The sequence below is a fragment of the Strongylocentrotus purpuratus genome, unplaced genomic scaffold (genome assembly GCF_000002235.5).
Source record: "Strongylocentrotus purpuratus isolate Spur 01 unplaced genomic scaffold, Spur_5.0 spur5_scaffold_20, whole genome shotgun sequence".
NCBI lineage: Eukaryota > Metazoa > Echinodermata > Echinoidea > Camarodonta > Strongylocentrotidae > Strongylocentrotus > Strongylocentrotus purpuratus.
The window spans coordinates 35,122,730-35,266,908 of NW_022145606.1; the positions used below are offsets into that span (position 1 = coordinate 35,122,730).

At 37.5% G+C, this 144,179-nt stretch overlaps 5 protein-coding genes, 1 non-coding gene and 1 pseudogene across 7 annotated transcripts; 3 read left to right on the forward strand and 4 right to left on the reverse strand.

The window, feature by feature from the left end:
- The first annotated feature begins 27,500 nt into the window (after window positions 1-27,500).
- Window positions 27,501-27,619, forward strand: LOC115927789. The gene has a single exon (XR_004065751.1). It is a non-coding gene; the product is annotated as a U5 spliceosomal RNA (small nuclear RNA).
- Window positions 27,620-34,399: 6,780 nt separating this feature from the next.
- On the forward strand, window positions 34,400-34,569 carry LOC115917858 (annotated as a pseudogene).
- Window positions 34,570-40,228: 5,659 nt separating this feature from the next.
- On the forward strand, window positions 40,229-49,123 carry LOC584398 (leucine-rich repeat-containing protein 72). Its single transcript, XM_011683750.2, has 6 exons — window positions 40,229-40,515; window positions 42,953-43,153; window positions 44,030-44,168; window positions 44,863-44,952; window positions 45,872-46,070; window positions 47,692-49,123. The coding sequence occupies exons 1-6, from the start codon at window positions 40,474-40,476 to the stop codon at window positions 47,858-47,860; spliced, it is 840 nt and encodes a 279-aa protein (XP_011682052.2). The 5' UTR covers window positions 40,229-40,473; the 3' UTR covers window positions 47,861-49,123.
- Window positions 49,124-50,489: 1,366 nt separating this feature from the next.
- LOC584374 (forkhead transcription factor N1/4) lies at window positions 50,490-62,141 on the reverse strand. The gene is made up of 5 exons (XM_784234.5): window positions 60,801-62,141; window positions 57,635-57,677; window positions 55,929-56,127; window positions 55,044-55,297; window positions 50,490-54,651 (listed from the first exon to the last, which is right to left on the reverse strand). Exons 1-5 carry the CDS (start codon window positions 61,724-61,726, stop codon window positions 54,421-54,423), a joined length of 1,653 nt encoding a protein of 550 aa, XP_789327.2. The 5' UTR covers window positions 61,727-62,141; the 3' UTR covers window positions 50,490-54,420.
- A 7,409-nt stretch (window positions 62,142-69,550) lies between these two features.
- On the reverse strand, window positions 69,551-75,731 carry LOC100891171. Of its 2 annotated transcripts, XR_004065620.1 has the most exons (4): window positions 75,473-75,731; window positions 71,038-72,793; window positions 70,842-70,965; window positions 69,551-70,707 (listed from the first exon to the last, which is right to left on the reverse strand). XR_004065620.1 is itself a non-coding variant. In XM_030993296.1 (3 exons), the coding sequence occupies exons 2-3, from the start codon at window positions 72,760-72,762 to the stop codon at window positions 70,900-70,902; spliced, it is 1,791 nt and encodes a 596-aa protein (XP_030849156.1). In that variant the 5' UTR covers window positions 72,763-72,793; window positions 75,473-75,730; the 3' UTR covers window positions 69,551-70,899. The 2 variants fall into 2 exon arrangements, 1 of the variants encoding a protein (XP_030849156.1); XM_030993296.1 differs by having other exon boundaries at window positions 69,551-70,965; window positions 75,473-75,730.
- An 8,482-nt stretch (window positions 75,732-84,213) lies between these two features.
- LOC105447371 lies at window positions 84,214-88,252 on the reverse strand. The gene is made up of 2 exons (XM_030993887.1): window positions 88,114-88,252; window positions 84,214-86,019 (listed from the first exon to the last, which is right to left on the reverse strand). Exon 2 carries the CDS (start codon window positions 85,999-86,001, stop codon window positions 84,214-84,216), a length of 1,788 nt encoding a protein of 595 aa, XP_030849747.1. The 5' UTR covers window positions 86,002-86,019; window positions 88,114-88,252.
- Window positions 88,253-119,788: 31,536 nt separating this feature from the next.
- Window positions 119,789-128,010, reverse strand: LOC105447370. Its single transcript, XM_011685321.2, has 3 exons — window positions 127,921-128,010; window positions 123,147-123,214; window positions 119,789-122,613 (listed from the first exon to the last, which is right to left on the reverse strand). The coding sequence occupies exon 3, from the start codon at window positions 122,593-122,595 to the stop codon at window positions 120,823-120,825; it is 1,773 nt and encodes a 590-aa protein (XP_011683623.1). The 5' UTR covers window positions 122,596-122,613; window positions 123,147-123,214; window positions 127,921-128,010; the 3' UTR covers window positions 119,789-120,822.
- Window positions 128,011-144,179: the final 16,169 nt, after the last annotated feature.

Here is a 144,179-nt window from a genome sequence, read left to right on the forward strand (position 1 = left end):
TATGAAGAATACAGTTCACATCACTTTTACTCCAAGTTGTTGGATTAGTGTCTTGAGCAGTCACTAGAAATTGAAGTACATTGCATGTACATTGTCGCCCTGCTGCAACTCCAAAAATGATATGTCCTTGGTGGTAGTCTGCTTTGGTGACAAGAGTCTTTGATGAACCTCCTACAATCCTTGAACTTTGCATCCGTTGTCTTATTAGTGCAGCACGCTGCTTTGCACTCTGTTTCTTGACTTTCATTGTGGATTCTGGGAAAAAAAAGTAGATAAAATAATATAATTTAATATTCTGTTTTTTATATAGCGCCCAATACATTGATCCAACAATGTGCCTAAGTGCTTTACAGATATATTATTACCCCGGTCATCGGATTCAGGCTTACCCGCACACAATGTATGCACATTTTCCACTCCCTGGGGAGTATTCCAGCCAGTCGCCATTTTACAAGCGCACACTTGCTCATCCAACCACATGAACTTTTGCATCCTACCGGGTACCCATTTAACACCTGGGTGGAGAGTTACAAGTTTAGGTAAATATCTTGCCAAAGAATATTAGTGCCATGTCTCGATTCAAACCCTCGACCTTCGCATCTTCAGTCAAGCGCCTTAAACCACTCGACCACGACACTCCTAATCCTAATAAGTCACTTAGGAGATCATAATTGATATCATTCATGTTATAATGAACAAGATTGCAATCTTATCAGGGAAGCAAATTTAATTCAATTAAATTTGTTCTACATTGACTATTATGCCAATTTAGAGGGGCTCTATATGGGTATTTTGGAGCTAGATTGCCCATTTCTTAACTGAATCCTATGCTTAAATGTACAGTTTCATGCATAATGACAACATACTACACTATATACAATCCAGCGATGGAAGAACATTAGTTAGACACAAGAATATAGTGGAGTAATGAGCAAACTCCTCACTTAACCACAAAATTTCTCATCTGGTTCTTTGTCATGTACAAATAATTACAAAAGTTATCCAATAATTAAAATAGGTTCACTGTAAACATTTACCTAAATGTCATGTTGCTTGATATTTCAACTGGTGGTTTCCACAAGTCATGCCACTGATGATAGACCTTTCATGGATTCTTCTCAGTGGTCCTGCATGATAAATATAAAAAAACATCACCACATTTGAAATATATCATATTCAATAGTGTTTTCACTCTCTCAATACAAGGGCTATATTTGTATGCAACTTGTATTAAGAGAGAGAGTTGAAGTGAATTCAGGACTATGTGGTTGGGATAAATATCACTTTTTTGCATGTGTTTTGTTGCATTTTGCATCAGTGTAAATCCATTCCACATTGTCTAGAATTCACCCCAAAAAATGATCCTTTAGCCATATTGCTGTCATAACGATTTCATTTTTAATAAGAGATTAAAGGAAACACTTCGATAATGTCCATGATTTGAAACTTATTTTAAACCCTTGATCTGAATTTTTTTGTTTTTTTTGTTAATGTTTTCTTTTTTTTCCCTTCAATTTTTGTGTTTTATCTAGAGTCAACAAATGACACTTCATCATTTATGACAGCAATATGTTACCGGCACCACGGCGAGGACGCGGATCATGTATTTAGACTAAACACAGCAGAAATATGTCCAAAACCTGTTCCACAATGGATTTGACTTTTGTTTATAATTATATGACGCACATAGAGCATTTTGCAAACAAGCCTTGTGTAAAGTTCATTACTCATGGTTAATACGAGTTATCAAGCAAGCACCCTGTCAAGTTGTATTAATGGACGGTTCTGCTGTGTTTAATCTAAATCGGTGCCATTTTTTTTTTTTTTTTTTTTGATGTTGTTTATTAACATTGTAAAACATGAACATAATAAAAGACATAATTTTAAACATTGATATACATGATCATAGAAGATTGATGTACATGAACATAGAAGATTGATATACATAGTGTGTAGTTAATTGTCTAGAGTGAACAAAGTATACAACGATCATATAATGCAATTATATGATATTAGTATGTGCCATTTTCATGTGTGTTACTATTGAAAGGGCCTAATCAAGGCTTTAAAAAATATATAACCTTGAATATCATATTTTGGAATTTTTGTTCTTGCTCTTCATAAGCCATACATTTGCATAATTTGTCATTGATAAATATAATACTTATAAAATCAACTACTATACCACTTGTCAAAATGATCCAGTTATGATCCAAAATGAGCCATGAAATAATTAATTAATTTAGGTCAGTGCTCATTGGTTTTCCTGCCACTGGCAAATGAACATGTGATCACATGAACATGTCGATTGATCAATCAATCGAAAGGAGCTTTTGGGAAGGATTCTTCTTCAACTTGAATTTTTAAATAAGGACTGGTAGCATCTTATACAAAACAAAGGAATGTGTAATGCTTACAGGACATACAAAATGACATTACAACTCCTGAGAGCTGCCTGCGGGTTGGAGTTCTCATCTGGTTTTCTTTTTATATTTTTTAGTCTTGTTCATCTGTATCGGAGCCATTCTATCCCAAAAGTCATCTGCTCCAGAATCAATGGCCGATGTGCATATTTTTGAGGCATGGTTTGGGCATACACATCCTCACTTTCTTCGTCGAGATTCTCCAAAATACTTTTGGGTTTCAAGAAGACAACTCTGTTTTCTGGAAGATCTGTTTGGATGAAAACTGTCTGGAAAGTGGAACAATGAAGTGGCAGACCAAGCACTCTGTAAACAGCTTCTTGTGCACTGACTTCTCTGGCATTAAGAAAACAGGATGCTACTTCTTTCATTCTGTGCTTAATGTCTGAGTCCTTATAGGATTTGCTTACTTCTTTCACCGCCTGTCCCATATTTCTCGTTCATCCTTTGTCACATAGGAAATGATGTAGTGAATGCAGGCATATGGATCGCAGACAGATTGAAGATCCATATTGGCCTGCCATGTTTTCAAGAATACTGGGTTGTAATGAGTTGATATTGACTTCTTGAGGTTGTCTTCTGTACACGATGGATTTTCCTTTCAAGTTGACAGTAAGAGCTTTGTTGAAGTCAATTTCGGAAATGTTCACCTGATGAAGTAGTTTTTGCACTGTGCTTTTGCCACTGCACTCTCCTTCTAACGCATCTCCTACTTTGTTCAGTATCTCTGACAATTCTTTGTTTCTCTTTTGGATCCTCATCAGAAGGTGTGTCTGCCACCACTGTCTTAGAAGCCATGGGCCTTGGGTAATGAAATCTACAGCTCTTCCCAGTTTTGCGGCATGATGCAGAGTGTGAGTGCCTTTGCAGAGTAGCAATTGCTGTCCCTGCTGAAGAGCAATGACTTGGAGTGTGTCTGTCCATCTGAGGTCTGCTGCAGAAAGGGTCAGGAACCAGGTGAAAAGTCCTAGCTGTTTCACTCCAGCCAGTATCTATTCAGTCTTTGAGGATCTTTAATTAGTCCAGCTGTTACCCTTTCTCCATCATCTGTGTTGATTCTTGCCTTGCGTAGAGCAACAGAAATGGTGTCCATTACTTGTTTGTACTCTGTGATGAACTGTGCGAAGAAGAGATATTCTACATTTCTAGCAAATCTTGAATCCTTGTTCAAAAGTCTTGCATTGAAATACTTTTTGGCAGATAGTTTAGTGCATCTGTTTACTTGGAACCCAACTGTCCAGTTGGAAATAACGTAGGAAATGCTTGCTCCTCGCAGTGTTCATCCATCATGATAGATATTGGTTTTCTCCCCTCTCCAGGTGCGATGCTGTAGATGCTGTCTGAGCTCATTGTAGGATCAGTGGGTTGCACACAGGTGTCATATTTGATCCCTCGCAGACGATCTCTGGGATCAGTTTCCTCCTCGTCCATGTCTATTTCTTCATTTTGATTTTTGTCATCATTTTCTCCTGCTGGTCTTGACCTTCCCTCGTCAAGATCTCTGATTTCCGTATCACCAATGTTCTTGTCCGTCACTGCTTCTGTAAGTTCCTTCCATATCTCAGGATCTTCATTTAGACATTGTTCCTCCCATTCACTATTTTCCACTGTTGCTAAGTAGAATTTGTTGATTGTTTTTAATTTTCCAAGAGCAGCTTGAACCATTCCTGGACGAATGTTCTGGTAAGCCACATGACTCTTGTACTGGATTTTTCGTTTCAACTTGAGTGGAATGATACCAGCCTGTGAAGGAGTCCGAGGGAGACTTTTACAGACCTTTTCTGCAATCACAGGGACATTTACAACAGCACCCTTTATTCCGGCTTGTTTTCCTCTCGGAAGTGCCAGTATCTTCATGAATGGAGATCGTTGAGCTAGGAGTCTTGCCTCAAGCTCTGTAAGATCTTTTAGTTCATCTGGTACATCAGCCACTTCAAGTTTATTGGACACACATTGTGGAGGTACCTTCTCTTTCTTTAAGTAGTTATTACAAGTCTTGCATATCCATTCAAGTCCAGCGAAACTTGTGTACTTAGTTGTGCATTTTTCCAGGAAGTTAATACTAGCCTTGTATGAACTTTGTCGGAAACTGAAGACTGATTGCCTGTACATTTGTCTATGGCAGCTTGTACACACATACACTGGAGCTTCATTCTTGTGAATCAGAAAAGTGGAGACTATTTTCTCTATTGTTGAGGGATGACGTGCTTGTTTCTTTCGAATATTGTCATTTACTTGAAGTGTTCGTTTCTCATGACGAGTTGTCCTTTGTCGAACAGATTGTTTTCTTAGTCTATCTGCCTCAATTTGCACTTCTTTTACCTCATCTGGTAAAGATCTTTGGTGAAGTAGTTTTTTCCTTCCCTCATTTTCATCATTTTCATCATTCTGTTGTTTTACTTCCTTTGATTGGTTATTGCGAAGTGATGCTATACGCTTTCTTTCTTTCTTGGCTTCTCTAGGAGTTTTGCTTTGTCTTTTAATTCATCACCATTTCTTTCTTTCTGCTAGGATCGAAAAGTTAGGCCCCATATCGACTCTCATTTCTTTCTTTAAGTAGTTATTGCAGCTCCTGCATTTCTTCAAGAAGGAATCAGGGCTACCCATGTGAACAAATAAATTATATTCTCTACTAACTGTCTACTTCTAACTGGATCATTTTGACAAGGTGTCTTTTATCATATTGAAATACTAAGAGTTGGCATTGTACGTATTATATTTTTCTCAATATTAGACCCCGTTCTCACTCACTTCCTAGACTCATTTTTTTTCTTTCTATCATTCGTCATGTTATTTTTTGTTTTCCTTCTATCAATTCTTTTTCTGTTTTTTAAAGTTGTTCTTTGTTTTTCGCAGTTAGACCGATCCTTGTTAAAAGAAAAATAACATAAAAGGTGAAAGAAGAAAAAACAAAGACTAACATAGGGAAAGACAGAGAGAAAATGATAATTAATCAAAATTTAAAAGATAGAAAAGAAGATGAAAGATGAAAAAACAAAGAATAGCATAAGAAAAACAGTAAAAGAGAATGATGGAAGGAAAACAAAGAATAACATGACAAAAGATTAAAAAAATGACAAAAAGAAAAGAAGAATAACATAAGAAGTGAAAGAAGGGGAAAAAAGGGAAGACAGAAAGAGAAAATGATAAAGAATAGATAATCGAAAGATCGTGCGTAACATTTGACCTGCTGACCTTTGCAACCCCAGCAACAGGAGCGGTCTAGCTCGTTCGGGCTATACCATAGCAACAAGAGCGGTCTAGCTTGTGAGTAAGAACATAAACGAAGGTTTCTTTTATTATAGTAAAATACTAAGAGTTGGCATTGTATGTATCATATTTTTCTTAATATGAAGTTAAACTGACATATTATTATTACTTTTAACTTCCAGTTGCATAAACCATGCACTTGACACTATGATTGCAGTTAATAAGTACATTTTCAGAAATCTCAGCAGATCTAATTGACAACACCTTGATAAGACAATGCTAAAACATGGTTAGAGTACACTAATACACCTTGCACCCTAATAAGTATATTTACTCTATACATTTTCAGAAATCTCAGCAGATCTAATTGACAATTAACACCTTGATAAGACAATGCTAAAACATGGTTAGAGTACACTGTTACAGTAATACACCGTGGACCCTAATGGATGCACAGTGTCATGATCCTTTAGCCATATTGCTTTCTGATATCATTGCAGCGCAAAAAGTACAACTTTGATTTGTAACCTAAAAGCGCGACATTCAAATTTTGTTATGTGCAGAATGATGTGAAAGCAATATGTTACCGGCACCACGGCGAGGACGCGGATCATGTATTTAGACTAAACACAGCAGAAATATGTCCGAAACCTGTTCCACATTAGGATTTTACTTTTGTTCATAATTGACGCATATAGCGGATTTTGCAAAATCAGCCTTGTGTGAACTTTGATAATTACTTATGGTTAATATTATTAATAAGGCAAGCACCCTTTGAAGTTGTATAAATGGACAGTTCTGCTGTGTGTAATCTAAATCGGTGCCATGTTTTTTTTTTTTTTTAAATCAATTTTATTAACACAGTAGAACATGAACATAATAAAAGACATCATTTTCAACATTGATATACATGAACATAGAAGATGTGTATACGTCGAGTGTAATTAATTGTCTAGGGCTATCAAAGTAAACAACGATCATATAATACAATTATACAATATTAGTGTGTGCCATTTTCACATATGTTACTATTCAAAAGGCCTATTCAAGGCGTAACAAAAATATATAACCTTGCATATCATTCTTTGGAATTTTTGCTCTTGCATTTCGTAAACCATACATTTGCATAATTTGTCATTGAAAAATAAAATACTTAAATCAACTACTATATATATACCACTTGTCAAAATGATCCAGTTAAGATTCGAAATGAGCCATGAAATAATTTAGGTCAAGCGTAGGGTATTCCTCTTTTGATCACTCAGTTTTTTGTAGACTTTGGTCTGGCCCAGTGGTAGGATAAATGTTGAGTTCAGGGTGCTTGCTTGGATGTTGAATGCTGCAGTACCAGTTGGTGCAGTCAGTAGCACTCTCACTGCTTCTGGATTACTTCCTTCATGTTTCAGCGTACGAATAGCCATCTGGTAAATGGTAGATATGAGATGTGATTTGCCTGTTCCTGCACCTCCTGTTACATACAGAGCTGCACTTGCTGTAGTTTAACATAGGGCTTGCAGCTTTTCACCAAATCCACACACCAGTTATTGATGTATGAGAACACTTTGTACTGCCCAGTGTTTAGAGTTTACTCTTCATCAGAAAGGTAGTTTGGCCTGTGTTCAATGGCTAGTGGAATGGTAGTGCCAAGGCATGACTCCTGAACGTCAGTTACTGTCTGATCGGAAATTGGTTGGAGGAAACTATGATCGGGGTGGTCTTGAGGAGGATCTGTCTGGGATTCTGCATTTTCCTGCTGGGCTGCTGTATCGAGAGTATCCCAGGCATGTTCTGGTGGTCCTAATTGTTCATGCTCTTCAATAGAATGCTCGATTATTTCAGTGAACAACTCCAGACTGAATCGCTTTGACAAGATGTCTTGGAAGATGGAGTGATAATGCTCAGCATACGTCCCATGGCCATTCTTTAGATCAAGATCTTCTCTTCTCCATGGATGGTAGAGCATTAGCATGTGGTGACAGTTTTTAGCTCATCCTATTGTGGTATCTGATAATGCATGGTTTCTTGCGTTTTATCATGTAGCCCTTGCCATCCAGTAACTTAATGTGTTGCCTTTGCTGCAGGGTGAAATTCTGCTGATTCTTGTGGTTCTTCCTGTACCGTATTGTACAAAGAAACATACCAACTAGTAAATTCTGCAAGAGTCATCTGCTCCAGAATCAATGGCCAATATGCGTATTTTTGAGGCATGGTTTGAGCATACACATCCTCACTTTCTTTGTCGAGATTCTCCAAAATACTTTTGGTTTTCAAGAAGACAACTCTGTTTTTTGGAAGATCTGTTTGGATGAAAACTGTCTGGAAAGTGGAACGATGAAATGGCAGACCAAGCACTCTGTAAACAGCTTCTTGTGCACTTGCTGACTTCTCTGGCAACAGGATGCTACTTCTTTCATTCTGTGCTTGATGTCTGAGTCCTTATAGGATTTGCTTATAAACTTCTTTCAGCGCCTGTTCCATTTCTCGTTCATCCTTTGTCACATAGGAAATGATGTAGTGAATGCAGGCATATGGATTGCAGACAAATTGAAGATCCATATTGGCCTGCCATGCTTTCGAGACGACTGGGTTGTATGAGTTGATATTGACTTCTTGAGGTTGTCTTCTGTACACGATAGATTTTCCTTTCAAGCTGACACAAAGAGCTTTGTTGTAGTCAATTTCGAAAATGTTCACCTGATGAATTCTTGCACTGTGCTTTTGTCACTGCATTCTCCTTCTAATGCATCTCTTACTTTGTTCAGTATCTCTGTTGAAGATTTGACAATTCGTTGTTTCTCTTTTGGATCCTCATCAGAAGGTGTGTCTGCCACCACTGTCTTAGAAGCCATCGGCCTTGGGTAATGAAATCTACAGCTCTTCCCAGTTTTTGCGGCATGATGCAGAGTGTGAGTGCCTTTGCAGAGTAGACACTAGAGTATGCATCAGCTCATCAGAAGAAGAAGAAGGTAGTTCACAGGTGACATACTGATCAACGAACTCCGTCACATCTCCTCGGTGTCATCATGTCGTGGTGCTTGATCTACCCACAGCACACAGTGAGCATGAGGGGAACCTCTCTGTTGGAATTCAATGCGATACATGTAGTTTTTTTTACCTTACCAAGTGGATTCACTTCAGACAGAATAACATCTCTGAACAAACATTGTAGTCTGTGGTCAAAATGCCTTGCTGCTGTTACTAGATTGGATCCAAGAAGCTTGCATTTGTCTTCCCATGTCATGTTGGTGATGTCATCATCTGACAATTGCTGTCCCTGCTGACTTCCCAATTTTTGTGGCACGTTTTTGAATGTCCTTGGATGTTTCACCAAACATGATCCTGTAACACTGGCCAATGATACATAATGAGATTGTCATGATTTATGTAAGTGTAAGATCCATGTTTCCTAATGGAAACATACTTTCTATTACAGTGGGAAAATAGCTAAGGGTGTTTGGCTTTTTGTTGTTCCTTTGTCTTTAACACCTTTTCTTTTTTTTCTGCGAGGATCGAAAAGTTAGGCCCCGTATTGACTCTCATTTCTTTCTTTAAATAGTTAATGCAGGTCTTACATTTCTTCAAGTAGGTATCAGTGCTAGCCATGTAAACAAACAAATGATATTATTTACTAACTTTCTTCGTCTAACTGGATCATTTTGACAAGGCCAGTGTCTTTTATTGTAGTAAAATACTAAGAGTTGGCATTGTACGCATCATATTTTCTCAATATAAAGTTAAACTGACATATTATTATTACTATTAACTTCCAGTTGCATAAACCATGATTGCAGTTAATAAGTACATTTACTCTATACATTTTCAGAAATCTCAGCAGATCTAATTGACAACACCTTGAAAAGACAATGCTAAAACATGGTTAAAATACACTGTTACAGTAACACACCGTGGACCCTAATGGGTGCACAGTGTCATGATCCTTTAGCCATATTGCTTTCTGATATCATTGCAGCGCAAAAAGAACAGCTTTAATTATTATATTTTTAATAGCAGGTGGGAACAATGGGGGAGGAAGGGGGGGGGGGGTTCGAAACCAAAAAGCGCAAAATTATTTTTCATTTATTTGCAGAATGATGTTAAAAGCAATATGTTACCGGCACCACGGCGAGGACGCGGATCATGTATTTAGACTAAACACAGCAGAAATATGTTCAAAACCTGTTCCACATTTGGATATTACTTTTGTTCATAATTGACGCATATAGCGTAAGTTTTAAAACCAGCCTTGTGTGAAGTTCGATAATTAATTATGGTTGATATTATTAATTAGGCAAGCACCATTTGAAGTTGTATAAATGGACAGTTCTGCTGTGTGTAATCTAAATCGGTGCCATGTTTTTTTTTCTTTCCTTTTTTAAATCAATTTTATTTGCACAGTAGAACATGAACATAATAAAAGACATCATTTTCAACATTGATATACATGAACATAGAAGATGGTATACATTGAGTGAACTTAAAATTGTCTAGAGCTAACAAAGAAAACCTTGATCATATAATCCAATCATACGATATTAGTATGTGCCATTTTCACGTATGTAACTATTGAAAGGGGCCTATTCAAGGCGTAAAAAAAATATATAAACTTAAATATCATTCTTTGCAATTTTCCCCCTTGTTCTTCTTAAGTCCACCATACATTTGCATAATTTGTCATTATAAAATAAAAGCCTTAAATCAACTACTATACCACTTGTCAAAATGATCCAGTTATGATCCAAAATGAGCTGTAGAATAATAAATAATTTAGGTCAGTGTTCATTGGTTTACCTGCCACTTGCAAATGAACATGTGATCACATGAACATGTCGATTGATCAATCAATCGAAAGGAGCTTAATTTGGAAAGGATTCTTCTTCAACTTGAATTTTTAAATAAGGACTGGTAGCATCTACAAAAGAAAGGAATGTGTAATGCTTACAGGACATACAAAATGATATTACAACTCCTGAGAGCTGCCTGCCTGCAGGTTGTAGTTCTCATCTGGTTTTCTTTCTTTTTTCGAGTCTGGTTCTTCTGTATCAGAGTCATCTCCCATCTCAAAGAGCTCAGAGAAACTTTTTTGAGATGCTGTCAGATTCTCTGTTGTTTCTTCTAGTTTCCCTTTCAACTCTTTGTTGGCCTTCTTCAGTTCATAGTTTTGCTTTGCCAGCTCTGTGTTTTTCTCCCTAATGCCGGCCATTTGGCATTGCACTTTTTCTGCTGCCCTTTGGATTCTAGAGGCGCGTTTTTGGATGTCCTCAAGTGACACTTTCGTTGATGTTTCACCAAACATGATCCTGTAACACTGGCCAGTTTTGCTTTTTTGTTGTAGTCTGGTTCATCTGTATCAGAGCTGTCCTTCCCAAACTGGAGGAGCTTATACATGTAGCTTTAGAGAAACTTCTTTGAGATGCTGTCAGATTCTCCTTCGTTTCTTTCAGTCTCCCTTTCAGCAGGCACTTTTTAGTTCATAGTTCTGCTTTGCCAGCTCTGTGTTTTTCTCCACGAGGACTACCGGTACCATTCTCTCCCAACTGGAAGAGCTTTAGCTTTTGAGAAACTTCTTTGAGATGCTGTCAGATTCCCTGTTATTTCTTTCAGTCTCCCTTTCAACTCTTTGTTGGCCTTCTTTAGTTCATAGTTCTGCTTTGCCAGCTCTGTGTTTTTCTCCCTAAAGACTACCCTCTGACATTCCCACTTTTTCTGTTGACCTGCCAATTGTAGCATGTTTTTTAATGCCCTCAAGTGACTCTTTCATTGATGTTTCACCAAACATGATCCTATAACACTGGCCAATGATACATAATGAGCTTGTCATGATTTCTGTAAGTGTAAGATCCATGTCCCCTAATGGAAACATACTTTTTATTACAGTGGGAAAGTAGCATAGGGTGTTTGGCTTTTTTGTTGCTGCTTTGTCTTTTATCACATTTTCTTTCTTTCTGCTAGGATCAAAAAGTTAGGCCCCATATTGACTCTCATTTCTTTCTTAAAATAGTTAATGCAGGTCTTACATTTCTATAAGAAAGTATCAGTGCTAGCCATGTAAACAAACAAATTATATTATTTGATATATGTCTTCTTCTAACTGGATCATTTTGACAAGGTGTCTTTTATTGTAGTGAAATACTAAGAGTTGGCATTGTATGTATCATATTTTTCTCAATATAAAGTTAAACTGACATACTATTATTACTATTAACTTCCAGTTGCATAAACCATGATTGCAGTTAATGAGTACGTTTACTCTATACATTTTCAGAAATCTCAGCAGATCTAATTGACAACACCTTGAAAAGACAATGCTAAAACATATATGGTTCGAATACACTGTTACAGTAATACACCGTAAACCCTAATGGGTGCACAGTGTCATGATCCTTTAGCCATATTGCTTTCTGAAATCATTGCAGCGCAAAAAGTGCTGCTTTAATTATTATATTTTTAATAGAAGGTGGGTACAATGGGGGAGGGAGGGGGGGGGGGTTAAAACTACAAAGCGCGACATTCAAATTTATTCATTTGCAGAATGATGTGAAAGCAATATGTTACCGGCACCACGGCGAGGACGCGGATCATGTATTTAGACTAAACACAGCAGAAATATGTCCAAAACCTGTTCCACATTAGGATTTTACTTTTGTTCATAATTGACGCAATTGCGTTATTTGCAAAACCAGCCTTGTGTGAAGTTTGATAATTACTTATGGTTAATATTATTAATAAGGCAAGCACCTTTGAAGTTGTATAAATGGACAGTTCTGCTGTGTGTAATCTAAATCGGTGCCATGTTTTTGTTTTTTTTTATCAATTTTATTAACACAGTAAAACATGAACATAATAAAAGACATCATTTTAAACATTGATATACATGAACATAAAAGTGAACTTAAAATTTTCTAGAGCTAACAAAGAAAACCTTGATCATATAATGCAATTATACGATATTAGTATGTGCCATTTTCACGTATGTAACTATTGAAAGGGCCCTATTCAAGGCGTAACAAAAATATATAAACTTAAATATCATTCTTTGGAATTTTCCCCCTTGTTCTTCTTAAGTCCACCATACATTTGCATAATTTGTCATTATAAAATAAAAGCCTTAAATCAACTACTATACCACTTGTCAAAATGATCCAGTTATGATCCAAAATGAGCTGTAGAATAATAAATAATTTAGGTCAGTGTTCATTGGTTTACCTGCCACTGGCAAATGAACATGTCATCACATGAACATGTCGATTGATCAATCAATCGAAAGGAGCTTTTGGAAAGGATTCTTCTTCAACTTGAATTTTTAAATAAGGACTGGTAGCATCTACAAAAGAAAGGAATGTGTAATGCTTACAGGACATACAAAATGATATTACAACTCCTGAGAGCTGCCTGCCTGAGGGTTGTAGTTCTCATCTGGTTTTCTTTCTTTTTTTCGAGTCTGGTTCTTCTGTATCAGAGTCATCTCCCATCTATAAGAACTCAGAGAAACTTTTTTGAGATGCTGTCAGATTTTCTGTTGTTTCTTCTAGTCTCCCTTTCAACTCTTTGTTTGGCCTTCTTCAGTTCATAGTTTTGCTTTGCCAGCTCTGTGTTTTTCTCCCTAATGCCGGCCATTTGGCATTCCACTTTTTCTGCTGCCCTTTGGATTCTAGAGGCGCGTTTTTGGATGTCCTCAAGTGATGCTTTCGTTGATGTTTCACCAAACATGATCCTGTAACACTGGCCAGTTTTTTTTTGTTTTTTTGTTGTCTGGTTCATCTGTATCAGAGCTGTCTTTCCCAAACTGGATGAGCTTATACATGTAGCTTTAGAGAAACTTCTTCGAGATGCTGTCAGATTCTCCTTCGTTTCTTTCAGTCTCCCTTTCAGCAGGCACTTTTTAGTTCATAGTTCTGCTTTGCCAGCTCTGTGTTTTTCTCCACGAGGACTACCGGTACCATTCTCTCCCAACTGGAAGAGCTTTAGCTTTTGAGAAATTTCTTTGAGATGCTGACAGATTCTCCTTTGTTTCTTCCTGTCTCCCTTTCAGCTCTCTGTTGGCCTTCTTTAGTTTATAGTTCTGCTTTGCCAGGTCTGTGTTTTTCTCCCTATGGATAGCATCTGCCATTCCCACTTTTTCTGCTGACCTACTGACTATTGTGGCATGTTTTTTAATGCCCTCAAGTGACTCTTTCATTGATGTTTCACCAAACATGATCCTATAACACTGGCCAATGATACATAATGAGCTTGTCATGATTTCTGTAAGTGTAAGATCCATGTCCCCTAATGGAAACATACTTTTTATTACAGTGGGAAAGTAGCATAGGGTGTTTGGCTTTTTTGTTGCTGCTTTGTCTTTTATCACATTTTCTTTCTTTCTGCTAGGATCAAAAAGTTAGGCCCCGTATTGACTCTCATTTCTTTCTTTAAATAGTTAATGCAGGTCTTACATTTCTTCAAGAACGTATCAGTGCTAGCCATGTAAACGAACAAACAATATTATTTACTAACTGTCTTTTTCTAACTGGATCATTTTGACAAGCTGTCTTTTATTGTAGTAAAATACTAAGAGTTGGCATTGTACGTATCATATTTTTCTCAATTTAAAGTTAAACTGACGTATTATTATTACTATTAACTACCAGTTGCATAAGCCATGATTGCAGGTAATAAGTACATTTACTCTATACATTTTCAAAAATCTTACCAGATCGAATTGACAATTAACACCTTGAAAAGACAATGCTAAAACATGGTTAGAGTACACTGTTACAGTAATACACCGTGGACCCTAATGGGTGCACAGTGTTATGATCCTTTAGCCATATTGCTTTCTGATATCATTGCAGCGCAAAAAGTACTGCTTTAATTATTATATTTTTAATAGAAGGTGGGTACAATGGGGGAGGGAGGGGGGGGGGTTGAAACCAAAAAGCGCGACATTCAAATTTATTCATGTGCAGAATGATGTGAAAGCAATATGTTACCGGCACCACGGCGAGGACGCGGATCATGTATTTAGACTAAACACAGCAGAAATATGTCCAAAACCTGTTCCACATTAGGATTTTACTTTTGTTCATAATTAACGCAAATGCGTTATTTGCAAAAACCAGCCTTGTGTGAAGTTCGATAATTACTTATGGTTAATATTATTAATAAGGCAAGCACCTTTGAAGTTGTATTAATGGACAGTTCTGCTGTGTGTAATCTAAATCGGTGCCATGTTTTTTTTTTTTTTTTAAATCAATTTTATTAACACAGTAGAACATTAACATATTAAAAGACATCATTTTAAACATTGATATACATGAACATAAAAGTGAACTTAAAATTTTCTAGAGCTAACAAAGAAAACCTTGATCATATAATGCAATTATACGATATTAGTATGTGCCATTTTCACGTATGTAACTATTGAAAGGGCCCTATTCAAGGCGTAACAAAAATATATAAACTTAAATATCATTCTTTGGAATTTTCCCCCTTGTTCTTCTTATAAAGTCCACCATACATTTGCATAATTTGTCATTATAAAATAAAAGCCTTAAATCAACTACTATACCACTTGTCAAAATGATCCAGTTATGATCCAAAATGAGCTGTAGAATAATAAATAATTTAGGTCAGTGTTCATTGGTTTACCTGCCACTGGCAAATGAACATGTGATCACATGAACATGTCGATTGATCAATCAATCGAAAGGAGCTTAATTTGGAAAGGATTCTTCTTCAACTTGAATTTTTAAATAAGGACTGGTAGCATCTACAAAAGAAAGGAATGTGTAATGCTTACAGGACATACAAAATGATATTACAACTCCTGAGAGCTGCCTGCCTGCGGGTTGTAGTTCTCATCTGGTTTTCTTTCTTTTTTTCGAGTCTGGTTCTTCTGTATCAGAGTCATCTCCCATCTCGAAGAACTCAGAGAAACTTTTTTGAGATGCTGTCAGATTTTCTGTTGTTTCTTCTAGTCTCCCTTTCAACTCTTTGTTGGCCTTCTTCAGTTCATAGTTTTGCTTTGCCAGCTCTGTGTTTTTCTCCCTAATGCCGGCCATTTGGCATTCCACTTTTTCTGCTGCCCTTTGGATTCTAGAGGCGCGTTTTTGGATGTCCTCAAGTGATGCTTTTGTTGTTGTTTCACCAAACATGATCCTGTAACACTGGCCAGTTTTGTTTTTTGTTGTTGTCTGGTTCATCTGTATCAGAGCTGTCTTTCCCAAACTGGATGAGCTTATACATGTAGCTTTAGAGAAACTTCTTTGAGATGCTGTCAGATTCTCCTTCGTTTCTTTCAGTCTCCCTTTCAGCAGGCACTTTTTAGTTCATAGTTCTGCTTTGCCAGCTCTGTGTTTTTCTCCACGAGGACTACCGGTACCATTCTCTCCCAACTGGAAGAGCTTTAGCTTTTGAGAAATTTCTTTGAGATGCTGACAGATTCTCCTTTGTTTCTTCCTGTCTCCCTTTCAGCTCTCTGTTGGCCTTCTTTAGTTTATAGTTCTGCTTTGCCAGGTCTGTGTTTTTCTCCCTATGGATAGCATCTGCCATTCCCACTTTTTCTGCTGACCTACTGACTATTGTGGCATGTTTTTTAATGCCCGCAAGTGACATTTTCGTTGATGTTTCACCAAACATGATCCTGTAACACTGGCCAGTGATGCTTTTTTTGTTGTTGTCTGGTTCATCTGTATCGAAGCTGTCCTTCCCAAACTGGAGGAGCTTATAGCTTTAGAGAAACTTCTTTGAGATGCTGTCAGATTCTCCTTCGTTTCTCCCCGTCTCCCTTTTACTTTTCTGTTGGCCTTCTTTAGTTCATAGTTCTGCTTTGCAGCTCTGTGTTTTTCTCCCTAAGGACTACCCTCTGCCATTTTTCTGTTGACCTGCCAATTGTTTTTGAAAGTCCTAAAGTGTCGCTGTCATTGGCGTTCCACTTGATATGATCCTGTAACACTGGCCAATGATACATAATGAGCTCATCATGATTTCTGTGAGGGCAAGATCCATGTCTCGTAAAGGAAACATACTTTCTGTTACCGTGGGAAAATAGCATAGGGTGTTTGGCTTTTTGTTGTTGCTTTGTCTTTTATCACCTTTTCTTTCTTTCTGCTAGGATCGAAAAGCTAGGCCCCATATTGACTCTTATTTCTTTCTTTAATAAGTTTTTAATGCAGGTCTTACATTTCTTCAAGAAGATCAGTGCTAATCATGTAAACAAACAAATTATATTCTTTAATAACTGGATCATTTTGACAAGGTTTCTTTAATTATAGTGAAATACTAAGAGTTGGCATTGTAAGTATCATTTTTCTCAATATAAATTTGAAATGACGTGTTATTATTACTATTGACTTCCAGCTGCATAAAATTAGCGATTGAAAATATGATTGCAGTTAATGAGTACATTTACTCTATATATTTTAAGAAATCTCAGCAGATCTAATTGACAACACCATGAAAAGACAATGCTAAAACATGTTTAGAGTACACTGTTACAGTACTACACCGTGGACCCTAATGGGTACACAGTGTCATGATCCTTTAGCCATATTGCTTTCTGATATCACTGCGCAAAAAGAACCGCTTTAATTAATATATTTTTAATAGGAGGTGGGTGAGATGGGGGGGGGGGGGGAGGGGGGTTGTAACTTAAAAGCGCAGCATTCTTTTTTATTCATGTGCAGAACGATGTGAAAGCAATATGTTACCGGCACCACGGCGAGGACGCGGATCATGCATTTAGACTAAACACAGCAGAAATATGTCCAAAACCTGTTCCATATTTGGATTTTACTTTTGTTCATAATTGACGCATATAGCATATTTTGCAAAACCAGCCTTGTGTGATGTTCCATAATTACTTATGGTTAATACTATTTGTAAGGCAAGCACCCTTTGAAGTTATATAAATGGACAGTTCTGCTGTGTTTAATCTAAATCGGTGCCATGTTTTTTTTTTTTTTTTTACATATATTTTTTTATTAACATAGCACATAAACACAGAATAAAAAGTATTGATATACCGGTACATGAAAATACACGATGAACATACACGTTGTAGAAGGTGTGTAGTGTATATTGCATCTAGAGTTAACAAAGTATACAATAGATGATCATATTATGCAATGTGCAATGTTCACTTATGTATAGGGCCAAAGGGCTGTTTACAATAAATATATAACCATAAATATTATTCTTTGGAATTTCGCTTTCAGCCACATCACCATAATTTGCATAGAGCTTACATGGTCATAGTATGCAATTATACAATATATCAGTATGCGCCATGGCTATCAATGCATGTTAACTATTTAAAGGGATCTAGTAACATATTGTCCTAATCCTCAAAATCCCATTATTAGTTCTCCTGGTTCCCTTATCCCTTGATGTTTTTGTATGAACAATAAAAGCATGGGACAGGCTTTGTTTTAAGAATTTCCCTTTCATTTAAAAAGCCCCACTGCATTACTTACAGTTACTTGTGCCCTCTCTATAGCAAACAAAGCCAAAGCCCCCATTGTCTTCTTTTTCTTATGTTAATTGAGAACTGATTTAATGAGATAACCACCTGTCAGTGACCATGCATAAAGGTCTAATCCCTCCTGGTCAAACTTGTGCAGATAGGCTTTAAACTACCCACTGGATAGCTGTAACCATGCTCATTACTCAGCCATATCCTTCCATTTAAATTGAAATTTTCACACAACAATATTTCATCTATCAACCATTTGTCACTTTTTGCACTTGTCAATAATCACTTTAAGGTTTATAACTAAAATGTTACCTTCAATATCGTTCTTTCAAAATTTGCATTTAGCCTTCTTGTTCTTACAATTAATTACAATTACATTTGCATATTTTGTTAGTGATAAATATTACACTTAAATCAAACAACAATTATAAATATTGACAATAATGATAGTCATCAGCTAGTGCTCATTTGTTTTCCTTCCACTGGCAAATTGTGATAACATTAGCAGTGATCATTTTTTTCAATTTGAATACATAACTTGTTTATTCTTGGGAGTACTTATAAATGAAACTTTGACTTGGAATGATCATTTACACCACGTAACAATGTGCATTTCTAAAAGTATTTGAATAATCTCCAAGCTAAAGTTTCTTCTACCCCATGCAACCTTATTCCTACTATATAATTCGCTTCAATTTATATCTTTTGAATGCAGAAATAAAATCTATCAAACAAACAAACAAACTTTTCAATAGTAAAAGCTACAATAAACTCTGGTTCATGATATAACAGTATAATTATAGTCAGTGTGCATAATCATACATTCCTGCCACTGGCAATTCAACATGTGATCGGGAGCTTTGTTTAACATGACAAATTGTCCCCTGATAATATAAAATTCAATGATAAGGGCAGGTTCTCTGTATTTAAAAGTAGCATGAAATGTCACTACAAAATAAAAAAAACCTACATAATAACTTTCCATTGAATATCAACTACAATACCAATTAGTTGATGGTTGATGCTAAACAAAGTGATATCATTGTAGTTAATGCTCATTTTTTACCTGCCTGGCAAGTTAACATTTAATCACATGAACACGATTTGAATACTGAATTAAACGGGGCTCTGATAAAGTGACAATTAAAAATTCAATCATAAGGACAGGTAGCATCTTGCTACAGAATAAAAAGCAATGTGTAATTAAATGTTTACAGTACATCCTACAATGGCATAACTTTTCAGTGATCAAAGAAATGAAAGGAGCTTTTAGGAAGGGTTTTCTTTTCCAAGTTATGATTATCTATATCCTCTGATAATTTAAAAAACAAATCATAAGGACTGGTAGCATCTGCTACAAAACAAAGGAATGTGTAATGCTTCAGGACATACAAAATAATATTACAACTCCTGAGAGCTGCCTGCTTGCGGGTTGGAGTTCTCATCTGTTTTTCTTTTTTTAGAGTCTGGTTCTTCGGTATCAGAGTCATCTCCCATCTCAAAGAGCTCAGAGAAACTTTTCTGAGATGCTGTCAGATTTTCTGTTGTTTCTTGTAGTCTTTCTTTCAACTCTTTGTTGGCCTTCTTCAGTTCATAGTTTTGCTTTGCCAGCTCTGTGTTTTTCTCCCTAATGCCGGCCATTTGGCATTCCACTTTTTCTGCTGCCCTTTGGATTCTAGAGGCGCGTTTTTGGATGTCCTCCAGTGATGCTTTTGTTGATCCTTCTCCAAACATAATCCTGTAACACTGGCCTGTGATACATAATGAGCCGGTCATGATTTCCGTAAGTGTAAGATCCATGTCTCCTAAAAAAGGATGAAAATATACTTTCTAATACAGTGGGAAAATAGCATAGGGCGGTTGGCTTTTTTTTATAATGCAATGTTTCTGAACAAACATTACAAAAAGCAAGTCTTAAAGGGACTTAGTAACATTGTTCAGATGAATCAATGCTAGATGTTCAATTAAAGGGCAAGTCCACTCCAAAAATAACTTACTTTCAATAGAAGCAGAAAAATCAGACAAACCAATCATAAAAAATTTGAGCAAAATCGGATAACTAATAAGAAAGTTTTGAATTTTTCATGACATGACAAACTTGAAAATCACTAGATAAATTGGCAACTCATAAGTTTGTGATGTCATGTCCTCACTATCCACTAATTATTATATTTATATTGATAATATAAATTTCCCTTTTCCCCCTAAGAATCTTATTTCTTCACTCCAGCATTCAAGTTAGATTGATAGTAATATTTTTGTGTGTGGATGCACTAATAAAGACTAATTTTTTTTCTAGTTAAATCATGAAAAAATGTGACTTTTGATAAACCATTTAAATAAAAATCAATAACGAAAATAGTATTAATTATTCAAAGTTAATAAAAGATTATGTAAAATGTCATGCACGCAATATGATATAAATCATACAACATGGGGAAATCAAGTTTTGGGGGATAAAAAGGGAAATCAATGAGATTAAACTACATCAAGCAATTAATAAATAGTGAGGACATGACTTCACAAACTGATAACCAAATTGGCAATTTGTGTAGTGATTTCCATTGTTCCATAGTTTTACATACTTTTTCAAAAATTCATAACTTTCTTATTAGTTATCTGATTTTGCTCAAACTTTTTTCGATGGTTTGTCACATTTTACTCCTATATTAAAAGTAAGTTATTTTTGGAAGGACTTGTACTTTAAAGATAATCTGAAAGTTTGAGTAAAAACACGACATTATTAATGATACAAATTGATTTTTTTTTCCAGGATTTTTTGCATGTTAGAGGGTTAGTACAGTAAAATATAATAAATAACATTTCATACAAAAATTACAGTTTTTTCATCAACCTTCAACAATGCTACCTAGTCACTTTAAAGAAAAGGTCGAGTTCTGGGGAGAGGTGAAAATTAATTTGTTAGCATTGTCATTGTAAATGCAAATCTAAAAGAACATCAGAGAAAAAAATCTTCCCTGAAAAGCATGGCTCTTCAAATGCCTTAATATTCTAAATATGACAAGTTGAGTAACTTTAAGATGAGGCCCAATTTTTATGCCACATGTTTGTGTAGTCCCATATACATCTTTCTGTATACAGTGCTTGTTACGTTTCCAAGACTGGGCCAAATTTCTAATCATTTTGATGACTCCAGAGCCTAGCAGTACACACCAATCTTATATGCTACATGATCAACTTTTAATTATATATTCAACACTGTTTCTTTCACAATGCAATCGCATGACCAGAACTCAACTTTATCTTTAATAAGAGCAGTTAATTAGTTTTTCCATGCAGCCTTACAGTCCATTGCTCTCTGATTTATAGAATGTTTTTTTGACTCGAGGCTTCCAATATATATATATATATATTTACTACTTCTAACTATTTGGGGGGGACTTGCCCCCTAGACAGTTTATATTACTTTTCAAACAATTTAACAAGCTTAGAATAGCCCTAGTTCGTGGGATTCATTTGTTTCAGATTATTTGTATGATTAAGTTTATTTGTACAAATGTTTTATTAGACTTATGTGTGTTGCACAAGCTCATTGCATCTGGCATGGGTTCTCTGGGCACGGGTGACTCACCAGTCAATAGAATTCTTTTCACTTTTCATTTTCAACGGCTAAAAAAGTTTTTCATCGATTCCATTCACATTGAAACAAAAACTATATATGCTTGTTGTTGTTTTTCTTCACAATTCACACTAAATTTGAATACTAGTTCAGGGGAAAGTTATAGTAAAAAAAAAAGTAAAATTAATGTGTACACCTTATAGAAGTCTTGAACCAGTCAGAATAGATACAACTGTATGACACCATGTACCTATAAGAGGCAAGTGCATGTATAGTAGCCGTTTATATCTAGTGTTGGCCAACTGTAGATCACTATAGATATTTCAGATTTCCATGGTATTTGGCAATAATAACAGTTGATCAGATTCAAAGTCAGTTTTCGATTTATAAGCACACTAGTTCTCTAATTTGTTTAGAGATTGATAAACTTGATATATCATTTAGTGTGAGTAAATATAAATAAATCAAACCATACCAACCAATGACTTTAGTAGTTTATGCTTGTTGGCTATCAATTTCAATGTGAATAGGATCCATGAAATGCTTCTTGAGATATTGAAATGAAAAAAATGCAAAGAGATCTATTTAACTCCTGGTACATGCTGTATGCAATGAACTTAGATGCTTTCCCTATGTTAACCCTATGTTAACCCTAGTCCCTACCATATTGTTAGGTCCTGTCCTAGTGCCGTTCTGTAGGGAGCATTGGCGACTTACTTGTGTTGAGCCTATGCTCGGTCGCACCACCATACTCCTATACTAGGCACCGTGTCTTTTATTTCAATTGTGTATGACCGGAATTCTGTATTCGTACGCCCTATTAGGACTGTTGGACTTCAGCCACTTGCTTCGGCACGTACTAGCCCAGAATTCTTCGTACAGGTCATATTCACAGGACTATACTAACCAAGTGTGTTGGCTTCTCAGATGCTCGGATGCTAGGATGTTCTGTTGGCTTCTCAGATGCTCGGATGTTAGAATGTTTTGTTGGATTCTCAGATGCTTGGATGCTAGGATGTTCTGTTAGATTCTCTGATGCTAGGATGTTCTGATGTTGATCTCTCAAAAATTGATAACTGACTGTAAAATTAGCCTCTATATATACTAATTGGAAGGATCCTGGGCACTAAATATACTAATTAGAAGTTCGTCCATAACCAATCAAATTTCCAAGTGCCATAACGGACCAATAAACTTACACATGCAAATAAGGAACTTATCAGACATTTTATGTCTAACTTTGTTTGTGGATCCTAAGACAATAATGTATGGCCAATAAAATCTTAGATGCAAATGGGTGGCTCCAAAAGCAAAAACTCTTAGCCAGTTAAATCATTTGTTTTTCCCTCCTCATATGCAAAGCATATGCAAAACATAAACTTATCAAAGAAGCTGAGGCTATTGGTTCTTTGTGGATCTTAAATAGCAAATCAGATCTATCATGCAAATAAAAGATCCCTCATATTTCCCTCCTAATATGCAAATCACCCTCCTAATATGCAAATCACAAGCCTATCAGACATGCGCAGATTTGGTTAACTTCTTCCTTGTCTGTGGATCCTGCAGCAAATCTGAAAGCCAATCAAACATCATATTCAAATAGATAGATCCTGGGACAAAACTCTTAGCCAATGAAATTTCTTTATTTTTCCCTCCTATATGCAAAGTATATGTATATTAGACAGGCACAGGTGCTTCTTTGTCTGCACAAGATTCTGGTGCAAAGCTTTAGCCAATCAAAACTACAGCTCATACATCCCCTAGACATGTGCCCTGGGCATGTACTATGTGTTAAAGGGATAGTTGGGTTTGGTATAGAGAGTACAGTTTTGGTCAAACTGAATTTTAGTAACCAAAACCTGCACCATTAAAAACTAATAGTTAATAACTGCACCATGCTCGACTGGTATACAAAAAATTACAAAGGACTTAGTAATAAGCCTGTTAACAATTAAAAAGAGCAGTTAAACCACATGGGAGAGTTCTCTAAAAAGTCATTGGTTTCATCCAATTTTGATAATACAATTGAGCATGTTATGTTTTGTTAAAATAATGATTAAATAGAGAGATCATCAGCAACTGCTTAAAAGCATCGGCTAGTTAAGAATTATTTAATATTTTCGAGGCCCCACAAATATAAAAAATGGTTATATTTATGGATATTTCAGCCGTCTCTGAACTGATTTTGACCAAACAAAAATGATTTTGTCATTTAAATTGTATGCTCTTTCAAATTTGACACTCAGTTTTTCATTTTCTCCACAAAAAAACAATTGTGTAGCGCCCTCTATACCAAAACTCAATTATCCCTTTAACATGTATGTTAAGACTGCATGCTTTTCTGTTTCTCACCTTTGCCCTTTTTTCTTTCATCTTTCTATTTAGTTATCTATATTAGGATTGCAATAAAAAGTATTATTTCAGTTTTAAAATCATTTTGATTCACATATAATTCTAAACCTTTTATTAAACAATGTGAGTGTATTAGCAAAATTCACAATGTGGACATGGCAACATGATGTTAACCTTCAATATACAGGATGGCCCAGAAAAATACAACAGAGCTACCAGGTGTCACGCATTAGGCGTGACATCACGCATTTGGAGGGTCTGGAAATGCTCTCACGCACGGCGCGCGCTAGATTTAGAAAAAAGGCTATACCTTATACGTGTGTTATACCCTCGCACGCGCGCTCGTGCGCAGAAAAAATTAAAATGTCACGCATTGCCGATCTTTAAACTTGGCGTCTCTGAATACAATGGTAAACTCCCATAACATAGTGACAAAACAACTAGTTTTAATGGGTGGGAAATCTTTTACGGAGAAAAATGCTACAAGGATCAGCCATTTGGGTTTCTTCCATGATTAAATTTACGTTACTTAAATGCACCACTTTGTATGATCCCTCAAAATTGAGTTGATTTCTTAATCTTCATAGCCTTCAGGGGTGACATTCTGTAAGGAAAAATTTCAATTAAAGAGCAAGTCTTAAACTTGATCTTAATATCTACAACTTTTCAAGATAAGATCAACTCCAAAAAGTTGATCTTTAGTGTATGCACATTTATGTAAATTACCTGTCCTAAGATAAGTCGTATTCTATAACCACATTTAGGATCAACATGCTCCTAAACTTAAAGCCACACTGTACTACTTGTAGCTACTTGCTCCCTCTATATAAAAAAACTGCCCCAATCGGTGCTTGTTGGTCCCCCATGATAAGATAACGCACACTTTAATAGTGAACAATCAAACTCGAGTAGCCAAAGCCATGCCCTAAGTTCGTTAGATTACATCTTCATGGCACAGATTAATTACCGGTATTTATTATTCATGCTAAGATCGTCCTAAGGCCATTTTTAAAAAAAATGTTTAGCGTCCTGCCTTTTTCAAAAATAGGAAGGAGGTGCAAATATTGCGAATATACTACCTGACATTCGGGCTATTTTCCAAGATGGCTGCCAGAATTTTTGTTTTCTTTATTTCTAATCAAAAGTTGATCATTTTAACAGTATGATTTTCATGTTTTTATTCATTGAAGAAGAAAAAAATTATTTAAACAAAATATTCAAAATAACATGCGGCCCTAAAAAACTGGCCTAAGATCAACATAGAAAATACCAATTTTGTCAATCTTACTTCTTAGAGAGGTCTATAAAGTTGGTCTTGAGATCAACAAGTAAGATCAACTTTAGGATACCACCCCAGGACTTTGTCAGGTTTATTTACAATATGAACACAGGTTTGACAAATCTCAACAGATAAATGACTTTTTTTCATAGTACTTCAGACTGTACATTAAAACTCTCTATTTAAATACAGAATGTAAAGATTTTTAAATTACTATTTTTAGTATAGTATTTAACGTATGTATTTATAAGTCATATCTCATGTAATAATGTGTTGGTATCTGCAACCAGTGTCATTGATCCAGTGAGTCAGAATATGATATGGGAGCTGAGAAGGGAAGGGTTAGGCACTTACCCTCTGAAATGTAAAATAAATGGGGAATACAATTACTTCACTTGATCTTTCCATGCAGTCTTTTTTTAACACCACCAATATTATTTGAAAATGTATCAATTTATTAGCCTACCCAACTTCCAAATACCTTTCTTTCATAAGAGCTATTTTTAATTGAGAGAACAAATATCCACAGGGGCTATTTTAGGGCTGACAGGGGCTTTTTTGTCTTGTATTTATTTGTTCTCATTTTAGTTTTATATTTATATTTCTCAAACAGATTGTAAGACATGATTAAAAACATCCTGTCCTATACTGAAGACAAACATTATCCGTCAAATTAAAAGAGCATTATGTATGCATTGGTCTAACTAATAAATGTGATAAACACAGCAAAGGCAATTTTATAACAATTTTATTTTTTGTTCACCCCTGTGTATTTTTTTCCTTAAGCCTTACACATCTCAAAAACCCATTGACAGATTGCCATCAAACTTTGTACACATACATGCAGGCGCGGATCCAGGATTTCTTAGGGGAGGGGGCCAACTTTTTTTTTTTTTGCTCCCGAAAATTCGAAAATCGCGCCGGCCGAAAAGTCGCTCAGTGGGGGGGGGGGGGGGGTTCAGAGCACAATTTTTTTTTTTTTTTTTTTTTTTTTTTTTTTTTTTTGCTCCCGAAAATTTGAAAAACGCGCCGGCCAAAAATTCGCTCAGTGGGGGGGGGGGGGGGGGGGGGGGGGGGGGGGGGGGGGGGGGGGGGGGGGGGGGGGGGGGGTAGTGAGCACATTTTTTTTTTTTGATCCTCAAAAAAATTTCAATTTGCACCCCCCCCCTTGAGCGCCAGGGGGGGGGGCCCAACCCCCAAAATCGTAAAAATCACGTGATTTTACATGATTTTTTTCTCAAGGGGGGGGGGCCCGGGCCCCCCGGGCCCCCCCCCCTGGATCCGCCACTGCATACATGTATGTATCTTGATGAGCCAATGAACTGGTTGGATTTTTGGGCCATGAGGTCAAAGATCAAAGGGTCATTCATACATGTATATGAAAAATAGCTTGTAATCACGATATTCTGAGAACCTGTTAATGGATTACAATCAAACTTAAATTTTAAAAATTGTATCTGTTTTGGTTTGTAAAATCACCCTATGGCGGAGGCATCATTTCCGACTGCGTGCAGTTGAAGTTCCATCTAGTTTTTTTCGTACCACGGCGAGGCCAGATTCCTATTATTTCATGAATATTCATTACGCAGGGTCGGGAAAAGTCTAAATTCTCTTGAATATTCATGTCTGATCGAAGCGGGAACAGCTCCTACGTACGTAGCATGCACATCATCGAATATCGTGTGTAACACGTTAGATTAATGGTATAAATTGAGATAGAAAAGCAATATGCCATGGTCATTTAGATAATACAGTCGTAAATGCCTCGTAAACAGCCAGCAGCACATTACATTACATTGAAATGAATTGATGGATTTCATACAATGTGGACTAAGATTTAATGAAAGTCAGTGTCACTTTGATGCAGGAGAATTTTTTTTTTTTTAAGGAGAAGACGAAGAAGTAGAAGAAGAGGAAGAACTCTGAAATATTGGTTAATCGATTTATGCAGTTGTAATCGATCAATGTCGTTGTTGATGAAATTTGTTAAAATTATAGACTGTCTATTTACCAGTATAGTTTTAAGATAGAGAAACTAAAAAAAAAAACTAAAAAATCACAATCTCAAATTAATAGATGAATTTTATCATTATATTGGTACATCGTTATGAAATGAACAATTACTTTGGCTATGCTTATATGTAAAGTATAACCGCATTAAATATTGTTTTATTATATATTAGTATTTGAAGAAACAGCGTTACGTTACTCTGGTTTTTCTGCAATACGCATAAATCTTTCGCCTTTTACTAAAGATTTCCGTGCAGAGGAACACATTGATGAGTCTATAAAGATTTTTCTTCGGCTTGCCTACACGGCAAGCCTTGCAACTAAAATGAAAAGTAAGAATAACATACACATCCTACGATAAAGTCAAGACCCCATGACCACGCACTCGGGTACCGAGCTCCAGGCTGCTCATATTTGTTTACACAACTGACTTTAGCCAGTTCAGTGAAATATATTGTGCGAATGACTGGAGACAGAGTCTAACATTACCATTTGGATTGCTGGAGCTGTAGGCATACATACCCGCGCGTGTAGTCTTTCGTTTTGTATTTCTTTCATTTTTCCTAAACTGTCCTCTTCTCTTTCGTCATGAGTTTCTGTGTTTCTCTTTCAATCGATTTTCTCTTTCGTCATTAAAACCTATCCTGTTCTTTTTCGTCATAGATTTCCTCGTTTTTCATATTTCAATCTGTCCTCTTCTCTTTCGTTATGTATTTCGGTCTTTGTTTCTCCCCTTACTAAAATGTAACATGGTAACCATGGTACTTTTGTCCAAATTACCATCCACCATGGTACCAAAACAATGAAATACATTGGGTCTAAATTTATTTCATTGTTTTGGTACCATGATAACCATGGTTACCATGGTGGATGGTAATTTGGACAAAATTTAATGTACCATGGATCCTTTAATCTATCCCTTTTTCTTTCGTCATGTATTTCTTTGTTTCTCCTACAATCTATCCTCTTCTCTTTCGCCATGTATTTTTTGCTTCTCCTCAATCTATCCTGTTCTTTTTCGTCATACATTTCCTTGTTTTTCATATTCAATCTATCCTCTTCTCTCTCGTTATATATTTCTTTGTTTTTCCTTCAATCTATATCCTCTTCTCTTCGTCATGTATGTATAATTTGTTTCATCTTCAATATTCTAATTTGTTTTCTCCTTCAATCTATATCCTTTTCTCTAACTTTCGTGTATGTATACTTTGTTTTTCCTTTAAACTATCCAGCTCTTTCATTATCATCATTCTGTACGTACTAATGCATATGCATGAGTATATTACCATAATAGCGCACCGTATACGTCATGCATTCTGAGCGACTCGCTGTGCATCGCTGTGCCGCACGCATAGTGCGTAACGGTCGCGCGTTCGACCATGCGCTTGTATGTATTCAAAAGCATACGCTGTAGGCAAGATTTGTGGGTGAAAATAAATCAATAACGATAATTTGGACATGTATTTGATTAAAACTTAAATGTTTGGTGTCAAGTATATTCATTATTAAGATTTGGGGGGATAATTAGGATTACATGATGAAACAGTTCCAATGATAAAACAACATATCATCAAAGCGGCTTATTTTAAAGACTAATTTCCGTACGTGCTCCAGCATATAAAACGTGTTTGTAAACTGTTCCTAGACGGTCCTGTCTTTGACAATTATCAAGACACTTTTCTAAATAACAAAATAATGCATGATTTATCTAATCTTAACTGTTTCTTAAAAGATTCTTTCTAAAATTTACTTTCAGATAGGCCTTGACCATTTCCCGGTATTTTTCTTCGTTTTTACGCCACGTGGACGCAAGTGGTGAGCATTTCGGTTCTTTCCATTCTTCTCCAACTGGTACTAAAAAGATACACTTTTTTAAAGGGTTTGCCGCTAAATCTAGTTGTCGTTATCGCTTCTCGGCCTTTTGGCTAAGATCATGTGAAGATCATGTGTAGTATCTGTTCTTCAATACTCACTGATCTTATGACCAGGGGATCGGTTTCGGTCAGTTAGCTACATTCTTTTATGTATCCAATCTAAATGGAGCTCCAGCGACTTCGGAGTATCCATGTGGTTTTGATGTCGGAGGAGAGCGAGGTGTTTGACGTCCTGAAGGAGGCTGGTGTTGCGCCCGGGGATCATCTAGCTGAGGTGCAGAGGATGCCAGGGAGGAGGGTAGATGTGACGTTTACTACAGAGATGGCGAGGAAGCAGTTTCTACCGGTGCTTCAGGCAGACCAGCGAGTGGTTGTGACTTCATACTCTAGTCCTGCCAAGGTTGTCACCGTGCTACATGTGCCCCACGAGGTAGATGACAACAAGGTGCGGTTCGTCTTGAATCGTTACGGCAAGGTGTTGGCAGGCAGGCGGCTGGAGTACAGAGAGTACCCCGGAGTGTTAAATGGAGTGCGCCAGTATAGAGTGGAGCTGGAGAAGGAAGTCCCATCTTCTCTGAGCTTCGGCGGCCGAGACTGTTGGGTGCGCTACGACGGGCAGCCTCGTACATGCTTGAAGTGTGGTCTCGGCGGTCATTTGGCGAAGGAGTGCAAGGTTGTCCGGTGCTTTAAGTGCCAGAAGGAAGGGCATATGGCAGCAGGATGTAAGGAGCAGCCCACGTGTACGATCTGCGGAGAGTCTGGCACGCCTTTAGAGTGTGTCCAATTTCTTTTGCTCAGAAATTGCGAAGTTCCAGCGGGTGGGTGAGCGGAGGAGGTATTGCGACGCCGCCTGGGCTGGAGGTGCCACGTGAAGTGCCACGTGATGTGCCTGCTGATAGAGCTGCGCCGCTGGAGCCGGAGCGGAGCTGGGGCCGGCTGAGGTGCCTGCTGAGAGGGCTGAGGTGCCTGCTGAGAGGGCTGAGGTGCCTGCTGAGAGGGCTGTGCCGCCGGAGCCGGAGCCGGAGCTGGTTGATGTGCCTGCTAAGCGGGCTGTATCGCGGGATGGGCATGTGCCGGAAGAACCGGGCATAGTAGAACTGGCTGAGGAGACGCCCGGCGGCGGAGATGATGAAGGGGCTGAGCTAGAGACGCCCGGTTTGTTTGATGAGAGTCCGGATTTTGTCATGGATACCCAGGAGACGCAAGTGTCAGACTGGGCACTTTCTATGCCAGCGGAGGAGGTGCGGCGTGGTATGAAAAGGAGGTCGTCAAGGTCGCCAAAAAGATCTCGTGCTGGCGGCATTCTGGGGGACAAGGTAGTGAAGGCCAGGGGAATAGCTGCGAAGACCGCGATCTTGAAGGAGACGAAGAGGTGGTACGCGTGTCCGGAGGGATGTGGGAGAATCTTCATTAAATTCAGTGAGTTCCGGGCCCACGCGGGCAAAGCACACCCGAAGAAGAAGGAGCAGCGGTATACATGTCCTCTCAAGACATGCGAGGCAAGTTGTAACAATCCCGCCGAATGGCTCGCCCATTTGGCCTCTCGTCATCCGGACTTTGTTTGCGGACATGATATCGATTTTTTCGATAACTATTTTTTATTAGAATAGTCTAGTTCTGGTTTCCCTCTTAATTGTTCCTTCAATATATCATTTTGCACTTTAAACGTTCACGGTTTGAAGGATCATTTGAAGTGCAAGCATGTTTTAACTTGGTTACGAATTTTTGCTTTTGATGTTATTTTGTTACAAGAAACATATTTATGTCCATCTGATTTCCAAATGTTCAAATCTCTTTGGAATGGACCTGTGTTCTTTTCTTCAGCTTCTTCGAACCATTCGTGCGGAGTTGCAATCGCTTTTTCTCCTAAGTTACATGTTCATTTCTCAGGTGAGGTCCGATTCTGAAGGACGCTCAATCTCAGTTTTATGTTCATTTCCAGAATTTTCTGTGCGTATATGTAATATTTATGCACCGTGTAATCCGAGAAATCGTATTTTGTTCTTTAATAATTTAGTATCAGTGACGAGGGGAAATACACCGGTAATTTTAGGAGGAGATTTTAATTGTGTGTTATTTGAGACAGATCGGTCCAGTGATTCACAGAATACAACCTGTTTTGCTGGACGTAGGGAGTTGTGTGCTGTTATACATTCCCTTTCGTTGGTGGATTCTTGGTTAAATGTAACTCGATAGATAATAATGGCCACACATGGTTTCATTCAGGGAAGGGTCAGAGTTCGAGACTTGATAGGATTTATGTACACGAAGGTTTCAGAATAATTAAATCGTCCAAAATTGCATTTCCTTTGTCAGATCATGATGCTGTTCATACTGTTATTACGGTGCCTCATGAACGATTTGTTTTTAATTCATATTGGAAATTCAATGTTTCGTTTTGTAAAGATGAGGCGTTTTTCATGATCTCGCTTTTCAATATTCTCGGTGGCAAACGTTAAAACCGGGGTTTGAGTCGATCGGGGATTGGTGGGAGAATGTAAAGGAGCGAATTAAAAAATTGTGTATTATACATGGGGCGAGGCGGTCAAGGGATAGACGCCTCCGTTTGAAGAAGTTGCAGGATTCATGTGTTGTGGCGGACAGGGATACCGTTTGCCAACTTTTGCAGGCGGAGGAGGAAGGGGCTTTTATTCGTTCACGAGAAAAATTTATAGAGGGTGGAGAAAAACCGGGATATTTTCACAATGTGAACGGGATAATGCGAGACAGAAATATATCAAAGAAATTCGAAATAGAAGGAATTTTGGAATCAGGAGAAAATGTAAAGTCGGTTTTTCACCAATTTTTCAGTGAATTATATACATGTGATTCTAATGTTGATTTGTCAATTCAGGATGTTTTCTTAAATTCATTTGAGTCTCGTGTTGGTTTAGAAGACTCGGAGTTGTTAGATAGGCCTATTCAGTTGGATGAAATTAGGAAGTTTTGACATGTATGTCGAGAAACAAGTCACCAGGTATTGATGGTTTGCCAGTTGAGTTTTATCACACCAGTTTTTTGATATTGTTGGAAAAGACTTGTTATTGATATATAATGAAATTTTTGAGAAAGAGATTCTTACAAAATCTCAACGAACTGCAGTGATAACTTTGCTTCCAAAGAAGGGGGATTGTTTGGACCCAGGCAATAAAAGACCTATTAGTTTGTTAACTTGTGATTATAAAATAATATCGAAGGTAATACAAATGCGCCTTTCGACTGTTTTGCCGGACATTGTGGTGTTCACCAGGCATGTTCGGTGCCGGGCAGAAATATCCATTCGAATTTATGTTTTTGAGGGATATTGTAGAGTACACGAAATTGAGGGGATATGCTTGTTCCCTCATTTCTATAGATCAGCATAAAGCGTTTGATAAAGTTAATTGGGATTTTTTGTGGAGAGTATTGCATAAATTGAATTTTGGTACAAATTTTATTAAATGGATAAAGATTTTTGTATAATGATATTTCTAGTATTATTTTGGTAAATGGTCAGTTGAGTGAGGAGGTTGTGATTGGAAGGGGGTACGACAGGGCTGTCCGTTATCACCGGCTTTATATGTATTATTTGTGGAGCCTCTGGCGAATTATATTATGTTACATAAAGGAATAAAGGGGTTCAGGATTCCAGGTGGTAGAGGTGGGAAGGCTGTTAAGTTCCTACAATATGCAGACGATGCAACATGTGTTGCGTCGTCGCAGAACGATGTGATTAATTTCTTTAAGGCATTTGCTCTTTTCGAAAGAGCTACAGGTGCGTCGTTGAATTTAAACAAGACACAAGGGTTGAAATTAGGTGATTTTGTTGGTCGAAAATTAAGAGCTGATATTAAGTGGCGGAAGACAAAATTGTAGTTAATGGTATTTGGTTTGGAACTGATTATTGTATATATTCTTTTTGGAAGTTATTAAGTTGTAATGTTAGGAAGAAATTAAAATTATGGGAAAATCGAAATCTTACTTTGTTTGGAAGGATAGATATTGTTAATACATGTATTTTTTTCGATGTTATACTATGCAGCAAAGGTTTTTTGCCAAAGATTGAGGTTTTTGCTGATGTCCTGAAGTCAATTTTCAAGTTTATTTGGCAGGGAAAAACAGAATTAGTTTCGCGAGACACAATAACTTTAAGTGTTGAAAAGGGAGGTTTGGGTCTGGATAGTTTAGAATTGAAAATGAAAGCATTATTTATTCGTGGTATGTTTCCACAGCTAAGGGGTGATGATACTAGTTCTTGCAATTTTCTGTTTATCCGATATTTTATGGCTAGTAAATTGCGGAAAATATTTCCATTTTTGTGGTCAAACTCGGTACCTCATTGTGATGTAATGTCGCCCTCTTACGAGCAAGCATGGGCAATTATGGCAAGTTGTATGCAAAGAATTCTAATTTCGTCAATGAATGTAAATGTGTTAAGGATGTAATATCTTTACTCAGGTTAAAACATGTACCACGAGTGGTTTTACTTTATCCTGAGCGGGATTGGGTACCCTGTTGGAAGCTAGTGAATCATTCAATTTTATGTAACACGTTAAAATCGTTTAGTTGGAAAATTGCCCATGGAGCTTTATATACACGGGAAAAGTTTGTCTCGATGGGGAGTAAGTGATGGCAATGTCCATTTTGTTCAAAGTTTGAAACTTTGGTTCATGTGTTTTGGGAGTGCCCATCAATTTACAAAGTTATTTGCTGGGTATCGGAGGTCGCAAGGAAAGTGCTGGGTGGGCATGTTGTATTTAATAAGGATTGTTTTTTTGTATGGTTCTTCGGCTAATATTAATGCATGTTTTATGGGCACGTGTTTGGTATTTATTTGTTGTTACACGCAAAGTAGTGTGGAATCGACGTTGTTCATACATTTTTGAGAAAGTTTTTGTTTTCTGAGGATATTTTGTTTTTAAGAATTAGGGATGAAGTTCGTTTACGTTTGGCTGTGGATCTGAAAAGATGGTCAAGACATAAGTTTGAGAAAGTTTGGACAAAGGGGAAAAGTTTTATTTCAGTTTGTTGGGAAGACATCCAGCTTAACTTAACGGGTTTGAAAAGTTAACATGCTAAGTTTATTTAGTTTGGCTGTAAATATTTCAGTTTTTACAGATATAGTACATATCTTTTCATATGAGTGACTTTGTCAACAGTTTTGTACATGATGTTCTTTTATTCATATAATGTCATTGTAGATATTGTATATTGAGATTTTTTGTGAAATGCATGATATGAATAACCTTAAAGAAAAGTATCTGTTCTTTTCAGCTTAATATCTGAAACCGCGACTCACCGAGTCGCTTGTATATTACCTGATTTTTGAATCTAGACCATGGAATAGGGGCTTGCTCCATCCTGGTCACGGGTTGGCCCGCACAGTACATGCGAATACATGTACATTTCGTATGGGAAGTAGCGAGAAATCACAAGTCCACGCGCATGCGCACATGGGATTTTTGCTCTCTCGAGTACGGAAAAAAAATTCGCGGCCCGGTATTGCAGTACCTCCGGGATCGGCCCACCCCTCAGGGGGTAATAATAAACCAAGAAAGGATTCCTCTCCTACACCTTTTTTGCATCTTTACCTTCGGCCTCCTCTTCCAAACTTTTCCACCCCAAGTTCTCTCCTCCTCACCCAATTATAATTTTTTTCTTCCTCTTCTCTCATTTTTCCTACATCATGCCACCTCTCTCTTAAAGGCCATTATTGTTTTCTTTATATTGATAATATGATTTTCTCACACCAGCATCCAAGTTATATTAATATAATATGTTTTTGTGTGGATGCACTAATACAGAGTAATTATTTTCTCAGTTAAATCATGAAAAAATGTGAATTTTGATATACTATTTATATTTTAAAAATCAATAATTATTATGAATAAAAAAAATTCAGAAAGTAGTATCAAATCTTCAAAGTTTATACCAGATTTTATCAAAGTTCATGCACGCATTATATATCTGGGCAAAGGCATAGGAAAAATCAAGTTGTTGGATATAAAAAGGGAAATTAATGGGGGGGGAATATATAAGGCAATTGATAAATAGTGAAGCAATAACTGGCGAAATTGGCAATTTGTGTAGTGATTTTCTAAGTTCCATAGTTTGTCATAATCATTAAAACATCATTAGGCCTATTCCTCATTAGTTTATTCGATTTTTACTCAATTTTTTTTTGCTCACCTGTTTCTCTTGTTTTTCTGCATCTATTTTAAAAAATTTTTGTTAAGGAGATGACTTAGCCTTTAAGTATGACATAACATAGAGAACACTATTTTTTCCGATCCAGCCTGCATTGGCATTGTAAAATGCATTCAAAATTCTGGGGGAAATGTAGGGGCATAATAATACTGTTGATTTTTGAACAGTATAGGTCCATAAGGCTGTTGTTTGACGATGTTTAGTTTGTCTTCATGATGCACAAAGCATCGAAATATATATATTTTGTGAAAAAGCTAATGAATGTACAATCATGAGAATGGTGGGAAAATAATTAACATCACACCAGTCCTAGTATATCGGAGTTGTCGTCTGAAAAGGAAATTAATTGATCTTGCTTATCATAATTAATATGGCGGCTTTTTTTCGTTTTGTATATTGTTTTTCAATGATATGCGATAAACTCATCAAAGTGAGACGACATCAATGAATATAACTGTATTTTCAAAGCATATACACACTCGGATAAATTTTGTGATAACAACATTTAAGAGGGTACGTGTTATAGTCATTTGTTTAATAAAATAGGTGTACCTGCCCTGGGTAATTGCTCGCTCCGACGTTCCCGTAAATGTTTTGCTTCCCCAGCGGTGCACTTCCTCGCTTGGTTTTGAATGGTTATTCAGTAATGAGCCTCTGTGTTAACATGAAGCTAAACATTGTTCAATGGTTATAGCTCCATGGTACTTTAATGTATAATCAGCATCCTCTTCTTTCCCTGCTCATCTCCCACAACTTTCTCTTTCTTTCTCCTTTTCTCCCTCTCTTCCTAATTCCCTACCGTCCCCCTCTTTCTCTCTCCTTTCTCATTTTCTTTTTCCCCTTTCCCCTACCTACTAATCGATCTTTCGATTAAAAAAAAAAAAAATCAGTTATAGGGCCTTATCAGGGGCGGATCTTGGGGGGGGGGTGGTTTGTTTCGACAATTTAACCCCCACCCCCCTCCTTGGGGGCGCCAAGTGAAGAAAAAAAAAGAAAACAGTAAAACGGCGCGATTTTAGGAGAGAAACCCCCCCAAATTGGTCCCCCCCCCCCCCCCCCCCCCCCCCCCCCCCCCCCCCCCCCCCCCCCCCTTAGCAAAAAGCTAGATCCGCCCCTGACTAATCCATTAGAAAGCGCATCTTCCTGGATAAACACAATTAAGAAGTAAAGTATACGTTTCGTACACATGGGTGTGTTACCTTCAATCGCGATGTCTGCGCTGTAGATTGTCAATGCATACACAACGATTCACATACAAAATGTATAGACCTACACCATGTTTTACTTATGAATATTCACATCGTCTAATTTCTCGGACTATAGATGGCGCTATACCTGTTTCTCATGGAGATCTCTCTGTTAGCTGTTTGGTCATTATCAAAGGTGAAAATGGGGCACCCACCAGGGATAAAAAAAAAAAGGCACTTATTTGAATGGAAAATGGGCATTTGTCGATGGAAGGGAGGCAACCATCATATTTCGATAGGGGCATATATGAAAAATGGCACTTATGAGAATGAAAAATGGGCACTAAAAATAAAGGGAAATGTGCGTTTGTTGAAAGAAAAGGGGCACCGATCAGATTTCAATAGGAGCATTTATTGGAGGTGAAAGGCGGCTTTTATGAAAAAGGGAAGAGGCACTTATATGAAGGAAAAAGAGCATTTATTAGGAAGGAAAAGGGGCACGTGTCAAAATAAAAGGGGCTGTTATTAGAGATGAAACGAGCACTTATCAGGAGGAAAAGGGGCACTATTCAAATCAAAACGAGTAACTATATTTAATAGGGTCATTTACCAGTATGAGAATGAAAAGGGACTATTTTCAGAGGTGAAAAGGGGCATTTATGAGAAAGGGAAGGGCTCTTTCTTAAATGGGGCACTTATCATAAGGAAAAGGGCACTTATTAGAAAGGAATGGGACACATGTGAACATATAAGGTGCGCTTATCCTAGTTGAAAAGGGGTAGTTATTAAAAGGGGAAGGGGCACGTCTAAGATTTGAATAGGGCAATTACCAAAAAAAAAAAAATACAACTCATAAGGGGGGTTCTAAAAAAACATGCACATAAAAAAAACTGAAGGGGGGTTAACGCCAACAACCCCCCCCCCCCCCCCCCCCCCCCCCCCCTCCCTCCCCCTCTGTGTACGCGCCTGGTTGTATGCAATGTACCTTCAATTATTTGTGTTGAATACTTATTTTGGTAACACCTGTGAATGATGGAGAAAATAACACAAAACCCTAACCCTAGCCAACAGCGCTTTAGCAATGCCATCATTATGATAGTATCGATAGCTAACCCTAACTGTATACCAAGTTTATTAAAAGTGAAAGCTCCACAATTTTATATGGATTTATTAGAAGATTGGGTGAATACGAGACATAATATAAGGAGTATAGACATTGGTGATGTGGTAATTTTTAATAATAAACTTATTGGATATAAAGGAAGTTGTAGTATACGATAAGAGGTTGTATGACAAAGGAATTTACAAATTAAAACATATTCTGGAAAACGATGGTAAACTCAAATGTGACAGGCATTTTATCGATTTAGGTGTTGAAGTAAATGAAATTGAAAAGATCAAGCACTTTTATGCCTGTTTACCAGTTTGTTGAAAAAATAATTTTAGAAAGGGAGAAGAAAAAAATAATTCTGGAACTGATTTCACTTTGGGGAAGAAAACAACTAATATAGCTGATCTAAAATCAAAACAAATTCATGTACAATTAATAAAGAAAGATGATTTTAAACCTTGGTTTTTGAGAGAATTGGAAAGAACTATGGTTTTTCCTGTAAGGAAATAGAAAACATATTTTTAAGACTAAGACAGTGTACACTTAACAGTCGATAGAGAGTTTCAGTTCAAACTTATACTATACAAACCATCACCTCTTCCGTTTTGGTCTTGTCTCGACTAACTTATGCTCATTTTGCGAAAAAGATGAAGAAACATATAAACATTTATTCTATACTTGTGAATTTGCACAATCAGTGTGGGGAATGTGCACGAGATTTTTAGACTTTGAAATAAGTAGTTTGGAGGAAATTCTGTATATGGGAAAAAGGAGAGAAATAAAGGAAAATATCAATTAATGAATCATGTTTTAATTCTTGTTAAATATCTGATTTATAGAAATAGAGAACTTAAAAAACCACCCTCTTTTAATGAAATAAAGAGTAGTATAATAGGGAATAAAGTAGAAGAAAGGAAATTGGCAGCAATGAGGGGAACTCTCACTAATCATTTTTCTAAATGGCAAAACCTGAGTATTAGACAAACAATTGGAACCCAGAGCCATGCAGTCGTCCACGAGGGGGGGGGGGGGGGGGGGGATAAGGGAGAGGTCGGGTAGGGTAGGGTAGGGTTAACAAAAAGAGAAAACTTTTCTCTCAGGACAACAGTATAAAAGAAGTATAAGTTGCTACATTGTTAAAACAAAATTTTTGGATTATACAACTGCATATGTTTTCTTTGAAAATATGAATTTTTGTTTCAAATATGATGTATAGGAACTAATTATGTAAGTTTCTTTTGAAGCCGTTTGTAAGACAAAAATTTATACTGATTTATGATGTCATCACATTTGCAGTGAGCGTTACATTATGATGAATGTAATTTGTACTATGATTATAATTTGTTTCAAGAGAGAAAAGAATAAAAACTGACCATAAAAAAAAAAAAAAAATGGAGCCCGGCCGTAACCCTATAGCCCGTAACCCAAACCCTAATTGTACCCCTAACCCTTGCTACAGTACGTAGGTGTAGATGCATTGCTCGTACGAAGTGCTATGAGTAGAGATATGTGCGTTGGCTGAATGGTATCGATAGCTAACCCTAACTGTAGCCGGCCGGCCGGCCGTAACACTATAGCCCGTAACCCTAACCCTAATTGTAACCCAAACCCAAGCTATACGTTGTAGATGCATTGCTCGTATGTAGTGCTATTAGCAGAGATCGCTGCGTTGGCTGAACAACGATGTGATGTTATCGATAGCTAACCCTAACTGTAGCCAGGCCGTAACCCTAGCCCGTAACCCTAACCACAATTGTAACCCAAACCCAAGCTATACGTTTTAGATGCATTGCTCGTATGTAGTGCTATTAGCAGAGATCGCTGCGTTGGCTGAACAACGATGTGATGTTATCGATAGCTAACCCTAACTGTAGCCAGGCCGTAACCCTAGCCCGTAACCCTAACCACAATTGTAACCCAAACCCAAGCTATACGTTGTAGATGCATTACTTGTACGTAGTGCTACAGTAGATATCTTTGAGCTGGCTGAACAACGGTGATGGTATCGATAGCTAACCCTAGCCCTAATTACCCCTAACCCTAGCTATACGTATATGTAGATGCATTGTTCGTATTGGTATAGATCTTTGCATTGGCCTTGGCTGAACAACGATGTTATGGTATCGATAGCTAACCCTAGCCCGTAACCCTAACCCTAATTGTAACCCTAGCCCTAACCGTAACCCTAGCTATACGTATGTGTAGATGCATTGCGCGTAGTGCTATGAGAGATATTTGCGTTGGCTGAACAACGATGTGATGGTATCGATAGCTAACCCTAACCGGTAACCCTAACCCTAATTGTAACCCTAGGCCTAACCCTAGCTATACATGTATGTACATGCATTGCTCGTACGTAGTATAGTGTGCTAGAGATGGAGCGTTGCGTTGGCTGCGCTGACCAACTAGTCTGCAGGCACAGACCCTAATTTGACACTTAATCAAAAAATCATTGTGCCTTGACCAACGGTCAGTAGTAATGTGCGGTGTATTCTCCCGGGGTGGCAAAGATAGAGTGAGAGAGAGGGAGAGAGAGATACGCAGTTTTTAAACTGTATTTTGCCCTTTTTATCAACAAACTTTCGAGGGTGATGGCACATGCAACAACGACTGTGACACCCAACACCCCACCACGGTTTTTACTGGATTCTCACGCGTACGCCACTGCATTGGTTCTCCGTGCCATTCTACACCGTACACCGTACAACTGTATGACATGCTACGCACATTTTGGAAAGTAGTTTATCTTTTGATGTGATTATCTTTAGTATACTTCCTTATCAACGTTTGTAAACATTCACGCCGCTGCAATGGGAACCGCAATAATGGACGAATCAATCAAGACACAAAAGGTAGTGTTTCTTCTTGACTTCTTGCATTAATAATCATTTAAACGACATGTAGTTTGTATCTGTGTTATTCTACTTCGTACTTGTATGTTTATTCACAATTAAAGTGATAGATCATTCATTTAAATTGGCCGAGACAAGCTGAGGTTTGATGGCTTGCGCTTGTGCCGTTGCCTAGGCCTAGCCGTGTAGGCCTAGCCTACGTACGTGTAACCCCCGATCGCGTCGGGGCCGGGCCGGGCTATGGCTATGCAGACGTTCGCGTTCGAGGCCGAGTCCGTAAGGCTTGCTTGATTAGATAGAATAACCGTCTAGTAGTAGTAGTAGAATGGTTTTTTATTAGACAACTTCAAAATGGTAGCTCGAAAGCTAAATTACATTGCAAGTTTTACATGTATTAAAAATCATTTCAACAAACTTAGATAATATGGACAAGTACACATAATACACAGTCGGTTAGATCATAACTAATTACATATTCCCTACTTACAAACAAATTGATGAAACAAATAAAATAGATTCGGCGTTACTTTTTTTCTGTAATCATTGTTAAGTGAGGAATATTCATATTTTAAATATAAATTGAGGCTGATTAATGGAGTTATAACAAGTAAGTACTGAAGATTTGTTTAACTTCGAACCGTAATGCACATTGAATGTCTATAAAGCTACACAATATATAAGGATTTATCATAGAAACATGATTAAACAATTACCGAAAGGGAGAGAAAAGGTTAGGGAGAGAACGATGTAGAGAGAGAGAGAGTTAAGTTAGAAAGAAAAATAGGAAGACATGCGGAAGATGGGAGAGGGAGAGGGAGATAGGGAGGGAGTGGAATGAGAAGAATGGAACAGTTGGAACTGTGAAGACATGGAGAAGCGGAATGATGATGAAAGTAAGACGACAAGGAAAAGGCGATTAGAAAGAAATTACAAAGTAAAATACAAAGTTTCCCTTACAGAGAAAAACAGTACAATTTACCAATCATGCATTACTAAGACAATAACATAATATATGCGTAAAAACTTTAAATATGTAAAGACATAGAATGTACATGGGAACGTGCGTAACTATAAAAAAAATATATTCACTAATTAATCAGTTTGACAGTTAAAAACACAAGTGTATCCATTAATTACAATGTGGATTACATGCACTAATCTTTATGAGTTGATGGGTATAAAGTTGAGCAGTATTAAAAGCAACAAAAGGCATACGATTTGAATAAGAGGTGTGGAATCGGGCAGGAATCAGGGGAATTTATGCGTTGTTGAGTAACCTGGTGAGATATGGGACTGGGCTTTTCCTGTAACGTTCTGTTTTGGACTTAGGTTCTATACAGATACGTGATTTCCGTGTGGTTCTGGTGCTGGCGTTCAGTTTAAACCAGTCTGATTGGTCGGATTTCAGTGCTTTCAGGGCAAACTTGAGACATAGCTCTTCTCGGCGAGCATGGAGAGTTTGAAGCTTGGTCATTGATAGGGCATTTGAATAGGATATGTAATATCTACCTAGTATAATTCTTAATGCCCGTTTTTGAACATTTTCGATCTTGTTGGACTGGGCGATAGTCAATGCTCCGTTCCAGGCAGGGCAGGCATATTCGAGGAGTGGTCTTACAAATCCTATGTAAACTGTAACGAGGTCGTTGGTGGGGGGATCGAAGGCTTTCAGGGATCTTAACATGAAAATGCGGCGGTTAGTCTAGATCTAGTATGGGTCATTCTTTAATAAAACTGGCATTTTTCAACATTCCCCATACACAGGTGAGAGCGGTGACATGAATGGCCTTAAAATAAAGTCGATCTTACTAAAGTCTAGACTAGACCCTAGTCTTTTTGAAACACTAAGAGTAAGACGTTACCCTCGATCTGACTTTATTTCTATCTTCATCTATTCTTACCCAAATACCAACACCACCAGCATCATCAATATCATTGTCATCTAATTTGTCAACATCATCTTTATCATCATCATTATTATTATCATCTTCTCTGCCTCTTTCTCTGTAGCTCATTGAAGAGCTGATGACCAAACAGGGCTTCAGAAAAGATATTGATGTAATAATAGAGCTGTATGTTACCAACCAAGGTCTTCAGGGAAAAGATTAATATTTATTTTTCGGGGGCTACTTTTCAAGCTTGCCTGCATGAAATTAACACTCTAAAATTTGTTTTGCAATGAACTCTATGCAAATTTACAGGGGCTCTTTTCTGATTTTCGGGGGCTTTTTTTAGCATTTCGGGGGCTAATTCGCCCAGAGCCCCCGTGTATTTTTTTCACTGAAGGTCTTGCAGATTATTATTATTATTATCATCACTATTATCATTAATTTCTTTGTCTCTCTCTCTCTGTCTGTCTGTCTGTCTCTCTCTCTCTCTCTCTCTCAATCTCTTTCTCTCTCTCTCTCTCAATCTCTCCCTCTCTCTGTCTCTCTAGCTCATTGAAGAGCAGATGACCAAACAGGGCATCCGGAAGGATCTTGATGTAACAGAGCTGTATCTCAGCAACCAAGGTCTTACAGACGTGTGTGACTTTGGACAGTATCGTATGCTAAACAGGATATGGCTAAACGGTAACAAGCTGAGACGGATAAATTGCCTGTCGATAAACTACAGGATATCAGAGTTATATTTACAGGTAACGGTCAAACAATTTGCAGCTGAATATTTGAGTTTTTAAAAAACATTCACATACACGTAAGCTGATATAAAGTGTTAAAACTGTGTTTGAATGTTTTTTTTATTAATAGTGAACATATCAAATGCCTGTTATATACATAAATAAATCTAGGATAACAGAGTTACCGGTATATAATCAGGTAACAATCAGTAATTAGAGGCTGAATATTTGGATATTTTTTAAACATTCACATTTAGAACATGTTATAAACTGATTTAAGTGTTAAAACTGTGTTTAAAGGTAAAGACCAGTATTGGAAACGCCACAATTTCAAAATATGAAATGGAAGCTCTTATTTCCAATCATGTGAATGAATATGTTTTGACTAATACATGATGATAAAAATTTTGCCGGGAAATCGCCTACTAATTGATATATTTGTTAAATTAGTTTATCTATTGGACATGTCGCGCATGTTTTGTAGTCCCATATATATCTTTATTTGTACAGTGCTTGTAACTTTACGAAGACTGGGCCAAATTTCTTATCATTTTGATGATTCCAGAACCTTGCAGTATACACCAATACTTATATGCTAGATGATCAACCTTTTCTGATTGATTCCACAACGTTTCTTTCACAATGCAATCGCATGACCATAACTGGTCTTTATCTTTAAACTTTTATTAGGCCACCTTTTTTTTTTAATTAGGAGCTTCTCTCCTTTTTTTTGCGATTTTATAGAGACGTGAAGATTACTTTCTCTGATTCTAATGATATATATATTTTGAGGACCCTTTGATCTCTTTTCAGAGCTGCGTTTTACTCCATCTAAATTAACAAATGACTCTTTAATTTATCATTTGAATACATATATATTTGTTTTTTTCTCAGGACAATGAATTAGTCAGTGTAGCTGGACTTCTCCAGCCGTTGACCAGTCTTCAAGTGTTAATGTTACATAACAATCAGCTGACTGATCTAGAGGAGACCGTCAATGAAATGAAAGCCATGCAAGCATTGCACACACTCAGTGAGTCTCACATTTCTCATCAAGCTTTTGTTTTATTTCAGAAGATTGCATACCTTTGTCCGTTTTGTCCTTTAATCCAGGAATTGTTCAAAGGTAGAATATTTTCCCTTTGATACCCTATTGCCATTTATTATTGCCACACTTTATTTAAACATTTGAAAAATCACTATTTTTGATTATTTTGCCTTTAAAAAAAAAAAAGTTTCCAGGAGGGTTAATTTTGAACATTTTTATAGTTCATGGAAGGGGTGATCTGGCCATCTCATTTTTTTAAATTTTTTTTTTTTTTTTTGGGGGGGGGGGTGCTTAAGGGCCAGTCGATTTGTGGTCTGAGGGCCGGTTGATATGTGTCTTAGAGGTTGAAGAGGTCGGTCCTATCAACATTTTTCTACTGGATAGACAGATTTGTTCTTACTAGAGTTTTTAATATGTTAAAGAAAAATAACCAACAACCAGTGTAAGCTTTTGTTCAAAATTGAGTTAAATAAAGGAACTAAGGAAGTTACTCTGAGGTCTAAGTTATCTTAGACTTAGTTGGATTTAACTGAATTAGTAGAATACGACCTAGTAATTTAATTTGATTTTAATAGTTCTAATGAATTTACTATACAGGCTGTACATTCGTATAAGAGAATCATTTACTGATACATGCTCTATTCATCAAAAAAAAATTGGATTTACTATCAATTTTCAGACCTATCCCAGAATCCTTTGGCACAGGAAGCAGAGTATCGGCATTACATCATTCACCACGTACCTTCATTAAAACTCCTAGATAGACAAGGTAGGTGATTATTAAAAAAAAATTTATGGTGATGCTTATATTACCTGACTGCCAAGAAAGCAACAAATGCTTGTTAGTAAGCAACCAGAGGACCGACAGCTTTAGGTCCTCTCCGAGAGACCTGGTAATTAAGATTAATGCCTTACCAAAGAGCACTAGCGCATTGCCTTGGTTTTGAACCCAGGTTGCCGGATTACGAGACCACTGCTCTACCAACTGAGCAATCGCGCCTCCTTGAATTGCCCCCACCCCTTCCAAAAAAAAAGCCACCATGAATTCCCTCGAATTGCACCTCTCCTACTAGATTTCCATAGACTTATCTCTTTTGATTGGCTATGTACTACAGAGAGATTAGAGTTAGGATAATAGGAGACCTCTTTTCTTTTGACTTTATTTCACAATCCTGCAATGTTCAATGTGTTCATTTTTTCCCCCAGCAAATAAGGATTATCCATTGTGAATCTGAGAGTCCGCAGTTTCAGGATATGACTCAAACATTCTTTATGACATATTTGAATTCATTCAAGATAGATGAGTAAATTCAATTCAATTCAATTCAGTTAATTTATTTTGCCTCTTTCAATCGTTCATATTTACAATAATGGTATATTTTAACATATTCACATATTTATATACATATAGATCAGACAGAGATCTAAGAAGAAGGAGAAAATACAGAGGAAGAAGATGGAGAAGAAAAAGAAGAAGAAGAAAAAGGAAAAAAAAAGAGAAGAAGCAATGACGTGCAACATCTGCATGAAGTTTACAAGTTTACACCTTCATTTGCCCTGTATTCCTACCATATCATAAATTTCTCTCTTGCATTGATTGTAATGCATTATTATTGATTGACAACTCTATTTCTGCAGTTTACAAAATTCTGAAAACTGTATGTATCTTCCCGTTTTCTCAATGTTAGAAATATTAAAATCAGAGAGAGACGAAGCAGCCAAGATGTATCAGCAAGACCGCCAGTCCCTCTTGGAGACAATCGCGTTTGGACACCGGTGTGAGGGCCCCGCCCAGAGGGCTAAGGACCAGGGCGTGGTCAGCGAGTCTAGACACTCCTTCTCCTCCAGCACCGTGTCCGACGGAGAGGTGGCTAACCATTTCATCAGGTAGATATCAAAGCAGGGTCCAGGGGTGTTTCACAGAGCTTTTTTCAATGACAAATGACAAAAATCAGTGACAAATCTGCTGATAACCAATCAGAAACAAGGATTTCAGTAGCTTATAACAGAGACTGTCATTTGTCACTGATGACAAGTTTTGTGAAACACCCTCCAGTGTCATCAAACTTACTATCAATTACAAGGTAAACTATTACAGTTACTGTTAAAAGCTACTGAAATCATGGCATTTGATTGGCTGAGAGCAAATTGCATAGCAATTTAGTATTGGTCGTTGAAAACAAATTTCATGAAACAGGGCCCAGGGCCCGTATCCAATTCAATACTTAAGTACAAAATTTAAGCTTTTTACTAAGTATTTGGCTTAGATAAAATACTTAGCCAATTCTGGTATTCAATTCAAACTTTTGGCTAAGTTTTTTACCCTGAATTTAAGTCAGCTCCCTACCAGACTTAGGCCAATTATTTGGAGGTGTTGATTGGAAGTCTAAAATGTGATTTGAATACGAGGTAAGTAAATTACTTAACTTAGCCATTTACTTAGTAAATTTCTTACTTATGCTAAGTATTGAACTGAATACCGGTCCAAGTGTCTTCATTCTCCTTCCATTATTCAGGGCTTGACACTAACAGGTGCCCGCCACACATGGGTGCCCAAAATGTAAGCCTGGACCCCCAAATGTAGCGGAGGCAATATTACATATAGGGCTGATACGTACAGACTCTTAGGCCCGAATACACAAAGGAGGTTTGTCAACAAACCAAGGTTTATGTGCGTCATACGACCCGTTTCGACGCGTTTTTACAAACCTTGGTTTGTAAAAAACAAAAGGAGGTTTGTCCTTTGTGAATTCGGGCCTTAAACTTTCAATACAGACCCCCTTCCAAAAAAATTAGTGTGGAGCCATGCTTCGTTATCTCTCTCTTCTATCATCCCCCCCCCCCCCCCACAATCATCCCTATCCTCTCTGTCAGTCGATATGTATATATGTCTTCCTCCCTCTCCTTCTATCTATTTATCTTTCTCTCCATATGTTTGTCTATCATTTTCCCTCTTTCCATCTTTCTCCATCCCCCCTTTTTGCTCTTGTTCTCTCTCTCACTGATACAATCTATCTTTCTCTCTGTATCTATCAGTTTGTCTATCTTTCTCCCTCTCTCTCTATCATTTTCCCTATTTCCATCATTCTCCCCTCCCCCTTTTTGCTCTTGTTCTCTTTATCTCTTTCACTCTCTCTCATGCTCTCGCTGTCTCTCTCTCTCTCTCTCTATATATATATATCTCTCTTTCTCTCAATCTCTCTCAAAAACTCCTTATGATGTCCCAATTGCAAAATTTCTTGCTCCCCCATTCTCATCCTCCCCTCTCTCTCTCTCTCTTTCTCTCTCTCTCTGTGTATCGAAAACTGGTCATTGATCCCAATTGAAAAACATTCATGCTCTCTCATTCTCATCCTCCCCCTCTCTATCTCTCTTTCTCCCTCTCTCTCTATCTTGCTCTTTCTACCTCTCTCTCTCCAAAATTACTTATTGATCTCCAATTGAAAATGTTCTTGCTCTCCTATTCTCATCCTCTCTCTCTCTCTCTCTCTCTGTCTCCTTTCTCCAGCCCTCCCCGGGGGACGCCTGAGGATGCCGTAGCAGAGAGGGCGGTGCAGCGATCCATCATGGAGTATTCACACTTTGACTGGACCAAGAAACCTCGCGCAGAGGAACGAAGAATGAACAAGAACGTAGAGGGTAGCAAGACTGAGATCATTACTGTGAGATTTAGGTAGCGATGGCAGCGGATATGACAATATATGAATAACATCTTGAGCTGTAAATTTTCATTTCCAGTAAAATATTTAAAACAATTTGTTGTGGCTGTCGACAAACATTAAGAATATTTGAATTTCGAAAATGGATCCCTTGATACCCCCAGTTTGTGTGTAAGAAACCTTATTGCCGTAAAGTTTAGATGGTATACTGCAGCAATGGAAAAAGAATTGACCTAGAAAGGTTACTGCTGTTATATCTGTGGTAAAAAGAAGAAATACTGTATTAGCAAAGTTCTCTATCTCCCAATTTATAGCGCACTGCAGTTGCTTTAATATGGTATTGATTTGAGAATGTACAAATATATTTTTTATTTTCTTAGTGACATGTATGCGTATTTAAATACCCTCATGAAAGGATCTTACATTTGTCCAGGGGAGTGTTTCACAAAGACTAAGATCGACTTTAAGTTAATTGTACTTAAATATGACAGGCCATTCGTGTCACTAGTTCCTTTAACCATTCCTGGCATTGGTTTCTCAAGGGACGTATAAATCGTTGTTACAAATCTAAAGGAAAAATATCGTTGTCACAAATCTAAAGGAAAAATATTATCTAAAAATCATTATTGAGAGACCATTAGTGAGAGAAACCAGTTTACATGAACAGCCTGCCATAGTTATGCCCTACTTCAAGTCGATCTTAGTCTTTTTGAAACACTCCCCTATTCTAGTACTCGTTGTAGTTTGCTACATCAAGGAAAAGATATTGTGGTTTAGTTTCACACAATATTGCCATGGCTTAGCTGCATGTTATTTTTGTTAAGTACAAATAAATTTGATTCCATTTGTGAGTCTAGTAACAAATGATATAGAATCCAACAATGAAAAGCGTAGTACGCTTTACATCATTAAAAAAAACACTTGGCAGTTTGAAAGGGCATATGGGATGAAGACTATAATTAATCTTTTATATGTGTGCTATTTTTATCAGTGAAACAAATGTCACTTTAACAATATTAAGAGAGCTTGTGAATATCTTGTTAATGGGATTGAAAATATCTATACTGGTAATAAAGTACATTGTATTCTTGACATTTATGATTTATGTCTTGAAACATAACCCTGGCAATTTGATGGGGCGTAATGGAAGAAGGCTACAATTAAACTTGCATGTATGTGCTATTTTTGTCAGTGAAACAGATGTCACATTATTAAGAGACCTTGTAAATATCTTGTAAATAAGATTGAAAATATGTATGATAAAGTATTCTTGAAAGTGAAGCCATCTTATCAGAGAAATATCTTTTTTTTCATTGTGTCACTATTTTTTTCGTCCTTTCACCACCCCTTCCCAAACAAACATATTTAAATTGAATGTGAATAATTGATATATGGATTGGGAGGGGGGGGGGGGGGGGGGGGGGGGGCTAACCGCTATGCATGCAGTTTCAATACAGATCCCCCTGGACAAAACAAAGCAAATGTGGAGCCCCATCTATCTCCATCTCTCAGTATTAACCAAGCTATATCTCTCTCTATCTCTATGCACCAAGGCTTCCTTTCCCAGATACCACTTTCCCTCCTGTTCTTGGTTATTACTGCACATCTCCTTCTCCGTCTCTTCCTTTTTCTCCCCCCCCCCCCCCCCCCCATTTCTTTCTCACTTCTTCTGTCTCTCCCTTTCTATTTCCCTCTCCTCCACATTTCTGTCTCTTTCTCCCTTCCTCTTTACATTTCTTTCTGTCTCTTCCTTCCTCTTTCCCTCTTCTCTACACTTCTTTCTCTTTTCCTCTCCTCCACATTTCTTTCTCCTTCTCCAAATTTCTTCTCTTCCTCTCCTCTACATTTCTTTCTCTCTCTTCCACATTTCTTTCTTCCTTTCTCTTTGTCTCCTTATGCTACTTTCTATGATCACCCATGAATTGCAAATAAAAGCAATAATTATATTTCCTCTTTTTTTAATATCAAAGCTTGTTTTCTTTACTGTTTTGTTTATAATTACAAAAACACACAATTCAACTCTGATAATTCATTTCAAGGCCTTCTGATACAATACATAAGTACACACATTATACAGTTGTTCAATTTACAATGACAATATACAGAAATAGAGTTAACCAAATCATTATTTGATATGGAAACCATGTACAGGTTCCTAACATTGTATAGAAATGTTCTAAATACAAATAAAATATTTCATATTTGAATTTGAAAACTCCATGCATATCTACAATATTCACTCTAATTTTTCAACAAAATCATACTGTTTAAATAACGTATATCATGTTTTTGTGCAGGGAAAAGGAATGGACTAATTGAGACGTTTCATGACACTGATTCAAGTAGCTAAATTCATTAATGTATACAAATTCACTGAATTATTCAAGTAAGTCGAGCCATAATTTCACTCAAATTCATTATCAACCAAAATAGACAAAGCGTAATTTTTCAAACAAAAAGCCAAGCGAGATATACAGTAACTGTAGAAAAAGAAATGTAAAATGATACCAGTTAAACGTTTGTGTCCGCCGTTTTCACAGCAAGAACATTCATGAACTGCAAAAAATCATGATATATCTGAATCAATAACAATAAGAAACATTATTTCCTTGTAAATTTTATATTTTCTATTTCGTTTCATTTTTTAATCTAAGTTCTATGTATGGGAAAAGAAGGTTAATTGTCCTATAAACAAAAGAAATTGCACAGAACACATTTACCACTGTTACTTGCACAGCGGTCTGTTAACTTGAACAGAAAGCGGTCAGCTTCGCGCAGACATTAACTAACGTCTTGTCCTCATTTTGACTTGTTTTGACAATACCATTTAACTAACATAAAAGATAACCCTTACAGATCACTTCTAGACCTGTGCAACAAGGCCCAGGTTTGGGTCCTGGTCTAATTCAAGTTATTGCTTCCTGATTACCTACATGTAAACATCCATAATACTGCATTCTTTTCATTTCAGCATTGAACATGAAATACCAATACGTCTTGCTAGAGGCACTTTGTATATTCTTTGTGTCCCGGCACCACATAACCACCACATAACCACCACATCCAGTTCTATATGTTGTCTAGGTATCAATGTAATAGCTCCCTCTGTTTTCAAGTTATTGGATTTCAAAATGACACCAGTAGACTGTTTTATTTAAATCAAAACTACTACATGTACAACGATCAGAACGAAAATCGGTCTACTACCAAAGTCCCATTTGGAGGATGTTTCCTTTCACATTTTGAAATTAAATAGAAATAATTAGATTCTTTCAGGAAATGTTATCAACCTGAACAAAAAACACCTTTATTGAGATTGAAATGAAGAACTAAAAATCAGGTCCTGCATTTCGTTGGTGGTTTTGTGGTGCCTCGTCAAATTGTCCCTGTATTATCCATCATAAGTGCATATTTGAACTGGTAAAAAAAGACCATGGGATGTTTCACAAAGATCCTAAATCAAGCTTAACTCTACGTTGGACTTGAAAATTATGGAGAGTCATTCGTTAGTCTTAAAATCAAATACCGTATATTCAAAAGCGAAAAATCAAGTATTTTAGACTTTTTTTTTTTATAAATTCCAAAACAAGAACATGAATGATCTGAATCAACATCTCATGCCTTTTAAAATAACTTTTACAAAATATTTTTAAAGATGCTAAGGGCTTTCCATAATTGTTAAGTCAAACTTAGAGATAAGTTCACCTTTGGATCTTTGTGAAACACCCCCAGCAGTTACTTCAAGTATTCCTATCCAAATCGATTTTACACCACCTAAGAGTACAAATACCGCGATCGCGACTATTTTCAAAATACTAACTCAAGGGCATAATTATACAATACCCTATTGTATGTCCCATAGAAATCTTGTTTGGATTACGTGCACGATGTAATTTAAAGCATCTTTTTTCAGTTGATTTTTCGTAGTAGATGCTATCTTGTTCAATATTAGTCTCAACATTGCAAGCCTAGTTATGACAATGGCATGATTTCTGTTTTGGCAAATAGGCCTTCTTCTTTATGATTTTTTTTTTTAATCAATTGAAATGCACAGGAAATGAATCAAATTCAATGAATAGAAGTCTATCATGCAAGTTTTGCATGATGCTGAAGTGGAGAATAATGATTGTAGTGATTATTTTTCTTCTTAAACTTGTAAAAAAAAATATTAAAAAAAGAATGATTTCTCACCTGAGTTCCTAAAGGCACTTTCTCAATTTGAATCGAAATTGATTATTTGTGAAACCAAAAACCTTGAACTGTCACATACAACTCTCGCAAATTTTTAATGCCAAATTTGTGACATGAACATATTTTGAACTGCAAATATTCAGTCTTGTAATTCAATGATCTAGCAGCAAAAATATCTGAACAGCAAAATTTCTGATAGGTTCACAAATTTCTGGTTGATGTCAAAAAGACACCAAACAAACCAAGAATTATCTTTGAGCAACCTCCCCCATCCGACATTGGATGTATGAATTTCTTTCAAACAGAGTTAAAGGAAAAGTCTGACCCAATCGCAAATTAAATTGAATAAATAGAGAAAAATTGAACAAACAAAACGCTATAAGTTTCAACAAAATATAGTGATATGTTTCACGTAGACTGTATGCAAATTAGGGAGATGATGTCATCCGCTAGTTCTAAATTAAGCCATTGCTAACCAGGGGGGAACCAATCGTAATGAAGCAGCACAACTATGACCAGCAGAGGTTCACTAAGCAGCTAATCGGACCTACTCTAGCATCAACTGTAAACTCTGAAGTACTAACGAACGAGTAATTGACTTGCATCGACCACTACATACATTGAGAAATACTGGTTTCTGAGTTAATACATCAATGTACATCATATATTATTGCCACCATTTTGTCAGCTGAAACACACGCATGAACATAAGGCATTCAAACTGCACAATAGATCCTCGTACCACAGTTAACTAAATTATTTATACCCTTACCAAGTTTTATGATTTTTCAAGTATGTGAACAAAAATCCTTGAGAATGTGACATATTAAAATAATAGCTAACACCTAAAAGTATTCAACAAAGGCCGTATTCGACCAGTCCACCTGTCATTCTTGAGTTGCAAAAACAAAAAAAATACCTCAAATTTTCTAGGGGTATGAATAATTAAGTTGTTAACTATAGTAAAGGATGATTTAGGGGAGGGGATAGGGAGAAGACCAGAAAAGTTTTGAAAACAATGAAATACAGAAGAATTTGACTGATATACACAGGAAAAGCCCACTAAGGGTAATGGTTCTAAAGGCAGGGTATTCTACTAACACTCTACATTAGGTTTATGTATACTGCCATCTGCTGCTCAAAATGTCCCGATGTGTCGACAGCCATGTACCACAATGCATCACTGACTGATAACATGCTCGTGATGATGCTTGGATACAGGAAGCGAAAATCGCCCTATGTAAGCCATCACCGCAAGACAGCGCGATTGAAAATACATTAATGAAAGGATGTTGGTAACTACATTGTAACCTTACCTTTTATAAAAGAAAGGGGAAAACTGCAAAACAAATCATTACATCAACAAAAAACAAAAACAGATATTATTGATGAGCCATAATTATAGAGCAAATTGCATACATGCCACGACAGGATTGAACAGCATAATTGATAAACAAACAAGAAATACAAGCTTTTTTTTTTTTTCATCTCAAATTTTGAGTTCCAAAATCGGTGACAAACGGCTCTGGCTAAGTGAGATTTGTCGTAGTCAAATATAAAAAACAAACATGTTAATTCTGTACAAATTTCTTCTAGAGTATGATAATATAAAAAACAAATCTATATGTACAAAGGAAACCTTGCGTGAAGTACTAAATTTGAATCGTTACAAAAGCAAGGATATTCTCAATTTATAGTTTCTGAAGAAAAAAAAAATCTAAATTTGAATTTGTAGTCTTGATTCTAAGTGGTGACCAGATAATGATACCTACAGTATCTGACCTCATTCCAGCACACACCTTGCCAAAACTCAGGTCACAGCGCCAAAGTTTTACCTGACCGCTAAGAAAGCATGTGTATGTTATGCTTGTACGTAAGCAACCAGGGGACCAACGACTTTAAGTCCTCTAAGAGGGACTCTGTAATGAGGATTGATGCCTTACCCAAAGGGCACTGGCGCATTGACTTGGTTTTGAACCCAGGGACGCCCCGTTTACGAGACCACTGCTCTACAACTGGGCCATCAAGCCTCCTGTCTTGTGTCGTGAAATAATCAACATGGTTTCAGGGAGCTGGCATGTTTGGTGTGTGACTTATGGTACTCACTTCACATCTTGACCTGCACCCAAAAATTTAGAAATTCCTGCAGGCTCCTACAAAAACCATAACATACAACCCTATGATGTCAAAAGAATAAAAGAGTGGCAAGTTTAATCTTTTCAAACATCCCCTTCCTATAAAAGTATCAGAACTGCATTAACCTGTAAAGGTTTCAAAGGATATGTAAAGTGTGTACTAGTATACTTCTCTGTCTTAATACAAAAAAAAATCTCTCATATAAAACTCTTGGAAACTTCACTGTCTTCGACTTTGGGTCTCTTTGATTGTCACATGAAAGCAGTGACCTGCGGCGCCCTCGTGGGGCTGCAGAATTGTAGTGCGGAGGCGGAGTGGGACTGGGGCGAGTCGAGGAGATAGGCTGAGGAGACGGTGTGGGTCGTGTCCTTTAAGGGTGAACTGTCGAGGATGGAGCCACTGAAACTGAAGGCTGTGAAGGGCGATGTCGTCATAGGCACATCTAAACTGCTGATGTCGTTGAAGGTGTCCAGTAAGTTATCCTAGGGAAGAAAAGAGGGATTTATGAGTTGAAGGGAGTGGTAATCTAAACTGTCTAGGATAGGACCACAGCCCACTTTATAAACTAAAGGCTCTGAAGGGGGATGTCCAAACTAGCGAGGACACGGGTTCGAAACTGAGTCACGTCTTTTGGATGGTGACGTTTAAAGGTCCGTCCCCAGACGTAAATAATCATATCTGATTGATACACGTCTGTAAAACCACAATACACACACACACACACGGAATGTCCATTAAAAAATACTTCATGTTCTTTGCAACTCAAGGAATCAGAGAAGACAAGGAAAAGTTTGAGAGAAAGCAGATAAAGAATAAGAAAGTTTGAATGATTCCATACAAACAATTCATAGAGATATAAAGGTGTCTTTAATACCTGCAAGCCTAGATCACCATCGAGTTGAGTTAACGTTGGGTCTAGAAGATTAAGACTAGGGTTGAAAAACTGCTCGGCAAAGACGTTATGCGAGACCTCGTGCTTGGTTTCCGAGGGTGTGACTGTCGTTGTGGTTGCCGTGGAGATGATGCTCTGGAGTGGGGGCGGGACCTTTGCTACGGGAGGCGTGGATTCCCTCGGCGACGATTTGGGGGTTGAGATCCTGGACAGGGCTTCGATTCTTGAGAATTCCTCTGGAAAATTCATATTTTGATGGCAACTTGTTAAAAATAAAATTCATAATGAACAACTAAACTGGAATACTAATTAATATACCTTTTTAGTAGGCAATTTTCATAATGTAATGATTACATTTTGTGTTGTGAGGTTGTAAGCAATCGACTGATCGACTCACATTCTGACTATTGAAACTCAATTATTCACAACAGGTGAATGAAATAATTAACAGCATATTATCTTAGTACACTGTAACAACTTAACTACATGTAGGCACCTAACAAAGATTTCTGTATTAAATTTGATTACATTACGAAGATGGTCGATTCAATTGAATTTTCATATGACAAAGGGTGTGATTTGGGTACCCGGTAGAATGTGACTGTCGTTGTTGGTCAAACAGTTTTGAGCGCCAAGTAACGCCTGGCTGGAATACTCCCAAGGGAGTGGAGATTGTGCACACAGTGTGTGCAGGGAGGGACGTATTGAATCCAATGACCGGAGTAATATCTGTAAAGCGCTTAGAGACATCGTAGATGTACAGTAGCTGTATTAAGCGCTATATAAAAGCGGAATATTATTATTATTATTTCTACTTGACGAATCGTAATTTCGTATGATCACTTTGTCTACTCATCATGATCTCACCTGGTTTGGCCATGCTCCTCTTGATGCCCGAGGGATCTTTCTGAGTCCATTTATACACCTCCTCCTCCATCTTGGCCTGCTTCTCTGGGTTCATCGCCCATAGGCATCCCTTCCTGGCCGAACCGTTACCATTGTTCACCTGAGGCTTCTCTATCTTAGCAAAGCATTTGTTTAGCGACAGGTTGTGTCTTACAGAGTTCTGTGTGGGGGGAATGAAGAGAGTGATAGCAAAGATGAATAACACTTAGGAACATCTGTAACCACAGAACTTATGATGCTATGTACAGTACATGTATCTTAGAAAAGCATTTGTTTTGCTACAGACTGTGTCTCATGCAGGACTCCCACTTAGCCGAGTTGGAGCCTCGAGCTGTGGCAAGCTGGCACGAGCTTATGCGAGCCGTTTTTATCAATTCTTGGTATCAAGAATAATTTTACGTTGTAAAGCATGGTAATTCTTGATATCAAGAATTCAATTTCGTGCTATCAAGAATTGAATTCTTGATATCAAGAAATATGTTTTAATGATAAAACGGCTTGCCATAAGCTCGCGCCAGCTTGCCACAACTCGAGGCCCCAACTTGGCTAAGTGGGAGCCCTGCTTTATAGAGTTCTGTAAAGTCCTTTGAGAGACCAATGGTGAGAGCAACCAGTGGCATGAATGGCCTTCCATAGTTTAATTAAGTAGATCTAAGTCTTTGTAAAACACCCCATTGGTCAGCCATCAACCCCATATTGTATCTCCCAGGTAACTTCTGATAATCAAATTCACATTCTACACATTAACACCTACAGTACAAGCATTGCTGAGAAAACACCTGCTCATTCCAGCCACCCTATTGGCTGAATGGAAGAGGACAAAAAGTCAACAACTGTCAACACATGACGGGTGAGTGCACTTTTACAATGAGGGGGAATTCCTTTGCAGACTAATTGGAGGGACTGCTAAAAATAACCTACAATGTACATGCACCTGTTCCTTAACAGTATTTTTGATTGTTGTACATACACTGTATACTTAGAGATGGAACATGGAATGAACCTAAAAATTGAATTTGAAAAAAGCGAAGTACCCTCTATACTTTTCTAGCATTAATAGTTAATTTATAGCCCACTTCCCTCGATCAACAGTCCAAAGTCTGAATTTAACAGTCAAGTTTATTGACACTAATATGGCTAATGTCATGACCTTGTTTGCCAATTAACTTGAGAATAACATCATGGAAACATTCTATATACACTGTGCAGGTGAACGAAGTTCACGTGCACTCACTCACTCAAACCGATAAGACGTTGCCAAGACAACAATCAATTCTCTACAGTCTACGAGTCTACATCATACATGCCCAATGTACAACATGTACAGTTATTGAATGAGGGGATACAGTGATACAATACATTCAGTTGGGAGTCACGTCACCATACAGTACATTTATAGGAGTAACTACAGCATGTGAGCCATGAGGCATGTGTGTTGCTGGGTGTAGGTCTGTGGGAGGGAGGGGCAATTTATAAACAAATTATCAACAAACTGTCATAATTACTATTACTGGTAGTTCATGAAGAGTTTCAAGACACACTTCAGCCTTCTTCATAACCTGTACATGTGCATGTACAGTATGTACCGGTACACAAGATCCAAGGAGATTTCTTATAGCAAATTAAGAAATGTTTTTAGTAAAATGATATGAAAGAATGTGCCTTACCTTCCATCCATCTGGTGCTGTCTTGAAGTAAGGGAAGTTCTCACTGTAAACAAGATAAAACGTTAAAAGAAAGTTTAGATTGTTTTCAATAGGTAAAGGGGGGATACAAACAGGAGCAGATACCGGTAGTGATTCTACTCATACCCATAGCAACTCTTTTTCTTCTTCAGTTGCAGTGCAGATGTGTTTACAGTTACACACATGTCTGAAAAAAGGTAGTTACATTGTACATGTAGGCTACATGTAACTGCGGCTACTGAGCGTGAGTAAAAACAACTACACTGTATCGTTTTTAGCTGAGCTGAGTCTTTTGTACCTCTCACTCAGAAGTTTAGGTAACATTCAACAGAACTAAAAAGGTCTTACCATGAAAACATTTTGTTAAATCAAAATGTAAAAAGAGCAAAGGCGTCTATACCGGTGTACAGTGGTATAACATACTACATTGTACAAGAATTACCGGTAAACACAATTTTGTAGTGAAATTAGTAAACAAAAGCAATGTGGACATGCATGTCTTACTTTAAATCTGGAAAACTTGCTTATAATATATTTATGCACATTGTAAAATAATTGCCAGGATTATATAGACAACTATTAAATTTACTTGTATTTTCAATATAAAATCATTGCTTTTCTTCAATCTGTGCACTTGCAGTCATGCTTACAAATGACAGGAAAACAAGAACTTTTCCACTTGGTTCAAGACTGTACAGTAGTAGCCACATGGTGAGTCTTGAGAAGCTATGAATAATAACCAGTCACTAGACCACACCCCCTTGGCTCTCACCCAATGCAAACTACTATTGTTTTGATGCACACACTGTGTGTAACTGTAAGGGTGTGTGGGTGTAGTAAGTGTGGCCTGGGCTACAACTGTACATCATGCTTACTCACTGGACAGCCAGGACAGCCCAATAACAATGATGTAGTCTTTAACATCAGACCCCATATGAGTGACCTCACCTATAAATCCTGCCCCCTACTGTACACTTTTAACACTTTCGACTTGGCTACATGTAATTCATGAATCACAATGCATATTTAAATTTAAAACAAACTTTACATGGCTTGAGATTACTGAAGAGAAATATTTTGAATGCAAGAGATCTAAATATTGATACAATTATTTAATTCAGATAAAATGACAAATTAAAGTACATAAGTCTCTGTATATAACAATTAGCTACCATTCAAATAATCTGGAACAAGAAGTTATGTGTAGGCCTGGGGTTGCATCAATGGTGTTCAACTATTGAGCAATGAGCATGCATGTACAGTACAGTACATGTACACATACATGTATTAAACTGCAAGTATGTACTCCAAATGTAGGCTACAGTCCCTTACAACTCATTCATAAGTACAGTAAGCCTAGGACCCTGGCCTGGGAGAGTACATGAATTCATTAATTTCATTTAGATGAAGGGTCTAATACTCTAATTTTTCAAGACTATATATTTACCAAGGCTCTGCCTTTCTAGGTAAACCCACCAAATAGTCTCCATTGACTGCTTCAAGTTAGTCATTGATTCCTGAAGGTCTGCACTGCGCATGACAATGCAGGGGGCAGTGTACTCAACCACTCCATTGTGGTGTTATGTAATCTGGTTTAAATGTCTGCTATGAATGGGGACAAAGCCCATGGGCTGACAGGTGGAAATGTGGGATAGATGACAAAGATGGGTGAAGACAAAGTACTTCTGCTAGCTCTAGAAAATCTCTGTCAGCTCCTTTTCTCTGGTGTCAAGTGTTTAAAACTGAGGGTTTTTTTATAAACCAATTAGCACCTAGACAAAAGCAGGCCTACAAGTACATGAAAAGTTCAGGGACCTAAATGTTCTTTCAATTTTACAACCAGTTACTTGTGAGGTGTGACTGTAAAAAGCAACTAAACAAATATTACATCAGAGAAAACAGGTGATTGTCCCTTCCTGTCATTTTGCAACTACAAATTTGTATTTGTGGTGTTGTTAGCAAATTTCACATACCAATACCAAGGAGAAATCATTACATTTCACTATCCATTGTAAAATTATTGTATACTCAACAAAAGAAAGTTTCATCTTCATTATCACAAAGATACAACTAAAAATGACAAAAGTTGAACTTCCTGTTTTTAAAGGGACTTGGAAACATTGTTTAGATGAGAGAAAATTATGCTAAGGTAGTGACTTCAATGCTACAGCTGTAAATGTACGTGTACAACTAAAGATAATTTGACAGTTTGGGTGAAAACAGCATAATTAATGACAATTGGAGAAAAAAAATGATTCGATTGATTCCTTAATTCTCCCAACTAGACCTATATCATATCATTAATTATAACTTATTACACTTAATTACATTTTTGGTGAATGTAAATTGTCCCAAAGCAATGAATTGGCTCTACACCTGTACCTACATGTTCCATTCCAAGGATTTAATTTAGGTCTACTACTAGTGTTAAAATATTTTTTTAAACCCGTTTTATTTTTTTTATGTCTAATTTTCAAGGAAAAACAGTTGGGAAAATTCAAAAATTGGTTGGAAGAATGTACTATTAGTAGTATTACAGTATTAGAGGGTGTCGCAGTGACACCTTCAAAGAAAACCATAAATATCTTTGTGGTTTGAGAAATTTAGAGGGTTTTGTGCATGTATGATGTACACCACCCCTTCCCTCGTCAATCATGTGACCGGAGTCGGGCTAACTTGGCTCAAAGACAACTTGGTCCAGCTGCAAAAACAGTCAGTTTTTGCAGGTTGAGGGTTAGGTTTAGGGCAAGGGTTGGGGTAAAATGACAAAAACTGACCGTTTTTGCAGCTGGGCCGAGTTGTCCTTAGGCCGAGTTAGCCCGGATTCCAAAACATACATGTCAGACTATAAAGTTCCTCTTTATGACTTTATAAAACAATTTCCACTAGAACCTAGATCTAGACCTCTAGCAATTTTTTTATACCAGGTAGACTATTTGACATTTCATAAATACCTGTGTCTGTGCCGGTCATCTTATGACATTAAACTGTGCTACCGGTAATCATTTACAACACAAGCATCACGAATGACGAAATATGAAGAAAATTATCCTGAATCAAAACAAAACAAAAAAGAAAAACAAGATGGAAAACAAAAACGTGACAAAAAAAAACAAAAAGACGAAAACAAAATTACTCTAATACTCACCACATAAACTGATAGATCTCACTGACAGGCAAACAGCCGTTCTGACTGTTCTTCAACGACATCGTAATCAGACAACTGTACGAGTAGGCCGGCTTTGGATAGACTTTGTCAACCTTTGCCTTTGGACTTGCTGGGTGGACGTTCCCCTTCTGCTGCTGTATTTTGAGAGCTGAATTCAAGTCCGAAACTGAACCATTTTGCATGTTTCCATTGGCTAAGTGGAGCTGCTGCTGCTGGAGTTGCGAGATGAGTGTCTGCGCGGCAAGCTCGTTAAAGTTTGAGAGGTTGATCTGCGAGAGATCCATGGCCTGCAGGGTACCGTTTTGAAAAGTCACGTTCTGATTTCCATTTCCCGTTGAGAGAATGAGCGGAGATTGCTGCTGTTGGGTATTCAGGGAAAGGATAGGAGACTGTGTGATGATATTGCCTATGTTGCTGAGTCCAAGAGTTTCGCTTGAAGAGGCAGAGGCAGCAATCTGCGCCTGCAGCTCGGGGAGACTGTTGACAATCATCTGCAGACTGGCCTGGGCCGAGTTGGGGTCTAGCTGCAGTGCGGTGGTCGTAACTGGCATGCCCGTTTGGGGATCAACAAGCAGACTATGAATGCTGTTTTCGACCCCATCCATACCAGTAATTTGACTCAAATCCACTGTGTTAGCTGTTGTGGTCAAAACCGAAGTAGGATTTGCATCCGAGGCTGTGGTTTGAACGGCTTGCTCCTGAAAATAATTCGGGAGCAAGGTGAATTCGGCCGTGGAGTCTAAATCCAAGCCTGTCGTCTGCAAAGATGAGAGATCCATCGAGGACTGCGGCGAAAATCGGGCAGCATCAGACCTCAAAATCTCGTTCACTTCACTCTGAACTTCATTCGCAAACACATCATTGACTGATAAATCAGTTACCGAACCACCTCCGTAGAAATCCATGATGAAAATATTAAATATTTATCAGTTACATGAAAAACAAGAGAGTTGTTGACGGCGAGTACGCACACGACTGCACAGTTCGCTCGTGTAGTCCGACCTATTTAGAAATTCATACAATAACAACTCCACAACGACAATACGTTACGTGCGTATTGTCCGTTACACTACAGTCCCACACGGCAGGCGGAAATTCACCTGTAGAAAACAGCTTCGCCCAAAAAATCTAGACTTTCACCAGCTCTAAATTTCTAACTAATCCAAGGAAAAATTTGTTTTTCACGTAGATATATAATTGGTGAGGTCCAAATAATAGTAATATCCATGCAATGAGCCAGAATTTGATGTCATATCAACGTCCACATATTCACGAAGAGAGGCCCCTGTATAAATTCATAGTAAAAAAATCCCGTTAACTGTGCATGCATTGAACAAAGACGGATGGGAATTTAAATAACCTCACGCGGATTGGTCGCCTGCGCCCCACATGACCCGCCGTATAAATGGCGCTCGCTGATTGGTCGTTGATAGTCGTCGTCAAAGCAAGCCATTATGCATGCAGATAAATTCACGTAGCAGGTGAATTTGGGATATTTGCCATTTTCAGAGTATACTGACACTCGATTTCTTACAAATTTCAAGACAAGACTACGTACATATTCTCACATATCTCAAATGTAACATCTTGAATACAATATCTGTGTGTAACAACCAGACTGCGTTCAATCAATTTTGTAATCGGGGGAAAAGGGTCTGGAGGGAAATGTCTCCTCTTTGTACGTTGAAGAGACGTAGACTCTATCCCTTTGTTCGTCTTTATCTGGGTGTGGTCATTTGAATATTTGTGGTATACAGTGTAATGTGTTGTGCGTGTGTGTATGAGTATAGTGTATGTACTATCATGTTTGTGTGTTTATCACGTATAAAGTGGTAGCTGCACAATCCCAACTCCCTGCATAGACCTAATGTGCAGACGTTGTAATACCGCAGTGCTGTGTGTGTGTCTATAGCTTTAGGTGTGAGCAGGCTATAGGCCCAGTAGAAACTGCTATTTTGTGTAAACTTCACGTGTAGAAGTTTACTAGTTCCATTGACTGGGTTTATCAGCTGATCGAATGAAAACACCGCGTAGTACTCCAAGGTTCTCGTAGTTTCTAGTCTCCTTTTCGAGTAGGAAATACGTCTTGACTCTTAGTACTGCAGAACAACTCCAGCGGTCAGATTAGGTTTTTAGTTTTCCGAGAAGTTTTGGTTGTTTGATTAGAAAAGGCTAGAAATCGCTATATTTAGAAGTCATCTGCCATAAACGATTTACGGAACTGCATGTTTATATGCGGGCAATGCGGCCACATGTCTAAATAAAGTCTTTGTAAACTGGATTGTCACATTGTGAATTTGTGATAGTCCTATCAAAAATGGTGTCAAATATGGGTTTTATTTAGCTTTCTAATGCTTTGTTTGTCAAATCGAATTTTATTAATTTCTCCTGAAAATTAAGGAAATCATATAATGCTCTCCAAATGTCCCCATCTGAAAAGTGTGGACCAAACTTGTGTGTGTGCCTAATCATTTCCGTGTGATCTTCGGCAAGGTTGAGTAAAAACTGTTTTATCCCCAGTTTGGGTCACCCCCACATTTCACGGTACAACCGTGACTGTATAGGCGTAAAACGATTCTTGTATCACCGTAGGCTTGGAGGTGTCGATGTATAGTGGTTCATTATTTTAGTTGACCGTCGTTTTATAAGTTCGAATCCCAACCCAGCGCTACACATTAATCAGGGTGGGGAGTGGGGGGGGGGGGGGGGGGGGGAGCGCCGCAGTGGCGGATCCCCCCCCCCCTCGGAAAAAAGGTGTAAAAACACGTTATTTTTACCTTTTGGGGAGATGGCCCACCCCCCTGGCGCTCAAGAGGGGGGGGGGTGCGATTTTTCAAATTTTCGAGCCCCCCCCCCCCCCCCCCCCCCCCCCACTGAACGAATTATCGGCCGGCTGTTTCGCTACTTAATATTTTCTCACGAATTTGGCCCCCTCCCCTGTCGCCGGCTGGATCCGCCCCTAGCTGGGGCACCGATCCCTTCATAATGTTTCCATTTGGTAACTTTAATATATGAGATGTATTAAAAAAACTTCCCTTTCCCTTCTTGAACTTCAACATTACTATCGTGCAGCATAGCACCTAGCATGTAATAATCTAAAAAGGTGGAAATTGGCTCAATTTTCCAGTCAAAAATACTGATTTTTTTTTTTTTTTTTTTATTTATTTATTTTTTTATTTTTATTTATTGATTTTTTTTTTTAAATTTATTTATTTATTTATTTATTTTTTTTTTTTTTGGGGGGGGGGGGGTGGGTGGAATATAATGTTTTTAATGATCATAATATCCTGCTGAATAACAAATATACGGTATACTTGCATTTTAATACTACAAATTTTATTTTATATGTTTTTTGTTTTGTTTTTGTTTCGGGGGCTAATCAGCCTTACTCTTTTTCTTCCAGCCCCCCCCCCCCCTCCCTTTCTTCAGGCCAAAAGGGCTGGCACTTTATTGGAAAAGGGGGAAGTAGAAGGAAGAGGAGAAGGAGAGAGGGAAGTAAAAGAAGTAGAATCAACGGAAGGGAAACAGAGGAAGAGTAAGATAAGAAGAAGAAAAGGGAAGTAGAAAAGGGAGGAGGAGAGAGGGGAGAAGAAGAATTAGAATAAAAGAACTTAGAAGGGAAAACAACTGAGGAAGAGAAGGAGAAGAAGAAGAAAAATGGATGTTAAAAAAAAGGAGGAGAGTCTGGAGAGAGAGGAGGGAGAGAAAAGTCAGAACAAGCCAGAAGGATAATCAGTTTGTAGAAGGAGAAGAAAAGGAGATGATGATGAAAATGAAAATGGATCAGGTGATGGTCATCATCATCATTGTCTTCATTGTTTTCACTATCATGACGTCTATACCGTGCGGAAGAAAACCGATGAAGATGAGGAAGAAAATCAAAACTCTTCCAAGGAGTCGAATCTATTATTTCTGTTTTATTTTTGCTATGATTAGACGTAAGTTTCCTATTGATCTTATTGTTTTTTTTAATGAAATAATAATAGGAGGTAAGCTATAGGCCTATGCACTAATAAATGCAGGAGACCGCCCCCCCCCCCCCCACCCCTCCCTCATCATGCCCATTAGCCAATCAAGCAGTCCTGGGTGATTATATCAAAACCCATCATAACAGTAATCGACTCTATCTTAACAATGGCTAAAAATGTTTCTAGGACACTTACCCCCAGGACAATCACCCCGGCCAATTACCAGCGGGACAATAATTACCCCCCCCCCCACCCCGTAAAATTGCCCTCTCCTCCGGGGACGACCCCCCCCCCCCCGAGGACAATTATTACCCCCTGAAAGTTACCCTTTAGGACAATAACCCCCGTTGACAATTACCCTCGGGTAAAATTTCTGCTTTTATCAAAACCAACTTTTTAACAGGATGGACGTCCCGTTTTATGAACAGGGGGTAATAATAATCCATAGGAGGTAACATTCAGAGGTGTTTTTTTTTTTTTTTTTTTTTTTTTTGGGGGGGGGGGGGGGTCATATTGGGAAATGTTAAGGGGTGGGTAGTAATTGTCCACGGGGGTACTTGTTCTACGAGTTAACCCCCGGGGGTTGTCCTCGGAGGGGGAGGGGGGGGGGGGCGGGGGTAATTTCCGGGGGATTAATTGTCCTTGGGGGTAGTTTTCGGGATACGGCCAAGAATGTTACCATTATCATAATATTAAATTGCTTTTGTATGTGGATGTATTAAAATGTAACAATGAGATGACTTTGCAATCATTTTCGTAATGTCGTATTTGTCTTCTATTGTTACAGGACAAGTCCACTCTAACAAAAACAAGAGCAACAGAGCAAAACAAATTTGACTAAAGTCGGATAATTAATAAGGAAGTTTTGATTTTTTTTCTAAAACTTATGACAAACTTATAAAAAAAACTAAGATAATCACTACAAAAATTCCCAATTTGCTTATCAGTTTGTGACGTCATTGCTTCACTATTTATCGATTGATTTATATATTTCTATCCCATAAATTTCCCTTTTTATATCCCCAGACACGACAAGGAGACCGTTTCTGAGCGCTTGTTACATACTTCGGATAGAAACTACCCCATATAAAATGCATTTAGTATAAGTCTTAATTATAACCCTAGTTTCACACGAGTTATCGAAGTTGAACTTCGACTCGTTATTTAGGCCGATACCTTCCCTAAAATGTCTTTCTTGTAGACTAGATCCGCCCACGGTATTGATTTGTTATGACGGTACGGTGTGCACCGCCGTGTTGTGGGTCGAGTGTTGTGATTGTTTGTGAATGAATGGAACGACAGCGGCCGCGCGCGTGCATGGTTTACTATAGAAATCAGCTGGGCAGACGAACCACGCCTCCAACACGTGTACGTACTACGTTCATTGACGGCAAGAAATGGCGCGAAATTTTTGTTTACACCCAGAAAATATTGGTCAAAATGTGTAGGTTTCATCTTCACATGCTTCGGAGAGTTTCTCCCGGGGTGTGTGTAAAATAAACAATTGCACGCAGTCACTATAGGATTGGCCTGATTGCTAATTGGGGTAGAGTGGGCGATGACGAGGAGGAGGAGGAGGCGGCGGGGAGGGGGAGGGGCAGGGGGTATAGAGAGGGCACATCTTTGTCATAAAGGCGAGTATATCTTATACTCGCCTTCATGTCATAGGGGTGAAAAATTTGATTACAATAAGGCAAAATGTTTTGTTTTAATTTACAGGGAGTTTATTCTGATGTGGTAGGCTACGCTTAAAGGACTGTTGTTGAAAAAACAGTACTAAGGATTTTGATTCTTTGCGAAGGAAAAAGGGGGGGGGGGGAGTGGCACGGCTTGGGAGATAGGGGCAGCGGGGATGAGCAGGCACGTATCCACGGGGGGGGGGGGGGGCCGCTCCCAGGACGTCGATCGATTACATGTATGTGCCCCCCCCCCCCCATCTCCCCCAAACATCAAACTCTGGCTACGTCCCTGGGGATGAGGGGCTAGGTAAGGGCTGAGGCCGACAATAATAAGCCGGGGCCAGTTAAGCCCACTAGTACTACACGATTGTCAAAGCAATTTATTTAGATAAGAAATCGGCTAAACTGACACCATCTTCCTGATTTATCTTTTAAATGTTATAAGGTATACAAAGTTTTGGTATGGGCATGGGTGTCTATCTGTAACTGATACCCATTGTTCGGGGGGGGGGGGATGATCTATTCATTCATCCCCCCTTGAACAATAGGTATTACGTTAGGATCGACATTATGAAACTGTAGCCTAAATAACAAACTCTTTATGTTGTATAGCGCCCTTGCAAGACTGATATTTCTTTAGCTTCAAAACAATGTTTTTGACTACAATCGACCGATTTGCTATTCCCGTTTGGAATTTACATATCAGAACTGCATATATGAGAATTTCATGGTCGCAGCTATCATGATGGAATGGCCTTAGGCGCTATTTGAAATATTAGAAATTTACCGGGAGCACCACTGATAATATTATACGAGCAGTACACAGTGCTTATTTACAGGAGGCAAGGGAAAGGAAAATTAGGAAATCGAGCAGAATTTCCTGAAATATTAATCAAAATTACTCGACTGGGCATGTGTAAGCACTAATCTGACATAATAATATCATAAAAAAACTATGTAGGCCTACTTGAACTGTACTTGAACAAATTCACTTTTTATTTTCTTGTGCAGGAAGTAATCGGAAAAGTGCATTGCAGGTTTTAGGATTTTAAAATTGATTTTTTTCTCACAATCTAAAACTGCTATTTAATATACAATGTAATCAAATTATTGGACACAATATAAGTTAGCCTGTTGTATTCATATTTTATCATCTGTTCGATTTTTCCCTTTACGGTTAGTCCAAATAAAAAGTGAAATATTAACGACATTTCTTTGTGAACTTTGTATTATTATCCGAGGACATTGGAGCCCAGCCTTTGAAAGGCCAATGGCCCCTGCTGGCTCCTTCATATTCTTTGTATTATTTATATTTATATTTGCTTATAATTATGTATAATGTATTGTTAAATGTATTTTTTACGAGAAATGGAAATAAAATGAACTTGAACTTGAACTTGAAAAATCACTACTCAAGCTTTCAAATGATGTTGGCGGCATCGAACCTTGGATATCAAAGGTAACAGCACACCATAAATCTGCTTGAAATAAAGTGTTGCCAGTTGGGACCCCAGCTCTTAACACTCCTTGATACTATCTCTACGACCATGATGAGACATGAATAATAGACGGGTTTACTATTATATTCAAATTCTTGAATGTTTCTTTCATGGGGTTATAGTGACGAGGTATTCCATTTACCTGTTATTAATGAATAAACTAAAAAAAACTTGCTTACATCGTTTTGCTATGTCGGGCAAGACTCGGGCATGCTGTCATGTTTTAATAACAATTTCTTTTCAATATTCAGATTCCGAATTGCATTTAATATTATTTATTACACATGTTGTTACACAGGACAAACCATCATGTTGACCTATTACCTAGGAACAATAATAATATGCAATTCACAAAATAAGTAATGATGCAAGTATTCGTAGCAGCTGGTGTGTAACAAGTGAATGGAATTATTTGTAACGAGGCACTTAACAAAGAATTACGATTGTCTAAATTCTCTTTTTAGTCACAAACCTAAAGAGATGGAGCTATACACCATTTCTAAAGAGAACTACGGCGATTGTTACTAATTTTTGATAGATGGCGCTAGTCTGATTCTAATAACGAACATGACAGAACCTCTAATTCCTGTCTATGCTAGTTTCCGTCATTTCATTCTGCGTGTTGTTTATCAATGGAGGCAGGATTGAGGGCGCAATTATTTTGTTGCAAGAGTTTATGCCTTCTTATAAATGTAGGCTATATGTTTGTTTTATGTTGGGGCTACTCAAGTTCTTATTGATTCTAAATTCCTATTATAATTTTTGTTTAAGCTAACGAAAATCTGACTTTCTTTATAGATTCATTCCCCTTTTTACCGTCTCTATCTGACCTCTTGTTTCTCTCTCTCTGTCACTCCCCTTCTTCTATTTTCTTTCTAAATCCCCTCTTCCCTTTCTTATCTCACCTTCTCGTTTCTCTCATTCTTTTCTCTTTTCCCTACCTCTTCTTTCTTCTCTTTTTCTTAATCCCCTCTCTTCTTTCTTATCTCACCTTCTTTTTTTCCTCTCATTCTCCTCTTCTCTGTCCACTTCGCTTCTTTCAGTATCGTATACCCCCCCCCCTTTCACTATATCGTCTTTCTCACATTTCTCTCTCTCTCTCTATCTATCATCCCCTATCTCTCTCTCTCTCTCTCTCTCTATCATCCCCTATTTCTCTCTCTCTCTCTATCTATCATCCCCTATCTCTCTCTCTATCTATCATCCCCTATCTATCTCTCTCTCTATCTATCATGATCCCCTATCTATCTCTCTCTCTCTATCTATCATCCCCTATCTCTCTCTCTCTCTCTATCTATCATCCCCTATCTCTCTCTCTATCTATCATCCCCTATCTATCTCTCTCTCTCTATCATCCCCTATCTATCTCTCTCTCTCTCTCTATCTATCACCCCCTCCCTCCCTCTCTCACTCTCTCTATCACCCCCTCCCTCTCTCTCTTTCTCTATCATCTCTCTCTCTCTCTTTATCGCCTCCATTTTTTTTACCATTTCTATTATTTTCCTTTTTTATCGTAATGTTGTGATTTTGGTATGAATATTGACAAATACTCAAAGATCACAATGAAAATCTAAATCATAATTAGCGTCCAGTCTACAAGTATAATTTTATTACAGAAAACAGACTTGGTTTATCTTTATGGTTAATACACAAAATGATATCACAAAGTAGTACCATAATAATACAATACAGTGTAAGAGTTATTAGAATGTTCAACTTCATTTATAAAGTGCCTTTTCATAAAATACAAAGCGCATGAAAAGAAAATAATTACAGACAAATTACCGATAGTGATAGAGTAGTGGGAGAAGAAATAGAAGCCAAAATGGAAGACTTTTACCACCGCCAGTTCTTGATGGATTTATGAAGTGATTGTGTAAATGGAAATTAACAAAATAACTTGAGAACATATAATCTATTTAAGCAGAGTATACAAACAGAGAAATATTTATTAACCGTGGACTACAAACAAATATCTGCCGATTTAGAATTAGGTCACATATAACCTACCGATAGAAACTGGAAGACATAGATGTCCGGAAAAAATACCTTCAAACCAAAGAACTTGCAAGGGAATTTTAACATCCCACTTCAATTAGGAAATTTTCATTCCCTTTTGTTTGAATCTTTTTTGTCAAACTTAGGCTGGTACGTGCCATATAAGTATTTGTTATAATATTATTTACTACTGTACATGTACATGTATATACAAGCTACAATGTTTATTGTTAATTTGTGATTACTCGAGAAACTATACCACTTGTTGATGTTCTTGTTGATATAATTTGTTATACATGTCTTGTGAAACAAAATGTTCATGTATATGAATGAAGTTTACTAATAAAATTCAAATTCATACAAAGCAAAAGAACATTATTATACAAAGCAAACATTGATAAAGAACAAAGAAGAATGTTAAAAGAAAATAGAAAATATGTGTTTGAAGACACGCATTGAAAGCAGCAATAGTAGGGCAAATCATTAGAACAAGGTATTAGGAGTTCAGGGTTTTGGACTTTTGGGGCAATAACTTTAAAAGCCCGATCACCTATTTGTTTTCTGGGTCTGGTAATGGTACTGGAGGGCAAGTGTGTTACATGTACGAGTGTCCAGGCGTTTTTATACCGTACATCATGAGATGGGGGCCCAGGCAAGGGAATATCTTGTCAATCAGACATTACACCATCAGATACACTATCAGTAACATCAGGACTGGAATAACCCAATTCAACTTACTCACTTGCACTTGACTCACAGTCACTAGGAGATAGAATTCTGAGTCTGAGTATTCTACTTACTCACTTGAACTTGACTCACAGTCACTAGGAGATAGATAGAGTTCTGAGTCTGAGTATTCTACTTACTCTTACTCACTTTCACTTGACTCACAGTCACTAGGAGATAGATAGAGTTCCGAGTCTGAGTATTCTACTTACTCACTTGCACTTGACCCACAGTCACTAGGAGATAGATAGAGTTCTGAGTCTGAGTATTCAACTTACTCTTACTCACTTTCACTTGACTCACAGTCACTAGGAGATAGATAGAGTTCTGAGTCTGAGTATTCTACTTCCCCTGTAAGAAGAACAGACAGATGTCTTGGTACTATGCCCTCATGCGGGATCTTGCAGCGAAGGATTGTTCTTGCTGCTATTTCTTGTAGAGGTAACGTTGTTCTTGGTGGGGATAGCAGAGTCATTAGCTCTTCATTTTCTGGTGCATCTGGATCAAAACGTCTACTGTTACAGATATTCTCTTTCACTGTCAAACCATCAGCATCTCGCGCTTCAATATCACACCCATTGCGGATAAGGACCAGAGCAATTTCCTTTGTGAACTGCTGTTTGGTATGGTGAGCAAGAAAGAGTAACGAATGCAACATTGAGTTTCCTTCACTGTCAATTTGAGCTGCGTCTTCCCATTGCATCAACCTTAAGATCAAGCGCCTCATACGATTCTCTTTCACTTGCTTTCGACGGTACTCTTCCTTTTTCCCCCTGTCTTCGGAAGAACTACAATACAATCCATAAATGTTTTGCAAGATATAATGAGAGATTGCTACACAAGATTTTTCACCAAACTGCATTCTAACAACTCTTACCATTCCTTCACCAAACTGAAGCAGTGGTTCAAACATTTTCTTTGACATGGCACAGTCACGGTTAGCAATATCGGACAACAAAACGCCAACTTCATCCACCAAATCCAAGTTGAGTTCAAGTAGACGGTCCTGGGAGTCTTTACTAAACACCTGCAGACAAACATCTAGCAACTTGTAACACTCATCAACTACTTCATCTTCAAGTTTTTCGTAAAGGATACCATTCGCTATCTTTACAAGGACTGAGCCAATCTCAAGTTTTGATTCCAGCTCCAACTGTATTAATTCTCTACAGATCTGAGAGCCTTGTGACAGTGTTTCCTGGATCTTTCCCTTGTGAAACATCACGCCATCAAGCCCATGCTGGAAAACTCTTTGAAAGATGTAGATATCTTTCATTTCTTTTGGGAGCACTCTTTCTGCAACCAAGAAGCACTGGTTCTTTAAAGACCACTTATCTGACTTGATGTTTTCCCAGTCTTCTTGAGTTTTACATTCCTTTGTTTCTGAGAAAAGACTGAAAGAAGCAGCTACTTCAGACTTTCCAAGATTCCCGTAGGGTTCAATACCATTTTCCTTGTGAATAGACCGAGCTCTGCAGAAATGTGTACATGGGTGTTCCTCACCTGTGCAAGCAGGTACTTTGAAGTGAGCATTAAGGCCCACTGCCACTCCAAGAATTTCATAAACTCTTGCCTTTTCTGCATTGGACAATTGCAATTCATGGGGTTTTCCCTGGACAAAGAATTCAACGATGTCTTGGAAGTTGTAAATTGCTGCGATGCAAGGAGGATCGAGTCCATTCAAGTTACAGGTCAGTGTTGCGCCATGATTGATGAGAAGTCTGAGAATCTCCTTACTTGACTGCCTGCCCGAGTCTTGAAGGGAAAACTGACCTAAACTTGGAAGATCTGTACAGAAGACGCCTACGGAAGCACAGTGCATTGGTGTGTTTCCGTCTTCAGAGCCCTTTGCATTGGGGTCAGCTCCATGATCAAGGAGGAACTGGACCATTTCCTTCTTATCTTTAGCACAAGCGATCATCAGAGGCGACCAACCACGTTCGTCTCTAGCATCCAGATCAACATTTTGAGAAGCAAATATTCCTTTCATGTCATCAAGACTCACTGGATTAGGCCAATCCATTCTTGAAGCCAAGTTGAGTGGTTGCTGGTCCCGGTTGACTGATGCCATTTTCCATCAAAAGTTTCACTTCACAGCAGATCTACAATGGAAATCAATACCAGACAAAAAAACACACGTCACAATATAATAGATTACAGACATTTATTAGGTTTATTGTTCTACATTTACCATGTAAAGAGTGGTAGTCCAGAATAGGACTAGTAAACCTGATAAGAGCGGTTTAATCAAGTTTACAAGTTCTCTCCAGGGCTTAATCACCCATACATGTCAGAAAACATTTCATTCCAAATCTTTGCAGGTCTACTTCTCTCTCTAAACAAATTTAAGAAGTCCTTAATTATGTTAAAGGTACATTGTAATAAAAAGTTTCTGGAATTTTTGAAAATTGGATGATGGTGATTCTTTTCAATTTTGATATATTTTGATGCCCCTGTGGATGTAATATAAGCACTAGAAAATTTAGCCCCTAAAACACTTCTGCTTTCGAGAAAAATTGAATATAAAAATTTACCGGTGCTCCCGGTAAATTTTGATGAATTTCAAATAGTGAAACATTGTTTTATAGCTAAATTAATCTCTTGACCTTGAGAGCGAGTTATACAACATAAAGAGTTTATTATTTATAATTTCATAACTTTAGAATCGATTTCAAACGTGACAACAATCACTGAATATTGTAGGGTCGCATATGCTTCCAATATGTTGATTTGAACCAAATTCATGACCCCATACCAAAACTTTGGATGAAACAAAGAATACTTCTCCCTTCCTCTCTCACGATTTCTAGAAAGTTCAGTTTTTGCCCTTTCATATGACACCTCAATCAGGAAAAATGAGTCAGGAATAACAAAGTTCTGTTTGTTTAAAACGATGCTTGCATTTCCATAATTTGATTTTAATAGTTCGTTTTCACTGGCCGTCTGCCATAGCAACAAGCAGAATTGACAATCGGCCATGCATGAAGTCTTTCGTCTATATAGCTGATCGTCAACGAAACAGAGTTAAGTCTTTTGACCATACCCTTTGTTGCTACGCATACGACAGGCAGCCAGTGAAAACTAATTTGTTTAATAAAATTATGGAAATATAAGCATCCATTTAAACAAACAGGGCTTTGTTATTCCTTACTCATTTTCCCTGATTGAGCTGTATATGTAAGGGCAGAAACTCTACTTCCTACATATGTGAATTTTTCTTCGAAATTCAGATACCGCCCGCCAAATGACTTTTTGGTTTCCTTCCTCCTGTTCCTTTAAATTGATTTTAATCACGTTTATGCGTGAAATATGCATCATATCAGTTGCATCAAATGAAAGAGGAGGATCTAAGCTTTACAATATGTGTCATTTATTAATCATAGTTGTGATTAAGTTATGATAAAACATCAATATTTCTGGGTTTTGTTTTTTTCTGGGACGCACTGTGTATAGGCCTAGCTGGACTCGTGTCTCACTCGACGCCACTCCAGCAAAGCATAGAGAGTCAATGCTAATGCGTATTGACCTCTAGCACTGCATACTTGCTGTGAGGCAGGAATTTTTAGACCTACCGGGTATACACAAATATACACACCACACAATATCGCATAGACTAAACACAGTCTAGACCGAATTTTCCTTCTCTTTCGTTCGTTAAGCCTCTTATTTGGGTAGGGTCGGCTCTCTCTTTAGAGACGGAAACCGACTATACGCATTCCCTTGCTAACACCATGGCCATTTATGGCCATATTTTTATGCCCCGAAAATCCCCCCAAATGTCATTTTACCTCGTGCATATCCAATTTATTATTTTTTCTAAATTAGGCCTAGGCTATAATACATCGGTTCCACTTACCAACTTGACTGAAATAATCCGTTTAATGGTCCCTTTTGGGGAAATTATGGGTCAAAATCAACATCCATGTTGAAAATCTTGCAAGCCGTCTTTTAACTCTCGCTGCGCATGACGTCATCTAAATCTCATCCCTTTCTACGCCGAAGGCAAAATGATTATGAAGAAAAACTGTGATAACGCCATTACGATCTTGTAGCTCGCGCAGTTTTTCCTTTATAATCATTTTTCCTTGGGCGTAGACTAGAAGGGATGAGATTTAGATGACGTCATGCGCAACGAGAGTTAAAAGACGGCTTGCACGATTTTCAACATGGATGTCGATTTTGACCCATAATCTCCTAAAAAGGGACCATTAAACAGATTATTTCAGTCAAGTTGGTAAGTGGAACCGATGTATAGCCTAGATCTAAACCTAATTTAGAAAATAGAATAAATTGGATATGCATGAGGTAAAATGACATTTTGGGGGATTTTCAGGGCATAAAAATATGGCCATAAATGGCCATGGTGTTAGCAAGGGAATGCGTAGTCTGTTTCCGTCTCTAAAGAGAAAGCCGACCCTACCCAAATAAGAGGCTTAACTTAACGAACAAAAGAGACAGAAAATTCGGTCTACACACAGTCATGCCAATGCGGCTGTAAGCAAAGTTTGACAGTAGATAGACTTACAAAATACAAATTACAATTTGAATTTTTAAATTATTCTTTTTAATTTAACATCAGTAGATTTAGACCTCTAGATTTATTTTAAGTTGCAAAAAATGTATTTTACTGCTATTTAGGTGTCATCAATTGTCCCTAAAGTACCGATTTTCAGTGAAATCAGTTGAGTTTTGTACAGTGGTGTATAGTGTGCTCGACGCCATCGCACATTCGACAACGAGCACTCCTCAAAATCAGTATGTGGGACCGAACCTGCACTTACCAATAGTCAAGGCATTACCAGCTCACTGTGTCTTGAATTTGAAACACTCCAGTTCGGCGTCATATATTGGGCTAGTCTGGACTCTAGAGCTCCGGGGAGAGATTTATGGACAAGATTTCGTAGTCTGGAATTTACGTTTCCCAACTCAACAGATCTCAACAGAGACATGGATTATGGTGGTATCATCTTGGAGACACGAGTCTTTACCTCGCAACTCAATGCTGCTAGAAATGCGTATAGCGAATAGGGCGTGTACTTGTACTGTAAGTCCATGGTGTATGTATGTGTACACAATGTGCAGCTCCTAAACGTCAGTTGACACGCTCGCGCTCCTGAGAGAGAGAGAGAGAGAGAGAGAGAGAAGGACAAGAAGGGAAAGAGGAGAGAAAGGGAAAGAAAGAAGAGGAAGAAGAAAAGAAAAGGGGAAAAAGAAGGAGATCGGGGCCGGGGCGGGGCGAAAGGGCCTTGCCTCCCATCTGGTTCCTCCCTCCCCCCCCCCCCATAAAAAAAAGTGATCGAGAAGGGAAAGAAAAAATGAAAAGAGGAGATAAAGGGTAGGAAAAAGGAGGAAGAAGAAAAGAGAAGAAGGAGGATATCAGTCGCAATTTTCCCGGGAACAAGTTGTAGTTCGGGGGCCAAAAGGCCCTTGCCTCCCCCCCCCTAACAAAAAGTGGGGAGGAAGGGAGAGGGAAAAAGGAGAGCTAAAAGGGAACGAAAAAGTGGAAGAAGAAAAGAAAAGGGTGAAAAGAAGGGTAGAACAGTTGCGATTGATCCCGCCAACAACGTGTGGATCGGGGGGGGGGGGGCGCAAGGCCATTTCCTCCCCCAGCAAACCTAAAACAGGGAGAAGAAAGGAAAACGAAAGGAAAAGAGGAGAGAAAGGGAAAAAGATAAAGAAGAAAGGAAGGGGAGATCAGTGGGGGTGGGGGGGGGGGGCCCACTTGCGTACTCATTTCGGGGGGGGGGTGACAGATGCCCCTAAATATAATTCAAACGTGGTTTATTTTTAATTCGATACCGGTGATTTACAAATGTTGCTGAAATGACATAATTTTTCGAGATTTTTCGAGATTTTTCCTCGATGTTTAGTAAATTATACTTTTGTATGCGTTTGTTGGCAAATGGCACATCAAGAAAGTATATAAACCTGCCTTTGTCACAAAATAATAAGGTGTCAAAAGTTGCTCATCTGACGGTAATTTAATGCCCAAAATCCTGAGCTCCTGGGGGCTCCGCCCCCTGGACCCAACTCCAATTAGTGACCTGCCAGTGTCACAAAGGTATATAATAATGTTCATCTGACCGTACTAAAAGTCCTTAAACCCATGAGCCTCCGGGGCTGCGCCCCCTCGACCCCACCTAAGGCGGGCCCCTGCATGCTTATCTGACCGTTTTAAAATGTCTAAAACCCCTGAGCCTCAGGAGGCTCCGCCCTCTGCACCCCATGCGAATTCGTGAACTGCCAGTGTCACAAAAAAGGTATAAAAATATGCTTATTTGACCGTAATTTAATGTATAAAACCACTGAGCTTCTGGGGGCTCCGCCCCCTGGACCCCACACCAATTCGTGACCTGCTAGTGTCACAAATAAGGTGTAATAATATGCTCATCTGGCCTTAACTTAATGCCCAAAACCCCTGAGCTTTCGGGGGCTACACCCCCTGGACCCCACACCATTTTTTTAAACATTATTTTACATTACTATGGCGATGTATTTTCTGTCATGCATTATAATTTGATTGGAAATTATGCCATCTCTCCTTCTCTATCTCTCCCCTTTCCCTTTGGACCCTTACCAACTCTCCCTATATTTCTCTCTTTTATCAGTCCTTCGAGCTTGAGCTCTCTATTCCTTTCTCTTTCTGCTCGTATTTCGATTGTGATGCTGCTCCTATTTTACTTTCATATTCACATCATACCTGAATTTATTCATGATGTGATTCAGAATTGTATTTAAAATCCTTGCTATGTATAAGTCATATAATTACTGTCTTGTCATGTTTTGTGCTGAAAGCCGGAGGACCGTACCTGCTCATAGAATTTTTTCTTATAGAGTCTTGACGCCCTTCTGCCTTTCAGCACACGACACCATGTTTTTGTCTTATGTTTTATGTATTACATGTTACACCAATGGAAAAAAAAATCTGTATTATAATGGACAATAAAATCTTGAATCTTGAATCTTGAATTTTGTGTCCTGCCAGTGTCACAAATAAGGTATCAAAATATGCTAATCTGGCCGTAATTTATTGCCCGAAACCCCTGAGCTTCTGGGGGCTCCGTCCCCTAGACCCCTCGCCAATTCTTGACCTGTCAGTGTGAGTGAGTGAGTGATGGTGATTATTTTACCTGACTGCTAAGAAAGCATAAATGCTTGTAGGTAAGCAACCAAACAGCCGAAGCACAGTGGGCCAGGGAGGAACCAAAGTGCGCCAAAACTAGTTTTTGGGGTATTTATCTTTTATAAATCCAGAGGAAATGTTTGGATTTCCAGGAATTTCCGCTTAAATTTTATTACCAACATTTTCTCTGATGTCTAAGCTTTAATTTGATAACAGATTTGGCTGCCCGATTCTGCCCGTTATTGTGTTAGAGCCGTTTTCCTTGCAACATTGCACCGAAAAATGTGTTTATTTTGGTACGCGCGGTGTCAGAACGTGTCACTCGCCCCCACGCGCCGTGATTTATGATTTATGACCGCGAATCCTTCATGATTCAGCCGCGGACCTAAACAAAACTTTAGACATCAGAGAAAATGGTGGTATTAAAATTAAAGCGGAGTTCTGAGGAGATTTAAACATTTTCTTTGCATTTATAAAAAACATGGATAATTAGTCCATTTTTCAGTGAATTACCCTATAGTATATCATGAAGATTGTGTTTCTATCATTTTAACCCATTGATGCAACGAAATGAACTATCAGGAATAATTTTATGTGAAAGCAATTTCATATCAATAACTTAAAAACTACATGTTAAATTGAAAGATTAATAAAATAAGTCACTTTTGCACTAAAACTGTGAATATGTAGGATTTTGCTGTTCGAAGGAGTAAATTTATACTCTTAATGTGCATACCGGGATTAAATATTTTACTGAGGTATTCCTCAATGTATTACCTTTCAACTGGGCAAGACAAAACTTGGAGAGAAAAAAAATCACCAAAAATGAGTTTTGGCGCACTTTGGTTCGTCCCTGGCCCACTGTGCGATGGCTTTAGGTCCTCTCTGAAAGACCTGGTAATGAGGATTAATGCCTTACCAAGGGGCTAGTGCATCGACTTGGTTTCGAACCCGGGTCACCGGATTATACGAGACCACTGCTCTACCAACTGACCTATCGCGCCTCCTATCGCGCCAGTCTCACAAATAAGGTATCAAAATATGCTCATCTGACAGGAATTAAATGCCTATACCTCTTGAGCTTCTGGGGGCTCCACCACCTGGACTCCCGCAGGGGCTTCGCCCCTAGACCCCACGCTAATTTACGCAACGCTCTACCTGATCGTAAATACCTACCCCCCCCCCCCACCACAAACTTAGAGAAACGTTCAGCGGGGCCTGCATGAAGAGTGGGGTGGTGAGGATTGTTTTGTCTAGCACACCCCCCCCCCCCGTCCCCAAACGTTTATGCTCATTTCGCCACTGCCGGTGTCACCAATACGTACCAATATTTTGGCTCGCATAATTTCAAATTTGGGCCCCCCTAAGAAATCCTGGATCCGCGACTGCATAGCCCCCCCCCCCCCCCCCACTCAGAACTGGGAACATAATTATGCGTGTTCCCATCAACCCCCCCCCCCCCCATTTTCAGCATAAGTCCGGTGTGTATTCAATACGGGCAGATCTTGTTCTTTGATTTTGGGAACACGCATTCGGTCCCTCAGTTTACTAACATTTTTTGGCTTCGGTTAAGATTTAAATTCACAGTGACCTCGAAAATGTATGGTTCAGCGTAGTGCTGCTGTGGCGGAAAAGAAATTATACACATTATTTAAAGGGACTGTCCCATCTGCAGGCCAAAAAATGAAAAGGTTAAACTCCAACGGCATTTGAAAGATTATACTAATTTAGATCTTCCCTAAACAAAATAAGGGGGCTTGAAAATGTCTTTAATTTGGAAAATAACGGCTATTATTTGTTGAATTGACTTAATAGCTATGGAGCCAGTAAACTTAACTGTTATGACCCCCAACTTTCGACCTTCCCCCGATTACCCCTCCCCCCCCGGCTCCGGGGTTTTAGGAATTAAATTACCGTCAGATTAGCGTCCAGGGGTCCGCTTTAGGGCCTTAGGTGGAGTTCAGGGGGAAGAGCCACCGGAAGTTGGTTTTAGGTATTCCATTATACGGTCAGATGAGCTTTTTTGTATACCTTATTTGTGGCACTGGCAGGACACTAATAGGCGTGTACACAGGGGGCACATCGCCTGGAAGCTTCCCAAGGGACTGGAACATCCTTTCTCTCTTATTGAAGCCCAACATTCCTTATGCTTTGAAATCTGTGCTTGAAAACAACTTAAAACCAGTACCTTAAGTCGATGGCCGCACATGACGCCTCATTCCAGGTTAAACACCTTTACGTCGTCTTGGAGGAATCCTACCAAGAGAAGCTTAGGGGTTTAAGGCATTTAATCACGATCAGATTTTGATACCTCCTTATTTCGTGACGCTGGCAAGTCACTATTCTTTCTTTATTTCTCTCTTTAATATACATTTTTCAAGAGAAGTAAGGGGAGTTCGAGGCACTCGAGCCACGTCGTTCCGAGGAAAAATCTCGGAAAATTAGGTCATTTTAGCAACATTAATTTTGTAAATCACCAGTATCGAATTTGAAATAAACCACGTTTGAATTTTATTTGGGAGCTACTTCTTCCCCTAAGCCCCCTATCAGTACGCGAGTGCCCCCCCCCCCCCGGAATCTACACCTTGTTGGCGTGAAAATTGCAACGATTTCCCCTATCTTTTTTCTGGCTCTTTTTTAAACTTTCCCTTTCTCTCCTCTTTCCCTTTCCCTTCCCTTCCCTTTCTTCTCTCTCTTTTAGGTTTGCTGAGGGGGGTCGCAAGGGCTCTTTAGCCTTCCCGACCCACGTGTTGTTGGCGAGATTTATCGCAAATGATCTCCTCTTCTTTTCACCCCTTTCTATTCTTCTTCCTCTTTTTTGTGCTCTGTTAGCTCCCCTCTTTCCCTTTCACTCCCTTCTCTCTTTCTTTTTGGCTGGGACGGTTGGGGGAGAGGCAACATCCTGGGAGGCTAAGCCCTTTCGGCCTAACCCCCCCCCCCCCGATCTACTTCTTCTTCCTCATTCACTTTCTCTCCTCTTTTCCTTTCCCTTCTTTTCCTTCTTTCTCTCTCTTTTTTGTTGCGGCCTGGCTATAATTATGTGTGAGGTTTACATATGCTGTTTGTAGCATACTTTTATTGGTACTTTAGGCCTATATTATATAGCTTTTGATCCATCCAAAACACACATTCGAAGAATTATATGACAGAATGAAGTCAACAAAATTGAATCTTAGAATTTATACAGAATAATGCAGCTATTTCCATGATAATACGATAGGTTAAATACATATCAAAGATTTACATTTAACATATGTTTTTTTGTTTTTTTGTAATCTATTAAAAAAAAAAGCTACGTTATATTAAAAATATGAAAGTTTTAACTGAATATTCATCTTGCCATAAAGAGTGAAATATGCATAGGCCTATTATTAATGCCTAAATGGATTACCAAAAAACAAACAAGCTTTAACAAACAAACAAATAAAACAATAACGTGCAATTTCTGTCATTGTTTTGTATTAATAGGTCCTACATAAATGTGTCAAGTTTCTTAGCAACACAAAATATCAAAAAAGTCACTTTTATCATAGATTACCAAAAAGAAAAACCCAGCTATAATACAAACAAACGAATCAATCAACAACGTGAAATTTATGTAAATGTTACAACATTGTTTTTTTTTTTAAAGCAGACACTAAATATCAACGACTTACATGTTTTTTTTTCTTTTCTTTTCTTTTTCTTCCTCATTTTTTTCCTTCTTCCTAGCTACATATTGTCTATTTATTGATCTATAAGCATACTTTGTTCATGTTTTATTGTAAAATTTGCATCTGAGGAACTAACACTTCAACAAGCTCTGCTTCAAGTTAGTTCCTCTTTTCTCGTGCTATTTCCACTATATTTATCGTTTCATTACATATTTGTTGTGATATAATTATTTTTGTATTATGTTTTGCATGAGAAATAAAAATCAATCATTTCATTTCATTTCTTGGAAACACTAGAAATAAAATCAGTCTTTAAAATACTAAGTATGATGTTGCTGTATAAATACAATTTATGATATATTATACAAACAAAAGCTAATACAAACCATCACTCACGTGCAGTTTATGTCATTCTTATAGCATTGGTTTTGTCATAATAGGCCCTACATTTTAATGCATTGCATGTCAAAATACATACCATTACCTTGTCATAATCGTGATCTGGGGCCCGTTTCATAAAGAGTTCATATAAATTGCAACCCAAAATCGCAACTATGTACATAAGAGATCGGAGACTGCAAGCTTGCGATTGATGGGAGGACTTGCGATTGATTTGGATCAATCGTAACTCTTTGTAAGACGGGGCCCTGATCAGGGGACTGACTCAAGCGAATTTTTTTTTTAATTTTTTTTTAATTTTTTTTTTTTTTACTGTATTTGGTGACTTTCATATCTTTTAATATGCTTTGACGAGTGACGACATATACGTGGCTAGATTTCTCAATTTTGTAGTTATTATTTTCAAAGAAATATAATTTGTGTGTGGCATATAGAAATCTAAGCAAACATCACCCCCCCCCCCCCTGTTTTAGGTTCTATTTAATGTTAAGAATGCTAACAACTGGCATTGTAATGTAATTAAGCCTTCTAGTCAGAATAAAAGTCGAATTGGCTTCAAATCGCAAACAATCACAAATACAGTCACCACTAGTCTGACGTCACTACGATTCAGAGCCGATATAGTTTTGCCTTCTCCAAGGAAGCATGAAATCCTAATTTAAGATTTGTTTATCATATTATAGAATGCTCATTATGTGAACGCTAATTCACAGTTCTTCAAAATTTTGATCGCAGTCAGATCGTGTAGTGTTCGTTGGCTTAATTAGAACTAATCTGGATACATTTATAGATTTAGTCTTACATATTAAATTTACAAGCAATGTACACAGAAATATGTTTATGAGACTATACACGAACATTTGGCGTAACAACCAGTCCTGATTTTTATGCTGTTATACATGAAATATTTAGAATATTAAGGCATTTGAAGAGCCATGCTTTCAGGAAACATTTGTTATCTGATGTTTTTCCAGACTTGTATAATAACAATGATAATGCTCACAAATTATTGTTCACTCTTCCCAGAACTCAACCTTCTCTTAAATCAGCGTGACGAATTAAGGCGCGAGTTTGGCCATGATTCGTTTATAATATAAAGCGATAAACCGCTGCAGATAAGTGAATGGCAACTGCGCGCAACAAAGTTCCTATGCGTACTAACTAAGCTCTGTCTTATATAAGATACGTAAATGAAAAGCGCGTTACATGTAAGTCATAAAAACAAAGAGAAAACAAATTAAAGAGATGTGTAGTTACTTGAACGTTCTAAGGTCACACTAAGGGAGTTAACAGATAGCACATGGTACAAATGACCCCAAATATCCACAGATCTTTTACACATGGAGAAGTTCCACTTTGAGAATCTTAGAATAATAACTGCCAAAGTCCTAGATGTGCTTCATGAATACCTTTTGTTTGACCTCATGAAAAGAATACTTCCACCTGCGTATCATAGAATGTACCTTTGGTGCATAAATGAATAATGTTACATAACTTTCATGAGCGCATATCCAGTATTCATCTCTGTGGGTTTTACCATTTTGGTACAAATGACCTTTATCTGCCCATGCGCAGATTGTATCTATGAACTGGCTCATTGTTTATGAATATAAATATATTGTAAATACTCGGCATGTTTCGCGAGCTCTGATAACAATGACAATGTGCAGCTGCACATTCTGAACATTCTTTTAGTTAATTTCATCTACGGATCCACCCAGCAACAAGGGTGTTATTTTAGTGACTCCAATCAGACGGCATGCGCATGCATCTTGTCATTTTAATAAGCCAATCACCACACACGAATTTTACGTCACTCCTCGATCCTGATTCAGTTTTGGGACTCGGATGTGCCGATTTTACGAAGAGTTCGACTTCAGTGATTTCCAGTGACAACAAGCGTTATTTCAACAGTTTCATTTAATATCGTGTTTTCACCTTCTGGCTAATTTCTACACCATTCATTGCTACAGGTATTTTTTTCAACGGGACAATTAAGTGCAATATTGAACTGTAAAGGAAACCTCGCGTCTGTGTGTATCTTCTTCACTCGCGTTCGCGGAGCTATATACTAGCTCGCGCTTAACTCCAGGTGTGTGTTGCTGAGTCTTCGCCTCGCTATATACAATCCTCCGATCCACTGCATACTTCCTTCCCAGTTTCTTACTCCCGCCATTACTATCCGCTCGGACTTCTAGTAGTAACGGTAAGAATATACATTTTGTTTTATTAGAAATGATTATTTCTACAGATGCAAAGTGCAACAATCAAAGTTAACAGAGAGAAGGACAAACAAAAAAAAAGCAAAAAACAACAACGGTTTACCGCGTCATTTGTGAACGGAGCTTCATAGGCTCAACAGTTTTTTGAATACGAGAATGTTTTCTCCATCGCTAAGAATCATTTTCCCTGATGATGTCATCATTACGCGAGATGATAGAAGGTAACCCTTCTTATTCATATCCCTAGTTGATAGAGGGAATGATGCTACTCTTCTCTGCTTCAAATCGCCCTCACTCATCACCTGATCAATCGCACAAGTCATCTCCTCATCATCAGATGTCACGACGTAGAGGTCGTCTGTCATAGGATCGATGCAGGCATTCAGGATTACATCACTGTGGGGGATTTCCCGTTGAGCACCCTGTCTGTCGATGATGAACACTCTGTGATCTGGTGGTGAGAGTCGAGCGATGATGTGACCTGATGATAGTACACCATGCATCCTTATTGTATTCTCGTTACATGTGATAGTGTTCATGATCTTACCATCAGCCTGGTTGATGATGTATATCTTAGACTGAGCCCACTCAGCAGCGATGATCATCCCATCCTGGTCAACAGCTACATCGACCCATGTTATATCATCCGTTATGTTTATTGGTATTGCGACGTCATTGATGTGTTTCCATTGTCTGTCAAATACACTGATGTATCCAGTCAAACGTTCCCCTGTACACTCTTTATGCCATTTACCGCATACTACCGTCCCATCATTCAGCAATGCGCAGGAGACAACCCATGATGTATCGCTACTGGTTATCACTCTCTGATTGTGTTTAGTTTTCAGATTTAACATGTATGTATGTAGGCTACTCTGTAGTCTATCTGAGATGATCACATTGTATTCATCTAAGCATCCTACAATGTACGGGAATGTGATCTTATCTTTGACATTGATTGTATCAATGAGCTTCCACTCCCCATCATACCAATCAATTCTCCCATCATACTTCGGTCTCCCAGCACCCTTCACAAACCTCACACCCGATATGGTACGAGTGATTTGTTTCACCTCACCCTCATTCAGTGGTTTCTGTAATTCACCCACTGATGTCTTCACACGATGCCCATCTTTGACGACATTTGTATCATTTTTAAGTACTGTGTCTAGTGTCTGTATTGCATTCTCTGTGGTTTTCGTGTCATCTTGCCATGTTTTCTCCAATTCCACAATCTTTTTGTCTTTCACTTCAGCGATATTTGTAATGTCTGTTTGAAGACAATGCTGTTTCTTGTTGATTGGTTCCCGTCTTTTCTCTGCATTTTTACGGTTCAATTCAAGTCGCCTCCCTCTCTCCTCATCGTTCTTTCGAATCTCCTCTTTGAGTTTCTGATTCTTCTCATCAATCTCCTGGTTGATTTTTGCAGCATCCTCCTTTTCTGTGTCTTTGTCTGTTTGGATCACCTCATTGATTACCGAATCAACTTCATCTTTCAAAGCTTGAAGATGGGTGTCGGTGTCTTTCCTACACTGGCGAATCAGATCTCCATAAGCTCGACAAAGCTTTAATTTGTCCTTAGCCTTTTCTTTCAGAATGTTTAGTTTTGCTTTGTTTTCCATGATCGCGCCCTCTATACCCTGTTTCAAACAAGGCTGCAACTGATGATCTATCATTGCGCATAAATAACACAGTGCTACACCGTGCGTTTTGCAATACAATTCAATATCTTTATCATGCTTCGCACAATACAGATTGGACCCACCCTTTCTTGCTTTTCCGATGCATCCTTCTTTGGTGGCGCAATCCTCGCAAAGCTTCTTCTTCTCCTTCACGTAGTACGTCACATCTGTGATTGCCTCACAGTTCTTTCCTTCACAGATGTCCTCTGCAGAGCTGAATTTAGCCGCCATGCTGATCACAATATTGTCCTGTATAACAAAGCCGAAGTAAATAATGATAACGTTAATAATAATAATGATAATGATAATGATAATGGTTAAAAAGAATAACAATCATTCGAATTGTGGTATTATTATATTATACAGTGTGTCCCAGAAAAAAACGAAACCGGGAATAATTATCGATGTTTTATCATAACTTAATCACAATATAATTCATAAATGAGCCAGGAATACTGTGACAAAGTTTTTTTTTGCCCGGGTCTGTTTGTTAAAAGTTATGCTTGCATTTGCATAATTTTATTAAACGCTTTCGTTTTCACGGGCTGTCTACCCTAACAACAACAAAAACGAAAGATTTCCTGTATGGCTGATCGTCAACGAAGCGAAGTTTGTTGTTTGTTTCTACGGCAGGCAGCCAGTGAAAACGAATTCGTTTGATAAAATTATTAAAATCAAGCATTACTTTAAATAAACAGAACTTTATGATCCCTGGTCCATTCTTCCCGATTGAGGTGTCATAATTATGAAAGGGCAGAAAATGAACCTTTGGGAAATGCGATTTTCTCTTTGAAATTTAGATACCGTCCGCCAAATGACTTGTTGGTACCCTTTCTTCGAATGTCCTCAATCACACATGCGTGAAATGTGCATCATAGGGCGCGTTCATGCTTGATTTTGAAGGCAGAATGAGCGATTTGTAACGCTCATCGTAAACGCTCATCGTAATCGCAGTTCCACGGTGCACTGTTCATGCTCACTTCTCCAGGCAATTCTCCTTGGGTGGCCTTCAGCTTGATTCGCAAACCTGTGTGCGCATGCTACGTAGACCCACTAGAGGTCAGTGCGTTGACCCCATTTACACGCGTTTACAAATTGTAAACGCATCTTTTTGTGAGTTTACGATCGGCGATCGTGATCGCCGTTTTTCGGTGATTCTACAAAAGTGAGCATGAACGCAATCGTGTTTTAAACTAAACGCGTAACAGATGCCTGATTCTGGCCGTCAAAATCAAGCATGAACGCGCCCATAGTTGCATCAAAATGAATAAGGGGATCTAACACTATAAACATGACGGACAAAGAAAGCGAACAAGATATACAGTAAGTTCCTCATTCTACCCTCAACAATTGTTGTGGTAGACAAAGGAACATCCCTTCACTGCTATTACGTAAAAATAAGTAGCACAGGTGAATATGCATGTGACACCTGTTATACAGATTTTTTTACATAACAGCAGTGAAGGGATGTTCATTTGTCCAACACAGCAATTGTTGAGGGTAGAATGAGGAACTGTATATTTTCCCTCTTTCTTTGTCCGTCATGTTCATATAGTAAGCTTTACAATTATGTGTCATGTATTAACTACAATTGTGATTAAGTTATGATAAAACATCGGTAATTCTCGGTTTCGTTTTTTTCTTGGACACACTGTATAATAACAATAATACTATAATTACTAAATATATTATGGATACAAATAATGATAATAATAGTAACATTGATAACAGTGGGTTGAGCTGTAGAGTTCATGAGTGTCAGACAGAACCATCCTGATACTTCACAATATTTACATGCATCAACAGATATAATATAGGCCCTAGGGAGAGAGACAGAGGGGGAGGCGGAATTCCGATAAAGATGGGAAAAACTTTGGGAAAGGAAGACCGTGCAATGGGTTCATAAATTGGGACGACAGACAGCAAAAGCAATAAGTGGGGAAGGTAGAGATGGAGAGAGATAGGGAGAGAAAGAGAGAGAGAGAGAGAGAGAGAAAGAGAGAGGGGAGGGATAGAAGGCAAAGGCGAGAGAGGGAGAGAAGATGTAACATTAAATGAAATTCGTTCTTTTAATAAATCCTTTTACATTATAGCAAAAACTTATTTTTTATTTTTTTAATTTCTCTCTCTCAGGATGATAAATAACATGCCCCAGCTCACTGTATTTTTTTTTTCCTCTCGATCCAAACTTATACTCATTACATTCTCATTTCATAGTCGTTTTATACTCATTTCATAACCGTTTCATCAATTTTTCTTTTACTTCTGTGTTTACGATAATATATTGTCCACAACCCCATCAAATCGACCCAGCTCACTTCCTACATGTAGTTGTGTTCTTACCTTCGTATTTTGAATTCCGAAGAAAGTTCACCTCTTCGATTGGCTGTCCTTCGATGTTTAAACTTCGCCTGAAGAAGATGTATTCGATAATGTACTGATGATTTGTACAAATTAAGATGGCGTCTAAATGTTTACCATCCAAACTAAACCGAACCTGACACCGCAATTGGCTTTTCAATTTGAAAAGATACTTTTCACGCACGCATGCTCACAATGTCGTGCAGAAAAAACGCACCCGCAAGTAGAGAGAACAAATATGTACCATTGTCACATGATGCAGATTTATTGACCTCGCTGCACTTTGAAATTAGATCAACATGAAAATGTGAATAATATTTCAGCGTTACACATGATAACGAATGCATTGGGCCCATTCACAAAGCCAGTCGAAGCTGATGATGTGTGTATGTGTGTGCATGTGTTGAAGTGAGGGGGGGGGGGGGGGGGTCGCCGCTATGATTTTATAGCCAGAGAATACTGTACCATCATGCACTGTTTCATAATAATTTTGTAAAACGTCATTAATGTCGATGTCTCTCTCTCTCTAACTCTCTCTCTCTCACACACTTTTTTCATATCTGTCTCTATTCACACTTGCCCACCTCTGTCTCTCGCTGTCTCTCTCTCTGTATCTCTGTCTCTCGCTTTACATAATTATCTTTCTTTATCTTTCCTTTCTTGCTCACTAGTTGTACATATTTCATTACTGACATCATTCTAATTCTCTCTCTCTCTGTCTGGAGAGATTGAAATCAGTTTCTTTCTAAAAACTAAAGAGGCAAGTAGATAGAACAAAATACCATTATCACATGATGCAGATTTATTGACACGAGATAACTCCGATGCACTTTGTAATAAGATTGACGGATGAAAATGTGAATAACTATATTTCATTAACATTTCTCTCTCTCTCTCTCTCTCTCCTTTATCGCTCACTCTAATTGTACACATTCTAACACTGACATCATTCTAATTCTGTATCTTTGTTGCTGTCTCTCTCTCTCTCTCTCTCTCTCTTTCTCTCCCTCTCTGTCTGGATAGATTGAAATCAGTTTCCTTCTAAAAACTGAAGAAACACAACTGAAAGACCCCACGTGTAACAATGAAACCCGTCACAAATGCAATCAAAGCTGGATTGTTAAAAGTTCGGGTGGAATTATTATTCATAATATTCGTGTTTAAAGTCTCGCCATTATCGCAGTTTACACGAATTTGAGCGGCATGCACGTATACCGTTGTTCTAAAGTCCGGACTTTACCACACGGACTGCTCGTAAGGACTATATCGTTAGACTTGCTAATCAGCAATTTATAGTTCATTATTCCTCAAATATCATCATACAAATAATGCACTGTTGCGAGTGTGTTATGCCTCGGTCACACCTTTGCGTATTTGGCTTGCGTATTGCGTATTGCGTATTGCCAGAACGCATACATACCCGGTCATAACCATTACTATCAGGGTATCATGTTTAAGCCCTGCCATAAACAATCTTTATATGTTAGTTTTCACACCTTTCTTTAGTATTCTCAACATTCTCTTGCACACCCAATTTCCAAATGATATGACTTTTTTTTTCCATATTGTTTCTTAATGTCCGAGTTTCTGCTCCATACAATAGAACAGACAAGACTCAGCAATGGACCGGTTTACTTTCATGGATGTTTCTTTGCTAATGAACTACAATAATCGGAATGAAGTCTACATACATTATGTGTTGCTATGTCGGGAAAGCCTCAGGCAAGCTTTCGGGTTGTCAAGAACAACCTTTGTTAAACAAAGATAAGACTCATTCTTAGTTCAATTTCACCTTTCTTGCTGTCAACAGGTTTTCCATTATCATCTAACCCGAGCCTTAAAGCTATAACATCTCACCAAATCTTTTATTTATTTATCCTTAGAATTCTTCTTCAGAACCAAATTTCTGCTGTTTGGATTCTGCTGTCCAGGGATTTATTTAACTTCAAGCTCTTACACTTTTGCAGATTTTAGTAGTAATTTTTAGATTTTTAGATGAGATTTCTTAGCATATTTCCCATTTTGGTAAATGACTCCTTTGCAATTGCAATTATTTTTTGACTTCTGCATCACTCCTCCTATCTAAGGTGATTAAACCTCCAAGGTAGCAGAATTTGCCCTCTTGTTTCTCTATCTCATTATATGTATATTCTCTCTCTCTATTTCTCTTTCCCTTCTTTTTTCTTTCTCACATTCTCTTCTCTGTCTTCTCTCTCTACTTTCACTATCTTACCGTCCTCCCTTTATCTCTATTCTCTTTCTTTCTTCCTTTCTTCCTTTGTTTTTTGTTTTCATCTTCCTCCCTTTTCCATTTCTCTCTCATTAAAACTTTGTGTTTACTTTTATTTCTCTGTAATTGTCTTTCTCTTTTATTCTTGGTTTATTTCATTCTAGATCTCTATTTCTCCACCCCCTTGTCTCTCTCTCTCTCTCTCCGTCTCTCTCACACACACATACCTCTTTTTAAAATCCTATTTTGATATTTTCTTTCTCCAGCGCACATTTAGTAATTTCGATGTGAATATTGACAAATACACAAATGCGAGCATTATAATTTGATGACAGATTTTTTTTAAAAATCTTTCTTGGCCAAACTTGGCCAGTATCACGTCACATTTTTGTACTCTCAATTCATCACTTCGGGGACAGAGAAAGGACATTTGTGTCGAACAGGAATTTGAACCCTCCACTCTTGGACTGAGCTATGGGAGTCTAGCGAATGAATCTATATAAAATCCAATAGATTGATATGATATTTGCCAAGAGAAAATATATATGGACGAATCTTAGAAATACTAGTACGACGCAGCTATTTATATTTCATGACAATGCATCTTGAATGGCTTTTTGAATAACAATACTTACATCAACCTTGATTGAAACTTATCTCAATATTCAACTTTTTTCTATCAAGGGTAGGATAGCTTTAAATAATGTAAGGACAAATGTGAACGAATCTTACAAATATATTATAATGTAGCTATTTACATTTAATGTATAATTGTGTGGATAGCAATACTGTAGAAACTTTCGATTCGTCTCTCAAAATTTCATCTAAATATCAACATGTCTGATGGCAACCTACAGTATGATCAACACATTTGAATCCTGCCGAATTATTATTATAATGCAGCTATTGACATGCTATTAGCACATGATAGATCAAGAAACCATTTAAAATATTTCGTTGTTATTTGTCATTATAGAGTATTTGCATTTCTATCAAAATAAGATGTCAAAGATTAAAGCTTATCTGCCATAGTTTACAGGAGGGATTAGACCGCCCTACAAGGTAACTGGACATGTGGTTATCTCATCAACTCAGCTCTCAGTTAACATAAGAAAAAGAGGATCATGGGGGACAAATGGTCACCGATTAAGCGTTGTTTGTTATATAGAGGGCGCAAGTAGCTACAAGTAGTGCAGTGGACCTTTAAGATGTATTTTAAGAAACAGAGGAAAAGATGAAAATGATAAAGGTGTTGTGGTCCAGTGGATAGGTCTCAGGACTATAAACCACAAGTTCGAATCCCTGTAACAACACTAACGTCCTTTGGCAAGACGTTAATCTATATTGTGCCACACTCTTCCTATGTGATGTAAATGAGTACCTGGTAGGATTATCATATTTTACGGCTGCTGGAGCTAACTAAAGCTTGAGCAATATTTCTTTTTGGTAAACATAGGTCCAAAGCTTGCAAAGAAAATACCAGCAGTGAATTCTGACTTTACAAAATATTTAGGATATAGAACAGAAAACGCACTTAAAAAAAAAACAATAACAGAGAATGAAGTGAAATGCTACTTACAGACTTTAGATACAAACAAACGCATGTGGATATGATAATTTGCCTGCAAGATTGTTAAGGGATGCTACTCTATACATTTCAAGCTCATTATTAACATAAATGTTCAAGATTTCCATAGAAAGAGGTAAATTTTCTGAAAGTAGCAAAAGTGACACCTATTTATAAAAAGGGGCGAAACGATCTAGCTGGTAATTACAGACCTATTTCAGTTTTTCCTATACTGGGTAAAATCTTTGAGAAAATGATAAATAATCGTGTAATTGACTATTTCGGAGCAAATGATATCTTGTTTCAACACCAGTATGGTTCCCGTTAAAGAAACATAGCACAACACCATCATTAAATAATCTTGCAGATACATTATTGAAATACTTTGATGAAGGTAGAACAACAGTTGGCATCTTTATTGACATTCAAAAGGCATTTGATACTAATAACAACAGTATTCTCCTAAAAAAATGTCGACCTGTAGAATACGTGGGTTAGCTTTGCAATGGGTTGAAGATTTTTTTGTGTAAGCGATCACAGTCTATACAATATAAAGAAAACATTTCGGTGAAACTGAATATAACATAATTATGGTGTTCCTCAAGATTCCATTCTTGGACCAACATTTCTTTTACTGTATATAAATGACTTACTTAGATCCACAAACTGTTTACATTTAAGATTATTTGCTGATGACTCGAATCTATTTCATACTTTTAATACTCGACAAAAGGAAATTGATTTAGAAATTGTAAGTGAAAAATGAATGAAGGTCAGGAATGGTGTAATGCTAATGAAGTCACAATTAACCTACAGAAAACAAGCTATTATGATTATGAAATCCAAAGGTAAATCAATAGACAAAAAAGAATCTGTTCGAATATCAAGATCAGATATGAAAGAGATGCCCATTGCATCATTTGTAGGAGTTGAAATTGATTGTCACCGTTAATATTTGGACAATGAACAAATGCATACGGAAGAAAGTAGGCATTCTGTTTAAACTGAGACATTTTGTTCCAAAGAATATAGTCGTGTTATTATATAAGGCTTTGATAAAGCCCTACCTGTCTTATAAAATAGAAGTATGGGGAGCACTAACAAAGGTAATCTAAATTGTATATATTTAAGTCTAGAAATACTAATTATTTTTAAACTACGTGAACTTCTTGTATCAACATTTATTTATGATTTAGTAAAATGTATATTACCACACTCTTTAGTCGATTATTGTCAGATGATACCGCACAGATATGCAACAAAGAAAAAAGTAAGTGGCTTATTCTATCAAACAAAATGTAAGACACTGCAAGGACAATTTTGTATTTCGTTTGTAGGAATAAAGCTGTTGAATGATCATCCAAATTAAATTAAACTAAAAACATCAAGATTATCTGCTCGGAGACATCTTTCCATCTACCTTCTATGTAAATGACGTTGGCTCTAGCCCACGCACCCCTATCGTTTTCATTCTAATTTACTTAAATATTATAGCTGCCCTTAAGGTTTTACTGGATTTATGCATGCACGCACGTCTGTATGTTTTTTAAATAATTTTTATCAATCCATCCTTTTCATTTAATGAACATAGTGATGGTTGTACTTGTTCAAAGATGCGATTTCCTTTTAGAAATGTAAACAAGTTACAAGATACTATACTATTTTTGTGTGTACATTCATATATATATTTTGTTTCTATTACATGTATGTTATGCACAGAATGTGTAAAGCTTACTTTACTGCGTCGATGATGAATGAGGCTTTATAGGCTCAATAGCTTTTTGAATACCAGAATGTTTTTTCCATCGCAAGCAATCATATTTCCCGATGACGTCATCACCACGCGAGACAATATGAGGTGATACCGCCTATTGTTCTGAGAGCCCAGTCTAGTTCCCCAAATTAAATCTAGTTCTGTTGATAGAGGGAATGATGCTACTCTTCTTTTCTTCATACCACACCCACTCATCACCTGATCAATCACACACGTCTTATACTCATCATCTGATGTCACGACGTAGAGGTCGTCTGTCAGAGGATCGATGCAGGAATTCAGGATTACATCACTGTGGGGGATTTCCCTTTGAGTCCCCTGTCTGTCGATGATGAACACTCTGTGATCTGGTGGTGAGGGTCGAGCGATGAAGTGGCCTGATGCTAGTACGCCATGCAGTCTTATATTATCTCTGCAACTGATGGTATTCATGATATTACCATCAGCTGGGTTGATAACGCATATCTTAGACTGACCCCACTCAGCAGCGATGATCATCCCATCCTGGTCAGCAGCTACATCCACCCCTGTGAAATTAAGCGTTGTGTTTCTTGGTATTGCGACGTCATTGATGTGGTTCCATTGTCTGTCATACACACTGATGTATCCAGTTAAACTATCCCCTGTACACCCTTCACTGAATTTACTGCATACTACCTTGACATCATTTAACAATGCACAGGAGAGAACACGTGATGTACCATTACTGGTTACCACTCTCTGGGTGTGTTGAGTGTTCGTATCTAACATGTATGTATGTAGGCTACCGAACGTGTTATCTGTAATGATCACACTGCATTCATCAATGCATCCTACAATGATCTGGTTTGTGATTTTGGCCTTGACATTGATAGTTTGAACGAGCTTCCATTCCCCCTCATACCAACCAATCCTCCCATCATACTTCTCTCTCCCAGCACCTTTCACAAATCGCACACCCGATATGGTACAGATGATTTGTTTTACCTCACCCTCATTCAGTGGCTTCTTTAATTCATCACTCACTGCTGTCTTCACGTGATGCCCATCTTTGACGATATTTTTATCATTCTCGAGTACTGTGTCAAGTGTCTGTAATGTATTCTCTGTGTTCTCAGTGTCATCTTGCCATGTCTCCTCCAATTCCACAATCTTTTTCTCTTTCACTTCAGCGATTTTTTGAATGTCTGTTTGAAGAACATTTTGTTTAATGTCGATAGGTTCTCGTCTTTTCTCTGCATTTGTACGGTTCACTTCAAGTCGTTTCTCCCTCTCCTCGTCGTTCTTTCGAACCTTCTCATTGATTTTTTGAATCTCCTCTTGAAGTTTGTTATTCTTCTCATCAATCTCCTGGTTGATTTTTGCAGCATCCTCCTTTTCTATGTCTTTGTCCGTTTTAATCGCCTCATTTACCATAGAATCAACTTCATCTTTCAAAGCTTGTAGATGGGTGTCGGTGTCTTTCCTACACTTGCGAATCTGATCTCCATAAACTCGACAGAGCTTTAATTTGTCCTTTGCATTGTCTTTCAGAATGTTTAGTTCTGCTTTATATTCCATGATCGCGCCCTCTATATCCTGTCGCACGCAAGACTGCTCATGATGATCTATCATTACGCATGAATAACACAGTGCTACATGATGTGTTTTACAATACAATTCAATATCTTTATCATGCTTCACACAATACAGATTGGACCCACCCCTTCTTGCTTTTCCGATGCATCCCTCTTTGGAGGCGCAGTCATCGCAGAGCCTCCTTTTCTCTTTCGCGTAGTACGCCACGTCTGTGATTGACTGACAGTTCTCTCCTTCACAGATGTATTCTGCAGAGCTGAAGTTAGCCGCCATGCTGATCAGAGCATTGACCTATAGAATACAGCCCAAGTAAAATAATAAAAAATGATAATGATGATTATGATAATAGTAATAATTCTATTACTACTAAATATTATAATAAATAATAATGATAATAATAACAACAATACTATTACTACTACTACTACTACTAATAATAATCATAACAATCATAACAACAATAACAGTAATAATAATAATAATAATAATAATAATAATAATAATAATAATAATAATAGTAATAATAATAGTTGGTTCTTCTGTAGAGCCCATGTCGGTCAGATTTTACAATCCTGGCACTCCACAATAAAAATGTATGTACATGTACATGAATAAAGAGCTATAATACATATAGAGAGAGAGAAAGAGGTGAGGGGGAGGGTTACTGAGGAAGATTGGAAGAGCGCGGGGGAAACGAAGGCCGTAAACGGGGCTTCATAATTTGGGACTGACAGAAGAAACAGTTTGTGGGGAGGGGGAGGTGGAGACGGAGAGATAAGGAGAGAGAAAGACAGGAAAAGACAGAAAGAGATATAGAGGGGGATATCGTTGTATTTTACATTTGTACTTTTAATCAGGATGTCGTTATCTATTCAAGAGAGATATAAAAATGAAAATGCCTTTCTCATTAGCAAAATGAATTTTGTTTTCTTAATATCTTTCTCTTATTGTAATATATAATAACGTGCCCCAGCTCTTTGTTGTTTCCATTTTCCCTATAGATCCATATTAATACTCACCCTCGCCTCTTTCTTATGTCATCCTCGTCTCATACTCATTTTATGCTCTTTTCATAACTGTTTTTTTTTTTCAATTTTACTTACTTCCGTGTTTACAATATGATAATAACATACCAAATCCCCATTAAAACGACCCTAAGTTGCTGTTCTTACCTTCGTATTTTGAAATCTCAAAGAAAGTTCACCTCCTCGATTGGCTATCCGTCCATTGATGTTTAAACTTTACCTGAAGAAGATCTGATCGATAATGTACTGGTGATTTGTGCAAATCAAGATGGCATCTAAATTTTTACCATCCAAACTAAACCATACCGTTATTGACTTTCCAAAGCCAATATTACTTACGCAATGTCATGCAGAAATATACAAATAGAGGGGGAAATATGAACCATTGTGACATGATGAAGGTGTATTGACAAAAGATAAGCTCCGCTGCTCTTTGTGAATAGATCGACATGAAATATGTGAAAATAGTTCAGCGTTACCTATAAGGAATGTATTCTTTGGCTATTATTCACAAGGCCAGTCGAAGCGGAGAAGGCTCTGTGTGTGGAGGGGGTTGTCCCTATGATTTTAAAGGTACTATGTCCCATTTGCAGGCCAAAAAATTGAAAAGGTTCAATTCCAACGGCATTTGAAGATAATACTAATTTAGAACTTCCATATTAAAAAAAAGGTGGGCTTGAAAATGTCTTTAAGTGGGAAAATAACGACTATTAGTTGACTGATATTGTCGGCCAAGGATCCTGATTCAAGTCTTTCGGTAGCCCTTTTGGCAGCCATTATGAATGTTCATGGTCAAGGTAAGCAATTTTTCTTTTGAATATTGAATAGTTGAATTTGCCATGTCAGAAAGCATATTATTAGACACTAAAATTATTAGAATCGGACACTGTTAACTGTAGACGGAAAGCCTTGATTGCTAACGTCTGGAACAGACAAGGACCTAGGCAAGCAACATTAAATGTCGTCGATTTTGGCCATTATCATTGTGATGCAAAAATAATAATATTTTTTTTGCCAATGCAAGGCTAGTCATCAAAGAAGTTTTTTCTTCCTGATATCCCTTCCTAGATGGCGCTAGTCTGTTTATCATTACGAACAGGACAGAGCTCCTAATTCAGAGTCTATTGCTTGTTTCCGATATTTTCTGTGTATCAATGAAGGCTGGATTGAGACCACAATGAGTCTATTGCTTGGTTCCGATATTTTCTGTGTATTAATGAAGGCTGGATTGAGACCGCAATGAGTCTATTGCTAGTTTCCGATATTTTCTGCGTATCAATGAAGGCTGGATTGAGACCGCAATGAGTCTATTGCTAGTTTCCGATATTTTCTGTGTATCAATGAAGGCTGGATTGAGACTGTAATGAGATTCCATGACATTTGCTCCGGCGACAATTGCTCCGCTGTAAATTTCATACACTAATCGAATGGCTAACTTCAACCCTGGATTCAACACTATATCCTACCCTAAACCTAACCCTAAACCTAACATAAAACCCTATTGAAACCCTAACCCTACATCTTAGACGAAATAAAGCCCGGAGCAATTGTCGCAGGAGCAAATGTCGTGTCACCTGTAATGAGTTTGTTTCTGGTTTGTTTTAAGAGTCTGTGCCTTGTTATATACCAAGGCTATGTGTGTTTACTCTTTGGGGCTTCTTTGTATTTATTCTAAATTACTTATTTTCTGTTTTAATCTCACGAGAATCTGACTTTTTCTAATGAATCATTTCCCTTTCTCGCCGTCTCTTTCTGACTTCTTTTGTTTATCTCTCTCTTTCTTTTCACCCCCTCTATCTGTCTCTCTCTTTCTTTTTCTCTCTCTTATTTCTCTTCCTCCCTCTCTCATTCTCTTTCTTTCCTCTCTATCTCCCTTTCTCTTTCCCTTTTCCCTCTCTCTCTCTCTCTCTCTCTCTTTCTCTTTCTCTTTCTCTCTCTATCTCTCTCTATTCCTTCTTCCTCTCTCTCTCTTTCTCTTTCTCCTCTCTCTCTCTTTCTCTCATTCTCTTCTCTTTCCCCTCTCTCTCTCTCTTCTTTCTCACATTCCCTTCTCTGTCACCTTTTATCTCTATCCTCTTTCTCTGTTCTCCTGTTCATGTTTTCATTTCCCTTCCTTTTCTATTTCTCTCTCATTACAACTTCATATTTACATGTATATCTCTATAATTGTCTAGGTTATTGATGGTTGGTTTATTTCATTCCACATTTCTTTCTCAATTTCTTTATACTCCCCCTCTCCCTTCTCTCTCGCGTTTATTAAAAAAAAAAAAAAACATTCTGATATTTAATTTCTCCAGCTCACACTTTGTAACTTCGGAATAAATATTGACAAATACACAAATGCGATCAGTATAATTGGATTACAGCATTTATTTTTGTCTTTCATGGTAACATGTTAATACAAAAAATAATTATAAAATACAGTGGAAGAGTTATCAAGATATAAATTTCATAACAGAAAAACAATACTTAACAAGTTTGGAAAGAAATTACAATCTTTTTAAATGATGCGAGATTCATTTTTTTTTCTCCACCAACTCCATTCAGTACTGTTGTAAGAAAAGGTAACGGTTTACATGCATTGGGTGATTCAGTGCAATGTTTCCCATACCAAATTGGACATTATCTATATTTTTCGCCCATTAATTGTAAATTCCCTTGATATGTTTTACGGTCGATGGAAGTGATTACAACATTTTTCAATGGTTACATATTATATATATAGCTTCCTGATTCTGGAATGATTTATCTGAAGAAAGAAAACAAATTGTCGCATTCACGGCACAGCACACGAAATCGACCAAAGAGTACCGAAGTGCTAACGTCATATTCCCTTGGACTGAGGAATGAGAGTTTAGCGAATGCACCACAATACCACAATGATTTGTACATAAACAGGTACACTAGTACGATCACTACCGGGCATGTACGCAAAACATAATCTTATGTTACACAATTCAACATAAATCAACCAATTTGTATATACTCTTTTAATATATCACAGCTTACGAAGCAATGGAACTTAATTGAATTGTATAGCATTTGTTTTATCAAAGAAAAAAATAGATTAACAAAATAACTGATGAGATAAAAATAAGAACTTACATGTATCATAGAAATACTACTGTAATGCCGCTATTCAAATGTTATGACAGTGCATATTGTATGTTTTCTTGGAGAACAGAACTGACACAAACCTTATTTGAAACTTATTTCAATATCATACCTTTTAATCTATACCAAAATAAAATAGATTGATACGATATTCGCTAAGCAAACAAAATATGAACGAATCTTGGAACGATAAGTATACGATGCAGCTATTAACATCTTATGACAGTGCATATTGTATGGTAAATTGCATAATAAAACTGACAAAAACCTTAAGTGAAACTTATTTCAATATTAACCTTTGTATTCCTTGTTAAAGATAGACAGAAATATACATATTATCTTATAAGGCAAATTATGTGAAAGAATCTTAGAAATACTAGTACAATGCAGATATTTACATTTTATGATAGTGCATGCAATTCAACTCAATTCAAATTTATTAATCATGCACAAAATAACATGGCATGAAATCACTTTCCGGCTGTTTCTGCAGATACATATAACATCAATAAACATACTATCAATTTATACAAAATCAGGAATAAATTCAACACACAATTCTTCTTCTTCTTCTTCGTTTGGTATTATAATGGTTATTAGTCAAATTTGACTATTGTTGCCAATTGTATGGTATGGTATCTTGGATTACAAAACTGAGACAAACCTTAATTGAAACGTATTACAATTCTAAACTATTTTTTCTTCTATCAAAGATAAAATCCTGCATACACCACTCGTATAAGCCTACTTAGTCAGCGTGAATTTATCCATGGCTCTTTCAAATATAAAGCGATAAACCGCGGCAGTTTTTTTTTAAAATGTGTAATGAATGACAACTGCGCGCAAAAAAAGTTCATTATGAGTAATAACTGAGCTCTGTGTGATCAAGATACATGAATGTGAAGCGCATTACATTTACGTCTTTTAAAAAAACAGATACACACACACACACACGCACGCACAGCAACAAAAAGTAAAACGAAACAAAAAATATTAACAAAAAATTGTTTACAGCATCAATTGTGAACGAGCCTTTAAAGGCTGAATAGCTTTTTTAATACGAGAATGTTGTCTCCATCGCAAGCAATCATTTTGCCTGATGGCGTCATCAACAGGCGAGAGGATACAAGGTGATTAAAACTATCCTCTTTTGAGCCCTGTCTAGTTGGTAGAGGGAATGATGCTACTCTTCTCTGCTTCATGTCACTCCCACTCATCACCTGATCAATCACACACGTTCTGTACTCATCATCTGATGTCACGCCGTAGAGGTCGTCTGTAATAGGATCGATACAGGTATTACAGATGACATCACTGTGGGGGATTTCCCTTTGAGCACCCTGCATGTCGATGATGAACACTCTGATGTCTTCTGGGCAGGGTTGAGCGATGATGTGACCTGATGATAGTACACCACGCATACTTATATTCTCTTTGCATGTGATGATATTCATCTTACAATCAGTTGGGTTGATGATGTATATCTTAGACTGATCCCACTCAGCAGCGATGATCATCCCATCCTGGTCAGCAGCTACATCCACACATGTGGTATCCAGCGATGTATTTCTTGGTATTGTGATGTCATTGATGTGCTTCCATTGTCTGTCATACACACTGATGCATCTATACAAATTGTTCCGTGTACACCCTGTGCTGTATTTACCACACACTACCCTGTCATTATTCAGCAATGCGCAGGAGTTTACCCCCGATGTACCACTACTGGTTATCACTCTCTGAGTGTGTTTAGTGTTCGTATCTAACATGTATGTATGTGGGCTACCTAATCTATCTGTGATAATCACATTGCACTCATCTGTGCATCCTACAATGGCTGGGGATCTGATTTTATCTTTGACATTGATTGTATCAATGAGCTTCCACTTCCCATCATTCCAATCAATCCTGCCATCATACTTCTTTCTCCCAGCACCCTTAACAAACCTCACACCTGATATGGTACCGGTGATTTGTTCCACCTCACCCTCATGCAGTGGCTTCTTTAGTTTATCACTCACTGAAGTGTTCACATGATGCCCATCTTTGACGACATTTTTATCATCTTCTAGTACTGCGTCAAGTGTCTGTACTGTATTCTCTGTGGTTTTTGTGTTATCTTGCCACGTTTTCTCCAATTCCACAATCTTTTTCTCTTTCTGTTCTGCGATTTTTAGAATGTCTGTTTGAAGACCATGCTTTTTATTATTGATGGGTTCTCGTCTTTTCTCTGCATTTGTACGGTTCAATTTAAGTCGCTTCTCTCTCTCCTCATCGTTCTTCCGAATCTTCTCTTGAAGTTTTTTATTCTTCTCATCAAACTCCTGGTTGATTTTTGCCGCATCCTCCTTTTCCCTGTCTGTGTCTGTTTGGATCGCCTTATTGATTACCGAATCTACCTCATCTGCCAAAGCTTGTAGATGGATGTCAGTGTCTTTCCTACACTGGCGAATCTGATCTCCATGAACTAGACAGAGCTTTAATTTGTCCTTTGCCTTTTCTTTCAAAGTGTTTAGTTTTCCTTTATTTTCCATGATCGCGCCCTCTATATCCTGTCCCACGCAAGAAAGCTCATTATGATATATCATTTTGCATGAATAACACAGTGCTACGCCATGTGTTTTACAATACAAATTAATATCTTTATTATGCATCTCACAATACAGATTGGACCCACCCTTTCTTGCTTTTTCGATGCACCCCTCTTTGGAGGCGCAGTCATGGCAGAGCTTCTTCTTCTCCTTCACGCTGTACGTCACATATGTTATTGACTGACAGTTCTCTCCTTCACAGATGTCTTCTGCAGAGCTGAAGTTAGCCGCCATACTGAACAGAATATCGACCTGTAGAACACAGCCCAAGTAAAATAATAATAATAATAATAATAATAATAATGATAATGATAACAATACAACTACTAATAATTGTAATGATTAAAAATAATACAAATAATGATAATGACAGTAATAATATTTATAATAACTATTTTAATGCAGGGGCTCATAAATCTATAAGGAAAGTTTGTGGGGAAGGAAGAGACGGAGAGAGATAGAGAAAGGAAGCGATGGAGAGAATGAGAAAAAGAGAGAGAGAGGGGCAGGGGCGTCGCTAGACCTTTTTCAGTGGGGGGGTGTAGAGGCCAACGATTACCGACAAAACTAGCCACCAATTACCGACAAAATTAAATGTCCAATATCTACAAATTCAACCCTATATACCTGGGGCCGAAGGCTAAATTATTTTTCCTATGGAATATCTATAGTACTTGCATACGCGCAAAATTGTCAATTTCCTCGACGACAAAAATATACGAATTATTTCTTCAATTTAGTCAGCATCATAGCTATATATTTTAATGCAGGCGCGGAGCTAGGATCTTTTTTTAGGGAGGGGCGGTAGTGAGCAAGAGAATCACTTAAAAGCGGGCTCATTAGGGGGGTGTGGGTGATGGGCCTCCCGCGCGAAGCGCGGAAGCTTAGACGTTTCCTTAAATTATGAGGAAAAGAAGAGGATTAATAGTTGTACCGTTTTCGACTGTTAATCCTTGGCTGAATGTAGTTCCCCCCCCCTCCCGCGCGAAAGCTATGACGTTTCATTAAACTATTATAAAAAAGAAGACGATTTGCTGTACCGTTCTCGACTGTTTATCCTTGTCTGAATTCAGTTTTTCCCCCTCCCGCGCAAAGCGCGGAAGCTTTGACGTTTCATTAAATTATGAGAAAAAGCAGACGATTAGGTGTACTGTTCTCGACTCTTAGTCCTTGTCTGAATTCAGTTTCTCCCCCTCCCGCGCGAAGCGCGAAAGTTTTGACGTTTCATTAAATTATAAGAAAAAGCAGACGATTCGGTGTACTGTTCTCGACTCTTAATCCTTATCTAAATGAAGCTTCCCCCTCCCGCGCGAAGCGCGGAAGTTTTGACGTTATATTAAATTATTAGAGAAAGAAGACGATTCGTCGCACCGTTTTCGACTCTTAATAAGCCCTATTCATCTGAATTCAGTTTCCCCCTCTCGCGCGAAGCGCGAAAGCTTTGACGTTTCCTCATATTATTAGAGAAAGAACACGATTCGTTGGACTGTTTTCGACTCTAAATAAGCCCTATTAATTTTGTCTGAATTCAGTTTCCCCCTCTCGCGCGAAGCGCGGAAGCTTTGACGTTTCCTTAAATAATTAGAGAAAGAAGACCATTCGTTGTACCGTTCTCGATTCGTCTAAAATAAGTTTCCCCTTCCGCGCGAAGCGCGAATTTTTTGGCGCTTCATCACAATATAAAGAAAGGAAGACGATTAATCGTACCGTTTTCGAATCTTATTAAGCCCTATTCATCTGAATTCAGTTTCCCCCTCTCGCGGGAAGCGCGAAAGCTTTGACGTTTACTCAAATTATTAGACAAAGAACACGATTCGTTGTACCGTTTTCGACTTTTAATAAACCCTATTTGTCTGTATTCAGTTTTCTCCTCTCGCGCGAAGCGCGGAAGCTTTGACGTTTCCTTAAATTATTAGAGAAGGAAGACGATTCGTTGTACCGTTCTCGACTCGTCTAAATGAAGTTTCCCCTTCCGCGCGAAGCGCGGAATTTTCGGCGTTCATCACAATATAAAGAAAGGAAGACGATTCGTCGTACCGTTGTTGACTCTTAAACCTTGTTTGAATATAGTTTCACCGAAAATGTTAAACCTCTGATTTCTTTAGCTGATATTATAGGAAAGTGAAACTTCGAGAAAATACAGGTATTGTAGTTGTAGTCACTCTCGAAGTCGTCACAGCGGATAAGAAGTCACAGTTCGTAGGGAAAAAAACTTGTCGGCCGATCGACCGACAATATACATCTCACCGACTTCAAACTTCTGCATTGATATAGTACACGAGGATCGAGCAAGAATACCGACACAGCTGACCCGACACAGCAACATATTTACCCGTGTCTTTATTGCTCCCTCGACGAGACGACTCCACCCAACAACCCCCTTCTCTCTTTTACTCCCACTCCTCCTCTCTCAGACTCTTACTTCCCCTCTCTCTCCTCTCTTTCATCCCCCGTTTCTTTTGTTTCCCTTTCACTCTTTTTTTTTTTTTTTTTTTTTTCTTTCTTTTTTCTCTTTTCTTTTCTTTCCTTTCTTTTCCTTTCTCTCTTTTCTTTTCTTTTCCTTTTCTTTTTTTCTTTTCTTTCCTTTTTCCTCTCTTTTTTCCCTCTCTTTTTTCCCCTCTTTTTTCCCCCTCTCTTTTTTCCCTCCCCCTTTTCTCTTTTTCCCGACGGCAGCGCAATTTTACCGACAATATCCTGACAGGTGGGGGGGGGGGGGGTGTCGCACCCCCCACACCCCCTCTTTGGCGACGCCCCTGGAGAGGGGGTATAAACAAGGAGAGAGAGAGAGAAAGGAGGGATATCGATATTAATGACATTCGTTCTTTTAAAAATGGCGTCTTTATCCATCACAGAGAGAGAGATTAAAAAAGGAAGAATCTCTTCACATTGGTATCATTAATTTTATTTTATTAATTTCTCTCTCTCATGATGATATATAACTTGCCCGAGCTCATTTAAGTTTCCTTTCTGTTCTCTCGATTCATGCTCATACTCACTTGCATATTCATTTTATTCTCATTTCATACTTGTTTTAATATGCTCGTTTTATAACCGTTTCATCAATTTTTCTTTCACTTTCGTGTTTACGAAATAATAATATTGTCCACAGTCCACACCACCATCAAAACGACCCAGCTCATTTCCTACACATCTAAATTGCTCTTATCACTTTCATATTTTGAAATCAGAAAGAAGGTGCACCTCTTCGATTGGCTGTTCTTCGATGTTTAAACTTCGCCTGAAGAAGATTCGATAATGAACTGGTGATTTGTGCAAATCAAGATCGCATCTAAATGAATACCATCCAAACTAAACCGAGCCTGACACCGCAATGCCTTTACAAAGCAAACATTGTTCACGCATGCTTGCATGTCGTGCAGAAATAGGCAAATAGAGGGAACAAATATATGCCATTGTCACATGATGCAGATTAATTGAAAAAAGATAAGCCCCGCTGCACTTTGTAAAATATGAATCGACATGAAATATGTGAAAAACATTTCAGCGTTAAACATATGGGGGGGGGGGGGGAGATTTCACGGAATTTTGGACCTCCTCCCACGCCCCAAAAGAGTACTGTATCAGCATGCCCTGTTTCATAATAATTATGCAGAACGTCATAGACGTGTGTATATTGAGACAGCGACATTCAATATCATTATGAGGGGCACGTAACACAGTTTTCATATAAATGTCAATGTATTCTGCTGTTTGTGCTTTGTGACGAGTTATTTTGTAATACTATTTTGTAATACTTGGTGCTTTAAACGTAATTGAAACTGATCATTTTCTCTCTCTTAAAACCACCTTATTTTTAATCATACCCTCTCTTATTCATCAGTGTAGTCTGTTGAGAGCCAGAAGGGTGTTAACTCTGTGTTGAAGTATGAGTTAACGCCCTTCTGGCTACAAACATATTACCGCACGAAATCTTTCTGTAGTTATTGACCCTCTCCCTCTGTAACTCGCTCTCTCTCTCCCCATCCCTCTCTCTCTAACTCTTTCTCTCTCTCTCTCACTCTTTTTACACAGCTTTGTCTCTGCACACTTGCCCACTTCTGTATGTCTGTCTGTCTCTGTCTATCTCTCTCTCTCTCTCTGTGTACATAACTCTATTGACACCCGCCCCTGTTACTCCCCCCCCCTCTCTCTCTTTACATATCTTTCTCTATTCACGACGTCTCATCTGTCTCTCTGTCTCTCTTTTTAATTTTTAATTTTTTAATTTTTAATTGAATGCATAATCCGAACTGCATACATTAGTTGTTGCCAGGTAGGACAACAAACATTATGGCTTGACCTACCTAGCGACACTTAAAGACCGTCAATACTACTGGGCCAGAAGGGATTAGACCACACAGCGAGGTCACTGACAGGTGGCTATCTCATTAACTCAGCTCTCAACTAATAAGGAAAAGAGGATCATGGAGACCAACAGGCACCGATTGGGGAAGTTTTCTATATAGAGGGAGCAAGTAGCTACAAGTAGGACAGTGGGGCTTTAATACACGAAGTTTGCATTATGACTATTGAAATACTATTATTCTTATCAGGTGAAGGAAATAAGTTGTATTGAGGCGCTTCACAATGACTCATGTATTAAATATGGTTACATTACAAAAACGCCCTATTTGAGCGGCATGCACGTACCGCTGTACTAAAGTTCGGATCTTACCCCCGGACTGCTCGTAAGGACTATATTGTTAGACTTGTTATTAGCAGTGTATAGTTCATTATTCCTCACCTATTATTACATCGAAACATCTCATCGTGAACCTAAACTAAAGGCGATGAATGACGTCATTGATCTGCACTGAAAGACCTATTGCTTGATTTTACTTTATCGTGAGTTTCAGTCTTCAGTCAAAAAAAAAAAAATTACATTTGGCGGAAAAAAACACTGCACACTCTCGATTCCCTGTTTTATCATATATTTCCTCAACATTGATAAAACAATAAGCCTCATATCTCAGGAGAAAGAATATTGTTAACGTACACTGTTGGTGACATAAAGGTGGAATTATTTTTTGTTTACCCAAATCGATAGAATGATTTTGACAATGATTTCTCTGTACGGCCATACATTACGGCTCAAGGCATGGCCACGCAGAGTATTTGATTTTGTTGGGGACCGGGGGAAATTTCAATTAATTATTGATAATTTATTGCATTTTCTTGTTTCTTTTTATTTGTGGGGGCTGCCCCCTACCATAGCCCCCGCTGTGTGCATTCATGATTCAGTGGCAAAGCAATGTCTTCGTAACTGTGAGGCACCAGGATCAAAACCGTGTCGATGTGCTATATTGGTACCCTTTTGTGCTGTATTAATCTACATTAACTGTCAGTTATGACTTAAGGACGTAGGTCCCCTAGTTTATAAGCATAGCAGCATTCACAAGCTTTAGTAGACACGCAAATCAAACACTATCAAATTAATATTCAATAAAACCTGAGAATGTATACTATTATCTAGATCTATTAGGAATACATGATTGTCAAAATCATTCCATAAATTGGGGTAAAACAAATTTATTCCACCTTAATGACCAACAGTGTAAGTTAAATATTGTGTAAGCTTTTTCATTCTGTTAATGTTAGTGAGGAAGAATATGAAAACAGAAATGTCCCACAAAAGATCGATAGCTCGTCAGATGATTCACGTCATAAAACAATTCCTTGTAGTGTATTGTGGTAGTGATATTTTATAATACAACTCTTTTTCATGACTATTATAGACATTACGTTTCATTTTCTTTGACAGACACAATGACTGACATACAGTGGCATATCTGGGCAGTGACGAAGCGTGGACTCATTAATGGAGGGAGGGGGTGGGGATCACCAGATCCACTAGATCAGTGTTTTTCAACATTTTATTGTTTTAGTCCTCGCACCCCGCACCTCCTTGCAACACCCCAATCCCAAATTTCACCACAAATATTCCCTTTACATCACCCTGGCACTCGTCATTTGACATGTACACACGTACCGGCAAATTTGATGCTAAATTTTGCGAGTGAGCGTAATGAGCGATCCAAATATATATTTTGTAATTTACACACTAGATAATAAATACAGTATTATATGCGGGCAAGTCTCAGGGGAACACTGGCGTACTGGTTGGGGAAGGGGGGGGGGGGAGGGGCTTTGAGAGGGGCAGTTCAAGCGTTGTTTATTTCTAATTCGATACCAGTGATTCACAAATGTTGCTGAAATGGCATGATATCTACATGAGCTTGCAAGTATACGTAAGTGAGTGGTTGTTGATGTGAATGGGTGAACGAGCTCGTATAATTAAGTAGATGAGAAGCACAATATGTAAGAGTTAAACGATCTAAGGAACAAGGAACTGTAACTATTTTTTTTAATAAAACAAACGACCAAGTGAAAATGTAACTGAAATTGTCTAAACTTGTATTAATTCATGTAGTGGTCTTGTGGTTTAAACTAACATCCCCACCTCGGCAGTGGTGAGACGATGCTTTACGGTTGATTTAACAGACCTTACCAAAAGCAAAGTCCCTAAAACGTAGAACCGCCACAGTCGATGGGTCGGGGATGTTATATATATATATATATATATATATATATAAACATGTTTTTGTATAGCCTAATGTCTCTCGTGGCACCTTAGAGGTGTACTAAATGTTCCAAATTTATAGGGACGGATTGACCAAGCCGGGAGGGAAAATTTTGCATTTCAAAGTGAATTTTCCCGTATGTATTATATTGTTTTACTCCTACCTCAATTTTTCGATAATTTAAAACCAATTTAAAACTAAAATAAAACCGACAAATGCAACGTGCAACAATGAAACATGTCAGAAATACAAATCAATTTGATAATATTTAGCCACGCGTGTGACCATGCGAGACATTGTTTCATTTCTTTCATTTTCAGAACTTGATCGCGTTCAACTGGAATTCCTGATGATGTGTGGTATTACTTCCTCGTATGCTCTACATATCGGCATGTTCGGAACAGGGAGTAACGGAGAGACAGTGGGGGGGGGGGGGGGGGGGGGGTGGGAGGGGCTACTGAGAAAGATGGGAAGAGCGTGGGGAAAGGAAGACCGTAAACGGGGCTCATAAATCGGGACAGACAGAAGAAACAATTTGTGTGAAAGGTAGAGGTGGAGAGAGTTAGAGAGAGAGGAAAGAAAGGGAGATACGAGAGACACAAAGAAAGGAGGGATATCAATAACAAGTTCGTTTCTTTGATAAAGATGTCCTTATATATATATATATATATACGTATCAGAGAGAAAGAGAAAAGTAAGCCTTCCACATTAACAAAATTAATTTTGTTTCCTTAATTCTCTCCCTCGTGATGATAACATGCCCCAGCTCATTGTTGTTTCCACTTTTGTTGAGGTCCATACTGATACCCACACTCGCTTCATTCTCATTTCATTCTCGTCACATACTCGTTTTATGCTCGTTTCATACCCGTTTCATCAATTGTCCGCAACCCATCAACACGAACCACATATAGCTCACTTAATTCTATTAAAGTTGCTGTTCTCACCTTTGTATTTTGAAGTCCGAAAGAGAGTCCACGTCCTCGATTGGCTGTCCTTTGGCTTTGATGTGTAAACTTCGCCTGAAGAAGAACTATTCGACAATGTACTGGTGGTTTGCGCGCGCCTTGTGCAAATCATGATGTTTCCAACGTCACCTGAACCGATCGACCTATAACACCGGGGATTCCCAAATTACAAAACCAACGATATTTCTCACGCATGCTAGCATGTCGTGCAGAAATAGGCTATTACAGTGTGTGTATTGAGGCCGCAACACTCGATAGTATACTATCATTATGAGGGACATGTAACATATTTTTCTTATAAATGTCAATGTATTCTGCTGTTTGTGCTTTGTGAAGAGTTATTTTGTAATACTCAGTGCTTTTAAACTTAAATCGAAAATGATAATTTTCTCTCTCTTAAAACCATCTTATCTTTCACTATACCCTATCTTATTTATCATTATAGTCTGTTGAGAACTTCAAGTGTGTTAACTCTCTGTTAAAGCGGGGAGGTGAAAGAGAAGAAGTGGAAACTAATTGTAATTTATTCAAACGCATTCGTGAGTTCTAAAGCGTAACAATGGGATGAGTAAAATTCCACTTGGCTTGGCTTAGGAGGCCAGGCACCAGTTTCACATTTCTTACAAAATATCAAATTACCGGCAAAATTTCAGTGTAAATTATAAACTTTATATGAGGATTGTATTGGGAATAGTGCATCAAACTCCAATTTTTCAAATTTAGTACTCCGCCCTTCCTATAATTTGTGTACCAGAGTTGGTAAAAGAAAAATTAGATTCTGACAAAAATTCAATATTTTAAGATAATGCGCTTATTTGTGCATGTTTTGATATCCTGTCATTTAATCCATGATTTATAATCTTCGATAACGTTAAGTTTGCCAATGCGTGTTTTCGCGTGTTTTTTGTATTTTTGCAGTTGGAAAAAAGGATGACATTTTGTGTTCGCTTGTTCTACTCATTACATATTCAACAATTGATGAAAGGGACAGTGAAAAGTTGCTGGGATCAGGCACGTAGCCAGAGTTCGATGTTGTTACTGATGTAGGAATTCTAATTCCTGATATGTCATGCGCTCTTTTATCTCACCCCCCGGTCAACACTGAGTTCTTTTGCAGATTAGCGCATAACTTTTCGGCGGCTTGGAGTTGGAGCATGGGGTCAAAGGAGAGCGGCTTGATTCCACTCCTTCTCTTTACCCTCCCTGGTTAAAATATATGAGTTTAGGCCCTTTTGGCTACAGACAGAATAGAGTGGTGAAGTGTGACGTCATTATAAATATATTTTTAGAATTTCTCAATTTTTTTCTTCATTTTCCGAAAAAGCATCACAAATAATGTCCAAATGTCGAAAGCCAATTGAATATGTTACGTATTGGCCTAGATATTACCATCTGAATAAAAAGATTTCCTTTAGGAACTCAGTGTTATATTGCTCTGGTTCATAACATTATGAGCCAGAGCAAAATAACACTGAGATCAGAGGGTCATATCTCAGCCAATACTTAACAAATTCAATTTGCTTTCGACCTTTGGACATTATTTTTGATGCTCAATTTTACCCCTGCGTAAAAAGGCTTTGTTCCAGACACTGGCGATCGGGGCTTTCCATCTATACCTCTATCTCTGGTTATTTGTACTATGATGTTGCTTCTGTTATCAGTCAACCCAATGAACATATCCTTGTATTTGATGTGCTGTCCCCCTCTGCTTCTCTTTCCATCTAATGTTCGTGTCAGTATCCTGTTTGCTGTGCCTTCACTTCTCAAGATATGCCCAGCATACAGAAGTTGTCTTTCATTTATGGTGTTAAGAAGGGATCTATCGACACATGCCTTTTTGACAATTTCTTCGTTTGATATCCTGTCGGTCCAAGGTATTATAAGCATTCTCCGTAAGGATCACATCTCTGTTACTTGGATTTTGCTGTCGAAGGATTTATTTATCTTCCAGCTCTTGCAGTCATACAGGAGGACGGACCATATATTGGACTTTAGTACTCGAATTTTAGAATTCATATTTAGATTTAGATTTCTTAGCACATTTCCACTTTTTTAAATGACTCCTCTGCAAGTGTTTATTTTAAAGATCCTTTACTAGTCTGGCTGGCCCTGTTCAGTATAGGTTCAGTACATGTGTACACAAACACGCACACACTCCTCTAATCAAACCTCTAAGGTAGCATAATTGTTCTTCTTGTTTTACTTCTTCTCCATGCATATGAAAACTACATCTGGTGGCATCTTTCTTCTTGGAAACTACCAAACATTCTGTCTTCTTCAAGTTGAGTGACTGGCCCATTTTTTTCAGTTTCAATGACTCCCCCTTTTCAGTGGTGCTTACAATGCTTGTCTGCTTCCTTCAACTAAGACAGTATCATCGGCATATCTTAGATTCTTTACGGTCTGGCCCTACGCAGTTACTTAGTAGGTTTAGTACTTTTATAGCTTCTTTTGGGGGGGGGGAGGTCTTGTTCGTTTGTTTTTTGTTTTTTGTATCATAACTCGTTTACTCTTACTTTTTTGGTATGCGCTATACAATAGTTTTTAACAGAATGAGGGCGAATGTTACTGATTTTTGATAGATGGCGCTAGTCTGTTTCTCATTACAAACAGGACAAAGCTCCAGGCCTACAGTAATTCATGTCTATGTTAGGTTCCGTTATTTTCTTATACGTTCTGTCAACTTCTGTGTTTTAATGAAGGCTAAATCGAGAACACATTGATTTTGTTATAAGAAACTACGCCTTCTTATAAATATAGGCTATGTGCGTTTTATTTTGGGGGCTTCTTCTCATTATTTTATTCTAATTTAATATTATTATTATTTGTTTGATCCCACCAGAATCTGAATTTCTTTATTAAATCATTCACCTTTCTCACAATCTCTTTAATCTGGCCTCTTTTGTTTCTCTCTCTCTACCTCTCTCACACTCTCTCTTTCCCCTCTCCTTCTCTTTCCCTTTGTCTCTTTCTCCCCCCTCTCTCTCTTTCTCCTTCCCTCTCGTTTTGTATTCTATCTCTCTCTCTCTCTCCTCCCTCTTCTTTCTTTCTCTCTTTCTTGATCCCCTCTGTTCTTTCTCCTTCTTATCGCACATTCTCTTCTTTCTTTATCCCCTCTCGCTATTTTCACCCTCATCATTTCCTCCCTTTCTCTTTATCCTCTTTTTTTCTCCCTCCGTTTTTTCCTCGTCATCCATTCACTCTCATTTTAACTATGTTTATGTTTACTTTCATTTTTCTATCATTCTCTTTCTCTTTGAATCTCAATTTATTTCATTATACATATCTCTCTCTCTCTCTCTCTATCGTCTCTATTTGTTTACCTATTTTTTCTTCTTCTTTCTTTGTCGCATATTTTGTGATTCGGGTAGGAATATTGACAAAAAATACACAAAAGATCACAATGAACATCTGAATCAAAATTAGGGTCCTGTCTACTAGTATAATTTGATTACAGAAAACAAACTTATATCTGTCATGGTTGATACAACAAATGACATAAAGAATAGTATCATAATTATCAAATAAGGTGGAATATTTATCAAACTATAAACTTCATAGCAGAAACAAATACTAAAAGTTCAGAAAGAAATTACAAACTATTTTAGTAATGCGAGAGATTGCTTTTTTAAAATTTATTTTTATAAAAAAAACTTCCACCGACTCCTTTCAGTCATGTTGTGAGAAAAGGTCAACGATTTACATGCATTGAGCGATTCAGTGCAATGTTTCCCGTACCACATAGTACATTTTCGATATTTTCACCCATAAATGAAGAAAAAAAACCTCGATATTCAACAGTTTTGTATGATATATTATATATATTGATTCTTGATTTTGGGATGATTTATGTGAAGACAAAAATAATAATTTCTCTCATTCTGGACACATTACACATAATCGCCCTAAAGAGTAAAGAAGTGCTAACGTCATATTCACTCGTTGTCCCGGGTACTGGTTCCAAAGAAGAGAGCCTGCGCATGAGGTTCACCGCGAAATTATTCAGGCAACGAGCTGGACCAGGGCAGATTCTGCGTTGCCACTGGTAATGATCACTACGCCATTGTTTAGCACAAAATTATTGTTTGAGTCCATCAACCTTGACAACTTGGCCAGTATGACGGCACACTTCGGTACTTTAGCGTTTAATTCATTTAAATGTATTGTTTGTGAAAACATTGAATCGTCGAAATTGAAACCCATTCTTACCCAAGGATTACGATCTGATTACAAAGCTGTTATAAAAAGGCATCAATTCGGGGACAGAGACAAATAATTAAATCAAATAATTTTGATTATAAGTGGGTCTTATTTATCAAGGGTAGTTACCAGCTCTTCCTGTGGGCCTTGTAATTAGTATTACCTCACTGACCACAGCATGTTCAGGTATCCATTTACTACACCTGGGTGGAGAGTACCAATTATGGATTAATGTCTTCCAAGGAAGGACTGAGTGCCGAGCTTGGATTCGAACCCTCTATCCTTGGACTGAGCTATGAGAGTCTAGCGAATGACGGAACCACAATACCACAAGCTCTCCACATAAAGCGGTACATGATCATTACTGGGCATGTACGCAGAATATACAAAGATAGTTTTATGTTACACTAATTAACAGAAATCCACCAATTTGATTCTTAATAAGTGCAGCTTTGCATGAGAACACATATTTTGTATAATCTTTTGATATATCACAGTTTACAAAGTAGTGGGACCTACTTGATTTTGCATTTGTTTTTACCAAAGTTAGAATCGATTAACAAAATATGTGATGAAAAACAATATGAACGCATCTTAAAAATGCTAGTGCAATGCAGCTATTTAAGCTATTTACATTTGATGACAGTGCATATTGTATGGTATTTTGGGTAACAAAACTGACACAAAATTGGAGTAAAACTTATTTCAATGTCAGACGCTTTTTTCTATTAAAGATAGAATAGCTTAACCATCTGATGAGGACAAAAATATAAACGAACCTTAGAAATACTAGTGCAATTCAGCTATTTACAGTGTATATGGTATGGTATCTTGGATAACAAAGCTGACACAAAATGAAACTTAAACTTATATCAATATCGCAACTTTTAGTCTATAAAAAAAGAATTGATAAGATATTTGCTAATAAAAACAAATGAAGGAATCTCAGAAATATTATTAAACATAATAATAATAACAATAATGATAATAATAATAATGATAATAATAATTACAATAGTAATAATACTAATATATTGCTTTCATAAAGCGCTTAACAATGTTTCTAGGCGCTTAACAAAAAATACAAAGTAATGTTAACCTACATTAATATAACACATGATACATAATTCTAATAACAATGATATAACAACAATGATATAATAACAATGATATAATAACAATGATATAATAACAATGATATAATAATGATAATAATAATGATTAATCTTTATCTTGCTCTTTATTGATTAACAAAAACTAAATATAGTTACACGACATATTTTACTAGGCTCTTTAAGGTTTCTAAAGTTGGGGACTCGCGTATTTCATTGGGAAGTTTGTTCCAAAATGGAGGGGGGGGGGGGCACAGGCAGAAAAGACACGATGGCCATAGCGGGTGTGGGTGCGAGAGCCTGGGACTAGATGAAGAATGAGCTGTGGACGATGAAGTATTAGTTGTAGGAGTACTGAATTCTGAGAGATTATGAGGGAGCAAATTTGTGAAAGGTCTTGTATTTAAGGAGGAGATTCCTGCATTTGAAATGTTGGAGGGGGGCGGGCAGCGTAAAGAACCATGGACCATACAAAGAGAACGAATGATCGGCGTGATGTGTTCATGTTTTCTTGTACGTGTGATGAGTGCTGCTCTGTTCTGAATATGTTGAAGAGGGGCTAAATGAGAGCTAGGGAGATTGATTAATAGTCCGTTGCAGTAATCAAGGTGGGAAGTTACAAACGCATTTACAAGACGATGAGTAGAGCCTTGATCCGTATTGAACTTTGATACGATACAGCTATTAACATTTTTTGACAGTGCATATATGGTATCTTGAATAAACAAAGAAAGGACAAAACTAAAAACTTAATTGGAACTTGTTTCAATATCATGCATTTTAGTCTATGAAAAAGAGAATAGATTAACTTGGTATCTGATGAGAAACAAATATGAACGAATCTTACGAACACTAGTACAATGTAGCTATTTACATTTTTATGAAAGTGCTTTTTACAAAAACTGACACAAGTCCAAATCTTATTTCAATATTAAACCTTTTTCATTGAAAGATAAAATAGATTAACATACAATATATAATAAGGAACAAATATGAACGAATCTTACAAATACTACTAACCATTAACATGAAATGTTTCATTGTGTGCAAAGCAAAATCCTTTCCAATTTTCTTTCAAAAAACCATGTAAATACCGAAGGCAGCCTGCACAATTAACGAGTTTGAATTTTATCGAATTCTTATCGTAATAGAGCTATTTACATAATTATCATGAATCAATAAATCACGCACGACCCTTTTTAGACAGCCTGGAGAGGCCATGTATGAAACACAAATTCCCCAAAATAAGAGAATGGCTGTTTTATTTAGATCATTATTATTTTGTATTTTAATTATTTAAAAAAAAAAAAAAAAAAAAAAAAATGATTTGGGATGATTATTTTGTGTAAACATACGTCATTTATTAAAAAGATAATATTCTAATCTTTCCAATGATAGCATAATTTCGAACTTTGGTTCGAAACCAAGTCGATGCGCTCGTGCCCTTTGGTAAGGGATTAAAACCTCATTACCAAGTCCATTGGTGAGCACTTAATGCCGTCGGCCCACTGGTCGCTTTTAGTACAAGCACAGTCAGGTAAAACAAAACCATCAAACCGAAAATCTGACAAACATGTCTCATTATCGGATTCTGTACAATAAAATAACATCCAGGAATTCGAAATTTACATGAATTATTTTTGTATCCATCCGACTGTAACGACTATGTGTAAAGTATACAAACTTGAAGCTGTGCAGTATATTTCATTGGTATCTTATATAGCATTCGATCCATCCAAAATACATATTCGAAATTTAAATGTATCATAAATAGAATGAAAGTCATCAAAATTTAATCTTAGAAATCATTATACAGAACAATGGAATTATTTTATGATAACATATGTTACAAAAACTGGCAATTCTTGTCATTATTAACGCATTTTCGTTTTTGTTTCATTTTAATAGTTAGATGTATATTCCATTTAAAGTTCAATCTTTTATAAAGTATGATGTAGCTACTTTCAATATAGATTACAAGAAAGAAGCTAAAATACTCAAACAATTAAAAACAACAATGTGCAATTTCTGTAAAATGTATCATAAACAAAATGAAAGTCAACAAACTTGAATCTTAGAAATCATTATACAGAACAATGGAATTATTTCCATGATAACATATATTACAAAAACGTGCAATTCATGTCATTATCAACGCATTTTCGTTTGTTTCATTTTCCATAGTAAGATGTATATTCAATTTTAAGTCCAGTCTTTTATAAAGTATGATGTAGCTACTTTCAATATAGATTACAAGAAAGAAGCTAAAATACTCAAACAATTGAAAGAAAAACTAGATGGAATTTTGACTGCGCGCAGTCGAAAATGATGCCTCCGCCATAGAGCAATTTAAACAAGTTTGGAGTTTAAATCTCCAGTGGTTCTTGAGATATCATGATAACAATCTCAACGTATGGAATTTCATAAGTTGACCTCTGTGACCCTTGACCTTTGACCTACGTGCTCCAAAATCTAATCAGATTGTCTTCCTATTGTGATACACACTATCACTAAGTTTGAAGTTTAAATCTCCAGTGGTTCTTGAGATATTATGATATGGTGATACATACTATCATTAAGTTTGAAGTGAAAATTCTCCAGTGGTTCTTGAGATATCGCGATAACGATCTCAATGTATGGAATTTCATAAGTTGACCTCTGTGACCCTTGACCTTTGACCTACGTGCTCCAAAATCTAATCAGATTGTCTTCCTATGGTGATACACACTATCATTAAGTTTGAAGTTTAAATCTCCAGTGGTTCTTGAGATATTATGATAACAATCTCAATGTATGGAATTTCATAAGTTGACCTCTGTGACCCTTGACCTTTGACCTACGTGCTCCAAAATCTAATCAGATCGTCTTCCTATGGTGATACATATATCCTTAAGTTTGAAGTTTTTACATCTCCAGTGGTTCTTGAGATATCATGATAACAATCTCAATGTATGGAATTTCATAAGTTGACCTTTATGACCCTTGACCTTTGACCTACGTGCTCCAAAATGTAATCAGATTGTTTTCCTATAGTGATACACACTATCACTAAGTTTGAAGTTTAAATCTCCAGTGGTTCTTGAGATATCATGATAACAATCTCAATGTATGGAATTTCATAAGTTGACCTCTGTGACCCTTGACCTTTGACATATGTGCTCCAAAATCTAATCAGATCGTCTTCCTATGGTGATACATACTATCCTTAAGTTTGAAGTTTAAATCTCAAATGGTTCTTGAGATATCGCGCTAACAAACTCAATACAAGGAATTTCATAAGTTGACCTCTGTGACCTGTGACCTTTGACCTACGTACTCCAAAATCTAATCAGATCGTCTTCCTATGGTGATAAATACTATTCCCGAGTCTTAAGTTTAAATCTTAAATGGTTCTTGAGATATTGTGATAACGGTCAAACGGGACGGACGTACGGACGGACAACCCGAAAACATGATGCCTCCGGCACCATCTTCGGTGGCGGAGGCATAAAAACGTGCAATTTCTGTAAAAATGTATCATAAACAGAATGAAAGTCAACACAATTGAATTTTAGAAATCTTGATACAGAACAATGGAATTATTTACATGATAACATATGTTACAAATCGTGCAATTCATGTCATTATTAAAGCATTTTCATCTTTTGTTTCATTTTCCATAGTAAGATGTATATTCAATTTTAAGTCCAGTCTTTTATAAAGTATGATGTAGCTACTTTCAATATAGATTACAAAAAAGAAGCTAAAATACTCAAACAATCAAAAACAACAACGTGCAATTTCTGTAAAATGTATCATTAACAGAATGAAAGTCAAAAAAATTGAATCTTAGAAATCTTTATACAGCACAATGGAATTATTTACACGATAACATATGTTACAAAAACGTGCAATTCATGTCATTATTGAAGCATTTTCGTTTTTTGTTTCATTTTTCATAGTAAGATGTATATTCAATTCAAATTCCAGTCTTTGATAAATTTAGATTGATGTAGCTACTTTCAATATAGATTACAAAAAAGAAGCTAAAATACTCAATCAAAAACAACAACGTGCAATTTCTGTAAAATGTATCATTAACAGAATGAAAGTCAACAAAATTGAATCTTAGAAATCTTTATACAGAACAATGGAAATATTTACATGATAACATATGTTACAAAAATGTGCAATTCATGTCATTATTAAATCTTTTTCCCCCCCCTTTTTTTCTAGTAAGATGTATATTCATTTTAAAGTCCAGTCTTTGATGAATTTAGATTGATGTAGCTACTTTCAATATAGATTACAAAAAGAAGCTAAAATACTCAAACAATCAAAAACAACAACGTGCAATTTCTGTAAAATGTATCATTAACAGAATGAAAGTCAAGAAAATTGAATCTTAGAAATCTTTATACAGAACAATGGAATTATTTACATGATAACATATGTTACAAAAACGTGCAATTCATGTCATTATTAAAGCATTTTTGTTTTTTGTATCCTTTTTTCTAGTAAGATGTATATTCATTTTAAAGTCCAGTCTTTGATAAATTTAGTATGATGTAGCTAGTTTCAATATAGATTACAAAAAAGAAGCTAAAATACTCAAACAATTAAAAACAACAACGTGCAATTTCTGTAAAATGTATCATTAACAGAATGAAAGTCAACAAAATTGAATCTTAGAAATCTTTATACAGAACAATGGAATTATTTACATGATAACAAATGTTACAAAAACGTGCAATTCATGTCATTATTGAAGCATTTTCGTTTTTTGTTTCATTTTTCATAGTAAGATGTATATTCAATTCAAATTCCAGTCTTTGATAAATTTAGTATGATGTAGCTACTTTCAATATAGATTACAAAAAAGAAGCTAAAATACTCAAACAAATAAAAACAACAAGATGCAATTCCTGTAATTGTTTAGCAATTAGCATTGGTTTTGCCAAAAATAGGTCCTACATAAAGTATCACATTTCTGACCTACACGAAAAATCCATGAAATTTTAAAAATACTACGTTTGACGTGGCTATTTACAATTCATAATATATTACAAGACAAAGCTAATACAAACAAACAACAACGTGAAATTTACGTCATTGCTTTAGCATTGGTTTTGTCAAACGGGCCCTACATATCAATGGCTAATATGCGTCTTAGCAACACGACAAATTCATTAAAAAAACAGTCATAAAATACTACGTATGATGGGCTATTTACAATTTATATTGTACAGTGTATTACACAAATGTAAGCTTATACAAACAAGAAGAAAAAAAGTACAATTCATGTCATTGTTTACCATTCGTTTTATCATAACAGGCCCTACTTATTGTTTTTTAATGACTTACTTGTTTCTTAGCAACACGAAAAATCAATACAATGAGTCTTTAAATACTAAGTATGATGTGACTATTTACATTCTATGATAGATTACAAGAACAAATGCTAATAATAACTTGCAATTTATGTCATTGTTATAGCATTGGTTTTGTCAATCGTAGTCAGATCGTGTAGTGTTCTATGGGCTTTAAATCTATTTTTTTTTTAAATTTAGGGTTACATATTGAACTTCTTACAGGTATGTTATGCACAGAATGTATAAGCCTCCTTAGTCGGCGTGAAGCAACACGAACTGTTTCATGACTTGTTTAGACATAAAGAGATAGACCGCGGCAGAGTTTTTTTTTTAATGTGTAAATGAATGGCAACTGCCCGCAACAGAGTACCTCCGTGTACTAACTGAGATCTGTGTTATTAAAGCTCTACCGCACAACGTATAGCTACTTGCGCCCTCTATATATCATACAATGCCGAATCGGTGACCGTTAGTCCCCCATAGTGCAGATAGCCTTTAAAGTACACACATTAGAAACGCATTATATTTTAGTCATTACAAAAAAGAAAAGATAAACACGCACACGAAAAAAAAAAAGTGAAAAGAAAAGAAAAGAAAACAGAAGAAGACCGGTTTACCGCATCAATTGTGATCGGGCTTTTCAAGTCTCAACGTGTTTTTGTATACGAGAATGTTGGCTCCATCGCAAGCAATCATATTCCCTGGTGACGTCACCAACACGTGAGATGCTTCAAGGTAATCCAACCTCAGACCTTGCTGTTCGGCACCGCCAATTAGAGGGAATGATACTACTCTTCTCTTCTTCGTGTCATCCCCCCTCATCAACTGATCAACTACACACGTCTTCCTCTTATCCTCTGATGTCACGAAGTAGAGTTCGTCTGTTGTAGGATCAATGCTGCAGCAGCGGGCTTCCCAGGTGACATTAATGCTGGGGATTTCACTCCGATCGCCCTGTCTACTGATGATGGCCACTGGCACTGTGTATTCGTGTGAGGGGGCTAACACGACGATGTCACCTGATGATAGTACACCATGCATCTTATCTAGATCTTTACATGTGATGGTATCGATGATCTTACCATTAGCTGGGTTGATGACGTATATGTTATTCTGAATCCACTCAGCAGCGATGATCATCCCATCCTTACCAACGGCTACACCCACCCGTGTCATATCAAGCGTCTTGGTTGTTGGTATTGTGACGTCATTGATGTGGTTCCATTGTGTGTCATACATACTGATGCATTTCGTAACTTTATCTGAATGAGCCCTTTCAGTGAATTTACCACATACTACCTTGCCATCATTCATCAATGCAAATGACATAATCCATGATTGATTACTACCAGTTATTACTCTCCGAGTTTGTTTATTGCTCATATTTAACATGTATGTATGATGGCTACCTTGTTTATCTGTGATAATCACATTGTATTCATCTTTGTATCCTACAATTAACGGGAGTTCGATTTTATCACCGTCCTGGATTGTATCATCGACCTTGAATTTATCAATGAGCTTCCACTCCCCATCATACCAATCAATCCTCCCATACTTCTCTCTCCCAGCACCCTTCACAAACCTCACATTTGATATGGTATCAGTGATTTGTTTCACCTCACCCTCATTCAGTGGCTTCTCTAAGTCATCACTCACTGATATCTTCACATGAAGCCCATCTTTGGCGACCTTTTTATCATCTTCTAGTACTGCGTCAAGTTTCTGTATTGTATTCTCTGTGGTTTTTGTGTCATCTTGCCATGTTTTCTCCAACTCACCAATCTTTTTATCTTTCTCTCCAGCGATGTATTGAATGTCTGTTTGAAGACCATGCTGTTTACTGTCGATGGGTTCTCGTCTTTTCTCTGCATTTGTACGGTTAAGTTCAAGACGATTATCTCTCTCCTCATTGTTCTTTTGAATCTCCTCTTGAAGTTGCTTATTCTTCTCATCAATCTCCTGGTTGATTTTTGCAGCATCCTCCTTCTCTATGTCTTCATCTGTTTGGATCGCCTCATTGATTACCGAATCAACTTCATCTTTCAAAGCTTGTAGATGGGTGTCAGTGTCTTTCCTACACTGATGAATCTGATCTCCATAATCTCGATGGAGATTTAATTTCTCCTCTGCCCTTTTTTTCATATCTTTTAGTTCATTTTTATTCTTGATGAACTCGCCCCCTATATAATCTAGCTCGCAAGGACGATGAAATATCGTTGCGCATAAATGACACACATCTTCTGTATGTGTTTTACAATGTAGTTTGATTACTTCCACATGCTTCTCACAATACAGATTGGACCCACCCTTTCTCGCTTTTTCGTTCTTCACATCGATTGCCTCACTGTTCGCTCCTTCATGGATGTCTTCTTGAGAGCTGATGTCATCCATACTGATCAGAATATTGACCTGTAGAACATAGTTCAGGGAAATAATAATAATAATAATAATATAATAATAATAATAATAATGATGATAATGAAAAAAAAATGATAATACTACTATTACTACTACTAAAAAAAATGATATGAGTTGTAATTGTGATCATGATTAAAAAGAATAGCAATTATAACAATGATAATCTTTTATAAAGATGCCTTTATTCATCAAAGAGAGAGAGAGAGAGAGATAACAAAAATTAGAAAGCCTTTCACAACATTAGCAAAATGAGTTTTGTTTTCTTAGTTTTTCTCTCTCTCTCAAAATGATACATAATGTGCCCAAGCTCATATTTCTTTTCATTTATTTTTCTCCTAATCCATTACAATACTCATACTCGTTACATAACCATTTCATTCTTGTTTCATTATTTAAAGGCTCGTTTCATAACCGTTTTATCAGTTTTCTTTTACTTCCGTTTTTACGACAGAATACATTGTCCACGCCCCCATCAAGACGATCCAGCGCACATCCAACATAATTATTTAACTTGCTGTTCTCACCTTCGTATTTTGAAGTTCACAAACAGTTCACATCCTCGAATGGCTGTCCTTTGATGTTTAAACTTCGCCTGAAGAAGAAATAATTGATGAAGTATTGGTAATTATTTTGTGCTAATCAAGATGGCGTTTCAATGAATACCGGTCCGTCCAAACTAAACCGAATCTGATACCACTAACGGCTTAACAAAGGCAAAGATACTTTTCACGCCCCAGTCAAAAACATCGTAACAGCATGCACTGTTTTATAATAATTATGCAAAACGTCAATGATGTGCGTATATTGAGGCCGCTACACTGAATAGTATACAACTATTATGAAAGAAACCTAACATAATGTTCATATCGATGTCAATGTATTCTGCTATTTGTGCTTTGTGAAGAGTTACTCTGTAACACTTGGTGCGTTTAGAAGTTGAAGTAGTTTCTTTATCTCAAATATGTATAGTTACGTATCTTATGTTTATATTTGTGTTATATGTTTGTTTGTTTGTTTTTTGTTTTTTTTTGTTATTAATGTTTTTTAATCTTTGTTTTTGTTTATCCTTGCTTTACATTATGCTACGAATGCTTTGGGAAATATACCTGAACAAGGCCTAAGGGCTTTATTTATGTAGTTCCCTATTTCAATTTGTTCATGAATTAATTTGTATCTTTTGTATCAATGTAATTTTTAATCAAGAATGAAATAAATGCGAATTCAATTCAATTTAAATTCAATTATTTTCTCTCTCTTACAATCACATTATCTGTCATCGTACCCTCTCTTATTCATCATTATAGTCTGTTGAGAGCCAGAAGAGTGTTAATACTGTGTTAAAGTATATGAGTTAACGCCCTTATGGTTTTAAACTGGCAAGGTTCAAGATGAAATAAAGATTGCAAAGGTTACTCCCCTACACAAAAAAGGGCCAAGAAAAGATCCAGGTAATTATAGACCAATATCGGTTTTACCTGTCATCGGTAAAGTTTTAGAAAAATTGATAAATATCAGACTAATACAATTTCTAGAAAAAAAATGATATATTCTATTACCATCAATATAGGTTCCGAAAGAAATATAGCACTAAATTGTCTTTGATCGACTTGATAAATTCAACTTTGAAATCTATAGATCAGGGAAAAGTAACTCTGGGTATGTTCATCGACTTTAAAAAAGCATTTGACACAATTAATCATAATATATTACTAGGTAAACTATCTAGTTATGGCATTCGAGGGTTACCTCTAGAATGGGTTAAGGATCTCAGTAACCGATTTCAGTTTGTCCAGTGTGGTCAAACGTTATCAGAAAGGAAAAAGATAAGATGTGGTGTTCCACAAGGATCAGTATTAGGGCCAACTCTGTTTTTAATCTATATAAATGATTTGCCAACTGTTACTGATTATTTCAATTTTCGGCTGTTTGCTGATGGCTCCAATCTATTTCATACTTTTTCTCCTGACCAGGGTGAAATTGATGTAAATGAAGTGAATAACAACATACAGAAGATACATAAGTGGTGCACTGCTAACAAACTTACAATTAATTCAATGAAAACTAATTTCATGTTAATATGTAGTAGGAGGAAAAAAATAGGTATAAATGGTAAACTAAAAATCGCTGGCGAGGAAATTAAAGAGGTTGATGTTGCCACTTTTGTTGGGGTTCACATTGATAGACATTTGTCTTGGAAGAGTCATATTCGTTTTGTAAATCAGTGTATTAGAAAGAAAGTTGGAGTGCTATTTAGATTGCGACATTTTGTTCCTAGCCGAACTCTGATATAATATATAAAGCATTTATACAACCACACATTTCTTACGGAATAGAGGTGTGGGGAAGCACTTATAAGACTAACCTAAGAAGTATATTATATTCACAGAAAATGGCAGTTCGTGCCATAACATTTAGTGAATGGAGAACTCCTTCAGATCCATTATTTAAAAGATTGCGAATCCTAAATGTGTATAATTTACATGATTTATCCATTTCTACTTTCATGTTTGATCTAGTCAATGGCAATTTGCCTCATATTTTGATAGAGTACTGTGACATTATAGAACATAGCTATTCCACAAGACAAAAAGAAGATGAACAATTACGTCTTCCAAAATTAAGAATGACACAAGGTCAATTTTCATTGTCTTTTGTGGGCAGTGAATTTTGGAATAGATTACCTGTTGATGTCAGATTGACAAGGTCTAGAAATAGGTTTCGGAATTCTGTTACAAGTCATTTGTTAAGCAAGTCATGAATGAAATATCAAGTGTACACAATTCATAATTCATATTTTACATTATTAGTTTGTATATTGTAAGACATTATTGAGTACTGATTCTTTTTTTTTTTTAAAGCATCGATTGTAAAAGTAAATTAATTATTTTTTGTTTTGTTACGTTCTCTAAACTGATTTGTACCAAAATACTTTGTTTAGCTGTTTAAGGGGTTAGGCTCGACTAGCACATGTGCTATTATCTGGCCCCCCCTTTTTTACCAACTAATAGTTTCTCTTCCTGTAAATGTAATTATTGTATAAAATGTATGAAAACATGTATTGCTGTTGGTAAATAAATCAAATAAAAAATAAAAAATAAAAAACCGTACGTACTGTATACGCTTTCTTTAGTAATTGACCCTCGCTCTCTCTCTCTCTCTCTCTCTCTCTCTCACTCTCTCTCTCTGTATCTCTCTCTCTCTCTCTCTCTCTCCCTCTCAGTTTCTGAACACATATTTCTCTATTCATATCCGTCTCTTCTTTAAGCTGTCTATTTGCACATATTTATATAGTTATTACCCCCCCCTCTATCTCTCACTCTCTATACATATCTTTTCTACTCACATCCGTCTTCTCTCTCTCTCATCTTTCTCACTCTATATATCTATCTTTTTCTCTCACTCTCTCACCCTCTTTGCATAACTTTCTCTATTAAAGCCCCACTGTCCTACTTGTAGCTACTTGCTCCCTCTATATAGAAAACTTCCCCAATCGATGCCTGTTGGTCCCCCATGATCCTCTATTTCTTATGTTATTTGAGAGCTGAGTTGATGAGATAGCCACCTGTCAGTGACCTCGCTGTGTGGTCTAATCCCTCCTGGCCACACTAGTGTTGATAAGCTTTAACAGTAATCTCCTCTATCTCTTTCTCTCCTCCTTTTTTCTATGTCTCTCTTCTTTTCCGTTCACTCTTTAGTATTACATATTTTATCAATGACAACCTTTTTATTCTCTCGCGCGCGCCTTTTTCTCTCTCTCTCTCTCCCTCTCTCTCTCTCTCTCTCTCTCTATCTTTCCCTGTGTATATTTTCATAACAAATTGACCACATTCCTTTGTGTGTAAGGCAATTATGTTACTAATATACAGTGCGTCCCGGAAAAAACGAAACCGAGAATTATTGATGTTTATCATAACTTAATCACAATTATATATAATAAATGACACATCTTTGTAAAGCTTAGATCCTCCTCTTTCATTTAATGCAACTCATGATGCATATTTCACGCATGAAAGATTTAAAACAATTTGAAGAGAGGAAACCAAAAAGTCATTTGGCGGGCGGTATCTGAATTTCATGGACAAAATCACGTTTCTATAAAGTTCAATTCCTGTCCTTTCATATGACACCTCAATCAGGAAAATTGAGCAAGGAATAACAAAGTTCTGTTTTTTTAAAATAATGCTTGCATTTCCATAATTTGATTATAAAACGAGTTCGTTTTCACTGGCTGCCTGCCGTCGTAACAAACGAGTTGACAAAAGACTTTACTCCGTTTCGTTGACGATCAGCCATTCAATTTCTGTCCTTTCATATGACACTTCAATCAGGGAAAATGAGCCAGGATTCCCAGGAATAACAAACTTCTGTTTGTTTAAAGTTACGCCTAGGTCACATTTGCTCTACGGCTAGGATACGGCAGCCGTACTCCCCCAAAATCAAGAGATACTTGCGGCGTCCGCAGAGAATCTGCGGTGGCCTCAGGGTCACCCTAGGGCGTATCCCTATCTTTACGGATTATAACGCGGACTTATAACTGTTTTCATTTCTAGGTTCGCCGTAGCGATTAGACACACCGTAGCCATGCCGTTGAGCGGTTCGACGGCGACCGTACGTCGGGCGTACGGTAGCATTGCGTTTAATAAACTCCAGGGGTGAAGCGGTAGCATCAGTCTAGCCTCACAGTCGCCGTATGGACCCCCATGTGGGCGCCGTGCGTCATCACTTCAAAGGCCGTACGGCAGTCGCAGATTTTCTTTCTCCACAAATTCAAAATACGCCCTGCAGCCCTAAAATTATGTGGCCGTTACCGTATGTAACCGTGGAAATGCTGCGGTGGTCCTATAATTGCTATATGCCGTATATATTTGAGACCGCACGGCCGCCGCGGCAAATGTGACCTGGGCATAATGCTTGCATTTCCATAATTTGATTGAACGAGTTCGTTTTCACTAGCTGCCTACCGTACTATCAAACATAGTTGACAAAAGACTTAAAGGGCCCAAGACATCGAAATACAAGTTTATTCCTGTTGGTTACATCTCATATTTTGATATGTAAACTTGTTTCATAGATTTTTTTGTTGTTGAAATATTTGTTTTTCAAACTTGCTAAGCTCCACCCCCAAAACTTCCAGATCTCATTCCCCTTGTGACATCATCTGTCAGTCATCAATGAGCTAACTTAAGAAAGTGCATACTCGTGTTATGTTCGTTTTAAAACCGTTCTATCAATTACTCACAACCTGATCACATTAAACCACATAGCACAGTTCCTAATCATCTGAGTTGCTATTTTCACCTTCGTATTTTGAAATCCGAAAGAAATTTCACCTCCTTGAACGGCTGTCCTTTGATGTTTAAAATGTGCCTGAATAAGAAATTTTCGATAATGTACTGGTGATTTGTGCAAATCGAGATGGCGTCACAGTATACCACCCAAACTAAACCGAACATGACTCCGCGATTTTCTTTACAAAGCAATACTTTTCACACATGCTTGCATGTCCTGCAGAAATAGACAAGTAGAGGGGGAAATATGTACAATTGTGACATGATGAAGGTGTATTGAAAAAGGATAAGCCCCGCTGCGCTTTGTAAATAGATCCAAATGAAAAAAAATCTTTGAATAATAATATTTCAGCGTTACACGTCATAATAAATGTGTTGTCTTCATTCACAAGGCCATTCAAAACGGAGATGTTTTGGGGGAGGGGGGGGGAGGGGGAGGTTGCTCCTTTGATTTTTGGGAGAGGGGGGTTGATTACACGGAATTGTGGACCCCCTCCCACGCCCTCGCTCCAGCCAGAGTATACTGGATCAGCATGCACTGTTTTATAATAATCATGCAAAACGTCAATGATGTGCGTATATTGAGGCTGCTACACTCAATAGTATACAAATATATACTGTCTTGAGAGGTTCTAGTTAAAACTATGCCCAAGAGGTGACTCCAATAGTGCTATTTGCTGAGGGGTGCAGCCCCAAAGCAAATGGTACTTTTGGAGTCACCGAGACACATAGTTTTAACCAGTACCTCGAAAAGAAGGCATGGTATATTTGTTTTATATCCTGGATCAAAAATTTATGTTACAACAACAAAAGAATAAAAACAATAATTTTAATTATAAAAAGAATTACAAATAAAAAACAAATTATTAAAATAAGATTTTAAAACAAATATAATAATACAAAAAGTCAACTCCCAAATAAAACTTCTACTCCCAAATAGTACTCTCATATAGTACAAATCTTCTGTGTGCCCATGCCTTGAGCCATAATGCATGGCCGTACAAAGGATTTTTTTTTATTTTGGGGACCGGGGGGAACTTCAATGAGTTATTGAAAATTCATTGCATTTTCTTTTTTTCTTTTTTTATTATGGGAACTGCCCCCTACCCTAGCCCCCGCTGCGTACAGTCATAGTTCAGTGGCAAAGCAATTGCCTCGTAACTATGAGGCCCCATGATCAAAACCTTGCCGATGTGCTATATTAGTGCCCTTTTGTGGGGCACTAATCCTCATTACTGTCATTTATGACTTAAGGGCGTCGGTCCCCTAGTTGATAAGCATAGTAGCAAACACATGCTTTAGCAGTCATGCAAAACAAACACTGGCACATTATTATACAATAAAATCTGAGAATGTATAGTATTATCTAGATCTATTAGGAATAAATCATTGTCAAAATATTTCCATAAATTGGGGTAAAAAAAGACATATTCCAACTATATGAGCGACAGTGTACTTGATGCGTTTAAAGATAAAGACCAGTTATGGTCATGCGATTGCATTGTGAAAGAAACATTGCGGAATCGATCAGAAAAGGTTGATCATCTAGCATATAAGTATTGGTGTGTAGTGCAAGGTTCTGGAATCATAAAATGATAAGAAATTTGGCCCAGTCTTAAGCACTGTACACATAAAGATGGTTCTAGGACAATTACTCCCTGGGCAATCACCCCCCAGAAAATTACCCCCCGGAAAACTACCCCCAAAGGACAATTACCCCCTGGAATATTACCCCCCGGAGAATCATCCCCCGAGGACAACTACCCACAAGGACAATAACCCCCCGGAAAATTACCCCCCCGGAGAATTACCCCCCGAGGACAACTACCCCCGAGGACAATTACCCCCCGATGACAACTACCTCCCAATGATAATTACCCCCCGATGACGATTTCCCCCCCCCCCCCCCGATGGCAATGACCCCCCGAGGACAACTACCCCCGTGGATAATCAGGATTCAATAGCAACAGACAATCTGACACATTGGGAGATGGCTACGAGCCTATAAGATCCCCTGCATGACCCCATATTCGTTCAAATACTATAGCACGTTGTCTTCCTCATTACTATCACTTTTTTATTATACTTTATGCAACGCCAGTGCGGCTGCGTATTTCCACGAAGGATGTAAGTTTTAGGTAATTGTTTTTTAAACGTGTCAACGTTTTCCAAATCATTCTCTTTCGGCACCCCGGTTGAAAAACGCTGTACTGGAGTTACAAAATCAAATAAAATGAATTACCAGAGAGCGGATATTTATTTTCTTTTGACATGGCACCGTACATATAACTTGAAGGCAATTTCTATTTCAAAATAATTTAATGTACAAAAAAACATATTATACTTCAGCATGACAACAGAAATAAATAGATAACGTGAGGAAAACCTTAATTTTGGATCATGGATGAGGGTCCATTATACATCCAACGACAAATATACGAACAGCTGATTAAAAAAGTTAAAGAGGATGCATAAAGGAAATCTTACATCCTAATTTCTTTGATGTGCCATTGTTGGTGAGAGAGGCTGTAACGCGTACTTATCTAGGCGCAATGTATTGTTCAATTTCTAAGAAATGTAATTTCTGTTCTTTTCTCGGTAGCAAAACTACGGGGAAATTGGGCAATCTCTATCCCCCCCCCCTATATCGAATTGAATAATTTGAAAAGACTGAAATGAACTTCATAATAACAAAGAAAATAAAGGTTTATGAAATTTTCTGTAAATAGCAATTAAAGGTACTATGTCCCATTTGCAGGCCAAGAAATGAAATAGTTAAATTCCGTGTGCATTTGAAAGATAATACTAATTTAGAACTTCCCTAAAAAAGGTGAGGCTTGAAAATGTCTTCAAGTGGGAAAATAACGACTATTAGTTGTCAAATCGACTTTAGGGCTATAAAGCCCCAAAGTAATAGTCTTGATTTTCAGACAATTGTACCGAATGGTTATACGTTTTATGCTGCGCAAAGATTCAATCAGTTTAATCTTGGCTATCACAAGAAGTGGGTTATTGATGTAGACAAATGCTCACTGTACCCTTTACAACTCTTTTCATGTATGTTATTACCAAAGAAGAAAAAAGCCAGTCAGTCACTCAACAGTGTCTGACAGTGAAGTCTAGCAAGTAAACGGGTTTCCTTGCATAATTTGAATATGAGGACACTGCTGACGTTTAAATTTCACAGACAGGACATACATGACATATTCATAATTCCTGCAAAGTTCTACAGAATTTGAGGTTGGCTGCAAAAAGGGAGAAACTTGCATTTTACATCACAGTGTTATATTGGGGTTAGTTGTCCTCCGGGGTTATTGTCCTCGCAGGGGGGGGGGTAATTGTTCTCGGGGGGTAGTTGTCCTTGGGGGGTAATTGTCCTCGGGGGGTAACTGTCCTCGCGGGGGTAATTGTCCTGGGGGGTAATTGTCCTCGGGGTAGTTGTCCTTGGGGGGTAATTGTCCTCGGGGGGTAATTGTCCCCGGGGGGTAGTTGTCCTCGGGGGGTAATTCTCCGGGGGGTAATTTTCCGGGGGCAGGGTAATTTCCCTTTGTCCTCGGGGGGTAATTGTCCTGGGGGTAGTTGTCCTTGGGGGGTAATTGTCCTCGGGGGGGGGGGAATTGTCCCCGGGGGTTAGTTGTCCTCGGGGGTTAATTCTCCGGGGGTAATTTTCCGGGGGGGGGGGGGGGGTAATTGCCCTTTGGGGGGTAATTGTCCTCGGGGGGTAATCGTCCTACGGGGGTAGTTTTCCGGGGGGTAATATTCCGGGGGTGATTGCCCAGAAAGATGTAAATGGGACTACGCGCACGTGCGCTACACGTGCGTTTATCTCTGACATTACAATAGATAAACTAATTTACCAAATATATTAGTAGGTGGTTTCCCGGCAAAATTGTTATTAAAATGTATTAGTTAAAACATATTCTTTCACATGAGTGGTAATAGGAGCTTCCATTTCATTTTTTGAAATTGGGGCGTTTCCCATTACCTTTAAACGTAATTGTAACTGATCATTTTCTCTCTCTTAAAGGTATTACAAAGTTTTGGTATGGGGTCATGAATTCGTTTCAAATTAAAATATTGGAAGCATGTGCGTTCCTACAAAATTCATTGATCGTTGTCGCGGTTGAAATCGAGTCTGAAGTTATGAAATTGTAAATAATAACTCTTTAAGTTGTATAGCTCCCTCTCAAGGTCAAGATATTAATTTAGCTTTGAAACAATGTTTCTTGACTAAAATCGACCAATTAGCTATTCCCGTTTGGAAATTATATATCACAACTACATATTCTGAGATTTTCATGGTCGCAGCTACCATTGTACGGCCATAGGCGCTTTTTGAAATTTATCAAAATTTACCGGGAGCACCGGTAAATTGTTATATTCAATTTTTCTCGAAAACAGAAGTGTTTTAGGGGCTAATTTTGTTAGTGCTTATAATACATCCACAGGGGCATCCAAATATATCAAAATTGTAAAGATACACTATCCACCCAATTTTCAAAATTCTCCAAAACTTTGTATTACCTTTAAAATCACCTATCTTTCATAATTCCCTCTCTTATTCATCATTATAGTCTGTTGAGAGCCAGAAGGGTGTTAACTCTGTGTTGAAGTATATGAATTAACGCCAAACAGAATTACAGTACGTACGCTTTAAAAAAAAGTAATTTACCCCCTCTCTCTGTGTCTTCCACTCTCTTTTATCGTTCTCTATTCAGACCGTCCCCCTCACGCTGTCTCTCTCTCTCTCTCTCTCTCTTTCTATCTCACTTCACATATCTATCCTTTTCTCTCACTCCCTCACGCTCTTTGCATAACTTTCTATATTCACAGTAATCTCCTCTTTCTTTTTCTCTCTTCCTTTCTCTATGTCTCTCTCTTTTTTTTGTTCACTCCATAGTATTACATATTTCATCACTGACAACCTTTTTATTCTCTCTCTCGCACGCTCACTCTCTCTTTCTCTCACTTTCCCTTCGTATATTTGCAACACATAGTGCCGACATTCCTCTAAGTGTAAGCCAACTATGTTTCTAGAATAAATAAATGTATTCAAATGAAAAATCGACAATATTAAAAAAAAGATATCGATATAAATAAAATTTGTTACTTTAATGAAAAAAAAAAGCCCTTATGTATATCTACATTGTTGGTCATAAGGGTGGAATAATTATTTTTACCCCAATTTATTGAATGTTTTTTGACAATGATTTATTCCTAATAGATCTAGATAAAAGTAAACATTCTCAGATTTTATTGAATGACAATTGGGGAGTGTTTGTTTTGCGTGATTTCTAAAGCATGTGTGTGCTACTATGCTAATCAACTAGGGGACCTACGTCCTTAAGTCATAACTGACAGTAATGGGGATGAATGTCTCATAAAAGGGCACTAATATAGCACATCGACACGGTTTTGATCATGGGGGCTCACAGTAACGAGGCCATCGCTTAGCCAGTGAATCATGACCGTACGCAGCGGGCATTAGGGTACGTCGACACCCCCACAAGAACAAAAAGTCAAAGAAAATGCAATACATATTAAATAATTCATTACAATTTGCCCCGAACCCAAACATAAAAAAATCCTCTATGTGGGCATGCCTTGAACCATAATGCATGGCCCTACAGAGGATTTTTTCATGTTGGGGATCGGGGGAAAATGCAATAAATCATTGATAATTGTTACATTCTTAGATTATATTGAATGAAGACGCCCCCACAAGAACAAAAAAACAAACAAAGAAAATGCAATAGATTGTCAATAATTCATTGCATTTTGCCCCGATCCCCAACATAAAAAATCCTCTATGTTGGCATGCCTTGAACCATAATGCATGGCAATACAGATGAATTTTTCCTGTTAGGGATTGGGGGAAATGCAATGAATCACTGATAATTTGTTGATTTTTTTTTTTTTTTGTGTGGGGGCGTCGACGTACCCTAGCGCCCGCTGCGTACAGTCATGATTTATTGGCTAAGCGATGGCCTTGTTACTGTGAGCCCCCAGGATCAAAACCGTGTCGATGTGCTATATTAGTGCCCTTTTATGAGGCATTAATCCGCATTACTGTCAGTTATGACTTATGGACCTAGGTCCCCTAGTCGATAGTAGCACACACATGCTTTAGCAGTCACGCAAAAAAACAAACACTCCCCAATTGTCATTCAATAAAATCTGAGAATGTATACTATTATCTAGATCCATTAGGAATTAATCATTGTCAAAACTATTCAATAAATTGGGGTAAAAAAAAAATTATTCCACCAATATGACCAACAGTGTATATCTACGAGGAAGATAGAGAGAGAGAGAGAAAGAAAAAAAGAGAAATGCAAGCCTTCCACGTTCAGCAAAGTGAATTTGTTTCCTTGATTTCTCTACCTCATGATGATACATAACATGCCGCAGCTCATTGCTATTTCCATTTTCCCTCTTGATCCACACTAATACTCAGTTACTCACACTCGCTTCATCCTCATTTCATTCTTGTTTCATACTCGTTTTATGCTCGTTTCATAACCGTTCAATAAATTACTCACACCCTGATCACAATGAACCACAAAATAGCACAATTCCTACACATCCAAGTTGCTGTTCTCACCTTCGTATTTTGAAATCCGAAAGAACTTTTCGATACTGTACCAGTAATTTGAACAAATCAAAATAGCGTCCTAAACTGGCTGTTCTTTTATGTTTAAACTTCCCCTGATGAAGAACCGTTTTCGACGATGAACTGGTGGTTTGTGTAAATCAAAATGGCGTCGTAGTATACCATCCAAACCATCCAAACCGATCATGACTCAACGATTTTCTTAACAAAGCAATGCTTTTCACGCACGTACGCTTACATTCTCTCTCTCTCTCTCGCGCGCGCGCGCGCTCTCTCCCTCCCTCCCCCCCTCTCTCTCTCTCTCTCTCTCTCTCCCTTCGTATATTTGCAAAACATATTGCCGACATTCCTCTGAGTGTAAGCCAACTATGTTTCTAGTATAAAAAAAATGTAATCAAACGAAAAATCTACGATATTAAAAAGAGATATCGATATAAATAACATTTGTTACTTTAATGGAAAATGCCCTTATATATCTACACTGTTGGTCATAATGGTGGAATAATTATTTTTACCCCAATTTATTTAATAATTTTGACAATGATTTATTCCACAAGAACAAAAAAATCAAAGAAAAAGCAATACATTTTCAATAATTCATTGCATTTTGCAATTGTCATTCAATAAAATCTGAGAATGTATACTATTACCTAGATCTATTAGGAATTAATCATTGTCAAAACCATTCAATAAATTTGGGTAAAAAATAATTATTCCACCAATATGACCAACAGTGTATATCTACGAGGAAGATAGAGAGAGAGAGAGAAAGAAAAAAAGAGAAATGCAAGCCTTCCACGTTTAGCAAAGTGAATTTGTTTCCTTGATTTCTCTACCTCATGATGATACATAACATGCCGCAGCTCATTGCTATTTCCATTTTCCCTCTTGATCCATACTAAACTCAGTTATTCACACTCACGTCATCCTCATTTCATTCTTGTTTCATCCTCGTTTTATGCTCGTTTCATAACCGTTCAATAAATTACTCACACCCTGATCACAATGAACCACATAATAGCACAATTCCTACACATCCAAGTTGCTGTTCTCACCTTCGTATTTTGAAATCCGAAAGAAATTTCACCTCCTTGAACGGCTGTCCTTTGATGTTAAAACTGCGCCTGAATAAGAACTTTTCGATACTGTACTGGTGATTTGAACAAATCAAAATGGCGTCCTAAACTGGCTGTCCTTTGATGTTTAAACTTCCCCTGATGAAAAACCGTTTTCGACGATGAACTGACGATTTGTGCAAATCAAAATGGCGTCGTAGTATACCATCCAAACCATCCAAACCGAACATGACTCAACGATTTTCTTTACAAAGCAATGCTTTTCACGCACGCTTATATTCTCTTTCTCTCGTGCGTGCGCTCTCTTTCTCTCACTCTCTCTCTCTTCCCCTTCGTATATTTGCAAAACATATTGACGACATTCATCTGAGTGTAAGCCAACTATGTTTCTAGAATAAATAAATGTATTCAAATGAAAATTAGACAATATTAAAAAGGGATATCGATATAAATAACATTTTTTACTTTAATAAAAATGCCCTTATATATATCTACACTGTTGGTCATAAGGGTGGAATAATTATTTTTACCCCAATTTATTGAATGTTTATTGACAATGATTTATTCCTAATAGATCTAGATAAAAGTAAACATTCTCAGATTTTATTGAATGACAATTGGGGAGTGTTTGTTTTGCGTGATTTCTAAAGCATGTGTGTGCTACTATGCTAATCAACTAGGGGACCTACGTCCTAAAGCCATAACTGAAAATATGGGGATTAATGCCTCATAAAAGGGCACTAATAGCACATCGACACGGTTTTGATCCTGGGGGCTCAGTCATATGGGCGTCAATCCTGGGGGGGGGGGGGGGTGGACACGTTCCCCCCACGAATTTTCAGGTGGTGAAATGTCCCCCCCCCCCCTATGATTTGGGGTTAAAATCTTCTTCATTTTTTCCCCTTTCTTTCCCTCTTTCTCTCTGTGTTGAGAAAAATCAAGCCAAATTAGGCGATCAGACTTTATTAATAGAAGCGTCATTAATATTACATTCACATTACCGGAAGTTTAAACATTGGTTTACGATGAAAATCCTTTCATCAACTGAAACAAAATCATATTAATCCCTTGTAATTTTCCAAACCTTATGGCTGATTGTTCAATGGAAACGACAAATTTATCTATCTACCCCCCCCCCTTGCTTTTTTGTTCTCGTTCGTTGAACTTAAGAGTGTTTTCTTTTTAATTTGGCAAAAAATATGCCCCAAATCAAGCCATTCTATCCTTCATCTTCTGAGGGGGGGGGGGGGGGGCACATCCCTGCGTTCTACTGTTTTCTTTTTAATTTGGCAAAAAGTATGCACCAAATCGAGTCATCTATCGATCAATTTCAAAGAAATTTACACCCCTCCCCCTCAGACACCCCCTGCGTTCTACTGTTTTCTTTTTAATTTGGCAAAAAATATGCACCAAATCGAGTCATCTATCGATCAATTTAAAAAAAAATCTACACCCCCCCCCCACCTCCCCCCCCCCCCTCAGACACCCCCTGCGTTCTACTGTTTTCTTTTTAATTTGGCAAAAACAATGCACCATAATGAGCCATTTATGCATCAATTAAAATAAATCTTCAACTTTTGAGGGGGCACATCCCCTCACCCCCCCCCTGCGTGGCGCGCCCATTCGCCCCCTAACAAAATAACCTGGCGCCGCCCTGTCTGAACTTGTGTCCCCTCCCACCCCCCCTTCCACGTTCAGCAAAGTGAATTTTGTTCCCTTGATTTCTCTCCCTCATGATGATACATAACATGCCGCAGCTCATTGCTATTTCCATTTTCCCTCTTGATCCATCCTAATACTCAGTTACTCACACTCGCTTCATCCTCATTTCATTCTTGTTTCATACTCGTTTTATGCTCGTTTCATAACCGTTCAATAAATTACTCACACCCTGATCACATTGAACCACATAATAGCACAATTCCTACACATCCAAGTTGCTGTTCTCACCTTCGTATTTTGAAATCCGAAAGAAATTTCACCTCCTTGAACGGCTGTCCTTTGATGTTTAAACTGCGCCTGAATAAGAACTATTTGATAATGTTAATGGTGATTTGCGCGCAGCTTCTGCTAATTAAGATGGCGTCTAAATGTATCCAATAGCAACTAAACCAACATATAAACACCGGGGATTCCCAAATTACAAAGCCAATGATACTTTTCACGTAGGCTTACATGTCGTGCAGAAATAGGCATGTAGAGGGAACAAAATTAATATGTTTCGTATATTATAACGTGTGTGTGAGGCCGCCACACTCTTCTAAATTTCTCTCTCCCGCTCTCTCTCCCTCTCTCTCTTCTTTCTCGCTCACTCTAGTTGCACATGTTCTATCACTGACATCCTTCTGATTCTCTCTCTCTTCTTTTTCTTTTCTCTCTTTTTCTGAAGACACAAATAACACCACCATGGATATTTGAATCATAATTAGCGTTCTGTCTACCAGTATAATATGATTACAGAAAACAGACTTACAATGTATATCTTTCATGGTTAATAAAAATGATATCAGTAATGTTGTGAGAAAAAGTGTAAACGATTTACATGCATGGGCGATTAAGTGCAATTTGTCCCACACTTCATATGACATTTATCTATATCTTTCACTCATGAATGAAGAACACCTTGATATAATGATGGAAGCAATTGCAGAAAATACCATTATTCAACGGTTGCAAAGCTTCTTGATTTTGTGATGATTTATGCGAGAATTTTGTTATCGTATTCTGGGCACATTACATTTTTTCCTCTGGCATTTTTACCCGACACCTGTATGTATGCATGGGCTTATGTGCGTGTGCATTCGTGTGTGTCCACATTCGTGTCTTTCTGTGTTTGACTAGTTAGTTATTTAGTTATTTTGTGTGAAACAGTTTCAATAATACAAAAAATAGTTCAAGCAACCTAAAAGTACGATAAACATTATAACATCACATTTCGGTACTTTAGTGCTTGATTAATTCAAACGTAATGTTTGTGAAAATATTGAATCGTCAAACTCGAAACCCACTGTTCCCCAAGTCTACGATCTGATTACAAAATCCGTTATGGAAAGGCATCACTTCACGGACAGGGAAAGATATTTAAACAAATAATTATAAAGATTGGGTCTTATTTCTCCATAGTAGCCACATGCTCTTTAATACTGTGGGCCTTGTAATCAGTATTACCTCAGCCTGGTCAGGTGTCCATTTACTACACCTGGGTAGAGAGTGCCAAATGTGGATCAATGTCTTCTAAGGAATGACGTTAGTGCCGAGCTGGGATTCGAACCACACTACCTTTGGACTGAGCTATGAGAGTCCAGCGAATGAACCACACTACCACAAGCTCACCACAGAAAGAGGTGTACGATCATTACCGGGCATATACGCAGAACATACAAACATAATCTGGTGTTAACACAAACACAATTAAACAAAAATCAACTTATTCAATTTTTACTAAGTGCAGCTTTGCATGAGAACACATATTGTGTATCATTTTTCGATATATCACAGTTATACAAAGCAGCTATTTACATTTTATGACAGTGCATATTGTATGCAATCTAGGACTTTTTGTTAAACCCTCTGGCAAAATACTTTTTAAAATTATTGAAATATCATATAATTTGGTTTATAAAATATAAAACAGATTGATACGATATTTACTAATAAAAATAAATATATAGACGAATTCTAGAAATAGTAGTAAAATGCAGCTATTTACATAGTATGAAAGTGCATATTGTATGGTATCTTGGATGACAAAACTATCACAACACTTGATTGAAAACTTATTTCAATATTACAGTAATACCTTTTTTGTATACAAAAAATTAATTAGATTGATACGATATTTGCTACGCAAAAAGAAAATATGATCGAATCTTAAACAAATAGTACGATGTAGCTATTTACATTTTACGACAGTGCATATAGTATGGTATCTTGGATGACAAAACTGACACAAACCTTAATTGAAACTTATTTAAATATTAATTAATTTGGTTTCTAGCAAAGATAGCATATATTAACATAAAAGCTGATAATGAAAATTGTGAACGAATCTTACAAGTACAATGTAGCCATTCACATAAAATATATCTTTGTGTGGATAGAAAAATCGAGAAACCTTACCAAATCTATAAAAATTCATCTAAATACCACATGTCTACAATCTGCAAAAAGCAACGAATTTGAATTTAATCGAATTCTTATCGAAATACAGCTATTGACGTATGATCCAAAGAAATATGGTCAAAATATCACGCACAACCCCTTTCAGACAGCCTAAATAGGCCGTGTCTGAATAAAAAATTGTTGAAAATATGCTAATTTAGTTCATGATGTTGTTATTTGATTTTGTAAAAAGAAAGTATAATTTGGGATGATCAATTTTGTGAACACACGTCATTCAAAAGCTGATACTCTAATCTTTCCAATGATACCCAAACTATGATGGTAAGGTCGATTGATATCGACTAAAAATAATTCAAATTTTTTTAACAGGAAACGCAATGGCTCAGTGGTAGAGCAGTGGTCTCGTAACCAGGAGGTGCCGGGATCGAAACCAAGTCGATGCGCTAATGCCCTTTGGTACGGCGTTAATCCTCATTACCAAGTCCCTTGGAGAGGACTAAATACCGTCGGTCTCCTGGTTGCTTACTTATAAGAATACACATACTTTCTTAACAGTAAAGTAAAACAAAACCATCCAACCGAAAACCTGACAAACATGTCTCATTATAATACATGTACAAAAAACAAAAAATACAGACTAGATGCTGTGCAGCATATTTCATTGGAATATCATATAGCATTTTTTCCATCAAAAATACAAATTCAAAGATTAAATATATCATACAACAGAATGGAAGTCAACAAAATTTGATATTGGAAGTTATACACAATAATGCAGCTATTTCCATGATAATACGATAGTTTTCGAAAACCTGCAATTTATGTCATTATTATAGCATTTTGTCAAAATACATACAGAAGGATTTACATGTAACATATGCATATTTCACTTTTCATAGCAAGACGAATATTCAATTAAAAAGTTTAGTCTTCCATATATTTAGTATACCGTTGCTATTTTCGACATAGCTTACCAAAAAAACAAACAACAAAATAAATACCAATGGATTGCATGTCAAAATACATATCATAAACCTGTCATTAGTGATCTGATCAGGAGATCAACTCCAGCGATAAATGTTGCTGTAATTGGTTACTTTCATCACTGTTAATATTCTTTGACGAAAGAGAAGTGGCTAGATTTCTAATTTTTCGTTCATCATTAAGCTTTTAGTGTACTTGCTTATATAAAATTTATTTTTTGATTATAATTTTCTGTCATTGATGCTATTAGTAATGCTGAAAGAATAAATAAATAAATAAAAATAAAACATCTTAATCATCCTCATTTCTTTGCCAGTTCGAGTTAATACAAATTGTGATAACTTTTTCATTTACTTCATTGTTTGTCAGAAGAATCTGGGAATAATTTTACTCTCCCCTTCAAAATTCCTGTAGAGGTCTTTGCTGAACATAGCAGATTAGGCACTCTGCACACTATAGGACCCTCCTGTGACCTGATGTTAACAAAAAATGGCAATTATACTAGATATGTCATATCAAAGCAAATATCTTCTCCCTGATGTAGGTTAAATATAATGATAATAATGCATTCCCTTCTACAAGGAAGCATACAATCTCTTGAAATTTAGATTTTTGAAAAATCATATTGAATGTTCATATTTTTTTCCCTTTAATTTTTGAGCCCTCCACAGGCTATTTATTAATAATCTTCACAGAAATAAACAAATCAAATATATGTGCATGTTTTAACACATTCAAAATAATCTTTCTATACAAACAACAATTGTAGCAACTGCCACTTTAAAGCAAAATGTCTTTCCATTCCAGTTCATATTAAATGCTAATTCCAACATCTTCCAAGTTCGGATTGTAGTCAGATCGTGTAGTGTGCTGTGGGCTTTACTATTCTGGATACATTTTGAATAAAGGCTATATTGATCTTCTTACAGGTTCATTTATTCAAAAAAAAAAAAAAAAAAACACAAAAAAAAAAACAGGTATGTTATGAACAAAATGAATAAGCCTACTTAATAGTCAGCGTGAAGCAACACGAATTTGTTCATGGCTTGTTTAGATATAAAGCGATAAACCGCGGCAGAGGTGTTTTTTAATGTGTAAATGAATGGCAACTGCACGCAGCAAAGTTCCTATATCCGTGCTTACTTAGCTCTGTGTTATTCAGATGAATGAGAAGCGCATTACATCTAATGCATACAAAAAATATAAATATAAGAAACAAAAGAGATGAAAACAAACAAAGAAACAAAACAAAGTAAACAGACACAACAAAACAAACAAAAAACCAACGGTTTACCGCGTTAATTGTGAACGAAAATTTACAGGCGCAATAGCTTTTTGAAGACGAGAATGTTGTCTGTGTCACAAGCAATCATATTGCCTGATGACGTCATCAACACGTAAGATCCTCTGAGGTAACCCTCCTTATTCATAATCCTATTCCTATTCCTATTTGATAGAGGGAATGATGCTATTCTAATTCTCTGCCATATACGGCGCATACCAACCCCACTCATAACCTGATCAATTGCACACGTCTCGCACTCATCATCTGATGTAACGGCGTAGAGGTCGTCTGTCATAGGATCGATGCAGGCATTCAGGATGACACCACCGTGGGAGATATTCCTTTGAGCACCAAACCAGCCGATGATTAACACTCTATGATCTCGTGGTAAGGGTTTAGCGATGATGTGACCTGATGATAGTACACCAAGTATCCTCATATACTCTCTCTCTTCACATGTGATGATATTCCTGATCTTACCATCAGCTGGGTTGATGATGTATATCTTAAACGATCCTACTTGAGCAGCGATGATCATCCCTTCCTTGTCAGCAGCTACATCCACCCATGTGTAACGTGGACTCTTTAAGTTTCTTGGTATTGTGATGTCTTTGATGTGCTTCCATTGTCTGTCATACACACTGATGCATCCAGTCAAACTCTCCCCTACACACTCTTTAGTGTCTTTACCGCATACTACCTTGCCATCTTTCAGCAATGCACAGGAGCGAACACGTGATGTACCACTTCCGGTTATCACTCTCTGACTCTGTCTAGTGTTCAGGTCAACCATGTATGTATGATAGGTACAGTCTATCAAACTATCTGTAATGATCACCTTGCATTCATCAATCAATCCTACAATGTACGGGAAATTGAATTTATCTTTGATATTGATTGTATCAATGAGCTCCCACTCCCCAGCATACCCATAAATCCTCCCATCATACTTCTCTCTCCCAGCAGCGCCCTTCACAAACCTCACACCTGATATGGTACCTGTGATATGTTTCATCTCATCCTCATCCTCATTCAGCGGTTTCTCTAATTCATAACTCACGGATGTCTTCACATGATGCCCATCTTTGATGACATTGTTATCATCTTCGAGTACTGTGTCAAGTGTTTGTATAGTGTATTCTCTGTGGATTTTGTGAAATCTTGCCATGTTTTCTCCAATTCGACAATCCTGTTCTCTTTCTCTTCAGCGATGTTAAGAATGTCTGTTTGCAGACCTATCTGTTTATGGTGGATGGGTTCTCGTCTTTTCTCTGCATTTATACGGTTCAGTTCAAGTCGCTCCTCTCTCCCCACATCGTTTTTTTCGAATCTGCTCATTGATCCTTTGAATCTCCTCTTGAAGTTTTTTATTCTTCACATCAATCTCCTGGTTGATTTTTCCAGCGTCCTTCTTCTCTATGTCTTTGGCTGTTTGGATCGCCTTATTGATTACCAAATCAACTTCATCTTTCAAAGCTTGTAGATGGGTGTCGGTGTCCTTCCTACACTGGTAAATCTGATCTCCATAAACACGACAAAGCTTTAATTTGTTCTTTGCCTTTTCTTTCAGAATGTTTAGTGTTGCTCTACTCTCTATGATCGCGTGCTCTATATCCTGTCGCTCGCAAGACTGTTCATGATGATCTATCATTGCGCATCGTGTGGGCAAGCCAGGTGGACCGAAAGCGCGTCCAATCATCGTTAAGCTTACTTCCCACAAAAAAAAGAGAGAAATCTTGAAGGAGAAAAAGAAACTTAAGAAATCAAAAATCTCAGTTCATGAGGACCTTACCCGCTATAGACACAGTTTGCTAATTGCTACCCAGAAGAGCGATAGAGTCACAACCTGCTGGACTATGGATGGGAAGGTATTTGCGAATGTTCCATCCACTCATGGTGAGTCTGTAAGACGACTTATCCCAAACATTGACTTTCTAAACACTCTCCCGAAACTTGTGTGGTAATTCTCTTTCCTCACTTGCCAGTAATATGTTTATTTTTTTCACTGATTATGATAGTGTCAAGATTCATGACAGTGACATTTCACTTGCTGTATTTTTCATACTGATTTATATTTGTTATTGTGTACATAGTTGTATGAATCTAATGTATCCTAGTCTTTGTCAATGAGACTTTACTTTTTATTAACTTAAGTAAAATATTTTAATCTTTTTTATAAAGACCTTTTT

Bases quoted from the DNA above. Each gene is read 5' to 3' on its own strand.
- LOC105447370 (XM_011685321.2), bottom strand. From the start codon at position 122,595: ATGGATGACATCAGCTCTCAAGAAGACATCCATGAAGGAGCGAACAGT.
- LOC100891171 (XM_030993296.1), bottom strand. From the start codon at position 72,762: ATGGCATCAGTCAACCGGGACCAGCAACCACTCAACTTGGCTTCAAGA. The intron at 70,966-71,037 runs GTAGAATACTCA...GAGTAAGAGTAA, and splicing joins CTGTTCTTCTTACAGGGGAA to GTTGAATACTCAGACTCAGA.
- LOC105447371 (XM_030993887.1), bottom strand. From the start codon at position 86,001: ATGGCGGCTAAATTCAGCTCTGCAGAGGACATCTGTGAAGGAAAGAAC.
- LOC584398 (XM_011683750.2), top strand. From the start codon at position 40,474: ATGGGAACCGCAATAATGGACGAATCAATCAAGACACAAAAG. The intron at 40,516-42,952 runs GTAGTGTTTCTT...CTGTCTCTCTAG, and splicing joins AATCAATCAAGACACAAAAG to CTCATTGAAGAGCAGATGAC. The intron at 44,169-44,862 runs GTGAGTCTCACA...ATCAATTTTCAG, and splicing joins GCAAGCATTGCACACACTCA to ACCTATCCCAGAATCCTTTG.
- LOC584374 (XM_784234.5), bottom strand. From the start codon at position 61,726: ATGGATTTCTACGGAGGTGGTTCGGTAACTGATTTATCAGTCAATGAT. The intron at 57,678-60,800 runs GTGAGTATTAGA...TCTTGTTTACAG, and splicing joins GAGATCTATCAGTTTATGTG to TGAGAACTTCCCTTACTTCA. The intron at 56,128-57,634 runs GTAAGGCACATT...CCCCCCACACAG, and splicing joins CAGCACCAGATGGATGGAAG to AACTCTGTAAGACACAACCT.